General features: G+C 42.4%; 5 protein-coding genes across 12 annotated transcripts in view; 3 read left to right on the top strand and 2 right to left on the bottom strand.

The window, feature by feature from the left end:
- The first annotated feature begins 13545 nt into the window (after positions 1-13545).
- Positions 13546-60498, top strand: cep170ba (centrosomal protein 170Ba). 2 transcript variants are annotated; one of them, XM_031788222.1, is made up of 19 exons: positions 13546-13808; positions 18489-18626; positions 29211-29300; positions 30211-30289; positions 30869-30927; positions 32390-32540; positions 47104-47217; positions 48313-48798; positions 48884-49788; positions 50017-50166; positions 50696-50813; positions 50915-52609; positions 53886-54114; positions 54806-54941; positions 55497-55634; positions 55797-55885; positions 56205-56298; positions 56402-56453; positions 56601-60498. In XM_031788222.1, exons 2-19 carry the CDS (start codon positions 18522-18524, stop codon positions 56825-56827), a joined length of 4917 nt encoding a protein of 1638 aa, XP_031644082.1. In that variant the 5' UTR covers positions 13546-13808; positions 18489-18521; the 3' UTR covers positions 56828-60498. The 2 variants fall into 2 exon arrangements, with proteins under 2 accessions (XP_031644082.1, XP_031644083.1); XM_031788223.1 differs by lacking the exon at positions 50017-50166.
- A 151-nt stretch (positions 60499-60649) lies between these two features.
- Positions 60650-66122, top strand: LOC109903996 (phospholipase D4). 4 transcript variants are annotated; one of them, XM_031788225.1, is made up of 11 exons: positions 60650-60761; positions 60836-60927; positions 61091-61263; positions 61410-61555; positions 61673-61793; positions 64195-64322; positions 64422-64622; positions 64842-64981; positions 65099-65264; positions 65358-65454; positions 65593-66122. In XM_031788225.1, exons 4-11 carry the CDS (start codon positions 61448-61450, stop codon positions 65796-65798), a joined length of 1167 nt encoding a protein of 388 aa, XP_031644085.1. In that variant the 5' UTR covers positions 60650-60761; positions 60836-60927; positions 61091-61263; positions 61410-61447; the 3' UTR covers positions 65799-66122. The 4 variants fall into 4 exon arrangements, with proteins under 4 accessions (XP_031644085.1, XP_020356638.1, XP_020356640.2 ...); XM_020501049.2 differs by having other exon boundaries at positions 60852-60927; positions 61410-61593; XM_020501051.2 differs by having other exon boundaries at positions 60852-60927.
- Positions 66123-66196: 74 nt separating this feature from the next.
- On the top strand, positions 66197-78048 carry LOC109903995 (signal recognition particle 14 kDa protein-like). The gene is made up of 5 exons (XM_020501048.2): positions 66197-66325; positions 66764-66836; positions 74834-74946; positions 76527-76559; positions 76721-78048. Exons 1-5 carry the CDS (start codon positions 66302-66304, stop codon positions 76808-76810), a joined length of 333 nt encoding a protein of 110 aa, XP_020356637.1. The 5' UTR covers positions 66197-66301; the 3' UTR covers positions 76811-78048.
- Positions 78049-80424: 2376 nt separating this feature from the next.
- Positions 80425-91499, bottom strand: xgb (x globin). The gene is made up of 5 exons (XM_020499894.2): positions 90960-91499; positions 87207-87314; positions 84621-84741; positions 84438-84518; positions 80425-80732 (listed from the first exon to the last, which is right to left on the bottom strand). Exons 1-5 carry the CDS (start codon positions 91115-91117, stop codon positions 80613-80615), a joined length of 588 nt encoding a protein of 195 aa, XP_020355483.1. The 5' UTR covers positions 91118-91499; the 3' UTR covers positions 80425-80612.
- A 9195-nt stretch (positions 91500-100694) lies between these two features.
- LOC109903994 (pleckstrin homology domain-containing family G member 3) overlaps positions 100695-144179 on the bottom strand; it is a 48532-nt gene continuing 5047 nt past the window's right edge. For 2 of the 4 annotated variants that reach the window (XM_020501042.2, XM_031788226.1), the window contains 18 exons: positions 136825-136892; positions 118033-118535; positions 114695-114795; positions 111285-111354; positions 111126-111172; positions 110876-111026; positions 110482-110613; positions 109554-109736; positions 109357-109449; positions 109179-109265; positions 109033-109066; positions 108664-108786; positions 108363-108395; positions 107610-107620; positions 106843-107181; positions 105813-105923; positions 102563-104060; positions 100695-102448 (listed from right to left, as the gene is read on the bottom strand). In XM_020501042.2, coding sequence (XP_020356631.1) covers positions 101625-102448; positions 102563-104060; positions 105813-105923; positions 106843-107181; positions 107610-107620; positions 108363-108395; positions 108664-108786; positions 109033-109066; positions 109179-109265; positions 109357-109449; positions 109554-109736; positions 110482-110613; positions 110876-111026; positions 111126-111172; positions 111285-111354; positions 114695-114795; positions 118033-118535; positions 136825-136873 — 4389 coding nt within the window. In that variant the 5' untranslated portion in view covers positions 136874-136892 and the 3' untranslated portion in view covers positions 100695-101624. The remainder of the gene's footprint in view (positions 102449-102562; positions 104061-105812; positions 105924-106842; positions 107182-107609; positions 107621-108362; positions 108396-108663; positions 108787-109032; positions 109067-109178; positions 109266-109356; positions 109450-109553; positions 109737-110481; positions 110614-110875; positions 111027-111125; positions 111173-111284; positions 111355-114694; positions 114796-118032; positions 118536-136824; positions 136893-144179) is intronic. The other 2 variants (XM_020501043.2, XM_020501044.2) reach the window with 2 other exon arrangements.

The following is a 144179-nucleotide window of genomic DNA, read 5'->3' on the forward strand; positions in this document are numbered from 1 at the left end:
CAACTGCTTCCCGGAGTTCAATGTGGAAGAGATTGGTTGTATGCATTCAGCTGTGCAACTGACTAGGTCTCCTGCTAAAGTTGAAGTCTTCATGTAAGGTTTACTGGAGAACAAACCCTTGCGGCCATTTACATCCAGGAAGGATGGGAAGAGGGCTCCAAGAAAAGGCCTTTGGAATAAATAGGATGTGCTTTCCCTCCTCACACGGCTGCCCTCAATGGCTAGAATAAAGTAGGGTGTGTTAAGATGTTGAGAGGAAGATTAAAATAAACTGGTGGTTGTAAATGACTAGGAGAACAGATTTCTTTGCTTTCGAAGTGAGCAGGGAAACAAAGGGGGATTGCCCTGAGAGAGAGGTCACAACCTCAGAAAAGCCAGATAAGGAAGGACAGGGATCAAGTCTAACAATGGAGAAGAGTCTGGGTTTGGTGTCAATGTGAGCTAGTCTGGACCCAGCTGTGATTAAACCAACTTATACCATGTACTCAGCCCTTGGTAGTTATGTTGCACCTGCATAAGCTATGGAAAAGTAAATACAGTGATCTGGTTACTATGTTAAAGTAGTTGCAGGTGTTTACTACAGTAGCAACTGCAATTTTGAGACAGACATTTTATACTTAGTGGTAGAGCACCACCTAGTGGAGTAGCAGAACATCTGATAGGTAACTCAGACAAAGTGATCGTCAGTACTTCCGGGTCACGGAATTTTCTAAATAAAAGTCCCCCACGCAGTAGTAGAAAAGTGTAACCTGTTTATTAATGTATGAAAAATTGTCTAAACATTAACAATGATTCATATGTTTTCATATGTTTTCATATTTAAGTGACATTTGCTTTAAATTGGGGTTTTAAAACATGTTCCAAGGTCAAATAAATGCCCTCCATGCAAATCACTGTATATGCATTATACACTGATCAAAAAAATAAAGGGAACACTAAAATAACACATCCTAGATCTGAATGAATGAAATATTATTTTTAAATACTTTTTTCTTTACATAGTTGAATGTGCTGACAACAAAATCACACAAAAATTATCAATGGAAATCACATTTATCAACCCATGGAGGTCTGGATTTGGAGTCAACACTCAAAATTAAAGTGGAAAACCACACCACAGGCTGATCCAACTTTGATGTAATGTCCTTAAAACAAGTTTAAAAAAAATCAGGCTCAGTAGTGTGTGTGGCCTCCACGTACCTGTATGACCTCCCTCCAACGCCTGGGCATGCTCCTGATGAGGTGGCGGATGGTCTCCTGAGGGATCTCCTCCCAGACCTGGACTAAAGCATCCGCCAACTCCTGGACAGTCTGTGGTGCAACGTGGCGTTGGTGGATGGAGCGAGACATGATGTCCCAGATGTGCTCAATTCGATTCAGGTCTGGGGAACGGGCGGGCCAGTCCATAGCATCAATGCCTTCCTCTTCCAGGAACTGCTGACACACTCCAGCCACATGAGGTCTAGCATTGTCTTGCATTAGGAGGAACCCAGGGCCAACCGCACCAGCATATGGTCTCACAAGGGGTCTGAGGATCTCATCTCGGTACCTAATGGCAGTCAGGCTACCTCTGGCGAGCACATGGAGGGCTGTGCAGCCCCCCAAAGAAATGCCACCCCACACCATGACTGACCCACCGCCAAACCGGTCATGCTGGAGGATGTTGCAGGCAGCAGAACGTTCTCCACGGCATCTCCAGACTCTGTCACGTCTGTCACATGTGCTCAGTGTGAACCTGCTTTCATCTGTGGGGAATTTGCCAATCTTGGTGTTCTCTGGCAAATGTCAAACGTCCTGCACGGTGTTGGGCTGTAAGCACAACCCCCACCTGTGGACGTCGGGCCCTCATACCACCCTCATGGAGTCTGTTTCTGACCGTTTGAGCAGACACATGCACATTTGTGGCCTGCTAGGGGTAATTTTGCAGGGCTCTGGCAGTACTCCTCCTGCTCCTCCTTTCACAAAGGCGGAGGTAGCGGTCCTGCTGCTGGGTTGTTGCCCTCCTATGGCCTCCTCCACGTCTCCTGATGTACTGGCCTGTCTCGTGGTAGCGCCTTCTTGCCACAGCTCGCATTGATGTTCCATCCTGGATGAGCTGCACTAGCTGAGCCACTTGTGTGGGTTGTAGACTCCGTCTCATGCTACCACTAGAGTGAAAGCCCCGCCAGCATTCAAAAGTGACCAAAACATCAGCCAGGAAGCATAGGAACTGAGAAGTGGTCTGTGGTCCCCACCTGCAGAACCACTCCTTTATTGGGGGTGTCTTGCTAATTGCCTATAATTTCCACCTGTTGTCTATTCCATTTGCACAACAGCATTAGAAAATGATTGTCAATCAGTGTTGCTTCCTAAGTGGACAGTTTGATTTCACAGAAGTATGATTGACTTGGAGTTACATTGTGTTGTTTAAGTGTTCCCTTTATTTTTTTGAGCAGTGTATATTGGCTTACAGAGAATAAATTATTCATTGTGCCGATGGGACGTGGGGAGTATCAGTAGGGTCTGTAGAATCTATATGGCATAATTTCACGTGGCTATAAATAATACGGAGTGTTGCTGGCCTTTTACAGTGGTCAAAACAGCTTCACATGGGGTGCTTGGACACAATACGGTACAAATATAGCACGGCACAGGAAACTTTAATTTGTGCCGATGTAAAAGTGGGGTGGGGAGTACTTAGTAGGCTCTGTAGAATCTATATATGGCGTAATTTCACATGGCCATGAATAATACAGAGTGTTGCTGGCCTTTTACTCCACCCAGTACATTGGCCCCAATACAAACCCTTACAAAAAAGATTGCAGTCAGAGTGTGGTACAACTGCAGGTATAGTGCAGTATTCTGAAAATACTGCCTAAAAATAGTTTTGTTTACTGCAGTAATTTTGCAGTGTAACTGCAGTTATTCTGCAACTACCGCTTCCAATATACCACAATCGGCTGCAGTTTAAAACTGCAAACTTTTTTTTTGTAACGGAATCACTGTAAACCGTTGCCCATGGCAAGTAAGACCACAATTTAGCCAACGCTTGCCGTCTTTGATAAACTTTTTGATCTGTTCTGGCGACTGATTCCCGATCTCTGTGCACTAAGATATACGGTACCAGTCAAAAGTTTAGACAAATCATTGAATTAGTTTTTCTTTTTTACTATTTTCTACATTGTGAAAACATCCAAACTATGAAATAACACATATGGGAACATGTAGTAACCAAAAACGTGTTAAACAAATCAAAATAGATTTTAGATTCTTCAAAGTAGCCACCCTTTGCCTTGATAACAGCTTTGCACACTGTGTTCCCTCAACCAGATTCATCAAGTGCAAACCAGATGGGATGGTGTATCGCTGCAGAATGCTGTGGTAGCCATGCTGGTTAAGCGTGCCTTGAATTCTAAATAAGTCACTCACAGGGTCACCAGCAAAGCATCCCCACACCTCCTCCTCCATGCTTCACGGTGGGAACCACACATGCGGAGATCGTCCGTTCACCTACTCGGTGTCTCACAAAGACACAGCGGTTAGAACCAAAAATCTGAAATATGGACTCATCAGACCAAAGGACAGATTTCCACCGGTCTAATGTCCATTGCTCGTGTTTCTTGGCCCAAGCAAGTCTCTTCTTCTTAACGATGTCCTTTAGTAGTGTTTCTTTGCAGCAATTCGACCATGAAGGCCTGATTCATGCAGTCTCCTCTGAACAATGTATGTTGAGATGTGTCTGTTATTTGAACTCTGTGAAGGATTTATTTGGGCTGCAATTTATTAGGGTGGTAACTCTAATGAACTTATCCTCTGCAGCAGAGGTAACTCTGGGTCTTCCTTTCCTGTGGCGGTTCTCATGAGAGCCAGTTTCATCATAGGGCTTGACGGTTTTTCAGATTGCACTTGAAGAAACTTTCAAAGTTCTTGACATTTTCCGATTGACTGACCTTCATGTCTTAAAATAATGGACTGTCCTTTTGCTTTGCTTAGTTGAGCTGTTCTTGCCATAATATGGATTTGGTCTTTTACCAAAAAGGGCTATCTTCTGTATACCACCCCTACCTTTTCACAACAACTGATTGGCTCAAACGCATTAAGGAAAGAAATTCCACAAATTAACAAGACAACCTGTTATTTGACATGCATTCCAGGTGACTACCCCATTAAGCTGGTTGAGAGAATGCCAAAAGTGTGTAAAGCTGTCATCAAGGCAAAGGGTTGCTACTTTGAAGAATCTCAAATATAAGGTATATTTTGATTTGTTTAACACGTTTTTGGTTACTACATGATTCCATGTGTTATTTCATAGTTGATGTCTTCACTATTATTCTACAATGTAGAAAATAGTTTTAAAAAATAAGACACCCTGAAATGAGTAGTTGTGTCCAAACTTTTGACTGATACTGTATATAATGCTTGACACAATGGCAGAAGAGGCACAGATGTTTGTTGTGGTTCCTTAAGACATTGGATGTCTGGACTCGGAGTGTTGCCTACCTGGACGTCTCTCAACCTGAACTGGACAGAGCAATGGTAAATGGTGGTGACAGGTTGACTTTTTGGCCTTGGAGATGGTCATTTGCTTGGTGGCGCTGTTTCATCTTGGAGGAGAGCCGCTGTGCTTTGGCCTTGGTCTTGAGCCATTTGGAGAGGTCTGTCAGGTTGTACGGGTTGTCTGCAGCCTGCGCCGTGCCTGTAAGTGCTCCACAAAGATGTCCCTGTAGTACCTCGGGAGTTTGCTGAGCAAACTCCCACATGGCTTGTGTATGACAGCTCTATGCCTTGGGGACCTTCAAGGGATTTCAGCATGCTGACCAGGAGGTCTACTTTGAGTGCGAAGCTCTGGAAGTCCTTGGAATCCCCACCTCTGATGTCATGGGCATTGAGGATTGCAGCGATCTCACTCTGTGCCAGCTGGTGTGGTTGCCTGTACTGCATCTGCAAGACCTGCATGGCTGCAGTGTAGGGCTGCTGGTAGTGTCTACATGCTTGTGCTATCAGCCTGGCCTCATCCAGTGTCAGGTGCTCCATGAGGACCCTGTACTTGTAGTGTTCTGATAGTTCTGTATGAGGGTTCAAGAGGTAGTTCAGTGCCATTTTGAGGTCTGAACTCCCTTTCACTGTTGTGGACTAGACTGGTTGCAGGTATGGTCAGAGCGGATAAGCTGGCTTAGGTACAGGTGGGTTCACTAGTTGTACAGGCTGGGCTGGAGGTTGCTGAGGTACCAGTGCATGTGGAGCAGGATCAACTGGCTGAAAGGGTGCAGCAAGTTCAGGCTGGTAAGCTGGCTGAGGTACCAGTGCATGGGGAGCAGGATCAACTGGGTGAAAGGGTGCAGCAAGTTCAGGCAGGTGGGCTGGCTGAAGAAGTGCAGCGGGTCCAGGCAGGTGAGCTGGTGGAGAGGTGCAGCAGGTAATAGCTGATAGGCCAGCTGGAGAGGACCGGTCCATGGAGGATAAGCTAGCTGGGTAGGTGCAGTCCACGGTTGGTCATTTGAATAGGATCGAGCAGATGACTGAGGTTGGTAGGTGGACTGAGTTTGAGCAGCTGATGGCCGATACCCAGAAAAGACCGGAGCAGTGGATGATGCAGACTGAGCCGGAGCTGCTGGTTGGAACAGCTGGTGGTTGGAAGACTGTAGGGACCTGGACCCTCACTGAGCAGGCTTGATACAGGGGAATGGATTAGTACGGCCTGACCGAGCTGGGAGGCCCTGGCAGTGATCTGGGCACTCAGGTTGACTACCTTTGATATAATGTAGTCGAGGGTAGTGAACTCTCCTTTCAATTGGGGGGGGGGGGGGGGGGGGGGCTCGGCCTGCCCTCCGATGGGCTGTAAGTTAATGGTGCAGGCACTCTGCACCTGTACTCCTCCTGCTGGGGAAGTCAGGTAAAACTGTGGGGGCTGGTTGGAGAGGTTGGGCATGTGCTGCCATGGGATGTTGTAGAGGTATCGGTATTCATCGGTTTCTGAGATCATGTCCTGGGATGGGATCTTCTGGCGATGGGACTTTTGCTGTGTTTCTTTGCTCCTCTGCCATGTCACAGTAGGTGTGTTGTATCTGTCTTGAAGGACCAATGTAACTGTATGAAGGTTTAGGTGAGGGTGATGGTGACACCCATCTACTGTGGGACTCCGACTAGAGAACAGACGGAAGCAGAGATGCCGTTTAAGAGTATGTAGTCAGAGGAGATAGCTGATCAGGGCATGGAACATGTCATTTAGATGGGTTGTATTACAATCTTGAATAGGCTTGATGTCTTGAACAGTGCCTTGACTCATTAACCAGCTGATTGGTTATGTAGGATAGGCAACAGGTAAGTATGGTTTGTCTAAAGAGGGGACAGAGAGTATAAACAATAACAATGCATAATTAATTGACTGTTCATGAGGCTAGCAACAGCAATATGCAAATGTCAAGAGCATATGAATGGGTAAAGCTATACATAATATAGCAGTACTTAACAACAAAAGCCATAAAGAGGGGTTGTGATAGCATGAAGCATGGTAGGCCGAAGCTAGAGCAGGTTACATGAACAGTGGCTCCGTAGCATGGCATGTGGCAAACTAACAAACGATAAATAAAGCGAATGAAATAATATGCAAGTAACAAGCAATGGCCATTAAAGCAGCGTTACAGAAGAGGGCTGCGGGCAGCTGAGCATAAATGGAAGAAAAGTAAACTACAGGAACTATCATCATTTCACTCCATCCTCGCTACCTTCTCTTCCTCTGTATCTGCTGCTAAAGCCACTTTCTATCACTGTACATTTCAAGCTTCTGCCTCTAACCCTAGGAAACTCTGTTCCAACTTTTACCCCTCAAAACCTCCACCCCCCCTCTCTGAGGATGACTGTCAACCACTTTGAAAAGAAGGTTGACGACATCCACTCCTCATTCACTCAGCCTATTGAATCCACTGGTCCCACTCACAGAACTACACCTTGGACTCTTTCTCTCCTCTCTCTCCAGATGAAATCCTGTGACTAGTGAGGTCCAGCCGCCTGACAATCTGCTCGCTTGATCCCATCCCGTCCTCCCTTCTCGAGACCATTGAGCGTGCGGTCTCTGACCAACTCTCTCATTATCACTCTCAGAACGATCTTCTTGACACTAACCTTCAAGACGGGTTACTCAACCGAGACTGCTCTTCTCTGTCACGGAGGCTCTCTGCGCTGCCAAAGAGGACTCTCTCTCCAATGTTCTAATCCTCCTAGATCTATCTGCTGCCTTTGACACCTTGAACAATCAGATCCTCCACTCCACCCTCTCAGGGCTGGGCATCTCAGGCTCTGCACGCTGTTGGATTGCATCCTACCTGGCAGGCCGCTCCTACCAGGTGCCTCAGGGCTCAGTTCAAGGCCTTTACACCAAGTCACTTGGCTCCGTCATATCCTCACATGGTCATTCCGATCATTGCTATACAGATGACACTCAGCTACTTCTTCCCCCCTTCTGACACCCAGGTGTAGACACGTATCTCAGAGAGGATGTCGGCTACACAACCTTAAGCTCAACAAGACGGAGCTGCTCTTCCTCCTGGGAAAGGCCTGCCTGCTCCAAGATCTCTCCATCATGGTTGACAACTCCACGGTGTTCCCCTTCCAGAGTGCAAAGAACCTTGGCGTGACCCTGGGCAACACCTTGTCGTTCTTTGCTAACATCAAAGCAGTGACTCGCTCCTGAAGGTTCATGCTCTACAACATCCATAGAGTACGACCCTACCCCACACAGGAAGCGGAGTAAATCCTAATCCAGGCACTTATCATCTCCCGTCTGGAAAACTGCAACTCAGTGTTGGCTGGCTTGTGCCATCAAACCCCTGCAATTTTTCCAGAATCCTGCAGCCTGCTGGTTCTTCAACCTTCCCAAATTCTCCCATGTCACCCGCTTCTCCACACACTCCACTGGCTTCCAGTCAAAGCTCGCATCACTACAAGACCATGGTACTTGCCTACGGAGCAGCAAGAGGAACTGCCCCTCCCTACCTTCAGCCTCTGCTCAAACCCTACAACCCAACCGGAGTACTCAGTTCTGCCACCTCTGGTCTCTTGGCCCTCCCACCCATACAGGAGGACAGCTCTAGCTCAGCCCAGTCCAAGATCTTCTATGTCCTGGCACCCCAATGGTGGAACCAGCCTTCCCCTGAAGCTAGAAGAGCAGAGTCCCTGTCCATCTTCCGAAAACATCTGAAACCCTACCTCTTCAACAAATCTTAAATAATCCCACAGCACTCCCCCCTCATCACCTAAAAAAATAAATAAAAGCCTTTAGTTAAAACCCTCCCACTTGACTCTTCTCTCACATTTGACACTTTTACCTCTTACTTGCTCTGACTTTGAGATGTATTTTTTACATACTATGACTGTGATATGTGGTTGTCCCACCTATCTATCTTAAGATGAATGGACTAACTGGAAGTCGCTCTGGATAAAAGGGTCTGCTAAATGACTAAAATGTAAATAATTATCATACAAAAGGCAGCTGGACAAAAGGTGTGTGAACTATTAACATGTATTACTAGCTACATGTAACAAAGGAACAGATCAATAAACTCACAATGACTTACCCATAAAGCATGTGGCGGCCATTAGCAGATGAAATCCCAAACAAACAAAACAGAGGTGAGGAAGTCCTGTTCTTAGTCCTTTTCTATACAATATTGGATGTTGGTACTCACTGCTCACATTCAATGATGCATACTGGTTGTTGTTGGTGTGCTCAACTCTGTCTGGGTGAAGGAGCTAGATTGAAAGGAGGCACCCTCAATGGCTGCCCCATATAAATACCTGGCTATAGAGCTATATAGAGGACACACCTGCCACGAGTGCCCTCTGTCATTACATGACCATAGAGTTGGTTAGAGGGCACACCTGCCACGAACGCCCTCTTCCCAATTCGTCACTGATCAGGGAATTCTGTATAGGTGCATTTCATTAGCTGATATCCTGAACCATGATATTGCATAAAATTTGACATTTCTGTGTAACTGTTGATGATTAATTAACGTCATTGTGATATTTGTTATGAATAAAGTATACCAAAGGCAATCTCTTGACTTTTTTAATAAATATATTGTACGGTTGTATAAATTCCAAAGTATACACCAGAAGAAAGATAAGATATTTTTCTGTTACATTATAAGGTATTTTAGTGTGACAATGCGCCCTATGACATAGTGCTGTATTTTAACCATATAGTGTCCAGGTACCCTATTTTAAGCTGTTTGACCATAGTAAAAGTCCAGCAACACTTGCTATAAACAAGATTTTTGTTCAAACGAACCTGTTTTGTATTCTAGGGACTCTAATGAGTAGGCTGAACCCTGGTTTTATGGACACAAAATTGCATCCTTGAACAATAGTAAATAAACAATAATCATACAAGCAAAATAATAATTTATTTTGTTTAATTTTAATTGTATATCCAGTATAGCGGTCGACCGATTAATTTTTTACAACTTTATTTAACGAGGCAAGTCAGTTAAGAACATATGCTTATTTTCAATGACGGCTTAGGAATGGTGGGTTAACTGCCTTGTTCAGGGGCAGAACGACAGATTTTTACCTTGTCAGCTCAGGGATTCAATCTTGCAACCTTAGGGTTAACTAGTCCAACGCTCCACCTGCCTCACGAGGAGCCTGCCTGTTACGCGAATGTAGTAAGAAGCCAAGGTAAGTTGCTAGCTAGCATTAAACTTATCTTATAAAAAACAATCAATCATAATCACTAGTTATAACTACACATGGTTGATGATAGTACTAGTTTATCTAGCGTGTCCTGCTATAATCGATGCGGTGCGCATTCGCGAAAAAGGACTGTCGTTGCTCCAATGTGTACCTAACCATAAACATCATTGCCTTTCTTAAAATCAATACACAGAAGTATATATTTTTAAACCTGCATATTTAGCTAAAAGAAAGGTTAGCAGGAAATATTAACCAGGTGAAATTGTGTCACTTCTCTTGCATTCATTGCACGTAGAGTCAGGGTATATGCAACAGTTTGGGCCGTCTGGCTCATTGCGAACTAATTTGCCAGAATTTTACGTAATTATGACATAACATTGAAGGTTGTGCAATGTAACAGCAATATTTAGACTTATGGATGCCACCCGTTAGATAAAATACAGAACGGTTCCATATTTCACTGAAAGAATAAACGTTTATGTTTCAAACGTCACTCACTCTGAGACTTGGAGTGGTTGTTCCCCTTGCTCTGCAATGGTAAAGCTGCTTCGAGGGTGGCTGTTGTCGATGTGTTCCTGGTTCGAGCCCAGGTAGGCGCGAGGAGAGGGACGGAAGCTATACTGTTACACTGACAATACTAAAGTGCCTATAAGAACATCCAATAGTCAAAGGTATATGAAATACAAATCGTGTAGAGAGAAATAGTCCTATAATAACTACAACCTAAAACTTCTTACCTGGGAATATTGAAGACTGTCACAGCTGGTTGAAGGACTGAACCAAGGTGCAGCATGGTAAGCGTACAATTTAACTTTATTTAAAAATGACGCCAACAAAACACCAACCGTGACGCTTTGGGCTATGTGCCCTGAACAACTACAAAGTTAACTTCCCACAAAACAGGTGGGGGAAAAGGGTACCTAAGTATGGTTCTCAATCAGATACAATGATAGACAGATGTCCCTGATTGAGAACCATACCAGGCCAAGACATAGAAATACAAAACATAGAAAAAAGGACATAGAATGCCCACCCTAGTCACACCCTGGCCTAACCAAAATAGAGAATAAAAAGCCTCTCTATGGCCAGGGCGTGACAAAGACTCATGTTAAAATGAACCACCAGCTTTCATATGCTCTCATGTTCTGAGCAAGGAACTTAAACGTTAGCTTTCTTACATGGCACATATTGAACTTTTACTTTCTTCTCCAACACTTTGTTTTTGCATTATTTAAACCAAATTGAACATGTTTCATTATTTATTTGAGGCTAAATTGATTTTATTGATGTATTATATTAAGTTAAAATAAGTGTTCATTCAGTATTGTTGTAATTGTCATTATTACAAATAAATCCATAAAAAAAAACAACATCTGATTAATCGGTATCAGCTTTTTTTTTTTGGTCCTCCAATAATTGGTATCGGCGTTGAAAAATCATAAATCGGTCAACCTTTAATACAGTACCAGTCAACAGTTTGGACACACCTACTCATTTTTTTTTTTTTTTACTATTCTCTACATTGTAGAATAATAGTGAAGACATCAAAACTATGAAATAACACATATGGAATCATGTAGTAACCCAAAAAAGTGTTAAAACAAATAAAAATACATCTTATATTTGAGCTTCTTCAAAATAGCCACTCTTTGCCTTGATGACAGCTTTGCACACTCCTGGCATTTTTTCAACCAGCTTCATGAGGTAGTCACCTGGAATGCATTTCAATTAACAGGTGTGCCTTGGAAAGACATTCCACAAATGAACTTTTAACTTCGTAATGCGTTTGAGCCATCTCATTTGTATTGCGACAAGATAGGGGTGGTATACAGAAGATGGACGTATTTGGTAAAAGGCCGTCCATATTATGGCAAGAACAGCTCGAATAAACAAAGAGAAATGACAGTCCATCATTACTTTAAGACCTGAAGGTCAGCCAATCAGGAACATTTCAAGAATTCTTTACATTTCTTCAAGTGCAGTCGCTACAACAATCAAGTGCTATGATGAAACTGGCTCTCATGAGGACCGCCACAGGAATGGAAGACCCAGAGTTACCTCTGCTGCAGAGGATAAGTTCATTAGAGGTAACAGCCTCAGATTGCAGCCCAAATAAATGCATCACAGAGTTCAAGTAACAGACACATCTCAACATACACTGTTCAGAGGAGACTGCGTGAATCAGGCTTTCATGGTCGAATTTCTACTACCACTACTAAAGGACACCAATAATAAGAAGAGACTTGCTTGGGCCAAGAAACACGAGCAATGGTGGAAATCTGTCCTTTGGTCTGATGAGTCCAAATTTCAGATGTTTGGTTCCAACCGCTGTGTCTTTGTGAGACACAGAGTAGGTGAACGGATGATCTCCGCATGTGTGGTTCCCACCGTGAAGCATGGAGGGTTGAGGTGTGGTGGTTTAGGGGTGCTTTGCTGGTGACACTGTCAGTGATTTATTTAGAATTCAAGGCACACTTAACTGGCATCGGTACCACAGCATTCTGCAGCGATACGCCATCCCATCTTGTTTGCGCTTAGTGAGACTATAATTTGTTTTCAACAAGACAATGACTCAACACACCTCCAGGCTGTGTAAGGGGTATTGGACCAAGAAGGAAAGTGATGGAGTGCTGCATCAGATGAGCTGGCCTCCACAATCAACTGACAATTACCCGACCTCAACCCAATTGAGATGGCTTGGGATGTGAAGTGCTGTCCTTCAAGACTGTTGGAAAAGCATTCCAGATGACGCTGTCATCAACGCATAGGGTGCCTACTTTGAAGAATATAAAATATATTTTGATCTGTTTAACACTTCTTCTACATATGTGTTATTTAATAGTTTTGATGTCTTAACTATTATTATACAATGTAGAAAATAGTAAAAAAATAAAGAAATACCCTGCAATGTGTCCAAGATTTTTACTGTATATTTGTTTTACCAGTAGGCTATTATTATGTTCTTGACATTAATATACTTAAGCTCCAACCGTTTCTCAATGTGCTCCACTCCATAATATTCTATATTCTTACCAGGTAAGTCAGTTAAGAACAAATTCTTATTTACGATGACAGCCGAGAAACACTGGGTTAACTGCCTCGTTCAGGGGCAGAACGACAGAGTTTTACCCGGTCAGCTCCGGGATTCGACCAACCTTTCAGTTACTGGCCCAATGCTCTAACTACGAGGCTACCTGCCGCCCCTTAAGCTTATATAAAATAGTGATTCTCTTTAGATTTTTCCCACATGTAGTTAGTTACCTTTGTTTTGTTTTTCATAATTTTAACATTATGCACTAAGAAAAACTACAACAACAAATAAATAATGATTTCGTATCATACAAATACATTTTACGGTGGACTTTTATTTTGAAGGGAAAATCACAAAACCGGAAGTCTTATTGTGGATAGGATCCAGCTAGTGTCGCTGCCGTTACGCTAATCAAAGTGATAGATGACGCTACTAAAGTTTACATAGCGCATATAATAACCTTATTTCCAGTCTTCTGTGGCTTGACAGTAAAAAGAACTCCACACCTGTCTACATACTACATTGCATCCACCAGAAAGAACACTGTGCTGAAATCAACTGCATCTAGTAATTTAATATTAATAGGAACGCGGTCTCCATGTGGGCGAGTTGAGATTACTGACCGTTTCTGAAACATAATTTCACGAAAACTTATTACAAAATTATATTTACTTTGCTATGTATTACTTTGATGTGACATGATTTAATTCATTGTAAAAACATCATTATTTTCCATCCCCTACATTTTTGAGCGAAGTTGGACAATACCCCATAATTGTATGGCGCTTTTATTTAGCAACTTCAGATATTTCATTACTCTTCTCTTTCGTTCAGGTGCTAAACATTTGAGTTGACATGTGGGATTGACTAGTTGCGTCACTCGTCTGGAGAACGTTGATCCTTACGCGTGGCGGTGGAAGTGTAATGTACATTTCGTCGGCTTGTCAAATATTGAAGGGAGGGTGTGTTCGTCATTTACCTGGGCTAACATTATTGTTTCTTGAAACTACTTTACTAAAGAAGAGGACATAGATACAGCTGTAAATTATTATTTATTGTATTAACGCTGGCTACTATTCTGGAGAAAGCAGAGTCCGGATTAAAGGTATGCTTGTGAATGGGGAGTCGTGAACTAGTACTGTTTTTTTTTTCTCGTTCGGGAAAACCTTTCCTATTTCCTGTATGATGATGTTTGGCCTTCAATTGAAACAGGTAACTAACTAACCAGAGACAGGAGCTAACGGACCAGTAATCCCAACATTCTTTCGAAATAAAATAATTTCGCTACTATAGCTAGCTTGCTAAAAGTGGAGGGTCAGTCTGCTTGCAAACTCACCATAAAGTCAGTGTCAACTGCTGGCTAACGTTGCAACAAGTGTTGTTACAACTATTGTAACCTTCAGAATCGTTTTTTGTTGTTGATGTTTTTGTAGCTTTCTACCTGGCCTAGCTTGTTTGACAAGTGAGTTGGCTAGACATGATTAATTGCATATGAATCATTTTCCAGATATTAATATGGGAATTATTGGTTAGTAAAGTGGCTGAGACTGATAGCAACTAGCCTACTAACGTTACTACAGTACAATCCATTGACCACAGATCATTCTGGTATTATAGCATAGCCATATGTTTAGTTAGTTGCACCTCGTTCCCAAAAAATGTTCAATGGTAGGTCATTTTAAGCAAACAGCAATTTAGGTTGGCTGCATGATTGAGCAGAATTGTAGGACTAATATCAGCAAAGGTGATCAGAACTGAGGAGTTAGGCTGTTTGTTCGGGTACCTTAACTATGCTAACTTGATAAGACCTAGCTAGCTCTAAAACCCTTCTACTCAGTATGTAGGGTTTTCAGCCATTACATTCCCCCATATTTGGCACCGTGTAAAACTTAACGTTTAGGAACGTCAATCATCGCTTACGAAATGGTTTTCCAAACATATGCTGATATGCCCGTTATCTTTCATTACAGCGAGAAAGAATATTTCAAATAAAAGAGACTTACTGTAGCAGTTTTGCACAGATCCATAATGTGTTTACCTCCAGTTGACAAACTACACTTCCTCCCCAGTTACACTTACACACAGGTGTTCTGGTCATGCTAATTAGCACAGGTGGTCTTCTGTCTGTCTTCCATTAACAAGCGCTGTAACATGGATATATGCCCCTCAAGGAACACTAACCCTATAAAAGTGTGTAGTAATTCCACTTTTTTTGTATTATTATTTCTCACCGATATACCCCAGCAAAAATGGGGTTTTCATTTATCTGCATGTCCAGACCTTATATTTAGCCTCAAAATGAAGTGTTTAACCATTTTCTTTTCAGGACAACCAGGGCTACGAGTACAAGACACAACAAGTTGACACAAACAGTTGCATTTGTGAGTTTTATTGACAAATGTAAAAAAAAATAATAATAATAAGGTCCACGAAAGCAAAAACCTGATTTGAAAAATGAATTTATATGAATGCTTTAAATACAGAAATGGTTTGCTCACTGGGAAATGAATATCCAACTAGTCAGTGACAACTGTTTGGAGTTTCTGTCAGACTCCAGTGTGAGCTTATTACAGTATTAGACTGTCCTGGGATTTCCTATGATCTATGTAGAAGAACCACTTACCTTCTAACAACTCGTGTAGCTTGTGAGCTCCATAAAGCAAAACATGTTATGTGTTCCTAAGAGTCTCTGTTTTTCATAGATATCTTTAATAGTTTGTAGCTCAAACCATTCAGACTCTACAGACGTTTTTTGTAAAAAAAATATAAAAAAAACAGGGCCTCGGGCCCCTTCGGGATCCGCTCTTGTCTCACAAACACTGCTCTAACTCAGCCCCAGTTATTCACATAGACAGAAGCAGGAGAAATAGACTAATCCAATGGTACAACTCAGAAGTCTGAAACTCAAACTCAAAATGTTTTAAAGAGGTTCAAAGTCCAAAACACGGCAGCGTTAGTGGGACTCATTGGCTTAAGAACATTAAAATGCATTGCTTGCGGTGCGCTTTTGGAAACCTAAGGAACGTATCCTTCATGTCAGCAAGAAATCATTTTCAAAAAGTGAAGCGATGATTATTGACATTTCTAAACGTGAGAACATAGTGTCGAAATTGTAGTTCACACGCGGCCAACCGTGGGCGACGCTAACCGCTGAAAATCCAATGGATACTCAATCATGTATATTTTAGACTGTAGGTTGCTGTGTTTGCAACAGTTGGAGGTAAGTGTCATGCTCAGCTTTGTGGAGAATAAATTGGGGCATAAACATGTAGGAATTTCCTCCTTTTCACCAGGCCTGTATTGAAGAAGGAATCCCTGTTTGTGTTGTCTGCCTTTGTTGGGTGTGGTGTGTGCATGAGCATCACTTGATGACACAACCAGACGTGCCTGAGAAGAGGGGCACACAACTAGATTCTGCCGCGGGTCTGTTTTTGTCAGAGCGGAAGGTTGGGGGACCAGAACATAATTATAATAACTTGTACACTGCTAATTGACTACAACTAAGCCCAAAAAGAGATTTATATTTTCCAATACAACCATTTCATACCTTGATTACATGAACCACGTTTCCATCCACAGTTTTTATGCAAGTAAAGTCATACCGTTTAAAAAACAGTGATGGAAATAGGAAGTTTCGGTATGATTTTATAAATGCTGATAGATCATTTGTTCGTTCAACGTGGTGGGATCATTTTGTGTTTCTAAAATGGTGGTGGAAACACCTTTTTGTGCAAATATTGAGGTCAACTTGGAGTCACTTGATAACATGGTGTGTGGTCCTCGCACTATGACTCGGGAAATCATGCAGTTTATTAGGCTACAGATTAAATAAGTTATGATGAACTTCATAGGGTGATGAAAGTGTACAGAATGAGCTTGATGCTCCTTTCCAATAACTGTCGAGGTTCTTGTTCTGGTGACATGGTGGTCGATGCTAGACTGCTGTTTGACAAATAAAAATATTATTTTAACCATAATAATCTCATCAAGTAGACTAACCTACCTGCAGAGCCTACCCGCACTGTATCTGCAAGCTGTTGGCTGTAGTGAAAGTGCTAAGACCAGAGTAGGTACATTTGTTATTTAATGCAACAGTTTGTGACAAAACTCTTGGTAGAGTTGAAAATGCGCTGGAAACACATTGAACATTAGATTTGTATTTGTTGCATGAAACGTAAGTGGATACTAAATGCTGTGTGCACTACAACATGCTTACTTTAAATACTTACTTACAGGCTCTAACCAATAGTGCAAAAAAGGTATTAGGTGAACAATAGGTAAGTAAATAGATAAAACAACAGTAAAAAGACAATCTATATACAGTAGCGAGGCTATATGCAGACACCGGTTAGTCAGGCTGATTGAGGTAGTATGTACATGTAGATATGGTTTAAGTGACTATGCATATATGATGAACAGGGAATAGCAGTAGTGTAAAAGAGGGGGTGGTAGGACACAATACAGATAGCCAGGTTAGCCGATGTGCGGGAGCACTGGTTGGTCGGCCCCATTGAAGTAGTGTGTACATGAATGTATAGTTAAAGTGACTATGCATATATGATAAAAAGAGAGTAGTAGTAGCAGCGTAAAAGAGGGGTTGGGGGGGGGCACAACCCCTCTAGCCTAGTGGTTAGAGCATTGGACTAGTAACCGAAAGGTTCCAAGTTCAAAATCCCCGAGCTGCCAAGGTACAAAAACTGTCGTTCTGCCCCTGAACAGGCAGTTAACCCACTGTTCCTAGGCCGTCATTGAAAATAAGAATTTGTTCTTAACTGACCTCCCTAGTAAAATTAAAATAAATTTAAAAAACAATGCAAATAGTCCGGGTAGCCATTTGATTACCTGTTCAGGAGTTTTATGGCTTGGGGGTAAAAACTGTTGAGAAGCCTTTTTGCCCTAGACTTGGCACTGCTTGCCTTGCGGTATTAGAGAGAACAGTCTATGACTGGGGTGGCTGGGGTCTTTGACAATTTTTAGGGCCTTCCTCTGACACCGCCTGGTGTAGAGGTCCTGGATGGCAGGCAGCTTACCCCCAGTGATGTACTGGGCCGTACGCAATACCCTCTGTAGTGCCTTGCGGTCAGAGGCTGAGCAATTGCCGTACCAGGCAATGCTCTCAATATTGCAGCTGTAGAACCTTTTGAGGATCTCAGGACCCATGCCAAATCTTTTTAGTTTCCTGAGGGGGAATAGGCTTTGTCGTGCCCTCTTCACAACTGTCCTGGTGTGTTTGGACCATTCTAGTTTGTTGTTGATGTGGACATCGAGGAACTTGAATCTCTCAACCTGCTCCACTACAGCCCCGTCGATGAAAATGGGGGTGTGCTCGGTCCTCCTTTTCCTGTAGTACACAATCATCTCATTCGTCTTGGTTACGTTGAGGGATAGGTTGTTATTCTGGCATCACCCGGCCAGGTCTCTGACTTCCCTATAGGCTGTCTATTTGTTGTCGGTGATCAGGCCTACCACTGTTGTGTCGTTTTATCTTTAGGAGGAATTTAGAATATTCACATGAAAGTCTGTCACCAATTGGATAGAAACCTAGGTAGTAAGACTCAATCACTTTTTTACATTTTTTATTAATGGGAATATTTGGGATAATATTTCCTAAACAAAAAGTAGTTTTATATCTTAATTCCTGGTGATTGTGTTAATAGATCTGAAAATATTTAATTGAGTTGTTAGTTGTCCAAATTTGGTACCAGAATTGCAGTGAATGTGGTGACAACAAGAATCTACTGTTCTACATGTTGACTAATATATCAAGTCTTCTCGCCCCTCCCAGGATGCTAAGAAGGCTCTGAGTCGGGGCTCCAAGATGAGTGTGACGTCATGGTTCCTGGTCAGCAGCTCAGGCACAAGACACCGGTTGCCACCGGAGATGATCTTTGTGGGCCGTGAGGAGTGCGAACTCATGCTGCAGGTGTGTACGACATCAAGATTCCCTAAAAACACGGCACTTCCATACAGCTACTACCAGAACTGGCTTTAAAGTAGCAAGTTAGGAGAATTAGATTAATGTTAGGAAAAGGGTTAGGATTAGCTAAAATGCTCTCCTAACCTGCTATGAAAAGTCACTGTCAGTCGTAGCTGTATGGAGGTGGTGTGTTTTTAGGGAGAACCGAATGACATCCGCAGCACCTTCTGTTTAGACACCAAATGCCATCAACCTGTCATGTGACCCTTAGCCAATCAACTGGCCATCCACCCTCTTGTGAAAGGATGACGCCTATATTAGGGTCCTGACTCAAGGAAAGCAAGTTTTATTAATGTACGAAAGATCTGTGGGAGTTGACCTGTGTGTACGTGAGAGGTGTTTATTTGTGCACGTGTGTGTTTTAAGAGCAGTGCCTGCTGGGAGAATTGCCTCCCTCAAATGTCAACACAAAATGCTACTGACACATTCCACCCTGCTATTTTTCTCCATGTTTTCTGGTTCTAATAGCTGTTTGGAATCATTTGGGAGTTTCTTTCTGTGTACTTCTCGCTCTTGCCTTCTAGCTCTTGCCACTGGAAAAAAGAACACTGCCTTCAAAATAGTTTATACACTTTCCTCAGTCTGTGGTTTGCTCAACATGCCCAGCCCACCACATCTGCTTGTAGAATTGAAAAGTTGCTCTTGTCCACATTCAGGCATCACTGGCTCCAGCAAAACCTCAGCCTCTCCTATTGGAAATTATGCTTACTTATAATCTCTCTTTAAGTGTGCATGCTTTCTGGTCTGGTATGTGCTACAGCCCAAGCATATTTCAGTCTTGTCCCTTTTTGGCATTGTACAGTCTTTTGTTTTTGTATTTGCAGCACAATGTAAAATGACAATACCCACAAAAACCAAAGTTTGGTGACTGTCTGTCATGTGAGCATTCCGTTTGGCTTTTTGACAGATGTGGAACTGGAGCCATTTCAAGTGAAAGTTGTTTATGGCCTTGATGTTGTCTCTTTTTGTAGAAGTCTGTCTGAACAGTATGTGCCTCTACAAGCCCAACAAGTAGGCCATGAAGTCGTTAGAGAAACTGTATTCGTCACTCTGCAACGGCTGTGGGGTGCCAGAGGTCACATTCGTCTCAGATAAGATAAATGGACATTCCTCTGGGAAAGTGGGGTAATGTTGTAACTGAGTGGTTTTATATATTATTTGAGACCAGACTTTTTTTTATGTCAAGGGCAATTCCACGGTAAAGGAATTTTCACTTAAGATGTATGCTAAACAGAAAATATTGATTTCAAAATGTAATAATACATACAACTCTATGCACAAGTACAACTTTTAACAATTTACACTGTAAATTGTATAAAAACACATTTACTGGAAGAACTGTGCAGATGCCAAGTTTGGTAAAAGAATTTCGGTAAAATCTCCCTCGTGTTTTTTGTGTCCCCACATTTCCTCCAAACTTTTTTTACATCATTGGATGATGCAAGCATGCCACTTTACAAAATAAAATGCATTACTATTTTTTTTACCACAGAGAATCAGACAAATGTAGGCTACAGTCTTTCTATTGTCTTATTTTCATATTCAAGCCTGTCTCAAAATACACTCCCCTTTTAAGGCTCTCCTGGGGTATGGTTGGCCACCCTTGGTAGCCTGTAACATATTGCACCATTAGGCTACAATTACAACCAAATACTTTTTGTTTTTAGAAAATAATGCTCTCCAGGGCTCGACAGTAATGGTGTCCCATCATCAAAGAAATATATGATTCAAAACGGACTCTTGGACAACTGATCCAAAATTCATACAACCACTGCATATACATTTTTTTTTTTTAAAGCAAGGACGCTGATGCAACCAATCAGACTGTTTAGCTTAAAATCGTAATGTTTTATTTCTTCATATTAAAAGCTCAACAATGCGTACATGGCTATAGGCAATGGGCTATAGGCGAATGTTCCAAAATGCAATTAGTGGGAAAACACAATTCTCAAACGCGCAAACCGTTTCATGTGACAGATATGAAAATATCTGTTAGAAATGAAGACAGGGGAGCTCTGAAGGTGCTTCAGCTAGCATAGGTTACTAATATGACGAGGATTATCCCTTTGCCTGCTGGACAATTAAAATAACGTTGCTTTGAAAACCAATAGATCATGAGAAAAATGCTGATTTCAATGCCATATTAAGTGTTTATAAAATAATTCCCTCAACATTTCTAAAGACATATTTTGTCTAGGCTACTTTGAAACTAGATAAGACATGCTTCATAAAATTACATAAAACATCCATGTTTTAAACAATTAAGTTTATGGTTAAATAGTTTCAAAATGCTGACCGCCTCCACTCAGAATCAAGGTGGGTGATGTGCGGTGCGCAACATGCACTGTCCTTCACTCTCTGGTCTTGTGACCATCTGAAATTAACAAACTATGCCTTGAGTAACGTCTAAAGGCTTGATTCAGTCAACATAATGTTAATTATCCTTCATTATATTTGTCAAACATGACTGGCGTTTAGACTGTATTTATGTTATTAAAAGTATCATTTAAAGTTTGGCTACATTTTCTGGCGCATGTCCGCATCGGTTTGGATATGAGGCTGTAGCACATAGGCTTTTTCATTTTTTTATAGATTTTTTATGAAAAAGTCAAGGGCTCTGAATACTTTTCCGAATGCACTGTAAATGGTTTCCTACATGCTAAGAATTCTTTATTACGCCATATTGGAGTGTGTGTATGCAATTTAAGATTAGATCTCATATGCTTATCTGTATAATTCTTTTTATTTAACCTTTATTTAACCAGGTAGGCCAGTTGAGACCAAGTTCTCATTTACAACTGCGACCTGGCCAAGATAAAGCAAAGCATTGCGACACAAACGACAAAGCAGAGTTACACATGGAATAAACAAGCGTACAGTCAATAACACAATAGAAAAAAGAAGGTCTATATACAGTGTGTGCAAATGGCATAAGGAGGTAGGCAATAAATAGGCAATATTAGCTAAATTATTACAATTTAGCAGATTACCACTGGAGTGGTAAATGAGCAGAAAAGTAAATAAAAAACTATATGGGGATGAGCTAGGTAGATTGGGTGGGCTATTTACAGATGGACTATGTTCAGCTACAGCGATCGGTTAGCTGCTCAGATAGCTGATGTTTAAAGTTAGTAAGGGAAATGTAAGTCTCCAGCTTCAGCGATTTTTGCAATTCGTTCCAGTCACTGGCAGCAGAGAACTGGAAGGAAAGGCAGTAAGTAGTTATTCCTGCAAGTAGTGTGACTAGAGGGGGATATGGTAATGGATAAGTAGGTATTTGCTTAATCACTGGGTTCATGATTGGTAGTTGCACGCTTCCCATAGCTGAGTTAAGAGGTAGTAGAGTTGATTTGGACCAGTTGCTTTTGTAACCAGACCATGAGCTGAATGCTGTAAAAATATACATTATTGACTGGAGGGATTTCTGAGCGTTTTCGACATAGAGCAGTATGTAATCTGCATAGAGTGCAATTGCTTGATCAGTTTGTTTGATTTTTATATGTGAGGAAGCCAAATTTTGATGTATGCTTTGTGCCAGCGGTTCAAGAGAGCGAGCAAATAGTATAGTGGAGGTGGGACAACCTTGTTTACATCCTCATTGTATGGTAAATACATTAGAATGGGTAGTGCCAGTAGATATAATAAAATTATTCACATACATGGTGTGGATCATATGTATAAATCTAGCTCCAAAACCAAAAGGTTCAAGAACAAGCCATAAATATTCCCACTCTAAGCGGTCAATGGCTTTCTCTGCATCTAATGATAACACAGTACACAGGCTATCCAGATTGGAATCCTCAGAAACCTCTTGAAACAGGCGGCGATTGTTTTCGGCTGCCTGACGACCCTTAATAAACCCTGTTTGGTCAGGATTTATGAGCTTATTAATAACTTTCTCTAGGCACATGGAGAGTACTCAGACCCTTTCTCCACGTTTTGTTATGTTACAGCTGTATTCTAAAATGAATTTTTGCAAATGTATAAAAAACAGGTACCTCATTTACCTTTTACAGTATTCAGACCTTTTGCTATGAGACTTGAAATTGAGCTCAGGTGCATCCTGTTTCCATTGATCATCCTTGTTTCTACAACTTGATTGGAGTCCATCTGTGGTAAATTAAATCGATTGGACATTATTTGGAAAGGCACACGCCTGTCTATATAAGGTCCCACAGTTGACAATGCATGTTAGAGCAAAAACCAAGCCATGAGGTCGAAGGAATTGTCCGTAGAGCTCTGAGACAGGATTTGCGTCGAGGAACAGATCTGGAGAAATGTACCCCAAAATGTCTGCAGCATTGAAGGTCCCCAAGAACACAGTGGCCTTCATGATTCTTAAATAAGACTCTTCCTAGAGCTGGCCGCCCTGGCAAACTGAGCAATTGGGGGAGAAGGGCCTTGATCAGAGAGGTGACCAAGAATCCGATGGTCACTCTGACAGAGCTCCAGAGTACCTCTGTGGAGATTGGATAACCTTCCAGAAGGACAACCATCTCTGTAGCACCACCAATCAGGCCTTTATGGTAGAGTGGCCAGACGGAAGCCACTGCTCAGTAAAAGGCACATGACAGCCTGCTTGGAGTTTGCCAAAAGCTATCTAAAGAATCTCAGACCATGAGAAACAAGATTCTCTGGTCTGATGAAACCAAGATTGAACTATTTGGCCTGAATGCCAAGTGTCACGTCTGGAGGAAACCTGGCACCATCCCTACGTTGAAGTATGGTGGTGGCAGCATCATGCTGTGGGGATCTTTTTCAGCGGCAAGGACTGGGAGACTAGTCAGGATCAAGGGGAAAGATGAACGGAGCAAAGTACGGAAAGATCCTTGATGAAAACCTGCTCCAGAGCACTCAGGACCTCAGACTTGGGTAAAGGTTCACCTTCCAACAGGAGAACGACCCTAAGTACACAGCCAAGACAATGCAGGAGTGGCTTTGGGACAAGTCTCTGAATTTCCTTGAGTGGCCCAGCCAGAGCCTGGACTTGAACCCAATCTAACATCTCTGGAGAGACCTGCAAATAGCTGTGCAACAACGCTCCCCTTCCAACCTGAGAGAGCTTGAGAGGATCTGCAGAGAAGAATGGGAGAAACTCCCCAAATACACGTGTGCCAAGCTTGTAGCGTCATACCCAAGAAGACTCGAGGCTGTAATCGCTGCCACAGGTGCTTCAACAAAGTACTGAGTGAAGGGTCTGAATACTTATGTAAATGTGATATTTTATTTATTTGTTTTTTTTAATACATTTCTAAACCTGTATTTGCTTTGTCCTAATGTGATATTGTGTGTAGATTTATGAGGGAAAATAAATAAATAATGCTGTAATGTAATAAATTGTGGAAGAAGTCAAGCGGTCTAAATCCTTTCCGAATGCACTGTACATCTTCATTTCTGTTCCAATTAAACAGAGTGGATGAAAATTTGCCCAATTTGTGAGTTATTTTCCTTTCTTAGGGATATAGTAGCTGTGTTGATATCTCTGCGGTTCAATAATTACTGATCCTAGCTCATCCCAAAAGTTGAAGGGGTTCAGGAGGTATTCCATCAATACCAGGTGCTTTATCTGTCTTCATATTTAAAGGAGCATATCTGATATCAGTCCCTTAGTATGGGATCTGAATAGCTGTATTGATGATCTTGTTTCAGCATGTTTAAGTTGCAGTGCCAGTAAGTGGCTAGGCCTAATCCCTTAAACAGTATTTTTGTCACACCCTCTGCTCTGTTGCAACAGGTCATTAAGTTTCAGTCTACTTGTTTTTATCCCAATTTCTCTCTCTGAGTAGTTGTCTTCCTGCATTTTCCAATGCTTTTCCAATTCACTGATCTTCTGAAGTCTTACATTCTGGAAATGGGAGGAAAATGTGTAGTGTTTCCTCTTATAAAACCTTTTACAGCTAACCATACCATAGTTGAGTCCTCCACTCAGTAATAATTTATTTCAAAAAAATATTTTAAATTGAAAAAGGAAGTCAGTTGTGTAGTGAAGTATTATTAAACCATCTCAGTGCACATTTTTTCATTGGGAAGATTAGACATTTACAGAAGAATGATCAGATGGAATGGCCTGTAATGTTTTTATAAGTTCCAGGTTACCTGTAATATCAGTAGATGTTGAAACATAGTAAAGTCTTAAATCTAACAGAAAAGCAAGTATAGTCCTTAGTTGTGGGTTTTGAAGTCTCCAACGGTCATTAAGATCTTTTAAGAAATTGGTTAATTGCAATGGAAGCATTCACTTGTGATGAGCTATGAGAAGGTTCAGATATATCTAGCATAGCATCAATAATGGCATTCATGTCAGTTCCAATAATAAGTGTATAATCTGATTTTAAATTGATCAGGCTTCTGGTTACAGAAGGGAGAACATCTTTGTCATATGGGTTAGGAGCATACATTGATACAAATGCTATTTTACTTCCATTCAGAGTGGAGCATAAGTAAGTAAATCTGCCCTGTATCATTTCCACTTTTTTCAATTGTAAAGGGTAAATGGCATTTATGTAGGATAAGCACCCTTTTAGATATGAAGCAGGAAGCAGCTGCCAGTTTGTAGTATTTGTTTTGAAGTCTATGGACATCACCCTCTAAAATATGTGTTTTGATGTATTTCTATATATCTTTAAAGACTTTTTCTGCTAGATGTTTTCTAAGACCCATTTTCCATCTCTTTGACCAGAAATCAAAGCTTTTGCTTAGTCCTAATTTATAGGATGGAAAATGGTTGAAATATTTTCAAATAATATCTCTCTATATATACAGTTGAAGTCAGAAGGTTACCTACACTTAGGTTGGAGTCATTAAAACACATTTTTCAACCACTCCACAAATTTCTTGTTAACAAACTATAGTTTTGGAAAGTCGGATAGGACATCTACTTTGTGCATGACACAAGTCATTTTCCCAACAATTGTTTACAGACAGAAGTTTACATACACTAAGTTGACTGTGCCTTTGAACAGCTTGGAAAATTCAGGAAAATTATGTCATGCCTTTAGAAGCTTCTGATAATTGACATCTTTTGAGCCAATCGGAGGCGTGCCTGTGGATGTATTTCAGGGCCTACCTTCAAACTCAGTGCCTCTTTGCTTGACATCATGGGAAAATCTAAAGAAATCAGCCAAGACCTCAGAAAAAAATTGTAGCCCTCCACAAGACTGGTTCATCCTTGGGAGCAATTTCCAAATTCCTGAAGGTACCACGTTCATCTGTACAAACAATAGTACGCAAGTATAAACACCATGGGACCACGTAGCCGTCATACTGCTCAGGAAGGAGACGCGTTCTGTCTCCTAGAGATGAACGTACTTTGGTGCGAAAAGTGCAAATCAATCCAAGAACAACAGCAGAGGACCTTGTGAAGATGCTGGAGGAACCAGGTACAAAAGTATCTATATCCACAGTAAAATGAGTCCTATATCGACATAACCTGAAAGGCCGCTCAGCAAAGACGAAGCCACTGCTCCAAAACCGGCATAAATGGCTTAAGGACAAAGTCAAGGTATTGGAGTGGCCATCACAAAGCCCTGACCTCAATCCTATAGAACATTTGTGGGAAGAAAAAGCTTGTGCAAGTAAGGATGCCTACCTGACTCAGTTACACCAGCTCTGCCAGGAGGAATGGGCCAAAATTTACCCAACTTATTGTGAGAAGCTTGTGGAAGGCTACCCCAAACCGTTTGACCCAAGTTAAACAATTTATAGGCAATGCTCCCTGATACGAATTGTGTGTAAACTTCTGACACACTGGGAATGTGATGAAAGAAATAAAAGCTGAAATAAATCATTCTCTCTACTATTATTCTGACAATTCACATTCTTAAAATAAAGTGGTGATCCTAACTGACCTAAAACAGGGCATTTTTTACTAGGATTAAATGTCTGGAATTGTGAATATCTGAGTTTAAATGTATTTGGCTAAGGTGTATGTAAACTTTCGACTTCAACTGTGTGTGTGTATGTATGTACAGTGGGGCAAAAAAGTATTTAGTCAGCCACCAATTGTGCAAGTTCTCCCACTTAAAAAGATGAGAAGCCTGTAATTTTCATCATAGGTACACTTCAACTATGACAGACAAAATGAGAAAATAAATCCTACAATGTGATTTTTCTGGACTTTTTAAATGAATTTATTTGCAAATTATGGTGGAAAATAAGTATTTGGTCACCTACAAACAAGCAAGATTTCTGGCTCTCACAGACCTGTAACTTCTTCTTTAAGAGGCTCCTCTGTCCTCCACTCGTTACCTGTATTAATGGCACCTGTTTGAACTTGTTATCAGTATAAAAGACACCTGTCCACAACCTCAAACAGTCACACTCCAAACTCCACTATGACCAAGACCAAAGAGGTGTCAAAGGACACCAGAAACAAAATTGTAGACCTGCACCAGGCTGGGAAGACTGAATCTGCAATAGGTAAGCAGCTTGGTTTGAAGAAATCAACTGTGGGAGCAATTATTAGGAAATGGAAGACATACAAGACCACTGATAATCTCCCTAGATCTGGGGCTCCACGCAAGATCTCACCCCGTGGGGTCAAAATGATCACAAGAACGGTGAGCAAAAATCACAGAACCACACGGGGGGACCTAGTGAATGACCTGCAGAGAGCTGGGACCAAAGTAACAAAGCCTACCATCAGTAACACACTACGCCACCAGGACTCAAATCCTGCAGTGCCAGACATGTCCCCCTGCTTAAGCCAGTACATGTCCAGGCCCGTCTGAAGTTTGCTAGAGAGCATTTGGATGATCCAGAAGAAGATTGGGAGAATGTCATATGGTCAGATGAAACCAAAATATAACTTTTTGGTAAACTCAACTCGTTGTGTAAGGAGGACAAAGAATGCTGAGTTGCATCCAAAGAACACCATACCTACTGTGAAGCATGGGGGTGGAAACATCATGCTTTGGGGCTGTTTTTCTGCAAAGGGACCAGGACGACTGATCCGTGTAAAGGAAAGAATGAATGGGGCCATGTATCGTGAGATTTTGAATGAAAACCTCCTTCCATCAGCAAGGGCATTGAAGATGAAACGTGGCTGGGTCTTTCAGCATGACAATGATCCCAAACACACCGCCTGGGCAACGAAGGAGTGGCTTCGTAAGAAGCATTTCAAGGTCTTGGAGTGGCCTAGCCAGTCTCCAGATCTCAACCCCATAGAAAATCTTTGGAGGGAGTTGAAAGTCCATGTTGCCCAGCAACAGTCCCAAAACATCACTGCTCTAGAGGAGATCTGCATGGAGGAATGGGCCAAAATACCAGCAACAGTGTGTGAAAACCTTGTGAAGACTGACAGAAAACGTTTGACCTCTATCATTGCCAACAAAGGATTGAGGATTGAGTATTGAGTATTGAGATAAACTTTTGTTATTGACCAAATACTTATTTTCCACCATAATTTGCAAATAAATTAATAAAAAATCCTACAATGTGATTTTCTGGATTTTTTTCCTTCTCATTTTGTCTGTCATAGTTGAAGTGTACCTATGATGAAAATTACAGGCCTCATCTTTTTACTGTTTTAAAATACACTGTTTTGCAATGGTCTGTCTCCCTGAAGGACATCTACCTGAAATTGTCTAATAGAAACACTCATTTTGGTTACTAAACTCAAAGTTTTGCAACTGTTTTGGACTAATGATTACACCCTAGAGGAGCTAGATGGAGGCAAGAGTGTGCAAATTGAATGCGTTACTGTCTGTCACCTTGATGACTCCAATTTTTCTCTCAAGTGTGCACCAATGTTAAACTTTAATTTGTAGGCTAGGTTGTAACAACCTGATGATTGGTATCGGGAAAATTGTATTATCATGTATTAGCCTTAACCTATCTGTTACATTGAGCTGGGTGAATGGAAAATGAATGACCGTCATCCAATATCCTGTAATAGAAATAAGGCCATGCTCATAAAAAAGTGTCCTCCCTAATATTAAATGGCACCAACTGCCACTGTGGTTAACATGCAGCATGTGACAACAATAAGAAGGAATGATAGTAACAGTAATAACTCTGCAAATGAGTTAGGTGGGTGAATGGTCTGTCTTTGTGGTGAAGAGGAGGCCTGGAGTGAATAATGAGTGGAAGAGAGAGCGAGTGGCTCAGCCTGCCTTAATTACTGCTTTTGTTCTGCCCATTAATTAATGAGCAGAACTACAGTAGAGCTGCCTTTCTTGTCCTCCTGCCCTGCTGGCTGGTGGCTTGTTGAGGACCGGGATGATTGGTTGAGTTGTGTAAAGTGCTCTTTCTGCCTGTTCAGTGTCAGACTGGGGTTGTCTTCAACCAGCGGGTACCATAATGACCCGGCTTGTATTGGTTAGGAGTAATAGGGATAATTTGCAAGAATGTAAGCAAACTCAAAGGCCTATCTGTTTGACTATGAGCACGGTGATCTACTGTACATGCATGTTGCCTTCATTGTGGATATTTTGTTTTACTGCTTATACTCATGACAGTATCCAGTCTGAAGTTTCTTAGCCATTGCCCATCAGTATGAGATGCTCAGGTATGTTCTCTGTTGCTTTACAGTCTCGCAGTGTGGACAAGCAGCATGCTGTCGTCAACTACGACCCAGCCACAGACGAGCACATGGTGAAGGACCTGGGCAGCCTGAACGGGGTGAGTCTCATCATGTCCCCTGCATACAGGTTGAATAAAGGATCCAGCCAGCCACAGCCCTCTCTGGAGGGTCCAGAGCACCACTTCCAGTCCCTCAGGCCTTAGCACAAAAGAGCCCTCTCTCAGTGCCAGAGACAGTTGCTAGAGCAGTAATGAGTACTGTGTTTTCTGCTGGCCTGGGCCTTTTCTCTGGTGTTCCTTTCTCCCTCCTTCCCCCTGTCACCTTCCCCTGTACTATTGCCACTTCATTGCACTGTTCCAGCCAAGCACAGGACTGAGGAGAGGGAAAGACGGCCCTTTGTTTCACTGTAGTGTTTCTCTTGGCACCAGCATTTGTAGCAGCCAACTCTAAACAGAGCTGAACTTAACATCAGAGGCTTGTTACTGAAATGTACCATGGCTGTTTCCTTTTACGTTGACAATTCTCTTTATTTAGTCTACTTATAGTGGTGAGCCCTCTTACTTACAGTACATTGTTTTAAGCACGGTTAGGCTTTAACCTTCCACTAAGCGATACAGTATCTATACCTCTGGATTGTGTGTAACTTAGATTGTGTAATGTAATTAAGTTGTGTAGCTTTTGCTGGTGTGTGAGTGCTTTGTGTCCGCCTGCTCTCGACCCACTTGTCCCCTGACTGCCTTTCTCAGCCTACTCAGGGCAGATGGCCATTACAGAACTACATAATCTCGTTAATGCCTTAATTTACAGGTAGGATAGCTTCAATTTCACTCGCAGGCAACTGCTAAGCAGCACCTAGCAATTTAATGATCTGTTGCCAGTGTCTGTTTTTATTCCAATGGTATTGAACTAATCATGATTGTTGTGAAAACAAATAATTACCCTCTAGATTTTTCTGAAGCTTTTAATGTAAACACACCAAAACAAACTTTTATCTCTTTTTCTCCCCAGACTTTTGTGAATGATCTGAGAATCCCAGACCAGACTTACATCACCCTGAAGCTCGCTGATGTCATCCGCTTTGGATATGATATCCTTTTGATTATCTGATAATGATTGTAATTATTTTATTGTTTTATTGATTCTTCATTGTTTGGGGATTTTCTTAATTGGATCAGAAGGATGTGTACTTTTCAACATCTAAGTGCTCTCTTGTGCTAGTTTCTTACAAACAATTGAATTCCATAAGGCTTTGGTCTATACTTGCTGGTTGAAAGGAATTTAAAACATTCATTTTCTTTTCCTCTCTCTGGTTTGTGCACCAAACTCTCCCAATATGTTAATTCCCTGTGTTTGAGTCAGGGGATTTGGATTATGTCCAACTCTGGACTGAAAATCTTTTGGACCCATGAACCTCTGAGCTGAAAAACACGAATAGTGAAAATGAGTTTTGATAACTGGGACAAAAGCTGCTTAAAGGTAGACGTTTAGTATGCTTTACCAGAACTTACCATGCATGCTACATGTCACATGTCTTGAGTTCTCAGAAAGTTAGAGCTTCAAGAACTGCACAGACTAATAATTACCCAAAATGGCAAGTGTCAGTGACATGTATTATTCTAACCCAATGGCTCCAGTTTGAATATGCTTTCCTTAACTCTGCTTTCACATTCTCATGTGTACATCCTGGAGAGGAGTCAACACAAGGTGCCAGAGGAGGCTCTCAAAGTAAGTGAGAACTTCCAAATGTACAGTGCATCCGGAAAGTATTCAGACCCATTGACTTTTCCCACATTTTGTTACGTTACAGCCTTATTCTGAAATGGATACAATATTTTTTCCCCTCATCAATCTACACACACTACCCCATAATGACAAAGAGAAAACCCTCACACCCTTTGCTATAAAACTCCAAATTGAGCTCAAGTGCATCCTGTTTCCATTGATCATCCTTGATGTTTCTACAACTTGATTGGAGTCCGCTTGTGGTAAATTCAATTGATTGGACATGATTTGGAAAGGCACACACCTGTCTATATAAAGGTCCCACAGTTGACAGTGCATGTTAGAGCAAAAACAAAGCCATGAGGTTGAAGGAATTGTCCGTAGAGCTCCGAGACAGGATTTTGTCAAGGCACAGATCTCGTGAAGAGTAGCAAAACATGTCTGCAGCGTTGAAGATCCCCAAGAACACAGTGGCCTTCTCCCCCATTCTTAAATGGAAGAAGTTTGGAACCATTTCTGCAGCACTCAGGCCGCAGAGATGGTTCAGGCCATTATGGTAGAGTGGCCAGACGGAAGCCACTCCTCAGTAAAAGGCACATGACAGTCCACTTGGAGTTTGCCAAAAGGCTCCTAAAAGACTCTCAGACCATGAGAAACAAGATTCTCTGGTCTGATGAAACCAAGATTGAACTCTTTGGCCTGAGTGCCAAGTGTCACGTCTGGAAGAAACCCGGCACCATCCCTACAGTGAAGGACAGTGGTGGCAGTATCATGTTGTGGGGATGTTTTTCAGCGGCAGGGACTGGGAGAATATTCAGGTTTGAGGGGAAGATGAATGGCGCAAAGTACAGAGCGAGATCTATGATGAAAACCTGCTCCAGACCCCTCAGGATCTTAGACTGGGATGAAGGTTCACCTTCCAACAGGACAGCGACCCTAAGAACACAGCCAAGACAAAGCAGGAATGGCTTCGGGACAAGTCTCTGAATGTCCTTGAGTGGCCCAGCCAGAGCCCGGACTTGAACCCGATCTCTGGCGAGACCTGAAAATAAAATGTGCAGTGATTCTCCCCATCCAACCTGACAGCACTTGAGAGGATCTGCAGAGAAGAATGGGAGAAACTCCCAAATACAGGTGTGCCAAGCTTGTAGCTTCATACCAAAGAAGACTTGAGGCTGTAATCGCTACCAAAGGTGCTTCAACAAAGTACTGAGTGAAGGGTCTGAATACTTATGTAAATGTGATATTTAAAAAAAGGTTAAAATGTCTAAAATCTTGTTTTTGCTTTGTCGTTATGGGGTATTGTGTGTAGAAACCTAATCCATTTTAGAATAGTGTAAGAAAATGTGGAAAAAGACAAGGGGTCTGAATGCTTTCTGAATGCACTGTACATGTCATCAATGAATGTGAGTGATAGTCCGGTAGGGGCTTTTTAATTTCCTGTTTTCCCTTTTGTGTTCATTAGCATGAGAAGTACACCAGCCAGCTGCAGATGAGTATGAAGGCCCTGGAAGCCAGGAAGAGGGAAAAAGAGAGGCAGCATGCTGAGGAGAGAACCAGAGACTCATTTCGCTCCAAACAGGAGAAAGCCGAGGGTAAAGCTGCCCTCGCAGCAGGTAACCTTGCCCAGTCCTGTTGTCCTTTTCTTCTAGAGACCACAGTATAGGTGCTATCCTACATTATAGACCAGGCCTATGAATTTTCTCTGCAAATGTAGAAGAATGGCGCCGGAGGAGATGGCTGACGTTTTACGGGCTCCTCACCAATTGTGGTGGTTTTTGCCGTTGTTTGTAACTTATTTTGTACATTATGTTTCTGCCATTATGACTGAAAAGAGCTTCTGGATGTCAGAACAGCAATTACTCTCCTCGAACTGGACAAAGATTTTTTTCTTTAATAACCTGTTGTGACTAGGGGGCAGTATTTTCATTTTTGGAAAAAAAACGTTCCCGTAGTAAACGGGATATTTTGTCAGGACAAGATGCTGGAATATGCATATAATTGACAGCTTAGGATAGAAACCACTCAAAAGTTTCCAAAACTGTAAAAATATTGTCTGTGAGTATAACAGAACTGATGTTGCAGGCGAAAGCCTGAGAAAAATCCAATCTGGAAGTGCCTCTTGTTTTGAAAGCGCTGCGTTCCAATGCGTCCCTATTGAGCAGTGAATGGGCTATCAACCAGATTACTCTTTCTCCGTATTCCCGAATGTGTCTACAGCATTGTGACGTAGTTTTCCGCATTTATGTTGAAGAATACCCGTAAGCGGTTACATTGCGCAAGTGGTCACCTGATGCTCCCAGAGAGATTCTCGCGTAAAATACAGGAGGTAGCCATTACTCCAATCGGTCCTACTGAAAAACGAATTGTCCCGATTGATTATAAACAACGTTTGCCATGTTTCTGTCGATATTATGGAGCTAATTTTGAATATTTTTTGTCGTTTTCGTGACTGCAATTTCCGGGCGATTTCTCAGCCAAACATGAAGAACAAACGGAGCTATTTCGCCTACAAAAATAATATTTTTGGAAAAAAGGAACATTTGCTATCTAACTGGGAGTCTCGTGAGTGAAAACATCCGAAGCTCATCAAAGGTAAACAATTTTATTTGATTGCTTTTCTGATTTCCGTGACCAAGTTACCTGCTGCTAGCTGGACAAAATGCTATGCTAGGCTATCGATAAACTTACACAAATGCTTGTCTAGCTTTGGCTGTTTTGCATATTTTGAAAATCTGAGATGACAGGGTGATTAACAAAAGGCCTGTGTCTCAATATATTTCATTTGTGATTTTCATGAATAGGAATATTTTCTAGGAATATTTATGTCCGTTGCGTTATGCTAATTAGTGTCAGGCAATGATTACGCTCCCTCATGCGGGATGGGGAGTCATTAGAGGTTTAACAAGTCGGACATGAAGAATTTACTCCAGTTACCCAACCAGTCCCAAATCCCCATAATTTGAATGAAAGAAGGAGCCGATGCAGGGGACGCAGGTCTGGGGGCCTTGTGAGATTTTGTCGGCGAGTGAGTAACCCGCCTCTACCATCCATTCTATTGGCCAACGTGCAATCATTGGAGAATAAATTGAATGTGCTCGGGTTCAAGACTTTCCTACCAACGGGACATTAAAAACTTGAATATCTTATGTTTCACTGAGTTGTGGCTGAACGACGACATGGATAATATACAGTTGGCTGGTTTTTCCGTGCAAGACAGAACTGCTTCCTCCAGTAAGGCAAGGGGTTGCGGTCTGTGTCTATTTGTCAATAACAGCTGGTGTGCGAAATCAAATGTTAAGGAAGTATCAAGGTTTTGCTTAGTCTCTCATGATAAGCTGTAGACCACACTATTTACCAAGAGTTTTCATATTTTTCATAGCTGTCTATTTACCATCACAAACCGATGTTGGCACTAAGACCACTCTCAACAAGCTGTATAAAACTGTATAAGCAAACAAGAAAATTTTCATCCAGAGGCGGTGCGCCTAGTGGCCGGGACTTTAATGCAGGGAAACTTAAATACGTTTCACCTCATTTCTACCAGCATGTTACATGTGCAACAAGAAGAAAACAACTCTAGACCAACTTTACTCCACACACACAGATGCGTACGAAGCTCTCCCTCACCCTCCATTTGGCATATCTGACCCTAATTCTATCCTCCTGATTCCTGCTTTCAAGCAAAAACTAAAGCAGGATGTACCAGTGACTCGCACAATACGGAAGTGGTCAGATGACGCAGAAGCAAAGCTGCAGGTCTTTTTTGGTAGCACAGACTGGAATATGTTCCGGGACTCATTCGATGGCATTGAGGAGTACATCGCATCAGTCACTGGCTTCATCAATTAGTGCATTGATGACGTTGACCTCACAGTGACTGACCGTACATACCCCAAGCAGAAGCCATGAATTTCTGGCAACATCATCACTGAGCTAAAGGGTGGAGCTGCCGCTTTCAAGGTGCGGGACTCTAACCCAGATGCATATAAGAAATCCTGCTATGCTCTCAGATGAACCATCAAACAGGCAAAGCGTAAATACAGGACTAAGATTGCATCCTACTACACCGGCTCCAACGCTCGTTGGATCTGGCAGGACTTGCAAACTATTGCGGACTAAAAAGGGAAGCCCAGCCGTGAAATGCCCAGTGACACAAGCCTATCAGATGTGCTAAATGACCTCTGTGTGCTTCGAGGCAAGCAATACTGAAGCTCTATACCAGCTGTGTGATTACCCTTGCCGTAGCCGACGTGAGTAAGACCCTTTGCACAGGTTAACATTCACAAGGCCGAAGGGCCAATGGTTTACCAGGACATGTACTCCGAGCATGCGCTTCTGTACTCCCTGTTCACCCATGACTGCACGACTCCTACACCATCATTAAGTTTACCGACGACATAGCAGTGGTAGGCCTGATCACTGACAACGATGAGACAGCCTTTAGGGAGGAGGTCCAAGACCTGGAGGTGTGGTGCCAGGACAACAACCTCTCCCTCAACATGATCAAGACAAAGGAGATGATTGTGGACTACAGGAAAAGGAGGACCGAGCACGCACCCATTCTCATTGACGGTGCTGTAGTGGAGCAGGTTGAGAGCTTCAAGTTCCTTGGTGTCCACATCACCAACAAACTATCATGGCCCAAACACACCAAGAAGGTTGTGAAGAGGGCATGACAACGCCTATTCCCCCTCAGGAGACTGAAAATATTTGGCATGGGTTCTCAAACTCAAAGTTCTACAGCTGTACCATCGAGAGCATCCTAACTGGTTGCATCACCGCCTGGTATGGCAACTGCTCGGCCTCCGACCGCAAGGCACTACAGAGGGTAGGGCGTACGGCCCAGTATATCACCGGGGCCAAGCTTCCTGCAATCCAGGACCTCTATACCAGGCAGTGTCAAAGACTCTTAAAACTGCATTGTTGGTTAAGGGCGTGTAAGTAAAAAGTTCTACACCTGTTGTATTAAGCGCATGTGACAAATAACATTTTATTTGAAAATTGTCTTTGTCAAATACAGTACCAGCATATCAGTCTGTTATGCCTCAGGTGAAATATAGCTGCTGACGTCTATTCTAATATCTTATTCAAGTGAGGAAGATTGTCTCCTCATAAGCATTTTATACCGCAAAGTGTTAGATGATCTGTTAAGATGCACACAGCTCTCCTTGTTAAGTCTACCCTTAGTGTGCGATCAAGCAATATTATAAGATGTCAGGGTCAAAGGTTCAATCCAGTAGGGTCAGACGAGCAGCATTACTAATATGGAAAACCAGTTGGCAGGATGAGTGATGTGACATTGGGCTTGCCTGCTGAGAGCATGTTGAGCTGGGACAGTTACAGCCTTATCTCTGTCTGCCATGCCTCTGGACTGGGGAGGAGTGCTGAACCTACTCCTGGTGCCGCTAGCTCAAGGTGTGTGTGAGGCTGTGTTTTTCCATGCCACGCGAGCGTCGTTGGTTGGTTGGTTGGTTGGTTGGTTGGTTGGTGGTTGGTTGGTTGGTTGGTTGGTTGGTTGGTTGGTTGGTTGGTTGGTTGGTTGGTTGGTTGGTTGGTTGGTTGGTCGGTCGGTCGGTCGGTCGGTCGGTCAGTGGGATTGTAGTTTTGCTGTCTCACTCACCTTCCAGTACATACAATTGTCCTTCTGTCCTTGTCTCCACTTTTTGGCTGCATCTTTTTGGCTTTTATGTATAGCCCGACCGATATATTGGTTCACCAATATTATTGCCGTTATTGACCTTTTTATATTGGTGTCGGATAGGGCTGTGGCGGTCATGGAATTTTGGCAAACTGTCATTGTCACGCAAATAACTGCCGGTCTCATAGTAATTAACCGTGAATTAACATAAACACATTTATCTCCTGGCTCATGGACACGCATAGCCTACAAGCCACCAAAGCATCCCTTTGGAACATCTACATTTTAAAAAGTCTAACTTTTAATATAGCCTACACCATCACAATAAATCCATTTTATTTTAGACAGGTCTAAAGAAACATATGAAGAAAATATAGTCATATTTTTGAAGAACATAATATCATAGTCTGAGTTTTCTTCGTTAGGAACTAATATGACTATGCCATATTGCTGTGGGCTACACTAGTTCATTTAGCAGACAAGATTTGCTCAGAATTCCGTGGCATAATTTTTTCTTGTTTTATAGTATGAATAATATAATTGAACATAGCTAAATAAAATAATATTTTCAAATAATTTCCAAGGAGGTCCGCACTTCCTTGCTGAGCAGTTAATAACAGGACCTTCTACAGTGAATTCAGACAGTATTCAGACCCCTAGACTTTTCCCATTTTTTTGTTACATTACAGCCTTATTCTAAAATATATAAGGATTCTTTTTATCCACCTACACACAATACCCCATAATGACAAAGCAAAAATAGGTTTTTAATAATGTTTGGAAATGTATAAAAGATGGATAAAATGATACCACATTTACGTAAGTATTCAGACCCTTTACTCAGTACTTGGTTGAAGCACCTTTGTCAGCATTTACAGTCTCGAGTCTTACTGGGTGTGACGCTACAAGCTTGGCACCTGTATTTGGGGAGTTTCTCCCATTCTTCACTTCAGATCGTCTCATGCTCTGTCAGGTTGGATGGGGAGCGTCGCTGAACAGCTATTTTCAGGTCTCTCCAGAGATGTTTCAAGTTCAAGTAGGGCTCTGTCTGGGCCACTCAAGGAAATTCAGAGACTTGTCCCAAAGCCACTCCTGCGTTGTCTTGGCTGTGTACTTAGGGTCGTTCTCCTGTTGGAAGGTGAACCTTTGCCCAAGTCTGAGGTCCTGAGTGTTCTGGAGCAGGTTTTCATCAAGGATCTCTCTGTACTTGGCTCTGTTCATCTTTCCCCTCGATCCTGAGTAGTCTCCCAGTCCCTGCCGCTGAAAAACATCCCCACAACATGATGCTGCCACCACTGTCCTTAACTGTAGGGATGGTGCCGGGTTTCCTCCAGACGTGACGCTTGCCATTGGGGCCAAAGAGTTCAATCTTGGTTTCATCAGACCAGAGAATCTTGTTTCTCATGGTCTGAGAGTCTTTTAGGTGCCTTTTGGCAAACTCCAAGCAGGCTGTCATGTTCCTTTTACTGAGCAGTGGCTTCCATCTGGCCACTCGACCATAAAAGCCTGATTGGTGGTGCTGCAGAGATGGTTGTCCTTCTGGAAGGTTCTCCCATCTCCACAGAGGAACTCTGGAGCTCTGTCAGAGTGACCATTGGGTTCTTGATCACTTCCCTGACCAAGGCCCTTCTTCCCCGATTGCTCAGTATGGCCGGGCAGCCAGCTCTAGGAAGAGTCTTGTTGGTTCTAAACTTCTTCAATTTAAGCATGATGGAGCCCACTGGTGTTCTTATGGACCTTAATTACTGCTGATATGTTACTGCAGACATTTTTCCCCCACCTTTTATTTAACCAGGTAGGCCAGTTGAGAACAAGTTCTCATTTACAACTGCGACCTGGCCAAGATAAAGCAAAACCGTGTGACACAAACAACACCGAATTACACATGGAATAAACAAACGTACAGTCAATAACACAATAGAAAAGTCTATATACAGTGTGCAAATGAAGTACGATTATGGAGGTAAGGCAATGAATAGGCCAAAGTCGCAAAATAATTACAATTTAGCAATTAAACACGGGAGTGATAGATGACCAGAAGATAAATGTGCAAGTAGAGATACTGGGGTGCAAACAATCAAAAAATAAATAGCAATATGGGGATGAGGTAGTTGGGTGGGCTATTTACAGATGGGCTATGTACAGGTGCAATGATCTATAAGCTGCTCTGACAGCTGATGCTTAACGTTGGTGAGGCCGATACAGTGGGGAGAACAAGTATTTGATACACTGCCCGATTTTGCAGCTTTTCCTACTTACAAAGCGAGATGATGTGTGTTTTGGGTCGTTGTCATGCTGGAAGACCCAGCCACAATCCATCTTCAATGCCCTTACTGAGGGAAGGAGGTTGTTGGTCAAGATCTCTCGATACATGGCCCCATCCATCCTCCCCTCAATACGGTGCAGTCGTCCTGTCCCCTTTGCAGAAAAGCATCCCCAAAGAATGATGTTTCCACCTCCCATGCTTCACAGTTGGTATGGTGTTCTTGGGGTTGTACTCATCCTACTTCTTCCTCTAAACACGGCGAGTGGAGTTATAAACCAAAAGGCTCTATTTTTGTCTCATCAGACCACATGACCTTCTCCCGTTCCTCCTCTGGATCATCCAGATGGTCATTGGCAAACTTCAGACGGGCCTGGACATGCGCTGGCTTGAGCAGGGGGACCTCGCGTGTGCTGCAGGATTTTAATCCATGACGGCGTAGTGTGTTACTAATGGTTTTCTTTGAGACTGTGGTCCCAGCTCTCTTCAGGTCATTGACCAGGTCCTGCCGTGTAGTTCTGGGCTGATCCCTCACCTTCCTCATGATCATTGATGCCCCACGAGGCGAGATCTTGCATGGAGCCCCAGACTGAGGGTGATTGACCGTCATCTTGAACTTCTACCTTTTTCTAATAATTGCGCCAACAGTTGTTGCCTTCTCACCAAGCTGCTTGCCTATTGTCCTGTAGCCCATCCCAGCCTTGTGCAGGTCTACAATTTAGCCCTGATGTCCTTACACAGCTCTCTGGTCTTGGCCATTGTGGAGAGGTTGGAGTCTGTTTGAGTGTGTGGACAGGTGTCTTTTATACAGGTAACGAGTTCAAACAGGTGCAGTTAATACAGGTAATGAGTGGAGAACAAGAAAGAAAAACTAACAGATCTGTGATAGCCGGAATTCTTACTGGTTGGTAGGTGATCAAATACTTATGTCATGCAATAAAATGCAAATTAATTATTTAAAAATCAAACAATGTGATTTTCTGGATTTTTGTTTTAGATTCCGTCTCTCACAGTTGAAATGTACCTATGATAAAAATAACAGACCTCTACGTGCTTTGTAAGTAGGATAACCTGCAAAATCTGCAGTGTATCAAATACTTGTTCTCCCCACTATGTCTCCAGCCTCAGTGATTTTTGCAATTAGTTCCAGTCATTGGCAGCAGAGAACTGTAAGGAAAGGCGGCCAAAGGAGGAGTTGGCTTTGGGGGTGACCAGTGAACTATACCTGCTGCAGTGCGTGCTGCTATGGTGACCAGTGCCAGTGGGTTTGGCGATGAATATGAAGCGAGAGCCAGCATACAGGTCGTAGTGGTGGGTAGTATATGGGGCTTTGGTAACAAAATGGATGGCACTGTGATAGACTGCATCCAATTTGCTGAGTAGAGTGTTGGAGGCTATTTTGTAAATGACATCGCTGAAGTCGAGGATCGGTAGGATAGTCAGTTTTACGAGGGTATGTTTGGCAGCATGAGTGAAGGATGCTTTGTTGCGAAATAGGAAGCTGATTCTAGATTTAATTTTTGATTGGAGATGCTTAATGTGAGTCTGGAAGGAGAGTTTACAGTCTAACCAGACACCTAGGTATTTGTAGTTGTCCACATATTCTAAGTCAGAACTGTGCAGAGTAGTGGTGCGGGCAGAGATCCGTTGATGAGCATGCATTTAGTTTTACTTGCATTTAAGAGCATTTGGAGGCCCGGAAATAGGGTTGTATGGCATTGAAGCTCGTCTGGAGGTTAGTTAACACAGTTTCCAAAGAAGGGCCAGAAGTATACAGAATGGTGTTGTCTGCGTAGAGGTGGATCAGGGAATCACCAGCAGCAGGAGCGACATCATTGATGTATACAGAGAAGAGAGTCGGCCCGAGAATTGAACACGGTGGCACCCCCACAGAGACTGCCAGAGGTCCGGACAACAGGCCCTCCGATTTGACACACTGAACTCTATCAGAGAAGTAGTTGGTGAACCAGGCGAGGCAGTCATTTGAGAAACCAAGGCTGATGAGTCTGCCGAGAAAAATGCGGTGATTGACAGAGTCGAAAGCTTTGGCCGTGTCGACGAATATGGCTGCACAATATTGATGGCGGTTATGATATCGTTTAGGACCTTGAGCGTGCCTGAGGTGCACCCATGACCAGCTCGGAAACCAGATTGCATAGCAGAGAAGGTACGGTGGGATTTGAAATGGTCTGTGATCTGTTTGTTGACTTGCCTTTCGAAGACGTTAGAAAGGCAGGGTAAGATAGATATACAGTGCCTTGCGAAAGTATTCGGCCCCCTTGAACTTTGCGACCTTTTGCCACATTTCAGGCTTCAAACATAAAGATATTAAACTGTATTTTTTTGTGAAGAATCAACAACAAGTGGGACACAATCATGAAGTGGAACGACATTTATTGGATATTTCAAACTTTTTTAATAAATCAAAAACTGAAAAATTGATGCACCTCTTGACCTCGCCTTCTTGATGATAGCGGGGTGAACAGGCGTTGGATCAGGTGGTTGATATCCTTGATGTGCTTTTTAGCCTTCCTGTGACATCGGGTGCTGTTGGTGTTCTGGAGGACAGGCAGTGTGCCCTGGGTGAAGCGTTGGGCAGACCGCATAACTCTAATGAGCCCTGCGGTTGCGGACGGTGCAGTTACCGTACCAGTCGGTGATACATATGATGCTCTCTATTGTGCATTTGTAAAAGTGTTTGTGTAGATTTCTGTGGAACATTTGTTATTTTACCTATTTTAGAATAGGTAAAGACCACATTAAATGAAGAATAGTCTGATGGGTGATAATAGCCTATCACTTGTGAATTATGTATTATCACTTGTGAATGATGCTCAGTACGTGCAGCAAGGCAAAAAAGCGCATGCCTTTTTTTGTGTGCAACTTTTCATAGTCGCACACCTCATGTAGCCTAGCCCATAGGCCTATATGTTTAGACTAAAGTGGCCAAATAACTCAAAATTAAGCATATTAATCCGCTTTACAACCGGTGAAGAGCCTTATTGGCAAACATAGGCGGTGCATGGGTTTCACGTTTGGGGAAGATCATTTTCACCATAAAAATGCACCTTTTTATAATAAAGCATTACATGCATAATCACATGTTGCAGTTACTTATGAGATAATTGACTGCATTTTGGAACATTCATGCCTATAACCTACTGCCTTAAGTGCATTGCTGCGCTTATAATGCGAATAAATAGCTTAAAATGTTGATAAACTATTAGGCTAACGTTCTGATCTGTTGCATCAGCCTCATTGCTTTTAAACGTTTTTTTGATGCAAATGGTTGTATAATTGTATAACTGTCCCAGAGTATGTTTGGAATATGTATTTCTTCTTCCAATAGAATAGGTCAACTTTTGTACTATGGGCGATAGCATATTGACATAGGCCAGTGCTTTTGCTGTTTGTTAGGCCTACTCATCTTGTTGGCTGACGACAAGTAGACTAAATGTGGACAGTTCTAGCATCTTCAATATGCACCTCGAAATTCGATAAGAAGGACGTGCGCAGTTGCATCCCCGATGTGTGCGTCTTCACTTGTAGCCTACTTCTTAGCCGAGATTCTTTGAGAAGGATCACGTGACGGGCATTGGCTAATAAGAATTGAGATATCTGAGAGAGCCATGTGAGTGAGAGGTTCTTCGGAGCATGGCAGCCGGGAGAAGGGAATTATAATTATTTTATTAAGCCCACAACGGCCACTTTGGTCACAAAAGGTATTGATTTTTTTAGGGGTCATTTTGGACACACAAGGGGGATGCTGCCAGGAAATTCAAGGCCTGGTGGGAATATAAGGGCTTGCTAAATAGGGAATGAGAGACTGATGAATTGTGTGCAGCCTGCACAAGAAACAAAGCAGAACTCGTGCCTTTCATGAAAGTTTTTTCAAATCATCATCATTAGAGTCGCATCATGCAGCCTTAGAATGTATTAAAAATCAAAACATATAGCCCAACGTATGTCTCATCTAAAGTTTCATAAATAACTTTAAGCATATACAGTGCATTCGCAAAGTTTTCAGATCCCTTTCCCTTTTCCACATTTTATTACGTTACAACCTTATTCTAAATAATGTGTGAAATAACTTTTGATTTAGAATGGACCATTATCATGCACTCAGGGGAATGGGGAAAATAAATATGTCATCTATGCACTTAAATAGCAAATGGAGAGCACTTTTCCCGTGGTTCATTTTCATGCCAGCCAGGTAGGCTATACTCCTGTTGCAAAGCAATGTGCTTAATATTAAGAAATTGAGAAATAAATAGTAGGCCAAGCCTATAGAAAGATGATAGGTCCTCCACTTCTTTAAAAGATGCTATCAAAACTCTGTTTTCTCTCGCAATTGCAGAGTCTATAGAAATGTTGCGCAATGTGCTCATTGGCTCTCATGAAGTGTTTTGATTTGAATTTTGGGGGAAAAAATGCATTGATGTCACAGTGATTAGTACCAGGCAGTTAGCAAGTTTGGTAGGCTACGAATGACCATCGGCAGCATCAGAGCTTGAAGAAGCCTAGTTACCTTGACTAAACGGTCACGTGTAATTTGACTGTGGTCATGACTCCTGACCGCCGATGTGGTGGTAATGCGTTCACCGTAATAGCCCTAGTATCGGACGATAATTCGACCAATATTCAATAAATAGGATGATAAAATGGTATTTCATGCTTATCTGAACACTTGTGACCATTCTCATGATGTCATTATTGCCGCAATGTATGAAATCAGCATTTGAAGCATAGTTATAGGACAATTGCTCTTCTGGATGACAAATCATGAGAATTCAATGTGGGAAAATTATCCCCCGCCCGCTGTCATAGTCAGCTATGTCGGTATCAGTCATTTTTGTCTCCCAAGAATCGGACCCGATAAAACACATTGGTCGGGCTCTACTTTAATATGATTTTCAGGGCAGTTATGTTCCTAAATCGCTGACGGATATACTGTCTGATTCCAATGAGTGATATCTTATTTTTTATCTTCATTTTCAAATATTGTAGAGATGTTCATTGTTCACACACACAGTCAGTACCTCTGGCAAATTGCTAAACATCTAAATAGCACAGGGGAATCAAAGGTTCAAGCAGTGCATGAGTTTCATTCACAGGGTCAAAACACACAAGATCGCTCCACAATCTTTAAAACTGGATGTCATAGCTCCCATGACTGTAAGTTGATCAACCATGTTGTATGACAGTAGAGTAAACCCTTTAACCCAGCTGATCCCACTCTGTAATCCAGTTCATCCAGACCTAGGATGGACCATCACTAGTGCAAGGATGGACCATCACTAGTGGCTTTAACTACTGACAGTCAGAAGGTTTTGACATGCCAGACCTCCAGCCATTTACACTTAGTTTAAATGTTTACATTCAGCCTTCATCCCACTCTGCCTGTATGTGATGGGTTAATGTAGCTTTATTTCCTCCTGAAGCAGCTGGACTGGTGAGGTGACCAGTGTCCCGTTCCCTACAGGCCACACCCTGTTCACAGTCCAGGGACTCTACACTGTGAGGCTCAGAAATGTCTGTTTTTCCTGAGGTCTTACAGGGTGTGGACTGTGGAGTCTGTCTTCTCCTCCTGCTGTCTGTAAAGCAGCCTGCTGCTCTCTGAGGTGACCTTGTCTGACCTACTGTAGTCTACCCTGACAGGCCATGCACTTTTTAATATATACTGAACAAAAATATAAACGCAACATGTCAAGTGTTGGTCCAGTGTTTCATGAGCTGAAATAAAATATCCCAGAAATGTTCCATACATACAAAAAGCATATTTCTCTCACATTTTATGCACAGTTTTGTTTACATCCCTGTTAGTGAGAATTTCTCCTTCGCTAAAATAATCCAAGAAGCTGATTTTAAACAGCATGATCATTACACAGGTACACCTTGTGCAGGGGACAGTAAAAGGCAGCTGTAAAATGTGCAGTATTGACATACAATACAATGCCACAGAGGTCTCAAGTTTTGAGGGAGTGTGCAATTGGCATGCTGACTGCAGGAATATCCACCAGAGCAGTTTCCATAGAATTTAATGGTTATTATCTACCTTAAGCTGCCTTCAATGTTGTTTTAGAGAATTTGGCAGTACGTCCAACCAGCCTCAACCGCAGACCATGTGTAATCACACCAGCCCAGGACCGCCACATCTGACTTTTTCACCTTTGGGCTCATCTGAGACCAGCCACCCAGACAACTGATGAAACTGTGGGTTTGCACAACTAAAGAATTTCTGAACAAAGTCTCAGAAACCGTGTCAGGGAAGCTCATCTGCGTGTCCGTCATCCTCACAAGGGTCTTAATTCCAGATTGGCGTTGTAATTGACTTCAGTGGGCAAATGCTCACCTTCGATGGCCACTGGCAGGCTGGAGAAGTGTGGTCTTCACAGATTAATCCCTGTTTCAACTTTATCGGGCAGATGGCAGACAGCGTATGGCGTTGTGTGGGGTCAAGCGGTTTGCTGATGTCAATGTTGTGAACAGAATTCCCCATGGGGTTATGGTATAGGCAAGCATAAACTACGGACAACAAACAGCGACCAATGCCGTGCCATTTATCCACCGCCATCACCTAATGTTTCAGCATGGTAATGCACAGCCCCATGTCACAAGGATCTGTACACAATTCTTGGAAGCTAAAAATGTCCCAGTTTTCCATGGCCTGCATACTGACCAGACATGTCACCCATTGAGCATGTTTGCGAAGATGTTGCACTGCATGAGGCAAATGGTGGTAACACCAGATACTGACTGGTTTTCTGATCCACACCCTACTTTTTTTAAAGGTTTCTGTGACCAACCAATGGAAGTCTGTATTCCCAGTCATGTGAAATCTATAGATTAGGGCCTAATTTATTTATTTCATTTGACTGATTTCCTTTTATGAACTGTAACTCAGTAAAATCATTGAAATTGTTGGATGTTGCATTTTATTTTTGTTCAGTGTAGAACGTAATGTGGAAATGTATCCTTATGGTTTCCACTGCCTGAGAAGAGCTCTGGATTTAAAGTTTATTTTCATGTCTTTCATTAGCGGCTTCATCATTCCTGATACACACCAACATAGAAAAGCTTAAAATGACTCAGTGCAGCACTAGAGAAAGTCCACAAACCATTTTAGGCTGTGTCATCCATCCTGTGTAGCTAGAAATGAGGCATTGGGTAAGCCAAATGGAATTAGTGACATGCCCTTCTGTTTCCCTCCCTCTCTCTGTTGATGTCTTATTGTGTGTCCTGGGCAACAGCACTTTGGCCTAAATAAACCAAAGCACTACAACTCCAGTGTGAGAGCCCTAATGTGTCTGTTTAGTTCACAGACACCAGGCATGTGGATAATCTGATTTATGACATATAGGCTAGTGTCCTGGGCTTGCCAGCCAGCTGTTGGATGTCATCACATTATTGAGGGTGACAGGAAATCTGCCCTAGTGCCTTTATTGGTCAGATGTAGGGATGGATAAAAACAGATTCATATGGCTTGTTAGTGCAATTTTATATAAAAGAAAGAAAATGTAAAGAATATATTTTGGTTTATTTGTTATTGAATTATAAACCTCTTACCAACCTAGAATCTGTGTGACAATCAATTAACAATAAATATAATTTAACTGTGTCAGCAACCTCTCATCTCATATATGGAAACGCGTGTGGATCCAACCTGTATTTTGTCGTCTATAGAAGTGACCTTTTAGAATCTAGGGACCACCACTACATGGCTCAACCGTGATAATGCATTCAAGCAGGACAGCAGCAGGTACTGTATGACCATATACTGTACATGGAAGGTTATCAGTTCGTCTCAATGTTCTGCTCTGGAGAGATGAGTCATCGTAAACCAGTGTTGTTTGAATAGCTTCTCATTTGTTATATTTCTGCATCTCTTCCCTTTAGTGAAGATTAGGATTACCATGTCCAGTCTCATTCTCCTCCTCCGAGGATTGTGTATCACATGACCTCATAACTCCAGGCCCCTCTACCTGCTTTGCCAATGGCTGATTCTTATCAAAGTTATTAAATTGATGAAACATTTTAGTAGGACAAAATGCAGAATATTATCCACTGCGACTGTTTGTGCTACTCTTATTTGTAATGTTTCAATGTACAGCTTCACTTAAAACCCAGACATTGTAGGGTTTGCAATCATTCTGCTATGTGACTATTACATCACTCAGTTTTTGTATTTATTATAGTCCAGCAAAATTAAGGCAGTTGCTGCAGTACTCACTCTTCTCTCTCTGTCCATGTATCTTATCATGTGTGTGTCTGTTAGTGGCCAGCGAGGCTCCAGTGTCCAGACCCACTCCTCTGTATGGGCAGCCGTCGTGGTGGGGGGAGGATGATGCTGAACACGGTGAAGGACAGCAGCCAGACGAGGACCCTGCAGGTCTTGAACAAACACTTCTCTACTATTAGTATACTATCAGTTCATTTGTTTCTCCGGATATGTGAGAGTGAGCATGTCACTCTGAAAGAGGCCTGGCACTTCAATATTGTTATTAGCTGTGCTAACTCATAAAGGTTACAGCCAAATGTATTTGATTAGAGTGGCAAGCATAATACTTTGTTATGCATCACACCAAAAGTTTTCAATACATCCATTGAGAGATGGATGGTGTTTAGCTCTGTAGTGCCGACTAGTGACCAGGAGCTGCCAGTGTCACACTGAGCCAGGTTGGTCCAGGGCCATACCAGGCCAGCGGGCAGTGCCTCATGATGGATTACCCCTGTAAGACCAGGGGACAGGGTGGAGGAGAGAGGAGGGAGGGTGACTGTTAGCCTCATGCTGCCCAGCCTGGCTGGAACAGATTACCACTCTCCTTTGGACTCCAAGCTCCCACAGTGACATTTCTTCACGGCCAACTGGCCTGGCACCCATTGATTGGCTGATGTTTTTGTTTGTTTACTTAGTCAAGCCACCTTATTATTTGTGGCTGCAGATTTATTGGGAATACTTGGCAGAGTTTTTCTGTGATTTGTTTTCTTTTGCATATTTAATATTTCATTCGAGTAGTGTCTGTGATTCCTTACCCAACTCATACTGCATATCCTTTGTGCCTGCAGTTTACAGTATGGCTGGGAATTGCCAGGGACCTCACAATATGTTAATACGTCATGATAATTAGGTGCCGTTATGATATGTCCTGCGTTTCTCATGATTCTCACAATTCTGTGCATTGTGATTCGATATTACGATTTGATGTTCCAAAAATATTGCTTACTATATGTCTGCTGCAGAGAGATGAGAGAGAATGATAAAACTAGTTTTGATCAGTCAGGGAAATGAAAGTGTGAGTTTAGGCGCCCACGAGCGCTAGCTAATGCTAATGATATCAAATATATCAAATATCGATATAATATCGTCCAAAATAATATTGCGATATTCAACTTTATTGATTTCCCCGCCCCCCCAAAATCACTAGTTTACAGTATTGGTCTGTGTAGTATTTATCTATATTGTCCCCTGTATCTGCCCCTACAGAGAATACTAACGAGAGATACAGACAGGAGGTCAACGGCTCCCTGTCAGACAGCCAGGCCAGGCCCATCTACTCTCACCACAGGGAGCCCAGCTACTTTGAGATCCCCACCAAGGAGTTCCAGCAGCGGGAGCTCCAGGAGGTTCCCACTAAGGACACTGACCCCCCTGCTGTCCCTGTTCTCCCCCCAGCCCCCACCCCCACACCCCCTGTGGTGCAGAGCCACGCCTCCTTCACCATCGAGTTTGATGAATGCATGCCGGGTAAAATCAAGATCAAAGACCATGTGACCAAGTTCTCCTTCCGCCAGCAACGCAAGCTCCTGAGTAAGGAGGCGGTCACCGCACCCACGGAGGTGATGTCAGCAGAGAGCAAGGTGGCTGATTGGCTGGACCAAAGCGATGTGCGCTTGATGCAGAGGTGGTCTCGGACAGAGGACATTTTCAACACCAACAGTGACCTGCCCATCTACAACGAGGCTTCCATAGGTGAGTGACTCAATGATATATATACACTGAATTCACTGTTACTGTCAGAGCTTTCAAGCTAACATGTTTCTGTATTTATTGTCAGGCCATCACCATGAGGATGGGACTCGGGGCAGCTCTGAGGATTCTGTTGTGAACGGGAAGCAGGTTATCCAGTCAGAGCCCCCTAGACCCCTCACACCCCCTGACTCAGAGGACCTTCTGTCCAGCTCCCCTCCAGAGACTCAGTCCCCTCCTCAGAGCCAGGGCAAAGAAGACCCCCAGCAGGCCTTCGTCATCGAGTTCTTTGATGACAATCCACGCAAGAAGCGTTCACAGACCTTCACCAACAACACAGTCCAGCCCGACAGCCCGGCCCTTAGGAACAAGCTGGAGAAGAAGTTGAGCCCCAGCTCCCCCACCCAGCAGTATACCATACCCCTGAAGGGCCCGGGCTCTGGAGGCCCCCAGAGGGCCGGCTCCCTAAGGCGGGAGAAGACAGAGGATCGGATCAATACTAGCTTCTCTTCCCAATCCTCCTCCATACAGCCCAGGCCCTTTAGAAGTGTGGGCCGGAGGTCTAAACTGGCCCAGGACTTCACTGCTGAGTTCCTGAGGGAGTCCAGACAGGAGACTAGACCGAGCATGAACACAACCTGGGAGAGGAAGACTTCACCTGTGTCTCCTACCATCAGCCCACCACCAACAGAAATGGCAGCAGTGCCCAACTCCCACCATACCCCACCAAGCCCCCCTCAGCCCCCTGTCCCATATCTGACTCAGACCTCCACCGTCAACCAGCCTGTGTCCCTGAAAGCCCCTCTAATATCCCTGGTCAACCACACCCTGGAGGCCGCACAGAGCCTGGAGGCCGCACGGATCCTGGAGGTTAGAAGCCCCAGAAGCTTGGGGAATGAGGAGGACGATGCCTTGAGTGAAGCAGGCACCTACACCATCGAGACAGAGGTCCAGGATGAAGAGGTGGTGGAGGCACGCAGCAAGATAGACCAGGTAAGTCTTTTTGCCTTACTCTCTGTAATAGTCTTATCTATCCAAGTTTGTTTTAATATCACACCTTGTCATGCCATGAGCTTCAGCCTGAGAACCTGCCTTGTCAAGTATCTGACAGCCATGCTATCTAACAAAAGCCATCATGGGTGTCACACGGGAGCGTAGAGGACTTGGCAGCCGACAGCCCTGGAGCGACAGCATTCACACATCATGCTTTGTTTCTGACAGGTGTTTGGGGTTGTTGAGGGGCCAGAGCAGCCCAGCCACTCTGCAGCAGCAGCATATAAGCCTGTTAAGGCTCAGGACAGGGAGGAGCGTAGGGAGAGTAGCTCTGTGGATCTAAGGCCAGCTCCAGCACAGGGACAGAATCAGCTGCAGGTAAACCCCCAGCCGGCCTCCGTGTGGTGACAGATTCCCAGAGCTAACGCAATCAAACAAACAATCAATCAATCAATCAGTCATTTAATTAATCTACTGGGTCAATAAACTGGGAAGCACAAATCTGCATGTTTTGGTCTCTTGATTCTACATGGTTTCTCCTTATCTCCCTCGCAGATCTTGTGTAGTGTCTTGTGGTTTATGGGGGTGTTGGTGTTGTAGTTCTTTACTTCCTGCTGGGTTTGGATGTGACCAACTGGTTTTCTCTTGTGGTGTCCTTGGTTTCTATCTGAGGAATAGGAATGGCTTTGTTGCGGTTGGTATGTTTTTGCTGTCATAGTGTCATTTTCAGATATAAAAAAATATCCTAACATCCCTAGCTGTATATGTGTCTATTCCCTAATAGATTTTTAAAGCGTAAATTATTATTTCTTGAACGGGATTGTGTTATTTGTCCTTGTATTGTAAGCGTTATTGTGTTTACTGACTGCTGTTGTGACATGAATAACTAGAGTGATCCTTCATGCAGGTGTCTGGTGGTTCTAAGTGGGTGTCTCGCTGGGCCAGCCTGGCAGACAGCTACACAGACTCTGGCCCCTCCTCAGGCCTCTTCGACATCCCCTCACAGATTGAGCTGTCAGGAGGAGGTAAGACACCTGATGGGAATTTGCACAGAATTTGAAATGATAATGAGATATAGTCCTGATTATCAACTTCATAAAAAATGCATCCTTCTGTTTCCATTCAGTTGGTGGGAGGACCGGCTATCAGGCGATGCTCAGTCGCAACGTCAGAAGTGTGGAATCAGAAGGCCAGAGTTCCAGAACACGGCGGATTCTGCCTCAGGCACCGTTGGTGGAGAAGAATGAGACTCCAACTCCCAGCATTCTTGTCCATCAGGACACTTACTCTACCTATGATGTCAGAGAGAAGAGCACCAGAGCCCTCTGTCCACAGGAGGGACTCCACAACCTGTCTGTACAGGATGACCTAGACCCAGACAGCCTGAGTGATGCCAGTAAGTCAGACAATGGCTCCATCGTAGAACAGAGGACGACGCCCACACCAGATATGATAGACAAGAGTTCATCTCCGAGCAGAGAAGAGGAGAGGCCCAGACTCACACCCAAGTCTACATCATTCTACATCGACTCTGAGGAGCGGGGATCCAGACCCAATACGCCCAGGACTGAGAGAAAACTACCACCTCCTCCTAATACACCACAGTTCTCCACAGCCACCCTGACCAAACAACGGGGTGGACAGGACTCACAGAAGACTGAGAAGCCCAACTCGTCAGCTCCCAAGCTGGACTACCAGGGTAGAGTCAGCCCTCAGCCCAAGGAGATCTCAGTGTCTCTGGTCAGGCAGGAGAGCTTCACTAAGGACCAGCCAGGTGATGCTGCACAGGTCACCAGACTCCCGCAGATCTCCAGCCAGCCTGCTCAGAATGACCCAGACCCTGCTGAGGTGTTCCAGGGTATCTGCAGCCAGGACACCCACTCCTACCTCAAGGAGACTGAGGACGCTCTGGCTGCCCTGGAGGCCAAGCTCCAGGCCCAGACTGATGTAGTTCCCTGCCCCATAGATGACACTCTGTCTGGGGAGTCTGACATGGACTCAGCCAGCACTGCCAGCCAGCGCAGCAACCAGACTACACCCAAGACCAGATCTAAGAAGCCCTCTATCACCTGTGGCCTTCAGAGGGAGAGGTCCTCTGCCAGCTCCTTCACCCAGGAGCCCAGTCGCCAGCCGTCAGCCCATAATCGCCTGTCAGAAAAGCAGCGGTCTCAGGGAGAAGATAGCAGAGATAGTAAGCCTGAACCAGGCAGGAGGCTGGGGATGAGACGCAGTGTGAGCAAACATGGCTCCATGGACCTTAGCGATGACCCCCAGGGCTCCAGCTTACCCTACTGGCCTGATACCATTTCCTCAGACCAGGAGGGCTACCGGCCCACTGCACGCAAGAAGTACACCACCCCCCTGCAGAAGGAGGAGTCTTCTAAGTCCTCCAAAGTGTCCCAGGCCCTGAGCCGCTCCAACAGCATGTATGCCCCAAGGCCTACTAGAGCCTCCATGCTTCGTCGGGCTCGCCTGGGCGAGGCGTCCGACAACGAGGGCACAGAGACGGACAGGATCTCCCAGGAGGCCAGTGGGACCACCAAGGCCTCCCAGGACAGTAAGAAGCAGCTCTCCAGGCTGGACATGCTGGCTCTGCCCCGGAAGAGGACCAGCTCCTTCACCACTCCCAGTGATACAGAGTCCTCCGCACCCAGGACAGGCTTCTCCAACCGCAGCACAGAGTCCAACAGCGGCTCTGGGCGCAAGGCCTCCGTCGCCAGACCCAGCTCTAAGCCTGTGCTAGGCAGGGCCTCTGGAGCTCCCTGCAAGCCCATCACCCGCGGCCGCTCCAGCAGCGCCAAATACACCAGCAGCACAGCCAGTGAGTTACACACAAAATCTACTCTTTGCAAAATATGATATAACATTAGTCTTTTGACAAAGTGGTCATTACAGGTAGAACAATCTGTCTTAAGTGTTTAAATATGTCCCAGACAATCTTGAAATGTTTCAGAAATGTAATGAAACGTAAAAATGTCAACTTCTGGATTGGAAGCATCACAATGTAGGTTTGCGTAAAGGAGACCAGTCCTATTAATGATCTGGATGAATTGGTTTAAGTGAGTTTGAGACAATTAGTTCAACTAACAAGTTACAAGGGGGCAAGCCTAGGTTGTATTCTTCTGGAGATTTGTTTCATGAGCCATGGTTTAAAGGTCCCTGACCTTTGGCTTTTAATAAGGACCTTCACTAACAACACTTATGCTGTATTTCTATTTGTAATTTAAATATAACCCCTGCAATTATTTTCTATAGGGGCAATTTCACGGTAACAGATGCTGATTTTTCACTTTAAAATGTATGCAAAACAAAACCCAATGATTGCAAATTCAACAAACTATACAACTCAATGCACAATGACTTAACAATTTCCACAGAAAATCTTACAAAAACACATTTAGTTGAAGAACAGTGCAGATGCAAAGTTTGGTAACAGAATGACAGCACAAACCGCCATTCTGTTACTGTGGAGTTGTATGGTCTGTCTGACTTTGCAATTATAGTTTTTTGTTTGACATAGCTTTTAAGGTGAAATCAGTCTCAGCATCACTCTGTTACCGTGGAATTTCCCCTAGAATACCTGTGGTGAAAGTGGATACCATCTGCTCAATGTTCTCATAATCATTATATAACATTCAATCATAACACGACTGTCTAGAAAATTATGAGAGTATTGTGGGTCAGATGTCGAATACCGTACGTACATTATCCTTTGAGCGATAATAATTACATTTCTCTTTACTTTGTGACTTCTTCTATGGTCTTCAACAGCATTAATATTTTTTACAGTAGCCATTACTATTGTTGGGTTGAGTGCTCATTTCAGGTTGTGAATGTTTTTGAATAAAATAAAATCCTAATGAATAACATATACAGAAAGACTTAGGTTGTGATCTTGCATCGGTACATTTACCATCTGAATGAGCACTTCTACAAAAACCCTTCTGTATGGGTCTCTGGGGTATATTTGGGTGTTTTGTGATATCTGGGGTTTGTAGTTTTTTTGCGGTGTCCTTTTCATGGTGTCTCTGTCTTTTCCTGCCTTCCTCATCCTCCTAACCTCACAAACACCGTTCAAACCAATTCATGGCTCCAAGGCTCCAGACGACGGCAGAAAGGCTCTGACTATACCTCCACCTCGGAGGAGGAGTATGACTCTGGTAACCAGATCACCCCTAAACACAAACGCTCCCAGACCCCCTCAGCCTCCCGCTCCCAGCCCCTCATCCCCCCGCGCCCCAAAGCCCGCTCAAGAGACTCGGACCAGGAGAGTCACGAGGGAGACGCCTACCAGAACTGGTCCTCCCACAGTGCTGAGATAGCAAAGTGAGTTGAGATAGCAGGGGACAACCAGGGCTGGCTCCAGGCATAAACGGCCGCTTAGGGCACCAGACTCTTTAAAAAATATATATATATATATTTATTTATTTATTTATTTATTTTTAGGATCTCAATCGGCGTCTCAACATTGAGTTAGAAATTTGTTTGTGCATCAGCATTTTTTCTCTTTTTATGTCAGCCATTAGCAGTCACTCAATGATGGCTAGCAATTATTTGATTGGTAAGTCAGTCTAGCAAGCCATCTAAACATGTAGTTATCATGGCCAAATACTGACCGGGCACGCAGGGCATGTGCTCAGGGACCCTGACATCCAGGGAGCCCCCATGGATTTTGTTAGTCACTCTCACTCAGATATAATTAACATGGCATTAGTCATGGCAAAATGTATAGAATTACAGAAAATTGGCTTTAAAACTGTAAAAGAATACTCTCCACCCCATGACAATTTTGTGGGGATATTAAAGGAACTTAGCTGTAAAAATGCCCAAAACAATTTCTCTGCCCCTTGGCAAAATTAGAAAAACAGCATTAAATTTCTTATGAAATTGCAAAAATGTCTCTCCGCCCCATGGCAAAATGTGTAAAACCTCTGAAAGCTTGCTTCAAAACTGCAACACTTTTTCGCTCTTGGAAGAGTGCCTGAGGTGTCTCTGTTGGTCTGTTCTCCCCTTCTAGACTGAGTCAGGACCTGGCTAAAGATCTGGCCATCCTGGCCAGGGAGATCCATGACGTGGCTGGTGATACTGATCCTCAGAGCTCTTCTGGAGTGGAGGCCAACACACCTGCCTCTACCATGACCACCCAAGACGAGGTATGTTAACCACACTGCCAAGTCACACACTTATGAGCCTGATGGAGAGCTTTTCAATTTATATATTTTCTATAGCACCCATTAAAGTATATCTGTACCTGTCTTTACTGGTTCATGTTACAATGGCTGGAGAAGACAAATTGATCAGAAATACAATGTAGACCGTGTTAATGTTGTAAATGACTATTGTAGCTGCAATCTGCTATTGCATCAGATTTTTTTTATGGAATATCTACATAGCCGTACAGAGGCCCATTATCAGCAACCGTCAACTCAACCTTTAAACCAATAGTTTCCATTCACTCCATGCTATCAGACAGCACAGCCATCTCCTCAGGCTGCCCAGCCTTCTCAGGTGCAGATTTATCAGTTCACTTTCACAACAACATTTAAATTGGTTGCTCTCACATCTGGGGCCAATGCAAAACATTCCGCTGTCAATAATGGGGTCGTATCCATGGATTCATCTTGATCGCTCTGTTTCTATAGGTTACCTTATGATTGGCACATATCATAACCACCCTTAACTAATGTCTGGCTCCTGTTGTATTGCAGTTGGTCCATCCTATTCCTGAGGCTGGTGTGAACTACCAGAGAGCTCCCCCTGGTTCACCTGCTGCCGGGGACCCCGACCAGACCATGATGAATGAGCAGGAACACAACTCTAAGCACAGAGGATGGAACCAGGAAGAGGTTAGACAATAACATTGTTCATACCATTTCAATCCCTTTTGAGAATTTAAATTTAAAAGCAAATAGATTGTCTCTTGATAAGTTGCTGTTTAGCCCAGCGGTGATCAGCCTTGTCTTTGTGAAGTGAAGAGCTGACTGAATGTCTGTCATCTCTCTCTCCAGGTTGTTGTTGATGACCTTATGCTGAATCCAGTGTCCCAGATCTCTCTGGCTATTCGAGAAAACACAGAGCAACTAGCTGAGAAAATAAAGTAAGAATGTTTAGCTTGACAAGAAGCATGTGCAAAAGATCACAATACTCTGTCAGGCCATTCTCCCCATAGCTCATACCAGAACCAGATGAGAAGTTGTATTAATCCTCTCTGATATGCAGTTAGCTCTGCATGACTAAGTGAGTGATCACAGCCTGCCAGCATGGTTAATGGACTGAAAGTGAGTAGAATATGCTGTGTTGGGCAGATAGTCTATACTTAGGGAGATATGGGACATCAGATATTCAGTTTAGTAATTCCTCTTTTTATACGTGGTTGCTTTGTCTGTACTCGAGCTAGTTTTTTTTTGTGCTTTCAGGGTACTATTCCACAACAAACAGGACATTTGGGAGGAGATTGAAGCAAAGATCAATGCTGAAAATGACATCCCTGTCCTGAAAGGCTCAAACAAGGTTGGTATTTTCAGACTTATTGGACCAGGTTTATAGGTATTTCCGAGGATTTGCTGTATTGTTTAATTCCCTCTGCAGTGTAAAATGCCTATCTGTATTTCAGGAAATCACATCTATTCTCAAAGAGCTCAGAAGAGTTCAGAGACAACTTGAAGGCAAGTGCACCTTCATCACAAATCTTGAGTAAAATCTCCATGTAAACAAGCATCACTTAAAAGCTTTATTTCTTTTTTTGTCATTTGCTTTTCTCCCTCAGCATTTCAGATGTTGATTTGTGCCAAATTTGTCTGTCCCCTTCCCAGTCATCAACACCATCATTGAACCCAGTGGGAACCTTGAGCCAGCCAAAACCTCCACTCCTATCTCCCCCTCCTCAGCCAGTGTAAGGCCATCCAGGGCCCCTTCGAGAGACTGGAGATCATTAGGTTCCCAACAGGGTGAGGGTGGGGTCTCCTCTTCCAGCTCCAGGTCCAGTGAGAGTGTCAGGAGATCAGCTATGGCCTCAGAGGCAGAGAGCTATGTGGTCTGAGGTTCTGGAACACAGTGCCTCCTCTTCACTGCTGCGCCACAATCCCAGGTGTTGAGAGAGTGGATTTGAGAGGGGGAAATGGGTACTGCTAGAGACAACTGTGGCCCCACTGCACGATGACACTACTGCACTGTGTGTACACTACTAGAGAACTGAAATGCGTATTGAACTGCCATGGTGTGAGAAGGAGATTGTAGAAGACACACTAAATTCATGCATTGGTTAGTTCAGCTGAGGGAAAACCCCTTTAAGGCAAGGCCATTATTGTGCCATATACAGTGCATTTGTAAAGTATTCAGACCCCTTGACTTTTTCCACATTTTCTTACCTTCCAGCCTTATTCTAAAATGTATTACAAAGTTTTCCCCCCTCATAAATTTACACACAATACCTCATAATAACAAAGCAAAAACAGGTTTTTAGAAATGTTTGCAAATGTATTAAAAATGAAGAACGGAAATATCATATTTACATAAATATTCAGACCCTTTACTCAGTACATTGTTGAAGCACCTTTGGCAGCGATTACAGCCTAGAGTTTTCTTGGGTATGACGCTACAATCTTGGCACAATTGTATTGTTCATCATTCCCTCAATCTGGACTAGTCTCCCAGTCCCTGCTGCTGAAAAACATCCCCACAGCATGATGCTGCCACCACCATGATTCACCGTAGGGATGGTGCCAGGCTTCCTATTTGCATTCAGGCCAAATAGTTAAATCTTGGTTTCATCAGACCAGAGAATCTTGTTTCTCATGGCCTGAGATTCTTTAGGTGCTTTTTCGCTAACTCCAAGCAGGCTTCATGGGCCTTTTACTGATAAGTGGCTTCTGTCTGGCCACTACCATAAAGGTCTGATTGGTGGAGTGCTGCAAAGATGGTTGTCTTTCTGGAAGATTCTCCCATCTCCACAGAGGAACTCTGGAGCTCTGTCAGAGTGATCCTGAGGTTCTTGGTCACCTCCCTGAACAAGGCCCTTCTCCCCCGATTGCTCAGTCTGGCCGGGCGGCTTAGTAGTTCCAAACTTCTTCCATTTAATAATTATGGAGGCCACTGTGTTCTTGGGAACCTTCAATGCTGCAGAAATGTTTCGGTACCCTTACCCAGATCTGTGCCTCGATACAATCGTGTCTCTGAGTTCTACAGACAATTTCTTCGACCTCATGGCTTGTTTTTTTGCTCAGAAATGCACTGTCAACTGTGGGACCTTGTATAGACAGGTGTGTACCTTTCCAAATCATGTCCAATCAATTGAAATTACCACAGGTGGACTCCAATCAATTTGTAGAAACATCTCAAGGATGTAAACAGGATGCACCTGAGCTCAATTTCGAGTCTCATAGCAAAGGGTCTGAATAATTATGTATATAAGGTGTTTCTGTTTATTTCTTTTATACATTTGCACAAAAGTCCCCCAAAAAGTTTTCGCTTTGTCATTATGGGTTATTGTGTGCAGATTGATGAGGAGAAAAAATATGATTTAGTACATTTTAGAATAAGGCTGTAACGTAACAATGTGGAAAAAGTCAAGGGTTCTGAATACTTATCTCAGTTGATCTCACTTTCACAAAAGCATACTTGATTATATGCATTTTATTGACATGTTTTGGTGATTTCCATTAATTGGGAAAGTGTTGCTGCAATGAACTTAGAGCACAGTATATTTAAAATCCACTTGAGTATGTTTTATTTAATTAAGTATCTCTTACTAATGCAATTAAATAGGATTTTGACTTTGATTGATGAAATGTATGAATAAGTAGAAAGGCGTTCTCCAGGATCCCTTGATAAACCAGTGACTGGGTTTATCAGACTTCCCCACTGTATTTTCTTTTTCTATTGACCACTTTTTATCTCTATGGACCAGACTTGAAGAATGTATATCAAGTATTTAATTGTAATGATTTATATAGTATTAAAGAGTTTATAAGTTGGCACTTGGACACTTGCTTTGAGCTAAGAGAAGAATGTTATTTTTCTGGTCTTTTAAAAGAGGCTGAAGCATTTTAGAGATGAAATGTAAGAATGGGTCTAGGAGTCACTGTTTCACAAGGTATCTCACGTTGCCAGTAGAAACATGTCATGATCAGATGTGTTTTGTGCCTTATTCTTTAGAGTCAAAAGTAGCAATTAGGTCTGCCTCATGTCTGATATTAGAAGTTTTCTTGTTCTCAGAACTGAACATCTGGGTGGAATGTACTGTATGGTTGGGTGGGCAGGGCAGTGGGGCTTAGTGGTGCGGTAGAACATCTAGGTTTAATCACCTGACAACAGCCAACTGTCTGGAGTGAATAGTTGCATAGCTCAGCCCAGAGATTTTAAGCTTTAACACCGAATAAAACACAGGACTCATTCAGGACTTCTACCAGCAAGCGCCATTTGGAAAATGTGTGTTAGTATTGCCGATAGGTTTGATTGTCAACCTGTCAGTTGATTGCACAGCTGTCCATAGTGTGGTCAGCGATATCGCAGCGCTGTCTACTTTCTGTTCCCTTCTTGATTCCCCTTTCTCGGTTTAAATTGTGATCCGTGGCTTCAATTTTGCTGAAGTTTACCGTTGAAACGTCTAGTAAAAGCTTTTGTGTGTGTCCTTTCAAACGATATAAACTAGTGACCCGCAGTGTTTGGCATTATACCCCGATGAAGACTGCTTGGCTGTCGAAACATTGGTTCTAAAATGATTGCATCAGAGCTCCTAGAGTGTGCGGCTCTCCTTTTATTTTTTTACAGTAAAGTGAACACTTTACGGACTCAAATGCTCTCTGACAGTTTTGCTTTCTGGATATATTTCCTCCAGTTTTATTTCTGTACACTCCTTCATTAAGCACACCACACTACCTGGTCTCCTGTGTTGTTGATGCCAGTTTATTAGGCCTATTAAGTGAAGTGTCAAAAGCAAGATGCACATGCTGTTCATTGTTTTGTTATAATCTAATTATAATTGGGAGTGACAATTAGCAGAAATTCTGTGCAATTATAAATTAAATAAACATGTCTTATAATGTATGTACATATCTAAAAGTTTGATCTGGAGATGACCTCCATTTAGTATTTTGCACTATTGTAATACCATTGGGACCCTTCAACCTAATATGCTGAGAAGCTACACTTTAAGCCCCCTTTTTTACTAATGGGGTTGCGTTCATTCTTTTAATGATTGTATAAATGCTCTCCTGTCCAGAATGAGAGGAGGCTGAAAGTTCAATGAAATGAAAGGACTGCAGTCCACCACAAGTGCTTTCCTCTTTTCTAACCAGTTTGTGTAGCTGTCCATGAAGTAGTAACCGCAATTTCCCTCAGTGCCACAAAGCCTTTTGGGATATATTGTTTCATACCACAAAGTACAGTACTTGTATGAGCTCAGTTAAATCTGTCTCTTTGAGCTTTTGATTGCTATGGCTCTGTGCTATTCATTGCAGTTCTTCATCAAAATTAGAAATACCTTGGTGTAAGTCATGAGTCCCATTTTGTTAAACCTGTTCGTATCCCTTCAATGTCATCACCATGGTTTGGTTTTTTGGTTGTTTGGCTCTTGCACCCTAAACAAAAAAGTTTCCACTTTATTTTTTATTGATGTTTTCCAGAATGAATCTATTGAAAAAGTTATCATTTTGTGCATAATTTAGAAAATGGGATTCCATTTTTTGTAATAAACTGATTTGTAATCAATTATGTGGTGTACTGTCATCTTCATGATATTTATTCCAAAGTCACTTGTTTGATGTAGGCTGAATATTGTAGAACTCAACACATTTACATGTTTTACAAGTCATTGTATTTATATGTCCTGATCTGTCAGAAAGAGAAATGAAAGAAAAAACAGGAACCATGTATGTTACTGTGTACAGTAAATGTCATACTTCTTAGTTTCATATCAGTGTCTGGATTAGAGGAAGAAACAAATCCCTTGTAGTAGACAACACCTGCTTTATTCTGTAAGTTGTTTTTGTATGTTAAATGCTGTTTAAATGTATGTTTAAAATTATATTGATGATCAATTACATTTTAGGTCTGAATTTCAACAGGATGCCAGGAACATTAGTGCCAGAGATGTCCTCTCCTTACAAGACTTTACATGATAGCTATGTTCCCAACCGAAGGGTAAGAGTTGCTTGTCAAGCATTTGTCAAACTTTTCAGTAGAATCTTATCTGTCGATACAACTGAAGTCTGTGCTAACTATTGTTCATATTTATGTTGAAATCCATTTTTTCTGTCCTCATTTTTCATAAACATCACACTTGGTTGTGTGTCCGTGCTCTCAGGGCTCAAAACGGCTTGTGTCTATAGCTGTGGTTGTGGGATGTTTGACTGCTTTGGGTGTACTGCTCTCCTTTTCTATATTGGACAAGTGCACAGAAGAAGAGCATTTCCAAAATGACAAGCTCTTCCAAGAAACAAGAACAGATCAAAATAACATTTCTGATGAGCAAAGCCGGTGAGCTTCATGTATACGTTTTTGCTTTAACACAATTGACAATGTAAAACAGTGCTGTTTTTTTCAAGGGAATTGGATGCTTTGTTTCCCATTTGTAATCATCCCCAAAGACTAGTAATTAAGAGGTCCTGTTGTGAATTCCTCAGAATTATCCTTGTGGAGAGCATTCCCCTGTATATGAAATATGATGACAATGCAACCTTTGGGACCCCAGTGGACAAGGCCTGGAGAGATCTCCTGTCCATGGCAACTAACCAAGTCGATGTGGTTTCCTTCTACTGGACTCTTACCGGTGATGACATCAATATGAACTCTTCCACTGACTTACCTGTGAGTTATTAAAAAAAAGCCAGTGCAGGCAAATTCATCCCTGTAAATTTGCCTGCACTTTATCTAATGTCATCAACAGGGAAAGGACATACTGGAGCAGCTTGGAGCTTTGCCTTCCAGAAACATATCAGTGAGGGTTGTGACGAGTATTCCCTCTATGCTGACAAACTCCACAGATCTACAAGTTCTGAGACAGAAAGGTCTGAAAACATCCCTTAAACCAACCCTGGTCCTCCAGTAGACATTTTTATTGTAACCTTGGACACACACACCTGATTCAACATGCAGACTAAAAAAAAACTTATTTTTACCTTATTTAATTAGGTAAGTCCGTTAGGAACAAATTCTTATTTACAATGGCGGCCTACCGAGGACCTGTGGGTTAACTGCATTGTTCAGGGGCAGAATGACAGATTTTTACCTTGTCAGCTCGGTGATTCGATCCTGCTACCTTTCGGTTACTGTCCCAATTCTCTAACCACTAGGCTACCTGCCGCCCCAAATCATCAAGCCCTCAATGAGTTGAGTGAGATGCATTTGTCCAGGGCTACAATGAAAATGTGTACTGTTGGGGGAACTGGAGGACAACGGTTGGGAAAGAAATCAAATCAAATTTTATTAGTCCCGTGTCAAATACAACGGGTGTAGGCCTTACAGTGAAATGCTTACTTACAAGCCCCTAACCAACAATGCAGTTTAAAAAATAGGGGGCAGGCAATGCAAATAGTCTGGGTAGCTATTTGATTAGATGTTCAGGAGTCTTATGGCTTGGGGGTAGAAGCTGTTTAGAAGCCTCTTGGCACTCTGGGTACTGCTTGCTGTGTGGTAGAGAGAGAACAGTCTATGACTAGGGTGGCTGGAGTCTTTGACAATTTTTAGGGCCTTCCTCTGACACCGGCTGGTATAGAGGTCCTGGATGGCAGGAAGCTTGGCCCCTGTGATGTACTGGGCCGTACGCACAACCCTCTGTAGTAATTGTGGTCGGAGGCCGAGCAGTTGCCATACCAGGCAGTGATGCAACCAGTCAAGATGCTTTTGATGGTGCAACTGTAGAACCTTTGGAGGATCTGAGGACCCATGCCAAATCTTTTCAGTCTCCTGAGGGGGAATAGGTTTTGTCGTGTTCTCTTCACGACTCTCTTGATGTGCTTGGGCCATGTTAGTTTGTTGGTGATGTGGACACCAAGGAACTTGAAGCTCTCAACCTACTCCACTACAGCCCAGTCGATGAGAATGGGGGTGTGTTCGGGCCTCCTTTTCCTGTAGTGCACAATCATCTCCTTTTGTCTTTTTTCCCATTTTATTTAACCTTTATCACTTTGAGGGAGAGATTGTTGTCTTGGCACCACACGGCCAGGTCTCTGACCTCCTCTCTATAGGCTGTCTCGTCGTTGTCGGTGATCAGGCCTACCACTGTTGTGTCATCAGAAAACTTAATGGTGTTGAAGTCGTGCCTGGCCGTGCAGTCATGAGTGAATAGGGAGTAGAGGAAGGGACTGAGCACGCACCCCTGAGGGGCCCTTGCGTTGAGGATCAGTATGGCGGATGTGGTGTTACCTACCCTTACCACCTGGGGGCGGCCCGTCAGTAAGTCCAGGATCCAGTTTCAGAGGGAGGTGTTTAGTCCCAGGATCCTTAGCTTATTGATGAGCTTTGAGGGCACTATAGTGTTGAACGCTGAGCTGTAGTTAATGAATAACATTCTCACATAGGTGTTCCTTTTGCCCAGATGGGAAAGGGCAGTGTGGAGTGCAATAGAGATTGCATCATCTGTGGATCTGTTAGGGCGGTATGCAAATTGTCTAGGGTTTCTGGGATAAGGGTGTTGATGTGAGCCATGACCAGCCTTTCAATGCACTTCATGGCTACAAACGCGAGCGCTACAGATCGGTAGTCATTTAGGCAGGTTACCTTAGTGTTCTTGGGCACAGAGACTATGGTGGTCTGCTTAAAACATTTTGGTATTACAGATTTCGGGCAGGGAGAGGTTGAAAATGTCAGTGAAGGCACTTGCCAATTGGTCAGCGCATGCTCGCAGTACACGTCCTGGTAATCCGTCTGGCCCTGCGGCCTTGTGAATGTTGACCTGTTTAAAGGTCTTACTCACATCGGCTGCGGAGAGCGTGATCACAGTCATCCGGAACAGCTGGTGCTCTCATGCATGTTTCAATGTTATTTGCCTCGAAGCGAACATAGAAGTTGTTTAGTTTGTCTGGTAGGCTCATGTCATTGGGCAGCTCTCGGCTGTGCTTCCCTTTGTAGTATGTAATGGTTTGCAAGCCCTGCCACATCCGACCAGCGTCGGAGCCGGTGTAGTATGATTCAATCTTAGTCCTGTATTGACGCTTTGCCTGTTTGATGGAGGGCATAGCGGGATTCTTATAAGCTTCCAGGTTATAGTCCCACTCCTTGAAAGAGGAAGCTCTAGCCTTTTAGCTCAGCGCAGATGTTGCCTGTAATCCATGGCTTCTGGTTGGGGTTTGTACGTACGGTCACTGTGGCGACGACATCATCGATGCACTTGTTTATGAAGCCAGTGTACCTTGTATATTATCCTACTGTATTTTAATCTTTAAATGTAATTTCATTGGTTTTCTGTAGGAGTCCAAGTAAGAAAGGTGCACTTTGGGCGTTTGACTGGGGGTGTACTCCACAGCAAGTTCTGGATTGTTGATAGGAGACACATATTCCTAGGAAGTGCCAACATGGATTGGAGGGCTCTTACACAGGTAAAGGTCTAGTGAAGATATAGTAGACTTACCTTTGAATACTCCACTCGCTTTGCTCATACATGTGTCATGACCGGTAACAATGCACTATCATCTTAGGTTAAGGAACTGGGAGTGGTGATCTACAACTGCTCCAGTCTGGCTGAAGACCTCCAAAAGATATTTGAGTCCTACTGGGTGATGGGTCATCTCAACAGCTCCATCCCAGACCCTTGGCCCTCCAAATATGACACTGCCATCAACAAAGAGCATCCCTTGCTGCTGAAGGCTGATAATGTTTCAAGCAAAATCTACATTACAGTGAGTCCCTTCTGTTTCACTTCCCCATTCTGTGCTTTCAGAGGGCCCAGATCATAAAACCAATAGCATCTGAATAAAACCTGAAAGAATTAAAGCGCGTGCCCATTGTCCAACACATAACAGGTTGAATGGAGATTTATTTCTCATCTAATGACCATCACATCACAGTTCTACTCCTCGCAGACCTCTTTCTTCCCATGTCTGCCCTCTCTCTCCCAGGGTTCTCCTCCCTCTTTCTGCCCAACATCTCGGACTCAGGACCTGAATGCCATCCTATCAGTGATATCAGGGGCGCAGCACTTCATTGATGTGGCAGTCATGGAGTATTTTCCCACCACACGCTTCATACACCCTCAAAGGTGAACCTGCTGTCCTACCAGGCTCATAGCATTTTTCAATACGCCCTTGAGTTTTACTTACAACTCTGCCTTCTTGTTTTATTGTTTAATTTAATCAACCTCTAATTCATCCTTTAGGTACTGGCCGGCCATTGATGATGCATTAAAGAGAGCTGCTTTTGAGCGGAATGTTAAGGTCCGTCTGCTGGTCAGCTGTGGACGTGATTCTGATCCAGCCATGCTACCTTTCCTTCAGTCTCTAGCCTCCCTGAATTACCCTGCCCATAACATCAGCATTCAAGTGGTAGGAAGACACATATAGCCTACTGGTATTATTATTCAACCATGTGGTTGTCTTCCTTTCTGTACTGTAATGCCAGATTGTCCTCTTTTTCAGAAACTGTCCATTGTGCCAGTAGGGAACCAGTCAGAGATTCCCTACTCCAGAGTAAACCATAATAAATACATGGTGACTGATAGAGTGGCATATATTGGTAAGTAGATTTTTCAGAAAATAGTTTAATATGATGCTACTTTATTGTGAACAGACACAGTTGTGTATATATGATTATTACATTACATTACATTACATGTAATGAACAGCCTGAATTCCAAATCCTTCTGCCCCTCAGGGACGTCTAACTGGTCTGCTGACTACTTCAACACCACAGCTGGAGTGGGGCTGGTGGTTTCCCAACACACACCAAACTGGCCCTGGGGGACCCAGGCTCTGCAGGGGCAGCTCAGAGCAGTTTTTGACAGGGACTGGCACTCTCAGTTTACTGTATGTTTTGCTGACTTGGGCCATCACCCTGATTGTGCACTCTCAAAAGGATAGGTGCTTTGACTACCATCCATCCGTTTACTTTAAGTATGGCTTAGGGAAATAACAGTAAGCCTGTTTGGCTGCTTTTTCTAGCCTTGGGTTGTTTCTATAAGGGACGTTGCAACTGAACACATGATTTGCTTCATCGTTTGTTAGGCCACTTGTTACCTTTTTTTCCTACTGAAAATGTACTTTTGGAATGTTTCATACTTCACTGTGTTACCTTTCACAAGCTGATAAATGCAGTTTGGTGATGTACTTTATTGCTAATTATTTTTGCAACGAAATTGTATTATACAAATTCATTAATTTGAAATAAAGGCAGCAAAAGACTGAGCTCTGTCTAGTTTATTCAAGGGTTTGTGTTTTTTCCTCTACACTAGATGGCGGTAATGTAAATTATTCAGCGTGTACTTTGTAAGTTGAAAGGTTACGGAGCAGAATTTCATGTTGTAGTACGTGTGCTTCTGACGGGCTAGCAAGCTAGCTGAAGTTACAGAATTGCAGTGGGAATCATGGTACTACTTGAAAACGACTCGGTATGATAGAATGCCCCATCGACTAATGTAGTACATCTTAGTTAGATACTGTCACTATTAGAAGACTGGTTTAGTTTGATAAGTATTCTGCATTGGCATAAGTGGAAAATAAACCACGTCTGTCTGCTAACTTGCTCTGCCGCCATAGCTAGCATTTGCTAACTATTAGTTTGGATTGCTTCTGTGGTCAGCTTTATAGAAAACATAGAAATACTGGACAAGTTTTTAGTTAGAAGTAGCTAGCAAGATAGCTAGGTCGTAGAGAGTGAGTTCGAAAAAATATATCTGACGTTACACACACATGGATATATGTCGGCTTGTTAGTTAGCTAACGTTAGCTCATTAGCCAGCTGGCTAGTATTAACATAACGTTACAAGCTACCACCACAGTTGATATCACTTAACGAACTTAAATTACATCTCATTATTTTCCTCTAGTTTTTGACGGAGCTGACACGGCTGTTCCAGAAATGCAGGACCACAGGCAGTGTTGCCATCACGTTAAAGAAATGTAAGTGCTCAGATCTTGTCAACTGTGACTTAACGTTATTTGGTGGCCGAGTTTATCCTTCAGTTCTTCCAGGAAATGTTCATATTAGGCCTATATCCTCTTTTGAGCTCAACCTCAGAGGTTTACATTTACAGTGATATTTATTTATACATTTTATTTAACTTTTAGCAGCTTTTTTTTACAAGCAAACATGCATAGACAAAAACAATAAACTTAAAGCAGCAATATGTTACTTTTGGGCGACTCCACCAAATTCACACACAAATGTGAGTTATAGAACTATCATTCTCATTGAACGCAAGTCTCTTAGAAACGGTAGATATGTTATGTGTGCTATTTCTATGCTTCCTGTTAAGTAACATTTTTGCCTCTTACTTTCAGTTTTGTACGCCAGCTTTAAACAGCTCAAAATACAATGTTTTTGGTTATGGAAAATATATTTCAGAGTGGTTTAGACAGTAAAATGATACTCTATACTTGCTTGTTTTGTCACGCAAACGATTATAATTTTAGCAACCATGAAATTGCGTACCGATTCTGCATAGTGCATATTTAACATGCATACCTTTTAGGGCTGGCCCCAATTAGTCGACGGGTCTATTGTTTGGCTGTTGGTCGACGGGGATTTTTTTTTTTTTGTCGAGCAGTAGCAAATATTTTTTATGGCACAAGAGGCCTGTGATTCGCGCCCATCTCAGTGAACAAAACCATTGGGGAGGCTGAGACTAATCTTAATCCATTGCGGAGGCCGGGTGGATGGCACAGTCCAAGAAGGTCTGTGAGGCTAAAATGAACGTCTCACTCCAGAAATTACACTACTGCCAATTTGTGCACGTTCATTATTTCATAATTTAATTGTGTGAATTGTTTGCCTTGATTGTTAGTGTATCAATTCCCCATTGCATATATCATCAGTAATAGTTTATATTTACCTTTAATTTGTAATCTACAGTTTTTGTTTGGTTATGGTAATTTATGTTAATACATTCAATATATTATTATTATTCCAGTCTTTTACCATGATCATTGTCAGAGTGGACACGTTGTTTGAAGAGCGCACAACCCATGCTACACTTGTGCGAAACAAGTTTTGGTATATTACATTTACAAGTGATGTCAATTTTAGTCATTGTCTTTGTTTGGAGCTCTACTGTGAATGTTGAGTAAGGACTCGCACTGATTATGCATAGAGGTAGGCTACCTGGCCGGCGCGCAAATGTAGGCATATAAATGTGCCCATTTGGGGATTTGATAGTATTTCTGATTGGCTTAATGCACCACCACTAATGAGCGGTGGAGCTTCTCAAAGTAATGTTTTCTTAACCTCAAACAGCAAGCAAACAAAGTCTGTTTTTACATGCATTGAGAATGACAATAGTTGAAAAATCTTTCCAGGGCTTTACTGGCGTGGGAAACTGAGGGCCCAGAATATTTTATAAGCTGCAAGTTTGCTAGCTTGAACTTCTGGCTGGAGCCAAGTTGATAGTTGATACAATGTTTCAAGTTTGTTGCAGAAAGGCCATGTGTAGCCAATATTTAGGATATTTTCTACCTGCAGGCTGCAATATTTTTATTTGTTGCTTTGTGTAGGCTATTTTTTACATAGTTGGCAATAGAAGTTACTTTTTGGGTTTGTATCATTTTTATTTACATTTGGATAGAATTTTGATTAACCACATGACAATTATTTTTAGATATGAAGACGTTATTATAAATTAAATTAAACTGTTCCACGAAATTGTGCATAAGAAAACCATAACTGGCACGCAGATCGGTAGGAATTGTAAGATAAATTGGCATTCCACATGAGAAAGGTTACCAACTCCTTGTGTAGCCTATTAACGCCATCTTCGGGATAGTAACTGTTGTGAAAGCCAGTAGGACCTGAAGGAGAATAGTCGGGGGTTAGGTTAAGGTTTTTCGCTTCTGGTTATCTTGATCTCTGGCTCCCTCTTGAGTCATTTGTGGTGTATTTCATCAGACAAGCGTATATTTGATTTCATTAAAACACATAGGGTGTGTCTATATATGGAAAAATACATTGTAAAACATTTCTACCAATCAATTGGTCGGCTTTCGGTCAAACAAGATTTTTTTTAGTCGGGGACAGCCGTAATACCTTTCCACCTAGATGTATAACATCACATATGTTCAGACCCAAATGTCCCCAACGTATCCACACCCAATGTTGTTTCTAATACTTTTAAGACTACCGCATATTACTTTTTATGTTGTGTTATGTTGTTTCTGTTTGTTGCCAGACTTTTTTCAATATTTAAATAAAACATTTGATTCTTCCATTCTCTCAACATTGGAGTATCATTTAAATTCCAGTATTTAAGTAATAGCTTCTTCGATATAAGTGACACCCAATGGTTTGGACAATATTGTTTATCTCACCACACTCCCATATGCCATGTCTTGAAAAATGCCGATAAGACAGATTAAACGTACATTTACATTGTAAAACTTCCTACAGCCAGCTTTCTAATTCTGCTCATAACATTTGGACTTTATAACACTCCCAGAATGCATTCATTATTGAGTCATTGTTAGTTTTACACTTATGACATTACTTTGCCATAGTGCTGTATAATTTGAATTTTGTCTCTTGTATAAAAAATTCTATACATTAATTTATACTGGGTTAGGCACATTTATGTTAACGGTAATTTAGTTTGAATATAACAAACACTCCCTACATCTTGTGCCAATATCAGTTATTTTTATTTGTTGGTTCCAATAGCTTACATTTTTTTCTAAAGTATCTTTTAGAGTATCTTTTTCTGATTCAAATAGGATTCCCTCAATTTTGCTCTGATGTCCCAATTTTGACCTGAAAGCTTATGTGAAATAAAACTTTTAAGTTGCATACAGTATATTTGATCATGTCTACATTGGTCAGTCCAAAATTGCTTTTTAATTCTGTCAGGGAAATATTTATTTACTTTTACCACGTCATTTACGGTTTCTATGACTTTAGTTTTCCATGTGAGTCAATTTATCAGTGGATTCTGAAAAGCTATCCAAGGATTGTTCCATAGTGGTGTGTTTTTAGGCAGTAATATTCGTTCTTTGTACAATCTGTTTCATTTTCTTCCATGTTATAGTGTTCTTAACTAAGAAGGTGTTAATGTTCTTAGCTCCATCATTTGTGTTCCTCTTTAAATCAAATCCAACTTTATTTGCCACGTGCCAAATACAACAAGTGTAGACTTTACCGTGAAATGCTTACAAGCCCTTAACCAACAGTGCAGTTCTAGAAGAAGAAAGTATTTACCAACTTGGTATTTACCAAGTAAAAAGTAACACCAATAAGAATAACAAGGCTATATACAGGAGGTGGTTCTGGTACCAGTCAGTGTGCAGGGGTACAGGCTAGTTGAAGTAATCTGTACATGTAGGTGGGGGTGAAGTGACTATGCATAGGTAACAAACAAGCAGCTTCGTGGGCAATATGGTGTTGAATGCTGAGCTGTAGTCGATTAACAGCATTCTCACGTGTTCCTTTTGTCCAGGTGAGAAGGGCGTTGTGGAGTGCAATTGAGATTGCGTCATCTGTTGGCATGGTATGCGAATGGGTCTAGGGTGTCCGGGAGGATGCTGTTGATGTGAGTCATGACCAGCCTTTCAATGCACGTCATGGCTACCGACATGAGTGCCACGGGGTGGTAATCATTTAGGCAGGTCACCTTCGGCTTCCTTGGTCACAGGGACTATGGTAGTCTATTTGAAACATGTAGCTATTACAGACTCAGTCAGGGGGAGGTTGAAAATGTCAGTGAAGACTCTTGCCAGTTGGTCCGCGGAAGCTTTAAGTACACGTCCTGGTAATCCGTCTGGCCCAGCGGCTTTGTGACTGTTGACCTGTTTTTAAAGGTTTTGTTCACATCAGCTACCGAGAGCGTTATCACACAGTCATCCAGAACAGCTGGTGCTCTCGTGCATGCTTCAGTGTTGCTTGCCTCAAAGCGAGCATAAAAGGCGTTTAGCTCGTGTGGTAGGCTCGCCCCACTGGGCAGCTCGCGTTTGGGTTTCCCTTTGTAGTCTGTAATAGTTTTCAAGCCCTGCCACATCCGACGAGTGTCAGAGCAGGTGTAGTAGGATTCAATCTTAATCCTGTATTGACGCTTTGCTTGTTTGATGGTTAGTCTGAGGGCATAGCGGGATTTCTGAAAGTGCATGCAATTTTCATGTGCTCCACAGCAAACTGTCATAAACAAATCTCACAAGTATCAGACACCGCAAGTGAAAACCCCAAAAATCTAAAACCAGGAAAGCTTAAGTTAATTTGGGAAAATATAAAGCATATTTTGGGGGAAAATAACATTCAATAGGGCCCCCTTAGTAGTTTAGTAACCATTATTTTACCAGGTATATTGACAGAACATAGTGCTCTACTTTCTCTTTTACACTAAGGACCTGAGGAAGAGTTGCAGGAGAGAGGAGAAGAGAAGAATGTGCCTATTTGAAAGCTAGAAAAAAAAGAGTAGCTTATGACGTTTCATTTTTTTTTAAAGCTCTCATGCTAGAAAACGGTTGGAGACTTCTGCTGTATATCGTTAGTTATTTTTCCTATTGCCATTACATGTTTTTCCACATTAATTTCATATCCTGAGTTTCTAGAAATATTTTTTATTAAGGGGGCATTCGTTTTCAATATTAGGCAGGTACAGTGCATTCGGAAAGTATTCAGACCCCTTAACTTTTTCCACATTTTGTTACATTACAGCCCTATTGTATAAATTTATCCTCAATATTCACACAATACCTCATAATGACAAAGCAAAACAGGTTTTTAGAAATTTTTGCAAATGTATTAAACAAACTGAAATATGACATTTACATAATTATTCAGACCCTTTACTCAGTACTTTGTTGAAGCACCTTTGGCAGCGATTACAGCCTCGGGTCTTGTTGGGTATAAGGTTGCACATTTTGGGGAATATTCAAAGGTGGAAACTTTCCGATGGAATTAACGGAAATATATGCAAAATAATATTAATACCATTTAAATGTAGATGTTTTTTGCATTTTATATTTACCATCTCATATGGAGACAGAAACAAAAACCTCTTCCCTTATCATAAGTAGACATAATTGCAAATGATTAAATCCTTCCAATTGAAATAAAATAAAATAAACATTTTGAATTGAACTTTAATTAAATGAGTTTACTCTTCACATGGGATGATTTCACTGAACAACAAAGGAAACGGAATATTGAATGATCCCCAATGATCCATCGCATCTCCCCAGAACATTTTCAATATCTGTAAAATGATAGTCTAGAAACTAATGCTTTGGTTGTCTTTCTCTCAGACTTCCATGTCTTCATCCTGGACCTCCTCAATGTCCACCTATGGAACATCAGACTGAGGCCTTACCTTCCCTTTCACTTTCCAACCTTGTTATGGATGGCTTGTTGTCAGGCCCAAAAAGCCTAACATTTTCCCAGATGGCCACCAATTTTTCCACCCTTGTATTGGTCAGCCTGTTGTGTGCTTTGGTGTGTGTGTGTGTGTTCCCAAACAAGGGCCAGTTGTGCTCTGAGGCGGCTGATGTTGGTGGGGTTTGAAGGATGATGGAGGCTACAGGGGAAAGAGCCTCAGATCCCTTCCACCAGGTGGAAGTCCCTTCCACCAGGTGGCTGATGAGATATGTTGGCATGACTGCCATATTGCATCTCCATCCCAAAGCCTTTGCTTGGAAGTGTACTTCGCCAGACTGCCAAGAACCTTGCCCTCATCCAGGCCAAGGTGGCGAGACACGGTAGTGTTGACACCATAGACCTTGTGGATCTCTGCACCTGAGAGGATGCTCTTGCCAGCATATGTACGCTGCGGCGTGTATGGGCTTCAGGCAGAAGTCTTCATGGTTTTTTTTGTATTTCAGAACTGCAGTTTCTTCTGCTTGGAGCAACCGTGAAGTGGGCAGGGCAGGAAGGATTTATTCTCTTACATCTGCAAGCAGAGTCTGAACATCAGACAGGATAGTGTTGTCTCCCTCAATCCGTGCAATGGCTACTGCTATAGATTTCAGGCTGCTTACCACTCTCTCCCAAAATACATCATCCAGGAGGATCCTCTTGATGGGGAAGTCCATATCGGCAGACTGTGATATGGCCATTTCTTGGCGAGACTCCTTCCCCTCCAGGAGACTGTCAAACATGATGACAACATGTTGCTGGGCAGCTTCAATGTGGTGCTCTTATTCTTCTCACTTTGCTTGGTGAGGTAGATTTCTGCTATAACTTGATGACCCTTCACATACCTAACCATTTTCTTGGCTCTCGTGAAGAGCGTATCCATTGTTTTCAGTGCCATGATGTCCTTGAAGAGCAGATTCAATGCATGAGCAGCACAGCCAATCGGTGTGACGTGAGGGTTGGACTCCACTTTAGATGAAGCAGCCTTCATGTTCCAGCATTGTCTGTCACCAGTGCAAATACATGCTGTGGTCAAAGGTCGTTGACTGCCTTCAGCACATCTGCAATTTTGTGACCGGTGTGTCTGTAGTCCCTTGTCTGTGCTCTTGTAGATTACTGGTTGAGGGGTGGAGATGTAGTTAATTATTCCTTGCCCACGAACATTCGACCACCCATCAGAGATGATTGCAATTCAATTTGCTTTCTCTATGATTTGCTTGACTTTCACTTTAACTCTGCATACAGCAAATTAGTAGATAAAGCATGTTTGGTTGGAGGGGTGTATGTTGGGCGAAGAACATTCAGAAATCTCTTCCAATACACATTGCCTGTGAGCATCAGAGGTTAACCATTTGCATACACAGCTCGAGCAAAACATTCATCAGCATTTCTCTGACAATGTTCCTCCATTGAGTCAAAAAAAACTTCTGATTCCAGGAGGACCATGAGCTGTTGCTATCGATAAGGTGCCTGATTCATCCTTTTCACCTCGAATAGAAGTAGATGGACTTTTGTCAGAGGTTGCTTGTTGTGAACGCAGAGGGAACTTTATGTACTTGGCCAGATGATTCTGCATCTTTGTTGCATTTGTCACATATGATTTGGCACAGTATTTGCAAATGTACACAGCTTTTCCTTCTACATTTATCTGCATTGAAATGGCTCCACACATCAGATAGTGCTTGTGGAATTTTCCTGTAAAGATTAGGAAAGAATTAGTAAAAAAAATCCCAAATACATTTCCAAGTAGAGATAAATAGTTAAGCAGTTAAACAACTCCTTTGTAAGATAAATGGTTTTAAATTAAACATGTATGGAAACAGGTGAATTAACACCCCTCAAAACTTACCAGAAAGCATGTAGTCCTTGGCTCAGTCCTTGGCTCAAAATTCTAAACCTGTATTCGCTTTGTCATTATGGGGTATGTACTGTATTTTTGCTTTTGGATATTTATATATTTTAATTGAATGTATTATTTCAGCTGGGAAGTTGAATGCTTCCAAGGATGGCCAAAAGCATTTTTTGCATCAACAGCCATTGAGAAATCTACATCTTTTTGCGTATTGTATTATTCTGAGAAATGTTCTTGTATTTTAAGTGTTTATGTTTAATAAACACTGTTTGATTAATATGTATCAAATCTGGGAATACTTTTGCTATTCTGTTGCCCTTGAGTTTAATCATTTTATTGTTGCATTTTTATAAAATGTATGGGTCTAATCTGTTGAACTCCAGAATTGACTGGTTTTAATATAACTGAAATAACTGTTTTATACATGGACCTAGGAAGTACTGAATTGAGTGACATGAGTTGTTATTTACGTAAATAGAGGCGCTACCTTGTCCCAAAATATAAAATACAATTCTATGGGAAAGCAGTCCATCCCCGGTGCTTTTCTCAGCGCGAATGTTTTAATTGTGTAATATTTATTTTTCTGTGATTTCTTTTCATTTTTTGTGACTATCTGCTGGTAGTTGCTTCAGGGTTATTGAATCTAAGGCTGTCTGATCAGTCCAACTACAGTGAGTAATCCTGTTGACCTGTAGTTTGTTGTCATGAACTTTACAGATGACGGGAGAACCAAACCAGTCCCCAGAAAAGGCCACCCAGAGAGTTATGAACCAGCAGACAACAAGTGTCTACTCAGAGCGTCAGACGGCAAGAAGAAAATCAGCACAGTGGTCAGTCTACAACATCATGTGGCAAAGAAGTGATTTATGATGGTTTGGTTGATTTTTAGAATAAAATATTTTTCTTACCTAGTCAGGCAATTAGTCCATACATCTACTTAATATTTAGCCAGACTAGATTCAGACTCCACGCTTGCGTACAGCTGCACTGGGGTCGGACAGACTTCCTGTTTCGATTAAGACACTGTGGAACCGGTGCGAGATTGCTTGTTTTTCAGGAACCTGCCCTTTTCGTCCTCATGCTCGGTTGCATAAGCCACAGCCATTTTGTAATGACAGTGTCAGCCAATCAGCTCCTTTGTTGTTCAATGCGACGTGCCACTCCATAATGGTTGCTGTGGCTACTGCTAGCTAGCATGAGGATGAAAACAGCAGTTTAATTAAACTAGCACTTTACTTCAAAACGTACAATTTCTGAGAGCAACGCAATTTCACATCCCTGGGTTGAGGTGCGATTTCTGAGCCAGATCTGTGGTGGCTTAATGTAAACAGCAAGCCTATCTGACCCCAGTGCAGCTGTAAAGCAAGCGTAGGGTCGGAATCTATTCTGTCTACTTAGTAATCAGATGTTGTCCATTGCTCTTGGGTGTTCTGACATCAAATCAAAGTTTATTTGTCATGTGCGCCAAATACAACTGTTGTAGACAGTTGTAGACTTATAGGCTCTAACCAATAGTGCAAAAAAGGTATTAGGTAAACAATAGGTAAAGAAATAAAACAACAGTAAAAAGACAGGCTATATACAGTAGCGAGGCTATAAAAGTAGCAAGGCTACATACAGACACCGGTTAGTCAGGCTGATTGAGGTAGTATGTACATGTAGATATGGTTAAAGTGACTATGCATATATGATGAATAGAGAGTAGCAGTAGTGTAAAAGAGGGGTTGGTGGGTGGGACAATGCAGATAGCCCGGTTAGCCAATGTGCGGGAGCACTGGTTGGTCGGCCCAATTTTAGGTAGTATGTACATGAATGTATAGTTAAAGTGACTATGTATATATGATAAACAGCGCATAGCAGTAGTGTAAAAAGAGGGGTTGGGGGGGGGGCACACAATGCAAATAGTCTTATGGCTTGGGGGTAAATAACTGTTGAGAAGCCTTTTTGTCCGAGACTTGGCACTCCGGTACCGCCTGCCATGCGGTAGTAGAGGGAACAGTCTATGACTGGGGTCTTTGACAGTTTTTAGGGCCTTCCTCTGACACTGCCTGGTGTAGAGGTCCTGTATGGCAGGCAGCCACTGTTGTGTCGTCTGCAAACTTAAGGATGGTGTTGGAGTCGTGCTTGGCCATGCAGTCTTGGGTGAACAGGGGGTACAGGAGGGGACTGAGCACACTCCCCTGGGGACCTCCAGTATTGAGGATCAGCGTGGCAGATCACCTGGGGGCGGCCCGTCAGGAAGTCCAGGATCCAGTTGCAGAGGGAGGTGTTTAGTCCCAGGATCCTTAGCTTAGTGATTAGCTTTGAGGGTACTATGATGTTGAACTCTAACTTTGCTGTTGAAATAAATCCATATGATTTCCTATACCTTGCAGACAGTAGTGCTAATCAGTTTTCCTTTTATCGCCAGGTTAGCACCAAAGAAGTAATCAAGTTCCAGATGGTAGGTACTGACATTGTGGTATGGTTTTTGTAACAAATGCATCACTGGAGCACTGAATGCACATTGTCTTGTTTGACTAGATCTATGTAATGCTAAAAATGATTTAGCAAATCATTTAAGTACGTTCCTCTTGTCTGCTCTCTCTCTTTTCAACTTGTCAGGCATACTCTAACCTCCTGAGAGCACATATGGACGGCCTTAAGAAGAAAGACAAGAAAAGCAAAAGCAAGAAAACCAAAGCCACCCAATGAGCAACAGACTCTTTCATAGCATACTGGCGGAACACAGACTTGCCTGTACCACCTCCAAGACACTCTAACTATCATCTCTACCCCCATCTTTCCTGCTGCTGGCTGCGGCCCACAATCTTCCACCTGGGGACTGCTTTGACATCATGCCATTGTTTACACAGCAGTGTCTCATCCCTGGCCAGTGAATGGTATTGGTCTATAGGGATGAAGGGAGAGCTGAGGAGTTTAACACTGAGAGGATACTATAAGTGAGCTCCCTTTTTAGATCAATCCCCCCACCCCCATGTCAACATCTCTGCCCTGGATCCAAGTTACACAGAGAGCTGCATCGTTTATGTAGTCACGGAAAGGATGGAGCGTGTTGATAAAATGCCTTTCAAATCGTTTTCATTTGAACTACTACCTATTTAGTCAGTTCGGTTTGCATGCATCAATTTGATTACATGTTCACTAAAGTTCTGATTAACTTTCCAACCGGACCTTGTCTTAACCATTTATGGATAGATGATTAAATGTGTAATTATATACTAACTACGAGTGAAGCTGCCACATACATTTGTTAGGGTTGGAGCTGAATGTTTCTTTTGCCATTCGGAAAATGTTAGATTATTATATTTTATGGTGGAAAGTGAGATACAGAATTGTTTTTGTTTTTACTTAAGAAGAAATTATTAAATGGGTGAGTTCCTTATTGGTCCAATTAGTTCTTCGTCACTCATGTGTCCACTTAATGAAGGTGGTAAATGAATAGTTGTAAGCTAAGCTGTAAAGCGAGGATCCCCCAAAAAAAGGCCTCTTGTACTGTTGTATTTTCAATTCAAATGCTGAAAAGCTGCAGCCTCTTAATTTGTAGGATGTATTTGTCATGTGATGGAAGATTGAGTGAAGGGGAAAGTATTTAGAAACTTCTGAATAATATAGTATATTTACTGGCGGCTGAAAGGCATATTTGATTTATGGATACAGAGAGAACCTTGTACTTGATAAATTTAGTTTTTAATCAACAGGCTTGGTTTTCCTTACTGGGTGTAAACCTAACCATGATAATTATCATTAAGGATTATAATTACTGTCCAGTGAATGACACACAGCTGCAGCTTTTAACACACATGTCAGATGAATGATGTCATCGTTTATCACAATGTCATTGATGAGGAATACAAATTGTTACTGTAAAATGAGATATAAAGTGCTTTGTTGGAATAAATAACAATCTGGCAGCGATTTGTTGAAATAAGGAATACGCCGTTTAACTTTACATTGTAGGCTGATAACACGAGCTACAGTTGAAGTTGGAAGTTTACATACACCTTAGCCAAATACATTTAAACTAATTTTTTCACAGTTCCTGAAATTTTATCCTAGTAAAAATTCCCTGTCTTAGGTCAGTTAGGATAACAACTTTATTTTAAGAATGTGAAATGTCAGAATAATAGTAGATAATTATTTATTTCAGCTTTTATTTATTTCTTCATGACATTCCCAGTGGGTCAGAAGTTTACAATTAGTATTTGGTGGCATTGCCTTTAACTTCTTATGGCTGGGGGACAGTATTGAGTAGCTTGGATGAATAAGTTGCCCAAACTAAACGGCCTGCTCCTCAGTCTTGCTAATATATGCATATTATTATTATTAGTATTGGATAGAAAACACTAAAGTTTCCAAAACTGTCAAAATATTGTCTGAGTATAACAGAACTGATATTGATGAAAATCTAACCAGGAATTGGCTTCTATTTTGAAATCTCCATGCTCCATAGCCTGCCTTTGCTCCATTTAAAGGGATATCAACCAGATTCCTTTTCCTATCTCTTCCTCAAGGTGTCAACAGTCTTTAGACATAGTTTCAGGCTTTTATTTTGAAAAATGAGCGAGAAAGATAACATTGTATGGCCGGGTGCCAGCTGCATTTTGTATGCGTAACAGAGTTTGGGCAGCCATTGCCTTTCCCTCTCTGACTGAAAAAGACAGTTGCGATTTATATATTATCGATTATATATTTTAAAAACAACGTTTAACATGTTTCTGTGGACATTACGGATACTATTTGGAATTTGTCTGCGTTGTCGTGACCGCTCTTTCCTGTGGATTTCTGAACATAACGCACCAAACAAACGGAGGTATTTTGGATATAAAAATAATCTTTATGGAGCAAAAGGAAAATTTATTGTGTAACTGGGAGTCTCGTGAGTGAAAACATCCGAAGATCATCAAAGGTAAACGATTAATTTGATTGCTTTTCTGATTTTCGTGACCAAACTAATTGATGCTAGGTGTACATAATGTTTTGTCGAGCGATCGATAAACTTACACAAACGCTTGGATTGCTTTCACTGTAAAGCATATTTTCTAAATCTGACACGACAGGTAGATTAACCAAAGGCTAAACTGTGTTTTGCTATATTGCACTTGTGATTTCATGAATATAAATATTTTTTGTAATATTATTTGAATGAGGCGCTATGCAATTCAGCGGTTGTTGATGACAATTATCCCGTTAACGGGAGGGCAGCCATAAAAAGTTAATTGTTTAACTTGGGTCAAACGTTTCAGGTAGCCTTCCACAAGCTTCCCACAATAAGTTGGGTGAATTTTGTCCCATTCCTCCTGGCGCAGCTGGTGTAACTGAGTTAGGTTTGTAGGCCTCCTTGCTCGCACAAACTTTTTCAGTTCTGCCCACAAATCTTCTATAGAATTGAGATCAGGGCTTTGTGATGGCAACTCCAGTACCATGACTTTGTTATCCTTAAGCCATTTTGCTACAACTTTGGAAGTATGCTTGGGTTCATTGTTCATTTGGAAGACCCATTTGACCCAACCAAGCTTTAACTTCCTGACTGATATTGCTTCAATATATCCACATAATTTTCCTACCTCATGAAGCCATCTATTTTGTGAAGTGCACCAGTCCCTCCTGCAGCAAAGCACCCCCACAACATGATGCTGCCACCATCGTGCGTCATGGTTGGGATGGTGTTCTTTGGCTTGCAAGCCTCCCCCTTTTTCCTCCAAACATAAAGATGGTCATTATGGCCAAACAGTTCTAGTTTTGTTTCATCAGACCAGAGGACAGTTCTCCAAAAAGTACGATATTTGTCTCCATGTACAGTTTTAAATCGTAGTCTGGCTTTTTTTATGGTGGTTTTGGAGCAGTGACTTCTTCCTTGCTGAGTGGCTTTTCAGGTTATGTCGATATAGGACTCGTTTTACTGTGGATATAGATACTTTGTACCGGTTTCCTCCAACATCTTCACAAGGTCCTTTGCTGGTGTTCTGGGATTGATTTGCACTTTTCGCACCAAAGTACATTCATCTCTAGGAGACAGAACGCATCTCCTGCCTGAGCGGTATGACGGCCGAGTGGTCCCATGGTGTGTATACTTGCGTACTATTGTTTGTACAGATGAACATGGTACCTTTTGGCGTTGGACCAGACTTGTGGAGGTCTACAATTTTCCAAGCTGTTTAAAGGCACAGTCAACTTAGTGTATGTAAACTTCTGACCCACTGGAATTGTGATACAGTGAAATAATCTGTAAAACTATTGTTGGAAAAATTACTTGTCATGCACAAAGTAGATGTCCTAACCGACTTGCCAAAACTCTAGTTTGTTAACAAGGAATTTGTGGAGTGGTTGAAAAACTACTCCAACCTAAGTGTATATAAACTTCCAACTTCAACTGTATGTAGAAAATGAATACTGTAAGCGATAAATACACTATATACACAGCTAAAAGCCACGTGCCACATTTTTGTGCTATGCTCAACAGTCTCTGGGTGGAGGCCAGCCATAGCCAGGCCTCTCATCTGGGTGTGTTCCTCTTCTCTGGCCTTTCCTTGCGGGATGCTGCCTCATGGTGATGTCTGCTTGTCTCATCCTGGTAGCCCTGCTGCATAAGCCTGCTCAGGTACAGGAACAGGGTCTGGTTCACAAACACACAAGGAATTATGAGGATACCTGTAATAATGTAGAATTCGAATCATGGTGTCTGAATGCAGGGTTCTCCCAACTGGTGAGTTTTTATTAATTTTGGAAATCTGTTCCAAAGTATTCCCTTATACAGTGCCTTCAGAAAGTAGTCATACCACCCTTTTGACTTTTCCCATATTTTGTTGTGTTACAGCCTGATTTTAAAAATGGATTAAATTGAGATGTTTTTGTCAATGGCCTACAATACCCCATGGCCTACAATATCCCATAATTGAAAAGCTGAAAAGTCAATAAGTATTCCATCCCTTTGATATGGCAAGTTCAGGAGTAAAAATGTGTTTAATTAACAAGGCACAAGTTGCATAGGCTGACTGTGTGCAAAAAAAGTGTTTAAAAATATTTTGGAATGACTACCTCATCGTCGTACCCCACACATATAATTATCTGTAAGGTCCCTCAGTCGAGCACTGGATTTGAACCACAAAGACCAGGGATGTTTTCCAATGCCTTGCAAAGAAGGGAAGCCTATTGGCAGATGGGTAAAAAAAAAATGGAGTTATTAATTATACTTTGGGTGGTGTATCAATACACCCAGTCACTACAAAGATACAGGTGTCCTTCCTAACTCAGTTTCCAGAGAGGAAGGAAACAGCTCAGGGATTTCACCATGAGGCTAATGGTGACATTAAAACAGTTACAGAGTTGAATGTCTGTGATAGGAGAGAACTGGATGGATCAACAACATTGTAGTTTCTCCACAATACTAACCTAATTGACAGAGTGAAAAGAATGATACCTGTACAGAATAAAAGATTCCAAAACATGCATCCTGTTCTCAACAAGGCCCTAAAGTAATACTGCAAAAAATGTGGCTAAGCAATTCACTTTGTGGCCTGACTACAAAGTGTTATATTTGGGGCAAATCCAATCCAATACATTACTTTCCATATTTTCAAACATAGTGGTGGCTGCATCGTGCTATGGGTATGCTTGTAATCGTTAAGGACTGGGAGTTTTTCAGGATAAAAATAAACAATGGAACTAAGCACAGGCAAAATCCTAAAGGAAAACTGGGCTCAGTCTGCTTTCCACCAGACACTGGGAGATGGATTCACCTTTCAGCAAGACAATAACCTAAAATACAAGGCCAAATCTACACTTGAGTTGCTTACCAAGAAGACAGTGAATGTTCCTGAGTGGCCGAGTTACAGTTTTAACTCAAATCTATTTGAAAATCTATGGCAAGATCTGAAAATGGTTGTGTAGCAATGATCAACAACCAATTTGATGGAGCTTGGAGAAATTTGAAAAGAATAATGGCAAATGTTGCGCAATTCAGGTGTGGAAAATGTCTTATATACTTACCCAGAAAGACTGTAAGACTGTAATCATTGCCATAGGTGCTTCTACAAAGTATTGACACGGGTGTGAATACTTAAGTAAATTCAATATTTCTGTATTTATCTAAAAACAAGTTTTCACTTTGTCATTATGGGGTATTGTGTGTAGATTTTTATTTTATTTAATCCATTTAGAATTTAGGCTGTAACGCAACAAAATGTGAAATATGTCAAAGGGTATGAATACAGTGCCCTCCACTAATATTGGCACCCTTTGTAAATATGAGCAAAACAGGCTGTAAAAAAAACATATTTATTGGTTATCCTCTTCGTCTTTCATTCAAAATATTCACAGAATATTTCAATTAAAGTTAAATAATTGAAGGAAAAAAATAATTTCTAACATAAAACAAATATTTTTCTCAAACATATGTGTGCCACAATTATTGGCACCCCTTCATTCAATACTTTGTGAAACCTCCCTTTGCCAAGATAACAGCTCTGAGTCTTCTCCTAAAATGGGTAATGAGGTTGGAGAACACATGGCAAGGGATCTGAGACCATTCCTCCATACAGAATCTCTCCAGATCCTTCAGATTTGAGGTCCAAGCTCGTGGACTCTCCTCTTCAGCTCATCCCACAGGTTTTCTATGGGGTTTAGGTCAGGGGACTGGGATGGCCATGGCAAAACCTTGATTCTGTGGTCAGTGAACCATTTTTGTGTTGATTTTGAGGTGTGCTTTGGTTCATTGTCCTGCTGGAAGATCCAATGAAGGCCCAGTTTAAGCTTCCTAGAAGAGGCTTTGATTTAATATCTGCTGATACTTGATGGAGTCCATGATACCATGTATCCTAACAAGTTGTCCAGGGCCTTTGGAAGAAAAACAGCCCCACAACATCAAAGAACCACCACCATACTTCACAGTGGGGATGAGGTACTTTTCTGCATGGATATCTTTCTGTCTACGCCAAACCCACCTCTGGTGTTTGCTTCCAAAAAGCTCTATTTTGGACTCATCTGACCATAGAACCCGGTCCCATTGAAAGTTCCAGTAACGTTTGGCAAACTAGGCGCTTGAGTTTGTTGTTTGATGACAGCAAATGATTTTTTATGGCAACCCTCCCAAACAACTTGTGGTTACGTAGGTGGTGCCTGATCGTAGTTTTGGAGACTTTCTGAACCCAAGACCCAACTAACGTCTGCAATTCTCCAGCTGTGATCCTTGGAGATTTTTTGGCCACTCTAACCATCCTCCACTGTGCGTGGGGTCAATAAAGACCGAAAAAAAGGTCTGTGTAAACACAGGCTTTATGGAGATCTTGTACATGTTGTTCTATGAGATCATCTTCATTAGCTAATGTCCCTTTTTGTGATTTTTTTTAAAGCATTTATGTATTCAAAACAAGCACATAGTCTTCATAATTCATAAAGGTCATGTTAACTGACTGATGTTATCTTCTAGATCAAAACGAATAAGATCTCCTGTTTTAACCTCAGACCTTATTTTTGGCGTTTATCCCTAAACCCCATTCTTCCCAATTAATTTACCCCATAGGAATGGCTGAACGAACCTGAGGTAACTCATTTACCCCAGAGGAATGGCTGAACGAACCTGAGGTAACTCATTTACCCCATAGGAATGGCTGAACGAACCTGAGGTAACTCATTAACTTTTTTTTCGGACTGGTAAGCACAAGGTTGGAGTTAAGGGCAGTTCTCCATGAATCCACTAGAGGCAAGTACAGACAGTTTCAATGGAACATTTATGATAAAATACAGAGCTTCATTCACTCATTTCATTTTATTTATAATAGCCAGGCTAGTTCACTCGGTAAAATTAGCCATTGTTTTCATGGAGTCATGGAACCCATAAAACTTTTTAGGAAACACAGTGACTATCAACACAAAAAAAACATTATTCACATCGTACACAGTAGCACACGTACACAGTAGCACACACAGCGCAGTTTTACATTGTACTGAAATGTATATTGTACTTAATAAGAGTGTATGATATAATACTTTGTTAGTTATGTAAAGCAGGGTTACATGATGTGACAGAGCCATGCACTGGTTTCACAATATGGTCATTTCGGGTTAATTTAAATTTTCATGTAAGTCAACCTATCTCATCCACTGGTGATAATCTCCATCTTGACATGAATCATTGGATGTGAATAACTCTGGCACAGCAGAAAGCCAAGGGACCTCTTGGACAATAATTGGTTACACCCATGATTATACCAATTCAACGCATTCTGCTGAACATTTATATTGGGTGAATTCCTAGAAGAGCATGTGATTGACACCCACATATTAAATCACAAGGGGCGCCAAGAAAGACTGAAATCTGTACCTTCCATGCCTCCTCAAGCTCAGGGGTCCATCTCTCTTTGAGAATGGGTTGGACAGCACAGATGAATTCTGCTCCTACATACTGGAAATAAATCACACCAGAATAGGGATGTATACATGTATCCCCCCCAAAAATGCAAACTCTAACTTTGCTTAAGGTGCATCGTCAGTGTGTGTGTCTTACGCTGTAGTATTTGGGTGGGGCGTTGTAATGGTAATGGCTCCTCCCTAGCTCCACAGCCAGAAAATCGAGTCTCTCCAGCTGGTCCAGTCTGGCCACACTTTTCTCAATGAAGGACATTACTCTGAGAAGAAACACAGGCCTGGATATTAGGACCCACAAACTCTTGATTATCACCATCATTTGATCATACAGCGGGCACTTAATGTGATCCAATTAATTTAGTCATAGTTTATCCTCTCTTTCAACAATTGTTCTCCGACATTAAACGTTGAAACTGAACATGGTTCCGTTGTTGCCCGTAGGCCTGTATTTTACGCCGAAGAGCATGTTAGGGAGAGTTTATGCAGAAAGATAAATATGCACAAGAATAATAAATGGGTGTACTCCCTTTGGGGGCCAGTGAGGACATTTGGCACTAATGCCTGTGCAAGTGATTTGAGGGGCACTTGGCCTTTTCCTGGGAGTATAAGCTCGGAAGGGCCGTGTGGAGATGTAGTGTACATATCCATGTCTGTCTCCTGTAATGCCACTGTAGCCTTCATACCTTTGATTAAGTGGAGTCCTCAGGCTTAATTAGGTTTATTGGCCTTTTGTGGGGGGAAACACTAAGAGGCTCAGCATACCCCAGTGACACAACAGAATGGAGAAAACACACCATTGGGAGCTGCATGTGGAGGATAAGTGTGTTCTTCACTGGCAGCAGACCTGATAATAGCTAGCCAGATAATGATAATCTCATATAGGTGCCCAAACAGTGTTGACAGATCTTTGAAATAGGAAACTTAATCTCTACAGTATGTCATACATTAGTTTGCTTCAATGTAATCAGTGGTGGTACATTGTGAGATATATGTAAAAAATATATATATATACAGTGCCTTGCGAAAGTATTCGGCCCCCTTGAACTTTGCGACCTTTTGCCACATTTCAGGCTTCAAACATAAAAGATATAAAACTGTATTTTTTTGTGAAGAATCAACAACAAGTGGGACAAAATCATGAAGTGGAACGACATTTATTGGATATTTCAAACCTTTTTAACAAATCAAAAACTGAAAAATTGGGCGTGCAAAATGATTCAGCCCCTTTATTTTCAGTGCAGCAAACTCTCTCCAGAAGTTCAGTGAGGATCTCTGAATGACCCAATGTTGACCTAAATGACTAATGATGATAAATACAATCCACCTGTGTGTAATCAAGTCTCCGTATAAATGCACCTGCACTGTGATAGTCTCAGAGGTCCGTTAAAAGCGCAGAGAGCATCATGAAGAACAAGGAACACACCAGGCAGGTCCGAGATACTGTTGTGAAGAAGTTTAAAGCCGGATTTGGATACAAAAAGATTTCCCAAGCTTTAAACATCCCAAGGAGCACTGTGTAAGCGATAATATTGAAATGGAAGGAGTATCAGACCACTGCAAATCTACCAAGACCTGGCCGTCCCTCTAAACTTTCAGCTCATACAAGGAGAAGACTGATCAGAGATGCAGCCAAGAGGCCCATGATCACTCTGGATGAACTGCAGAGATCTACAGCTGAGGTGGGAGACTCTGTCCATAGGACAACAATCAATCGTATATTGCACAAATCTGGCCTTTATGGAAGAGTGGCAAGAAGAAAGCCATTTCTTAAAGATATCCATAAAAAGTGTTGTTTAAAGTTTGCCACAAGCCACCTGGGAGACACACCAAACATGTGGAAGAAGGTGCTCTGGTCAGATGAAACCAAAATTGAACCTTTTGGCAACAATGCAAAACGTTATGTTTGTCGTAAAAGCAACACAGCTCATCACCCTGAACACACCATCCCCACTGTCAAACATGGTGGTGGCAGCATCATGATTTGGGCCTGCTTTTCTTCAGCAGGGACAGGGAAGATGGTTAAAATTGATGGGAAGATGGATGGAGCCAAATACAGGACCATTCTGGAAGAAAACCTGATGGAGTCTGCAAAAGAAATGAGACTGGGACGGAGAGTTGTCTTCCAACAAGACAATGATCCAAAACATAAAGCAAAATCTACAATGGAATGGTTCAAAAATAAACATATCCAGGTGTTAGAATGGCCAAGTCAAAGTCCAGACCTGAATCCAATCGAGAATCTGTGGAAAGAACTGAAAACTGCTTTTCACAAATGCTCTCCATCCAACCTCACTGAGCTCGAGCTGTTTTGCAAGGAGGAATGGGAAAAAATGTCAGTCTCTCGATGTGCAAAACTGATAGAGACATACCTCAAGTGACTTACAGCTGTAATCGCAGCAAAAGGTGGCGCTACAAAGTATTAACTTAAGGTGGCTGAATTTGCACGCCCAATCTTTCAGTTTTTGATTTGTTAAAAAAGTTTGAAATATCCAATAAATGTCGTTCCACTTCATGATTGTGTCCCACTTGTTGTTGATTCTTCACAAAAAAACACAGTTTTATATCTTTATGTTTGAAGCCTGAAATGTGGCAAAAGGTTGCAAAGTTCAAGGGGGCCGAATACTTTCGCAAGGCACTGTATATAAAAATACCATTCCCTCTGTGGTACACCGGCTGTAGTGTATTGAACTTAAGAGTTGTACAGTGTTGTGGTGTGGCGACTGACCGTAGGCCATGTGACCTGAGCTCCCGGCTGGTTCGTAACATCTCAAGGTCCTCCACGTCTCGGAACAGGAAGAATACATCCTTGCATTCTGGATGGGTCTCAAATAACCTGTTACCAAGACAACAGACATGAGCCTACAAGAGCCAGCTTCATTAAGCCTGCCTTAACCAAACTGACATATTCATGCCCACACACAAACATCCCTCCGTCCTCCAAATTCTCCCACTGACTACGTAACAGAGTTCAAGCAAGTAAATAAGGTCTTAAAAGTCATCCACTGTTTTTTTTATAATGTAAGTGTTGATATGGTCCTCTAGTTAAGCCATGCCTGTCTCTATCCTTGTCAATATCTTCAAGGTGGCGTTTAAAGTCATCACATCTCATCCACACAGTGATTTTAAGAAAATCTCTGAGATCTGATTGTTCGTTTAATCTCCTTGCAGCTATCAGTCCTGGCTGCTCTCTAACCCTCAGTCCTTGCCTGCTTTGCTCTGGGCCTACTATGGGCTGCAATCACAACATCAACACACTCAGTGCCAGGGGGTGTAAAACCCACTTGTCCGTCTCCTCATAGAGCTGCCTGTATTGAGTTCCCCTGCCATTTAAGGTGTCATAATTCGGTCCCCAGATGTGGTGATCTGGCCGTAAGAGTTCCCCTGCCCTTTCAGACACATTCATGTATAGCCTTTCTCATAGACACTGTCGCTTTCATGATATGGTTCTATATATTGTTCTTTAAACAATTTTTCTATTTTATTTTATGCATTTTGGGCCTGATTCAGACTTTTTTACGCTGCAGTCAAAAACGTGATTTTCCTCCGTTTTATATATATTTCCACACTGAGGTTACTATCAAATTGTGAAAATTATGATAATGTCTGTTTAGTGTAAGAGCTGTTTGAAATGACCACCGGAAATTGTTGCCTGTTTTGATGGGCTGGAGTTTTGGTCTGCCTGGTGACATCACCATGCGGTAACTTATTTAATAGAGCAATAAGAAAGATAGTTCCAAACTTCTCTGCTAATGACAGATAGTTTTCAGTTTCCCATTCCCCACTCAGACCACTCCCAGAAAGTCCTATAAAAAGTCTTGCTTGAGAAATTAAATAGACGTTTTTGTTTATTTTTGACCATTTTAATTGAAAACAATCACAGTAAGGTACTTAATTGTTACCCAGAAATGATTTTATATTGAGATAAAAATGGCTTCATTGGTCCTTTAACAAGAGATTTAACTCATGTTGCAATACTATCAGTGAGCATTTCCAGCAGAGGTGTCTACCTTAAATATAGTCACGAAATCAGTAAACACATACCCTGCTGTGAGTTCCATAAATGTATACATCACCATTTATGGAATATACCATTAAAGCTCTGTAGGATCTAAAGGAACCATGCATGAATTACTTGGCTTTATAATGCTAATTATGTTCATAGTAATCAACCAATCATCTCTTTTTTTGTGTTTTCCCTCATCCCTCTAGTCAGTCATTTTATGAAGTGAGGTATAAGAGCTTTGCACATACACTTTGATTTGGACCTTTTGCTGCCTCTGTGTGTGAGGGAGAGACCCTTATTTACACTCAGAGTTGTATCTCAGTCCATTGCTACTGTCAGAAACACAAGACCCTTGAAATAAATGAATAGGAGCAGAGAAGAGGTGTGTGGGGTGATTTCAAAATAGGTCTCTCTGAATGGTGGCTATGTTCTTGCATTAAAAATGAATGTTTTTTTAATGCATTTTGGCTGATAATAAAATGTGTACTATAAGTGATACGTCTCAGGGGACTTAAGTTGACACATGAATGATATGGAATTATGCCACAATTACTAGAACGGTTAAAGAACAACAGTGAATGACAAAGTATGAACAGGGAAGCAAAGTAATACATGCTGAAGAAAAAAACATTTTCTGGACATATGCTGCACTGAATGCAGACCTGAATAAATTGTACAATTCTGTGGTTAGGTGAAATGGATGTCAAGATAAGTGGATTTCGAGATGAGTCCTATTCCGGGCAAAGCTGTTAGAGGACATATTCTTTACTGTGAATGTCATTCTCACTTTATAGGCACAATGTAATTCATACCACACCTCGCTGATGTGAGAGCACAGGGGAAATGACCCTGGTCTCGTTTTCTCCCACATACAGAAAACCACGGTTCAAGAGCTCGACACTTTGATCTACAGTGTATTCCCTGTACTTGAGGGGTTTGAAGTGGAAGTGGAATTCTAATTCCTGCTCTCTCATATGCAGTAGGTATTTCAAAGGCTCGCCTTTGATAGAAGAGTTTACATTTCCTCACATAGCATACACACAGCATGATCTGTACAGTCCATCAATTACATTTCCACATTCAGTTTATAGACCATACATTCCCTGGTGAGACACTCTTGGTCTAGTAGTACACAGAGCAGAGGAGGGCAACAAGGTGGAGTCTTCACAGTGCTGCTGGTCTAATTGAATGTGCATGCTGTTAACCTGAGGACAGCCTTGCTGATAACCCAAGGTCAGCCTTTGTTTCTAGGGGCCTTGAAGTGACCTTAAACCAAGGAAGGCCCCAGTGGTCCCAGGCCAACACGCTAAGGTCAATCTCTTCAACTCTCTGGATCTCCTCCAGGCCAGGGACACATTGACCTGATTGGGCTTGAAGCCATCTGCTGTGCTGTGCCTGGTGGTCTCTCTCTCTCCATCTCTCCACTAACAGCCATAATGTCTGACTACATTAGCACCAAACTAGGAATGCATTGTGCACTCAATATTCATGTTTTTTTCTCTGTCTGCGAGCTATTACATTTCAAAGGCTGGCTATTGTGCTCGATGCAATGTATTTTCTTTGCTGTGAATGTCTTTGTTCGTCAGTAGATGGGAAGAGGACTGGTGCTGTATATTTGTTATGCAACATTGAGATGTAATGTTGGATGATGGGAGGGAGGGAGGCAACACCCTCCAACCCCTTCATGAAAGTCTCCAAGGCAGAAGGATGTGGCAGAGGTTAAAGAATATGACTATGTACAGTTGCTTGCTTGTGAGCAGAGGTTAGGCACAATGTCACAGTCACATTCAATCATTGAGCCCCGAGACTCCTCTCTGTTGTGGACCAAATAATGTTTCTCCCTAAAATGCCTTGAGAGCTTTTTGGCAGCACAAGGAGTGACATAATTTTATTAGGATGATGGGGCTTAATTCTCATACAATATAACAATTATAATGTGTGGATCCTACATTTTGATCCTACTGTTTCCACAAAGTCATATGTATTGCAGCTATAATTAACACACATAGACAAATAACTACTGTGTAATAACAGTTTGAGTAATGTGAAGTTGGCATATTCTTTAATTTATAGTCATGTATGGGCCTGAGGGCACACAGTGTGTTGTGAATAATGAATGTATTTATTGTCATGTTTTTAATTTCGTATAACTGTCTTAATTTTGCTGGACACAATGTAGAGTAGCTGTAATGGGGATCCATATTAAATACAAATACGTCATGAATGATAATAAACGTAGCATTAGTCACTTACAGTATCATGCAGTCCCTGCGGTCAAACTGTCTTTGTTCTAGCCAATTTATTCAATCATTTCTGGAATGTATTTATCTCTGTTATTTGAAGTTGAGAGCAATAGTGTTGAAGAGTTTTGCCTTTCTATGTGCGAGATGTGTATTATGAAAATGTTCAGTCTGATAAAGCGAATATCTAACTTGTTTACAAATAACTAAAACAAAACTATTCAAAACATCTCACCTGACGAACATAATAATTCCAACTTTCGCAATGTCCTCCTGGATAACTTTCCAGGACTCTTTGATCATCTGGATTTGCTTCTCGTTGAGATGCGCAACATCTTCTTCCGTTGTCTCTCCAAGTGTTTTCGGTGCCAGTCCTGATATTGCGCAGCCCATTCTTCTTTCTACAGTACAATTAACTTAAATGTAGGTAACCTACTTTAGTAATAACACAACAGACGCAAAAATAACCGAATTACTGCCGAGAGAAAGGTCTGCTCCCCTGGCATATGGTTCACGTATACTCCTCTTGCGCGTATGGCTGTAAATCTAGGCTACACCAGAGGTTCCCAAAATGTTCCGTTCCGGGGACCACCAAATCGCTATCAAAAGATCGGGGATTCGTTTTTTTATTTTTTTTATGAATGTAACACATTAAAATGCTATTTTTATTATTATAAACAATTTTGATTGTGAAAAGTAAAATGCAATTTCTTATAACATTAATAATCCCAACTGTTATTAGAATTCATTGATTTATTATAAAACATCTAAAATAGTCACAGACGACCTACAATACCCCGGAACACAGATTGGAAACAACTGGGCTACACCATCCAGCATGAATGGGATTCAGTGATATCCAGAGCGCAGGTGTGCTTCGTAATAAGAGTTCATTTTCTGTAACCTTGAGGGGAGGGGTAACATTTTTTCCCATAACTACTGCCAAAAGCACAACGATGAATACTGTAGTAGTCTATGCATCTTATGTATGTATTTTATAGGCTTCATATAGGTAAATATGACCATGGTTTATAATATTTATATCATATTTCCAGGGGCGTTTCCAAGATTTGAAGACATTGGATGCTTAGCCCAAAGCCAGAGGTGTATGGGGGAATCCTCCCCCGGAGAAGAACAATTTAATTTCAGCAGCTACGTGCATTAATCTGGTGTACTTTGAGATGAACATTGAGAGATTTGAGCACTAAGAATTTTGGAAAGAAAAATATAAAATAACATTCATTATTAATGTGGATGAACAATGCCTTTAAAATAGGACTTGAAGAAAGACTTGCAGGGGGGTATGTTTCCCAAGTACAGGGGGTTTGAAAATGTTAACTATAACAATTCATTTCTCCAAGGTACCCCACCTTGAATACAAAAAACCACTAAAGGGGGTTGAGGCTGACACTTGTTGCTGACACTTGTCATCATGCAATACATAGGCAAGATATTTTACGTTTAAGGGCTAATGAGAGTCCCCTTACCATCTCTTCCTAGCTGCTTATGCACACTACTAAAATTAATTCATAATTAAGGTAACAGACATTTCAATATAGTCTATTCTCACTTTTATAACTGACAATCAACATAGAACATAACACATGAATGCCGACAAAAATGAATAGCCTCTTGTAATTTATTTTTAAAGACAAGTAGGTGTCACGACTTCGGCCGAAGTCTGTCCCTCTCCTTGTTCAGGCGGTGTTCGGCTGTCGACGTCACCGATCTTCTAACCATCACTGATCCACTTCTCATTTTCCATTGGTTTTGTCTTGTCTTCCTTCACACCTGGTTCCAATCCTATCAATTACATGTGGTGTATTTAACCCTCTGTTTCCCATCATGTCCTTGTCGGAGATTGTTTGTTTGTATGTTCGTGTATTATGTATTGGTCCGCGACGGGTTCTTGTACCCACTTTTATTTATGTTGTATTTTTGGTTTTGGAGTTTATTAAAGTTTATTAAACGACTCCATTTATACCAAGTCCGATTCTCCTGTGCCTGACTTCCCTGCCACCGACACACACATTGTTACAGTAGGTATATTTGATTTCAAATACGTACAGTGGCTTGTAAAAGTATTCACCCCCCTTGCCATGTTTCCTATTTTGTTGCCTTACAACCTGGAATTAAAATATGTTTTTGGGGGGTTTGTATCATTTGTTTTACTCAACATGCCTACCACTTTGAAGAGGCAAAACTACTCCAGCTCCTTCAAGTTGGATGGGTTCCTGCTGGTGTACAGCAATCTTTATTAAGCCATACCACAGATTCTCAATTTGATTGAGGTCTGGGCTTCGACTAGGCCATTCCAAGACATTTAAATGTTTCCCCTCAAACTACTCGAGTGTTGTTTTAGCAGTATGCTTAGGGTCATTATCCTGCTGGAAGGTGAACCTCTGTCCCAGGCTAAAATCTCTGGAAGATTGAAACAGGTTTCCCTCAAGAATTTCCCAGTGTTTAGCGCCATCCATCATTCCTTAAATTCTGACCAGTTTCCCAGTCCCTGCCGATGAAAAACATCCCCACAGCATGATGCTGCCACCACCATGCTTCACTGTGGGGATGGTGTTCTCGGGGTATTGGAAGTGTTGGGTTTGCGCCAGACATAGCATGTTCCTTGATGGCCAAAAAGCTCAATTTTAGTCTCATCTGATCAGAGTACCTTCTTCCATATATTTGGGGAGTCTCCCACATGTCTTTTGGCGAACACTAAATGTGTTTGCTTATTTTTTTCTTTAAGCAATGGCTTTTGTTCTGGCCACTCTTCCATAAAGCCCAGCTCTGTGGAGTGTACGGCTTAAAGTGGTCCTATGGACAGATACTCCAATCTCCGCTGTGGAGCTTTGCAGCTCCTTCAGGGTTATCTTTGGTCTCTTTGTTGCCTCTAGGATTTAATGCCCTCATTGCCTGGTCCGTGAATTTTGGTGGGCGGCCCTCTCTTGGCAGGTTTGTTGTGGTGCCATATTCTTTACATTTTTTAATCATGGATTTAATGGTGCTCCGTGGGATGTTCAAAGTTTTGGATATTTTTTTATAACCCAACCCTAATCTGTACTTCTCCACAACTCCACAACTCCCTGACTTGTTTGGTGTGCTCCTTGGTTTTCATGGTGCCGCTTGTTTGGTGGTGCCTCTTGCTTAGTGGTGTTGCTCTGGGGCCTTTCAGAACAGGTGTATATTTACTGAGATCATGTGACACTTAAATAAAGTCTACCCGTGTGCAATCTAACTAATTATGTGACTTCTGAAGGTACTTGGTTGCACCAGATCTTATTTAGGGGCTTCCAAGCAAAAGGTGTGAACACATATGCATGCACCACTTTTCAGTTTATATTTTTTGAATTTTTCTTTGAAACAAGGTATTTTTACCATTTCACTTCACCAATTTGGACTATTTTGTGTATGTCCATTTTAGGAAATTCAATTAAAAATCCATTTAAATGACAGGTTGTAATGCAACAAAATAGGAAAAACGCCAAGGGGGATGAATACTTCTGCAAGGCACTGTAGTTCCACCAGCAAAATTGGGATGAAGTGGAATAATAAAAAAGGACGAGAAATAACAGTAACCCAGCCTACTGTTCTTGCCAACAAGCACACGAATTATTATATATATATACAGTGCCTTCTAAAGGTATTCGTACCCATTGATTTATTCCACATTTTGTTGTGTTACAGCCTGAATAAAAAAGGTATTAAATATATTTTCTCACCCATCTACACACAATACCCCATACCGACAAAGTGAAAATATGTTTTTAGACATTTTTACAAATGTATTGAACATGAAATACAGAATGATCTAATTTACATAAGTATTCAAACCCATGATTTCGATACCTGTATTGTGCAACATTTGCCATTATTATTTTCATAAAACTCAGTCATATTGGTTGTTGATCATTGCTACACAACCATTTCCAGGTCTTACCATAGATTTTCAAGTAGATTTTAGTCAAACTGTAACTTGACCACTCAGGAAAATTCACTGTCTTCTTGGTAAGCAACTCCAGTGTAGCTGTTTCAAGTTATTGTCATGCTGAAAGGTGAATTCATCTCCCAGTGTCTGGTGGAAAGCAGACTGAACCTGATTTTCCTCTAGGATTTTGCCTTTGCTTAGCTCCATCCCGTTTCTCTTTTATCCTGAAAAACGTCCCAGTCTTTAATGATTACAAGCCTACCCCTAACATGATGCAGTCACCACTATGCTTGAAAATATGGAGAGTGGTACTCAGAAATATGTTGCGTTGGATTTGCCCAAACACAACACTTTGTATTCAGGATAAAAAGTTAATTGCTTTGCCAAATTTGTTGCAGTATTACTTTAGTGCTTCTTTGCATACAGGATGCATGTTTTGGAATATGTTTTATTCTGTACAGGCTTCCTTCTTTTCCCTCTGTCAGTTAGGTTAGTATTGTGGAGTAACTGCAATGTAGTTGATCCATCCTCATTTTCTCCTATCACAGCCATGTTTTAAAGTCACCATTGACCTCATGGTGAAATCCCTGAGCGTTTTCCCTCCTCCCCAGCAACTGAGTTTGGAAGGACGCCTGTATCTTTGGAGTGACTGGGTGTATTGACACACCATCCAAATTGTAATTAATAATTTCACCATGCTCAAAAGGATAATCAATGTCTTCTTTTTATGTTTACCGATCTACTAATAGGTGTCCTTTGTCGAGACATTGGAAAACCTCCCTCGTCTATGTGGTTGAATCTGTGTTTGAAATTCATTGCTCAATTGAGGGACCTTACAGTGTGTACAGAGATGAGGAAGACATTCAAAATCATGTTAAACACTATTATTGCACACATAGTGAGTCCATGCAAATTAACCACATTTTTACTCCTGAAATTATTTAGGCTTGCCATAAAAGGGGATGAATACTTCTTGACTCATGACATTTCAGCTTTTAATTCATTTGTAAACATTTCGAAAAACAATTACACTTTCACATTATGGGGTATTGTATGCAGGCCACAATCCATTTTATATTCAGGCTTTAACACAACAAAATGTGAAAAAAGTCAAGGGGTGTGAATAATGTGTGTGTGTGTATATATACAGTTGAAGTCGGAAGTTAACGTACACCTTAGCAAAATACATTCAAACTCAGTTTTTCACAATTCCAATTGAATCCAAGTAAAAATTCCTTGTCTTAGGATCACCACTTTATTTTAATGTAAAATGTCAGAATAATAGTGGAGAGAATGATTTATTTCAGCTTTTATTTCTTCATCACATTCCCAGTGGGTCAGAAGTTTACATACACTCAATAAGTACTTGGTATAATAATTTTCCTCCCTCATGAAGCCATCTATTTTGTGAAGTGCACCAGTCCCTCCTGCAGCAAAGCACCCCCACAACATGATGCTGCCACCATCGTGCGTCATGGTTGGGATGGTGTTCTTTGGCTTGCAAGACTCCCCCTTTTTCCTCCAAACATAAAGATGGTCATTATGGCCAAACAGTTCTATTTTTGTTTCATCAGACCAGAGGACAGTTCTCCAAAAAGTACGATCTTTGTCTCCATGTGCAGTTTTAAATCGTAGTCTGTTTCTGGTGTCCTTTGACAGGTCTTTGGTCTTGGCCATAGTGGAGTTTGGAGTGTGACTGTTTGAGGTTGGGGACAGGTGTCTTTTATACTGATAACAAGTTCAAACAGGTGCCATTAATACAGGTAATGAGTGGAGGACAGAGGAGCCTCTTAAAGAAGAAGTTACAGGTCTGTGAGAGCCAGAAATCTTGCTTGTTTGTAGGTGACCAAACTTATTTTCCACCATAATTTGCAAATCAATTCATAAAAAATCCTACAATGTGATTTTCTGGATTTCTTTTTCTCATTTTGTCTGTCATAGTTGAAGTGTACCTATGATGAAAATTACAGGCCTCTCTCATCTTTTTAAGAGGGAGAACTTGCACAAGTGGTGTCTGACTAAATACTTTTTTGCCCCAGTGTATATATATACAGTGCCAGTCAAAACTTTGGACACATATACTCATTCATGGATTTTTTTTTTTTTACTGCTATAGAATAATAGTGAAGACATCAAAACTATGAAATAACACATATGGAATAATGTAGTAACCAAAAAAAAAAAAGTGTTAAAATCCAAATATAATTTATATTCTTCAAAGTAGCCACCCTTTGCATTGATGACAGCTTTGCACACTCTTGGCATTCTCTCAACCAGCTTCATGAGGAATGCTTTTCCAACAGTCTTGTTGGAGTTCCCACATATGATGAGCACTTGTTGGCTGCTTTTCCTTCACTCTGCGGGCCAACTCATCCCATACCATCTCAATTGTGTTGAGGTCGGGTGATTGTGGAGGCCAGGTCATCTGATGCAGCACTCCATCACTCTCCTTCTTGGTAAAATAGCCCTTACACAGCCTGGGTGTGTGTTGGATCATTGTCCTGTTGAAAAACAAATGATAGTCCCACTAAGCATAAATCAGATGGCATATTGCTGCAGAATGTTGTGGTAGCCATGCTGGTTAAGTGTGCCTTGAATTCTAAATAAATAACCAACAGCTTCACCAGCAAAGCGCCATCACACCTCCTCCTCAATGCTTCATGGTGGGGACCACACATGCGGAGATCATCCGTTCACCTACTCTGCATCTCACAAAGTTGGAACCAAAATGATCAAATTTGGACTCCAAACCAAAGGACACATTTCCACCGGTCTGATGTCCATTGCTCGTGTTTCTTGGCCCAAGCAAGTCTCTTCTTCTTTTGGTGTCCTTTAGTATTAGTTTCTTTGCAGCAATTTGACCATGAAGGCCTGATTCATGGAGTCTTCTCTGAACAGTTGTTGAGATGTGTCTGTTACTTTAACTTTGTGAAGAATTTACTTGGGCTGCCATTTCTGAGGCTGGTAACTCTAATAAACATATCCTCTGCAGCAGAGGTAACTCTGGGTCTTCCTTTCCTGTGGCGGTCCTCATGACACCCGATGAACTCTGTATGTGGTTCCCACCGTAAAGCAGTATTCAGACCTCTTGACTTTTTCCAAATTTTGTTGTTACAGCCTTATTCTAAAATAGATTTCTTTAAAATCCTCAGCAATCTACACACAATACCCCATAATGACAAAGCGTGAACAGGTTTTTAGATTTTTTTTGCAAATGTATTCATAATTAAAAAACAATACCTTATTTACATAAGTATTCTGACCCTTTGCTATGAGACTGGAAATTGAGCTCAGGTGCATCCTGTTTCCATTAAATCATCCTTGAGAAGATCAATTGATTGGACATGATTTGGAAAGGTACACACCTGTCTATATAAAAAGGTCCCACAGTTGACAGTGCATGTCAGAGCAAAAACCAAACCATGATGTCGAAGGAATTGTCCGTAGAGCTCAGAGACCAGATTGTGTCCAGGCACAGATCTGGGAAAGGGTACCAAGAAATGTCTGCAGCATTGAAGGTCCCTAAAAACACAGTGGCTTCCATCATTCTTAAATGGAAGAAGTTTAGAATCACCAAGACTCTTCCTAGAGCTGGCCGCCCGGCCAAACTGAGCAATCGGCGGAGAAGGACCTTGGTCAGAGAGGTGACTAAGAACCCATTGGAGCTCTGTCAGAGTGACCAGAGTTCCTCTGTGGAGATGGGAGAACCTTCCAGAAGGACAACCATCTCTGCAGCACTCCACCAATCAAACCTTTATGGTAGAGTGGCCCGACGGAAGCCACTCCTCAGTAAAAGGCACATGACAGCCTGTTTGAAGTTTTCCAAAGGCACCTAAAGGACTCTCAGACCATGAGAAACAAGATTATCTGGTCTGATGAAACCAAGATTAAACTCTTTGGCCTGCAAGCCAAGCGTCTGGAGGAAACATGGCACACTCCCTATGGTGAAGCATGGTGGTGGCAGCATCATGCTGTGGGGATATTTTTCAGTGGCAGGGACTGGGAGACTAGTCAGGGAAAGATTAACGGAGCAAAGTACAGAGAGATCCTCCAGAGTGCTCAGTCTGGGGCGAATGTTCACCTTCCAGCAGGACAATGACCCTTAGCACACCGTCAAGACAACACAGGAGTGGCTTCGGGACAAGTCTCAATGTCCTTGAGTTGCCCAGCCAGAGCCCGGACTTGAATCCGATTATCATCTCTGGAGAAACCTGAAAATAGCTGAGCAGTGACACTCCGCATCCAACCTGACAGAGCTTGAGAGGATCTGCAGAGAAGAATGGGAGAAACTCCCCAAATACAGGTGTGCCAAGCTTGTAGCGTCATACCCAAGAAGACTCAAGGCTGTAATCGCTGCCAAAGGTGCTTCAGTAAAGTACTGAGTAAAGGGTCTGAATACTTATGTAAATGTCATACTTCAAATATGCAAACATTTCTAAAAACCTGTTTTTGCTTTGTCATTATGGGGTAGTGTGTGTAGATTGATAAAGGGAAAAAACAATTTAATACATTTTAGAATAAGGCTGTTACGTAACAAAATGTGGAAAAGGTCAGGGGGTCTGAATACTTTCCGAATGCACTGTATATACACACACATATACAGTAGCTCTGGTGAAATGTTTTGAATGGTTTAGGTTCGAGACACAGTTTTTAGTAAAGTAATGGTATGAGTCAAATCTATGCTCAGTTTTTCCCCATGGCATAGTGTCTACACTTGACTTCTGCTATCGGAGTACGACGATTGCATTGAAAAGACTGTTCGAGATGCACAAAAGTCGCTTTGTGGTCTGATTGTGCTCAGATCTGGCTGACCACCTCAGGTGGTGGTCATGGAAGATTCCTGGATGCAATAAGGCTACCGAAAGCGCATCCAGTGGGCGACGTAGTCAGCACTCCTCCCACAAGTCTCCAGAAAACTTGTGTTTTGGGACCTAGAGGCACTTTTTCATTATAATGTTGGAGAAAATATGTTCCTAACTTGTGAGGAACGTGTTTGGTGGCCTCATAAAATGCTAGCTAGTATTTAGAAATGAGTTATGCTAACCCGTTTGCAATGCCTTAAGCATTGCTTGCTAGCTACAGAGGTTAGCTGGCTTGTTAGCTACAGTAGAGCTACTGTCATCAGACATGGGGTTATCATGTTTTGCCTGTTCCACTACTTGTAGAATGTATACTGGCATTTGAATGTAGCACGGGAAAAGGGAATCTGGATACACAGTAGACATTTATACTGAACAAAAATATAAAACAACTTCAATGATTTCACAGAGTCAGAGTTAGTTAGTTAAGGAAATCATTCAATTGAAATTAATTCAGTTGGACCTAATCTATGGATTTCACATGACTGGGCAGGACGCAGCCATGGGTGGGCCTGGGACGGCATAGACTCACCCACTTGGGAGCCAGGCCCAGCCACTCAGAATTATTTTTCCCCCACAAAGGGCTTTATTACAGACAGAATTACTCCAGTTTCATCAGCTGTCCGAGTGGCTGGTCTCAAATGATAGCGGAGATGAAGAAGCCGGATGTGGAGGTCCTTGGCTGGCGTGGTTACACATGGTCTGCGGTTGTGAGGTCTGTCAGGCGGATGGATTATCTTGGCAAAGGAGAAAAGCTCACTAACAGGGATGTAAACAAATTTGTGCACATAATTTGAGAGATAAGCTTTTTGAGCGTATGGAACATTTCTGGGATCTTTTATTTCAGCTCATGAAACATGAGGCCAACACTTTACATGTTGCATTTATATTTTTGTTCAGTGTAAATGCAGGTGTATATAGAAGCATCACACTTAGACACAGCCTAATGGGACCTCAGACAAACCAGGTTTCCATCTGCCACGGTATCTGTTAAAGATGTCTACGATGAGTATGGCGTGTCTCCTCTAATTCCCAGGAAGCTAAGATTCAAACTCCCATTACAGCTCTGCGACAGTTATGTCAAAATACAGACTTCATCTAAGTGACAATCAACTGAAAAAAAAATGCCTTAATTTTTCATATTAGATCATTTTTCCTACTGACAAAGAAACCACAAATAATTAGGTACATTTATTATCTGATTTTATTGAGAATATGCCATTTCAAGCATTAAATTATTCTGTGTAGTTTCTGGAATGGAAAAGTCTATGACTGTATTGGTCAATATTTGTATGAAGACGAGGATCATTTTATAAATAACAAGAAAGGAAATATATAATAAATCAGAAAAACAGTTCCAGTGATGTATGAAAACAATGGTACTAAATGTGGCACAATGGGCTGAATAGTAGACAGCACAGACCATCTCTCTCCCATTATGACAAAACTAAGGGAAAAACACTTTGGTCAAAGGTCAAATAGGGACTAGCAAGTCCTAATGGCGCCGTCTTGATTGTAAATCTGCAGTAATCACTTAGATGTTGGCACAGCCTTCCAGGTTTACTCCCCTTTATATATTAATTGTTCATTTCCCGAATCCTCTTTTCACCATTTCCTTGCTTATGACCCTTGCAATTGAATCACAAATGGAGGGTGACCATTGCATTGTGGGGGAAAAGAGTGATACAGCCAAAAAAAAAGAAAAAAAAAGGTAATCTGGACAGATTTCCGCTCTAATACGCTGACATTCTTTTCCCTCAAACATGAAAACCATTTTCCATATAAACATACTCATTCTCTTTACATATACACATTACATGGTGGTGTAAGAACCAGAGAAATGTACAAGTATTTACACATTTTACAAAGTCACAATTTCCCATTGGGTGCTCTTGATAGCTCAATATCCCCAATAACACCAGAGGTTACATAACCACATATCATACCAGTAACTGATGTGAGAAAAGACGAACAAAAAGGAAGTAGAAAATTATTTCACCAAATGGAAATCATAACACAGTAGCACTAGTTACTGGCTAAATGACAATATTCATATGCAATGTCAATTTCATGTTTTAGGTAAGAGAAGGCTTGTTTCATGATTTACAGAATGCAATCAAATAGGCATGGTCTTTACAGTTTTCAAGTGTTCATGTGTTGAACCCAAGTTCTGGAATTTCACCCGTAAGTTTTTTACCAGACTACCCTCAGTATTTTTGCCTGAAGTCAGTGGAGACCCTTTGGCACAGTACTGGTAGTCGAGGCTTTTCAAGATTTTGAGTTGGCCCTTTCCTTTAGCGCCTTCCTCCTCTACTCTCTCCTTCCCTCCAGTCTCCACAGGCCTTGCGCCAGGAACCCTCTCCACTATAATGACCTTGTTCTCGTTGGGCAGGGTTGTCTGACCAGCCACACAACAGCTCCTCGTGGGCACCTGGAGGTTTTGCAGTTCATGTAGAGGCAGTGTTCCCAGCATGTGATCCAAAGAGTTCCACCTGCACAGCGGGGGCTGGGGCTTAGCCTTCCCCACAGAGCCCACACCCCGGTGGGCCATGGATGACGTAGTCTCAAGGGAGTCTGTTAGGGCACTGTTCATTTCTGTGGAGCCGTTGCAGCTGGATGAATAGCCAGCGGGGCTCCATGAGGTGCTGCACCCCTCAGTGCAACTCTCCATCCTCTCTGGGACGGAGTAGCTACGGCTGACAGGTGAGGCATGGGAGGAACCCGGGTCCAGCCTGGGGTCAGTATATTTAGAGCGCAGCTCTTGGACATGTGGCCAGTGGAAAATCTCTGTCTGCACTGGGCTCGGAGGACCGTTGGGGCAAGGGGACGTGACCCGTGAGCTGGCCCCAGAACTGAGGCTTGGGGCTGGGCTTGGGGTCCTCAGCTCATGCACAACCCCTTGCTCATAGGAGTTTAGTGACAGCATCAGGTTAGCTCTACCTGCATACACAGAAAGACAGGGCAGAGCAGTTTTATCATTTCAGTTTTACAGATTAGAACATCACATCAAACCATAACTGATCAGCAAAAAAAACACAAAAAAACAAAGCTTACCCCAGTCTCTCTTTTGGACCTTCTCCTCGTAGACAGCTGGCAGGTTCTTGGGGGTAAGGTGTTTCTCAACTTCCCTGTTCCTCTGCCTCACCACAGGCCTACTGTTCTTGATGCGCTGGCTGTACTGGCGGGCCAGCTGGAACACCTTGTTCTTCATCTTCTCCATGTCCTGCAGGATCAGGTCCTCATCTACCTCTGAACACAGACTGATTATCCTGGGGATGGGAGCGCTACTGACCCCGCCTCTCTCCCAGGACTTGGGAATCTTATTCTGGCAGGACTCATGCTCTGAGAAGGGGTCTGGGGTGATTATGACAGGCAATGGGACTGGGGATTCCTTTGAGACACTGCCCATGTCTGACTCCTCCAGGATCCTCATGGGCTCGATGTACTCAGCTTCAGGGCTATCTCTGCTGGTTCCCCCCTTCCGGGATAGATGTGATCTGGGATGGAAAATTTCCTCTGTACTATTGGAACCCTTGGGTTCCTCAAGGGTCCCATTGACATCCATCTCTTGCCACACTTGGACCATGTCCGAGGAGGGTCTGAAGAACTCTTCCTCATCTCCAACAGGAGCATCATTGACACTCTGGGACCTGGGCTTTGGGTCTGCAGCTCTCTGTGGCTCCAGCACAGGGGTATTATTAGTCCTCTGCTCCTTTTCTATGCCAGGAAGGTCGAAAGCTGACCAAAAGGTGGGCCGGATGTTCGGGGAGCTCCTCCGGTGCCCTGGAACAACCTGGTCCTGGGGTTTGCCGTTAAGCTGCCGGCTCAGGTGTCTGACCAGGCCTGCAGGGATATAGGACAGGCTCTCCCTGCGTGTGATACTGAAGCTGGCGTCCTGGTGCTCAGCATGTTCGTAGTACCTCCTGATCTTGTGGATGAGTATCCGGTCTTGCTTGGAGAGAGTGAACTGGCGTTCCACCTCCATGAGGTGGTCTGGTCTAGGGTCAGGCGTTGAGGTGTTGGCCTCCAGGAGCAGTGGGGGTTCTGGGGTGGAGTTGACCAGGGTCTGGGCCTTCTCCTGGAGCATGGTGCTCAGACAGGGGTTGCTGCTGCTCCTGCTGCCCGGCTGAGGTGAGGGGCAGCCCAGGGAACGCAGCTCCTCTGAGACCACCAGGCTGCCTCTCCGGGACAGGCTGCTGACAAAATGCTCAGCAATTACACTGGCCTGGTCCAACACAGAGACAGTTAGAATTCTGCTGGGCTCAGTCCGCACCGCCCCATCCTCCAACTCTGAACACTCTCCATTGGTCGCTGATGAGGAGTTAATCTCATCCTGTTGGTGGGCAGAGCAGTCACTCTCCTTCTCTTCTCCTTCTTTGTACCTTTCCTCTTTCCTCTTCTCAAGCTCCGGTGTCTGAGATGTCTCAAGCTGTCTGGGAAGCAGGGTGGGCAAGGCATCAGGCTCTGTGTATAGGGGTGGGTTCTCGTCACTCTTTTCCATCACCACTACCTTAGGAGCACTGCTTTGAGGAAGCACCTCCTTCACATACACCTGGATAAGGAGGACAGAGTCTACATTAACATCAGGATGGTTAAGGCAATATGTATATGATAAGCCATCGGGTGCTGATGTTAAAATCCGAAGTCATTATCTGACATTTGACAAATGATCAGGCTAATCTGTTACAGCAGCCACGACTTCTGATAGTAGCACATAGTCGAATATTCTGTAAAAGGAAAGGACAGTATAATGGATAGTGGGACATTTTGATTCCATTTTTAGCTTTACAACTAATTCCTCAGATACAATTGCCACGGGCCATGCCATACACCCCTGCTGAACTCAGCATTAAAATGTAGCAATTTCAAAAATGTTGAAAACACCAATTTCACTCATGTGCAGTTATAACAGACTAATTTCCAACCGCCGTCTGGCTGTGATGGGGAGTGTGTGTGTGTGTGTGTGTAGTGGAATGCAGCAGGGAACTGCGAGAAGGAGATAAGGGAGGGATGAAAATAACTTGTCACACTCGGCTTGGAACCAGCCGTCCCACAGAGCACCCAGGAGACGCAGGTTCTATCAAAAATATTCCCCAATATCAAAATGTTGCATTTCTCACCGTGAGAGATGACAGGCGGCAACAGCATGAAGGAGGGGACGTTCTCATTTACAGTACATAAATACACAACCCCCTAGAGCTGGGATGATAAACCGAAAATTACCGACACTGCCTTCTTACCGAAGCATTTTATTTAGGGTCTGCGACACAATGTACCTGCAATTTTTTGGTTCTAAAACCAAACTTTGCACAACAGTAAAAACATATGCATTATATTGATTCCTGCTATGACAGTATCTGCCTGTCCCTGTTTCATTAGCTGTCAGCTGATGTGTGAGCAAACCACCCCATCTCCCCACTGTGCGCACAGAGGGAGAGATACAGTCTAAGCACAAGCATCTGACTGTTGCCCAAAATGTAATTGTGCTACATTACTGTTGTTCTAGTTATAGAGAGGAGGAGGAGTCACAGGTTTCTGTGAGTATACAATTTAATTCAATGAGTTCATGGCACTACTTTACAATCGGAGTAGGCTAGTCTATGTAGTATGGTTTTGATGTGCCTGTGGAGCGGAGTGCGCCATTTGCTTGAATAGGCCTACATCAAGTAGCCTTGACCTAGCACTGGAAAGGTTTTGTAGGGCAATGGCCTACATTTACTGATAGGTTAATCGATTAGCCTACATAGCTAGATATGATCTTATTGCTAGATAGCCAAGTGTTTTGAGTTTCCACTTCCCCAAGTGGTGAACAATATGCCAGTAGGCCTATGCACGAAGATGGTCGGCACATTAATCTCTAAAGAGCCAAACAGTATTCAGATCAATCTTTATCCTATTTTGACAGGTTGCACATACAAAATATCATACATTCCCTGGATCTGTTAGATCAAATGGCTCACCAGTGCACTACATTCAGTGGGTCCTGCAGCACCCTCAGCACCCCTACTTCCCGCAGCTATGCCCGCTGGTTGTAGGCTATTAAGATGCCAAGAGGACTTATCTGAACGGAACAGTGCTCATCTTTTGGGCCAACTACCAGTCTTCCTTGCTGGATATTTTCAAAATTCCCATCCCCCTCAAAATATTAAATCATTTTCTGAAAGCATTGCCTGAGATATATAGAAGAACCAAAAACATGAATCTGTTCAGAAGAATCTCTTGAAGCTTAGTCTCTCGTGACTGATTTGGTTCTGGGTGCAGAGACCACCTCAACTTTGACCCAGCCAGTCCAAAATCTCCATACCTGGTCAGTGAAGGCCTCCACTGTAGCCATTTCACTGATCTCCTGGGCTGATGTATCCATCCTCACCCTCATTGGTCTCTTCTCATCTACAAGCTCACAGTGTTCTTCATCCTGGGACAGCAGAACACAATATGAAGGGGACTGCAGCACATTTAGGTTGAACACCGTGCCTTACACAGGGGTACCATGGCCAAAAACCATACATTGGAGTATCACATTGCTATATACTCTGGTTCCAGACAGTCACAATACTGATTAGTATTGGGTTGTAAAGCACCTGTGTGACAGTACATACATTATATAGACAGCTGACATTCATATTAGAGATATTCAAAGTTCAGGCCATTTTAATACCATTAGAGCAATTAACCTTTAAAAACCTCCTCTGTGGTTTCAGAAAAAATCAAGAGAGAAACCTTTTAACTAATGTGATTGCCAAAGACCAAAGCACCCATTATCCTGACTCCCCGATTTGACAGGCAAATTCACCTTTGAAGTCATACATCAGCTCTGTGGATCCATTGACTCAATGCAAATGCAACCGCCAACTACGCACAAGGCTAATTGCTAACCTCTAAATTAGTCATTTCTACAATGTTGATTTTGGGTCTAACTCCCCGCAACATAAGAGAAAAACATGGTAGTATGCGTGTTAATCCTTCACTTAACACCCACCTCAAATTCAGAACATACGAAGCCTTTTAATGACTGGAACACAGAAAATCTATATTTATAAAGTACATAATACCATCACCTTTCCCCAACATTAAATGAAGACGTGATTCATCATAAATCTGTGACCAGATCTTCATGCTACTGATTGTTGTTACCATTCCTGGAAGGTTAAGTCCATGCTGTTATTATTGTGTGAGTTTGAAAACCAGAAGCATTCCATGAGTATGGCAAATGGTAGCTGGGTGTTAGTGAATTACATCAAGGTCGAGGTAAACAGAGAAAGATTGAGATTGTTGAAGCAAGCCAATGAAATGGCAGAGGAAATACGAAACCCATTGGTGGCAGTGAGCCTCACCGTTGTGAACCGAGCGGAAAGCAAAGCCCTGGCCCTATAGTGCCAGCAGGAGATGGCTGCCAGCATAGAGCTGGCAAAGTCGGCTACCTGGTCGTCCTCCATCAGAATATCATCCATGTCCATCTCCCCCTTCTCCTCCTCCTGCTCAGTGCCCCCCTGGAGGGGCGGGGACCCTGGCCTAGGGTCCTCACCATCACTGGGACATAGCTCCTCCTGGTCCTCCTGTACACTAGGCCTCTCAGCCTTGGGCTTGCCTAGACTGGAGCCCAGCATACTGACACTAGCAGAGGGTTGCAGGGAACGCCTGTCCCCCAGCAGAGCACCTTCACTGTCCGCATGCTGTAGCGTGAAGTCACAGAGTTGAGTTGTTACTGCGAGGCTAGCATAGACGTGTTGTGTTTTGAATGCAATGTTTTGAAAATGATGGCATCACTGTGACTGCTCTAGTATAGTGTGAGATATGAAGGCACAATGTGTCCAAGTCAGCATGCTGTCTATTCCACGCTGTGAACACATTACATCACTGAAAACCCTGAGACAGAAACCTTCAACTACCACAGTTTAGCCCAATAGGGCTTAGAGAAGCAGTTCCTCTCTTTTGGCTAATTTCTCTCTGAATGGAAATTGTTTGACCCTGCTGAGTCAGGGTCAAACAACATTATCTCACTAGACACATTGAACAGAGTCAACTGATTTCTCTTTCTGCACAGAGGAGAAGAAAAAAAACATGGCAGGGAAAATTGTACTTTCATCATTGGGAAGCTTACCTTCAGAATGGCTGCAAGTCAGGAGTAGATAATGAAGAGGAGACAAATTTAAAAAGGAGAATGTCAACAATATTGCCAATACAACAAACTCCATTTATATAACATACTGTAATAATATCTGAGCAAGTTAATTGGATAAACTGAATGAGAAATGCCTCCTTTCAGAGACTCAGAAATGATGCAATTCACAAGGACAGTCCTCTCTGACCGAGGAGGATAAAGAACAAGAAAATAACTTCATTAGGTTTGTAGCTAAATTGATTTGAGAGGGCGTAAAGACTCCAAAGAGACAAGACAGAGGTACTTAGTTTAGTCCTTTCATTACTGGATAATTAAAATGCATGAGAGCAGGCCGAGCAACAGATCTAAAGCCAGGACTGAATTTGACTATTGAAAAGAGCTTGAGCATGACAAAGCCTTTCAGTAATATGGCCCATAATTGACATCATTATGTGTGAGCTAGGGCAGAGGGGTGTGTGGGGGTGAGAGAGTGGAGTGGAGTGGCTGGCCTTTTGATCTGGCTGTCCAGGGGTCATCTAGGGCAGAATGAAAGTATGGGGGGGAACACAGAGACTTGGTACGAGCGATAGAGAACCTGAATCATAGCAGCAGTGGCTCCAGTGTAATGAGCAGCTGTCTGTCTGGTCTCCATGTTCATTTAACGTTCAAGTCTCATCATGATAATGAACGACAAAGACCTCTAACAGGCTGTTTAAAATAATTATTATGAATAACAATTGTTGCCTTTAATACCTTTGGTTGTCCTCACAATCTGTTTCGCTGGTTCTAAAGAAAAAAAGATATGGTCGAAGCATAGTGAAGATATGTGGCAAATATACTGTACTCTCAGACAGATATCACACAAGCAATGAGCTTTTAAGACAAAACCAAACGTCTAACCAAGGAGTCTCTTGAAAATATATATATTTTTAAATCTCAAAATCGTAGGACTGTGGGTAAGTAACTAATCGAGACTGATGAGATGGCTTTAGTGTTGTTTTCATAAAACAAAAACATTGCTTTAGTATGTGCAGGGGGAGGGGAACTATCTTACCTGATCTCCTGCGTCCGTGCCGTCCTTCTGCAGGGAAGTCTTCAGCCTGGCAGGATACAGCGTTCTTCAGCCTCTCTGGGCTGTAACGGTACCTCCCTGATCCTGGGTCTGCACACAGCATCACTACTACTCACTCACTACCAAGCCAGTCAAAGCAATCATTCTCTACTCATCTACAGGGGACACAACAGTTAATAATTGTTCCAAAAGGTTTACAAAGAAGCTAATATATTTCCAGTAAATGAATTGATGTTCTTGCACTCAATGACGGCATTTTATGTTGCTTTGGTAACAGCCGCAGCCAGAGATATGGTTAGTGCCTTTACCTTATATTAATAGCAACCGTATTCATTTATCTGGAATACTCACTGAGAGAATCATTTTCCAGGATGGCCTCTTTTGCCTGTAAGACAGAAATCAAAAGAAAGCATTAGTAATAAGTTGATGTTAATGGATGGCGCAAGACTGTAGGATACTTGAAGGAAGTGGATTTGAATCCCTGCTGTTAGGTTTACCTTCTGTGGGACGATGGTGTGGTGGTTCTCAAGAATCAGCCTCTTGATATGATGAGCCCAGAGGCGCTTCTCCTCTACAGTCTTGGCCTGAAACAGACACTTGTCAATCATAGTGAGCTCTTGGAGAACTATTACAAGAGAGGACAGGCGTATGATGTAGTGGTAGAGCCAAACTCACCTGCACAGTGTGAGGCTGCTTGGGATGCTTGAAGTGGATCACACTGAAGTGCAGGGGGTCCTTGGCACTGTCAAGCAGCATCAGAGTTGAGCACTGAAACCAAACACATACAGAAACATTACACAAACGTTAAACCAACCTGACAAAGCAAGCCCATGCCATTCGGGTTAGACTGGTCAACTGTGCCTGCTCCGTACCGAGATGTGGGTCTTGTAGACGTAGTGCTCTCCTCTCTTCTTGGTGATGAGGAGCATCTTGTCGAAGAGGAACAGCATCCTGGTATTCTTAGCACGTTGTACCTGGAAAGTTCCCTCCAGGACCAGCTCTCCAAATGTAGTGAGGTCAGGGCCCTTCCAGTTGATCAGGAGAGACTGGATCTCCTGCGCACACACACACACACCGCTCATATATGAGTGTATCTAGGTCTCCTAAACACTGGTTGGGTACACTACACTGGCAAAACTGTACATGAAAGCATGCACAAGGGGTGCAAAGTCAGCATAGAGAACAGTTTTTTTTGTTGTAACATTAAAAAACACAGTTAGGCAAGGGAAACCATGGGCAGCAAACTAGCCATCCAATTAAAAGCAGGAATTAAAACAAAACGCAGCAGACAAGGTGACCCTGTAGAACCTGGTGATTCTGTTATCCCGAGGGGCCTGGTGTTTAGGAGTTAAAACATCATTGATTTATTGGGTCCCTACAAGACCAATTTCTTTCTAAAGATTTAGTCTTTAGACCATGTTTTAAGGTTGGTGGTGGAAGTTAGAGGTTTATTGCTTTATTGGAACAAATACTTTGCAATGAACTCAAAATGTGAATGTCCTCTCTCCATACACAGAGTACATTAAACTCAGCCAGGGAGTTACTGTGGGACAGCAACCTGGAACAGTTTAGGAGGCTGGGTGACAAACATAATGCCTTATCAACAAGAACTCCAGCAACACAGTGAAACAGCATACACTTCATTATCTGATATAAAAACCTAGAGAAACATAGCCACCAGAAAATGACCTCAATTAGATGTCATTGCTGCACTACACAATGATGCAGGTACAGTATATCATAATAGTGGAAAGGGGTGGGTCAAATTCCCTTCACCCCACCCTGAGTAGCCATACTGACCTGCAGCCTGACAGAGTGCTCGTGTTTCCTCTTCATGTCATTGATGTACCAGGCCACCCCAGTCATGGTGTCGATGGCCTCCTGCACCACCTCATAGCCCTCCTCATCAGGGTCAAAGTGCTTGGCGATGTCCTTTCAGCGAGAGAAAGAGAGAGCAAACAACCACAGCATGAAGAGTCAAGACCTCTGGAGTGGGGTTGATTGTGTTGTTGCAATATGCAATACAAAGCTTTGCCATCTTCTTGCTAGGTTAAAAGTTAAAATGCAATTTTTTTTGCCCTCCTGTCAAAAGGACCCCACAATCAACCTGCAATCGCACAAGGACAATTCTATATAGTTTTCTTGGACCATCTCTACCCGTAGTAAAGGTAGTAGGTAGTGAGGACCAGTGTACCTGCAGAAGCAGGTGGTATTTGAGGATCCTCTGGACAGGTTTGAGCAGGTAGGAGCCCAGGGGGAGAGAACGCTTGAGAGAGGCCTGGCGATCGCTGAAGAATTCGGCCAGGGTCTTACTCCTCATGCAGTCTGTCAGTGCACCCACAGAGCTAGAAAAAAAAACAAGCCAATGGATCGTACAAATGACTATTATTTTTATTTAAACAGAAAATTTAAACAGAAAACCATCAATTATTCCTTCTACTTACTTGGGATAGTTTGTGCAGTACTGCGTGTAGATCTCAAAATCATCACTCTATAAAATAACAAAATGGAGGAAGACCCCAAAATCAGATCAATAACACTAGCTTGTCCAGCTTCCTGATGATAGGTTCAAGTCAGTCTGTCTGTGAGTGGCCTCCACTTACCTTATCTACAAAGCATCTGGCCACAGCCACAGGGTCATTTTCACACATGTCCAGAGACTGCAGCAGCTCACTGTGGAGGAAGACCGACATACAGACATGCACAGCATCAACTATACAGACATATGAGGTCTTGTCAGAGACAGCAAGAAGAGGAATTCAGTGTAAACTACAGATAACGGCCAAAATATTGGAAACAATAAATGAAGGAAACAAAGTATATTGAAAGCAGCTGCTCCACACAGGTGTAGTTTCTGAGTTAAACAATGAACAACCCATCATGGTAGCCCCTAGGATGATAATGCCTCCATCCACAGGGCACGAGTGGTCACTGAATGATTTGATGAGCCTGCAAACGAGGTAAACCATATGCCATGGCAGTCTCAGTCACCAGATCTCAACCCAATTGAACATTTATGGGAGATTGTGGAGCGGCGCCTGAGACCCCATTTTCCACCACCATCAACAAAACACCAAATGATGGAATTTCTCCTGGAAGAATGGTGTCGCATCCCTCCAATAGAGTTCCAGACACTTGTAGAATCTATGCCAATGTGCACTGAAGCTGCTCTGGCCAACGCCCTATTAAGACACTTTATGTTGGTGTTTCCTCTATTTTGGCAGTTACCTGTACATTCAGGTACTATGTCAGGTAACATGTTTATGTTTTGCCTGTGGCGATACCCAACTGAATAGAATATGCATGGCTGAATGTGTTTGTTCTGGTTAACCTCATTCTGTCCATAGACCCCAGAGAGTCAGGTTTCCCACACCAGAGTGGACACAAGGAGAGAGGGGTCACCACTGCAAAACATAAAGGAGTACAAAACCAACATCACCACAAAAAGGTGTTCTACGTGGTCACTAACCACATGCCCAATCAAAGAAAATCTAACAGCATTCAGCTGCATGGGCTGAACCAAATAATAAAGGAAAAACATACCAATGTGTCAATGTGCTCAGAGCACAATGAAACGCCTTTGTGCTCAGAGCACAATGAAACGCCTTTGTGCTCAGAGCACAATGAAACGCCTTTGTGCTCAGAGCACAATGAAACGCCTTTGTGCTCAGAGCACAATGAAACGCCTTTGTGCTCAGAGCACAATGAAACGCCTTTGTGCTCAGAGCACAATGAAACGCCTTTGTGCTCAGAGCACAATGAAACGCCTTTGTGCTCAGAGCACAATGAAACGCCTTTGTGCTCAGAGCACAATGAAACGCCTTTGTGCTCAGAGCACAATGAAACGCCTTTGTGCTCAGAGCACAATGAAACGCCTTTGTGCTCAGAGCACAATGAAACGCCTTTGTGCTCAGAGCACAATGAAACGCCTTTGTGCTCAGAGCACAATGAAACGCCTTTGTGCTCAGAGCACAATGAAACGCCTTTGTGCTCAGAGCACAATGAAACGCCTTTGTGCTCAGAGCACAATGAAACGCCTTTGTGCTCAGAGCACAATGAAACGCCTTTGTGCTCAGAGCACAATGAAACGCCTTTGTGCTCAGAGCACAATGAAATGCCTTTGTGCTCAGAGCACAATGAAATGCCTTTGTGCTCAGAGCACAATGAAATGCCTTTGTGCTCAGAGCACAATGAAATGCCTTTGTGCTCAGAGCACAATGAAATGCCTTTGTGCTCAGAGCACAATGAAATGCCTTTGTGCTCAGAGCACAATGAAATGCCTTTGTGCTCAGAGCACAATGAAATGCCTTTGTGCTCAGAGCACAATGAAATGCCTTTGTGCTCAGAGCACAATGAAATGCCTTTGTGCTCAGAGCACAATGAAATGCCTTTGTGCTCAGAGCACAATGAAATGCCTTTGTGCTCAGAGCACAATGAAATGCCTTTGTGCTCAGAGCACAATGAAATGCCTTTGTGCTCAGAGCACAATGAAATGCCTTTGTGCTCAGAGCACAATGAAATGCCTTTGTGCTCAGAGTACAATGAAATGCCTTTGTGCTCAGAGTACAATGAAATGCCTTTGTGCTCAGAGTACAATGAAATGCCTTTGTGCTTTTTTGTTTGAGGATTATTTTTGCCTAAAGATCATGTTCATTAAAATGTTCCAAGATATTCTTTCATCAAGCCATTATGTGGCTTCTAGTAGCAGGGGAAGATGGTCTGTTTCAGGGGTACAAGCAGAGTAGTGTGGTGACCTGACCCGGAAACGGGTGCAGTGTGTCACTGTGGGTCAGAGCAGTACTGTAGTGGGAACTTTAAATCACAACATGACCCAGAGACAGTCACTAGTTAGTCACACACATCTCTAAACTGAATGATGAGTCTAGGACCGTCTGAAAACCCTGTGTATGACAATGAACTGTCTGCATGAGACCGTCAGTCTCCAATACAATACAGATAACAGAATGCCATTCCATGTCTAAGCAGAGGTTCGTACAGTTTCTGCTTGAATGAATCTGTCCTCAATCACCTTGGGAGAGTGCATCAGTGTTGCACATGTTTTCAAGCCAGTGCTGTAGAAGTACGCTTGCCTCTTGCGCATCAGTAATTTGCTCCCCCTGGGCACTTCCTGCTAATTGGCACGACTCAGTCACAGCGTTTAGCTGAGATGATGCGTAGTGTGCAGTGTCTCGATCAGACAACATCCTAATAATCCATTCTAACAGACACACTTCATTTACTTTCTAAAGGCCTGTAAACACATTGTATATTGATTCTGTAGGAGAGTCAGGGGGACGTATATATGAAACTCCCCTTGCTGTAGATGAAACAACAAACACTAATCAAAACCTCTATTTTAGAAGTCTACGCTGGTAGAAATTGCATTAGAAAAGGCATCAGATCCTTTTTTTCACCATTTGGTTTCTATGGCATTAGACTATGATTGAGGAGCATGTGGGGAGGAACCTGACAGAGCATAGGGATGTTTGTGGTTCTTCTCTTTTGGCATGAGGCTTAGTGAGCATATGCCGACACGATACGTTTACATAGGATCATCCGAACAACAACATATGTTGTCTATCGGGTGCACAGAGTGGGTGGTGGTCCTGATAGCATCTGCAGCAGAGTGGACACATACAGCCATAATGTCATTTGTCTAATGCGTAACTGATCCCAATCTGCTGTGTTCTGGGCCAATCTGTGTGTTTGGTGTTGGTTAGCCATATTTTCCTCTATCGGTCTAAATCTGTTTTGAGGTCAAACTCTCCAACACAGCCATAAAACAGAGCTCTTGCCAGGAAACCTTTGAATCCATCTCTGTCAAAACAGCATTCCACTGAAATGGCAATGTCTTCCCAATGTATGCTTCAAGTTGAGTGTAATGAGTGTTAAACATGTACCAAGTTGTTTTTGTGTAGACGGTCTTTAAAAAGAAACGCATACATGCAGTTACAGTTCATTTGCCTTGTCATTTTGGGAGAACACGGGGCGTTGACAGGTGTCTGAGGCTTACCTGTTAAACAAATAGATGTCCTCTATATTCCCAAACAAGGAGGAAACCTGGTCTGGTTGAATGGGAAGGTTGTCCATGTCTATGATGTGAGCCAGGTAATCCTAAATAAACAAGACTATGGTTATACTGCAGGTTCTATTTTCCCTATGAAAAAACAAATATCCTGTGTGTGTGTGTGTGTGTATATTTTCAGTCTAAACTGCAATTTCAAATGATTTCCAGTAGAGGGAGCTTGTGCATAGAGAAAATTTTACATGCGCCTGTGCTGTTGGCTCGTGGTGGATTCTGGTTCAATGTTTCAGTTTACTGCACATCCTGTTTGCACTTTTTATGACCAGGCTAAAAAAGACCACATAGGATGATGCCCATCTGCTGTCCATTAAAACAACACTGTATGACTCAGGATCAATGTGTTCAAATCCAAGTGGTTCTGTTGTAATGTTTCAATGGTCCTTTTAAGGATTTATTCCTTGTTACTGGAGGGTAGTTTGACCCTCTGGCAGTAGTTCTGTAAGTCCATCAGACCAGCACACAGTGTTCTCCTCCCATGGCCCCTCTCCCATCTGGTGGCAGGACTACTCAAATTTAATATAACTGAAACAGAGGCACATTAGTCAGAGTAGATGCTAGGAATGGCTGATGCTTCCCCTCTCACCCAGTAACACACTGGTGTTCCTTATAGAAACGCACCAAATACAGACAACTACATAACTCAACTGTCTTGCAAGCAGACACGCACTCACAGAAGAAAAATCAAAACAGTGTTAGACTGTTCTTATACGCAAACACACGTGCACACACAGAACCCGAGCCCCGTCAGTGCAGTGTGAAGTAGTCATCCCTTCTCACCACACACTGAACTAAACCATTTCATAGTGGAAGCATTCCCGTCCAGTGACAGCAATGCCAACTGTCTTTCAGCAGGGCGTCTCACAGTCCCAGTCTTGAGCACCACTAACATCAGCCACACCGAGGCCCCCTACTGACCACACACAGCCTGCGAACATATGTACAGCCTGCTGTCAGAACAACGTTAGGTCTAGGCTTGTGAGTATGGTTTGGTGACCCATAAAAGGGTAGTGCACCCTAAGGGGAGGGGAACAGCCATTTAGAGTGACATCTGGGAAGTCATAAGTGGCACATGTAATGAAATAGAGATGACCTAGTGAAAATTGACGAGAGAAAGACTATGGAAGCTAGCAGTACTCCAAACAGAGAGATTTTGACCCTCAGCATATCTGTTGAGGTGGAAGTGAAGGTGCGATTCCACCTGTGTCACACAGCTGTTCTAAGAGCTGAGATAAGGAGGTTTCTGCTTTCCCCAGATGTGGCACACAGTAGGTGGTGTGGAGAAGCATGTTCCTAGACAGTGTCTGCTCTCCGCCAGATAAACTAACAGCTTCCCGGGTGTAGTGTCGACATCATAAGCGGCAGTAGCAGGACAAACAGATGCATCAAATATGTCACTGAAATGCCAAGCTTCACATTCTGGAAAAGGAGATTCTGGAACTGAAACCTGCACGACAAGATGCCACTGCAGAGCAAGTCATTGAAATGCTGAATTTAGATTTGGGATTGTTCAAAGAGTTCACCACAACATTATGTGGGGAAAAAAACAGTTGCTACCCTGCTATGTTTCTTCAGTTGGCATTGTGATGGCTGTGTTTTTGTTGGCTGTCGCCTGTATGAGGCCGGAAAGCTCCGTATCCTAGTTTAGGTTGCAATGAAGCAGGCAGCTAGGCAGGGCTAGTTGGAAGTCCTGAGGCAGTGTGGGAGTGTTTGTCAGGAGCAGGACTGCGTGATTACTCTGGCTACTGCTGCAGCAGCAAGGGCTCAGTCAGAGCATATCACCCTCCAACACCTCCTAGGCCAGGCGCCAGCAGCACAGTCAGCCACACAGAGACAAGGTGAAGAGAGCCAGTAACACACTACCTCTGACCTGTCATGTGCGTCATGTGTTTAAGACATTATAACCTGTACGCTACAGGGCTCTCAAGCCACCATCCCTATGGTCAGTACTAATCCAAAGAGGAGAATTACCCCAACCTGAAGGGGCCAATAGGTAAGGCTGATCTGCACAGTTGGCAGTTGTTTTCAGACTACAAAGCCAGCAGTCATGATAAGAGGTCAGTTTACTTTAATGTGGAGTGGAAGAAATCATCTCTGTCCCATTTCCCACAACCAGGAGATGACGTTAGAAGCATCCGTTAATATCTATGACCAAGCTCATCAGGGGAGAGGTTCTGCCTTGAAAGAGGTGCTTTGTGTCTTAGCCCTGATTTTGCTTTCGAACTCAAGACCTGAGAAGATAACGAGATCCAAGTTTCAGAGCTGTATGCATTCACAGTAATGTTAACAGAGTACATTACATACATCAGTTTAAAAACGTATCAGTCACATTGGAATCCTAATCCGCTGGTTTTACAGGCTACATGGTATTTTCTATCCGATTATGAAAATGCAGTGGTACAAAGCACTTAAGAATACTTTAAAGTACTTAAGTGTAATTTTTGGGGGTATCTGTACTTAACTTATGTTTGACAACTTTTACTTCATTATATTCCTAAAGAAAATAATGTACTTCATACATTTTGAATGCTTAGCAGGACAGGAAAATGGTCCAATTCACACACTTATCAAGAGATCACCCCTACTCACTAAACAAAAATGCTTTGTTTGTAAATAATCTCTGCATGTTATTGTGTGCCCCTGCCTATCCGTACATTTTTTTTAAACTAGAAAATTGTGTTTGGTTTGCTTAATATAAGCGGTTCGAAAATGTACACTTTCTTTTTTGATCCTTAAATGTATTTTTGCAATTACATTGACTTTTGATAGTTAAGGATATTTAAAACCAAATACTTTAAAACTTTTACTCAAGTAGTATTTTACTGGGTAACTTTCACTTCAGTAATATTTTATTAAGGTATCTTTACTTTTAGTATGACAATTGGGTACTTTTTCCACCTCTGAAAATGCCCGTTACCAAATACGCAGGGAACTGTTTCACCAGGAAATCAAACTACATCCTGGTAAAACAATCAACCCTAGAATATTTTATAGGTAGCAGACACATGTGGCTACAAGGCAAGCAGTCACTTGGAAAATGGAGAACCTTATTTACTCTCCCATTCCTTAGTCTCTGGCTAACTCCAGTAAATCAGCTCCATATTAGGGAGGTACAGACATTAAGTCATTGCTACATACCATTCCAAGAGAAACACTCTGAAATACCTATTAACTTACACTATATCATATAGTGAAAACACTATTGCATAGATTCAGGTCAAGCCTCAGTCCTATTAACTAGAACTGAATGGACGGTCAAGGCAACTCACCTCCACGATGCTGCGAAGGTCCCTGACATACATGCGCTCTGTCTCAATGATCTCCATGACCACACGGTCCACGTAGCTGAGCTTGGGGTTGGGCGCCATGGCTTCAGTGGCAAAGGGTGAGGTTGGGGTCAGAGGTGCAAAAGCTCTCCTGTTGGAGGTGTTGGACTGGGACCTGGTTTGACTGTGGCGCCGCCACTGGTCTCTGGTCCCCCCCTGGCTGAGGCCCTGCAGCTGGGCCTGTGGCTGCTCCCTGGCTCCCTTTGCAGGGCTGAGCTCCAGGTCAATGTCCTCTCTACTGGGGGGAGGTGGTGTGGAGGAGGGGAGGGCCGTGGTACTGCCGTAGAGGCTGTGGCTGTCCCTGGAGGAGCCAGAGGACAGAGTGGACACCAGGCTCACTGGACGCTTAGCCTCTCCCTCTGAAGGGTCAGCAAACAGCTGGCTGTAGCCGTCTGGTCGCTCATGACAATCACTGACGGAGACGGCAGAGTACAACCGAGGAGATTCTGATAGAGAAGAGAGAAAGGTGAGTTAATATGCAGGGTTCATGGGCAGAAAATAGATCAACAAGATTGTTATCAGGACCTTACAATACATTTTAGATCCATTGAATCAAATACTGTACTCCGATGAGTGATTAATGATCCATGACATTATGAACCCAGTGTCCAGCCTGAAGAGGAGTACTTTACTGTGAAGGGGATTTCTCAAATCATTACTGACTTGCCCCAGTTACAGCACTCCACATTCTCTGGAAAACCCAGCCATTTCCTCCACCCTCCCTGACTGGTAGTGGCTTAGAAAAAAAAAGGAGGAAAAACCGATCGGGAGAAAATAGGGGAGTGGGAACCAGAGTCTTGTTTATGGAGCTACTTCTCAAATCAAGAAAAATGGAATTCATATTCAGTTTCACATCCTTCCGGTCCGGATTGGGAATGTTCCCCACAAACTTTCCCCAAATACATCAAGTCACAGTGGTTTATTTCAGAAAGTATTTGGAAGGTAAAAGGTCCAAATGCATTTTGCACGATTTAAAACTATGATATTCTTGCCACTGAAATTGAAACCAATAAACGGAGCCATCTGGAGAACAAACCCCTTATTGGTCACAGCAGTGATTGAGCCAGTGATATTGCCAAGTGAGGACAGAGAGATGGCGTTAATACAGACTTACTTCATGGAGTCAACTGTGTTAACAAATTCTTTATGAAATCGATAAGGCAGTCATAAAATATGCTTCATTAGCAGACATCCCACATCTTATAACATGGATCTGTCACTAGGCACTGCAGGCAACAGGCCATTTGACCAGAGATGTGATCTGTTACCAATGACCCAAATGACTTCAGAACTTAGGGAGGGCCTTTCTATATAGTAAGGATGGTATCACAAAAGTGATATACTTGAACATTTCACCTTTGAGGTATAATAAATGTAGAAAAGAATGATTATTAGAAAGTATTGGAGATGAAAGAAGATCTCTTTGAGGTCATAAGTCAAATTTGTGGAATCAACATATACAGGAAACATAACAAGTCTCTCCCCCTCTACATAGGTTATATATAGACAGTCAGCTGGATGTTGCCAGTGAACTCTGGTGAATCACACTGTCACTGTAGGAGTGAGTGAAGAGCAAACACACAGGTTTCTACACAAGCCACATGCCTTCCTCCTCCTGGCATCCTCAAGTTTCCATGAATCAGGGGTGAGCTCATCAGGCCTAGAATGCTGGTGCAGTCATTCTGTGCTACACGCCAGCCTCTACAATCTACCACAGGGCTCGTCTACAACACCAGACTCAAGCATGCCAAGTCTCAGAGAAAGAAGGGGTGAGCATGCAAACAAGGGTTGACCACTTCATAGAAGCTGTTTAGAGTAGTTACAAAACCATGCAATAGTACTACTTACAGGGAGTAATAGTACAGTAGGCTGTTGAACTCAGACCACTAGGAGTTTCTGTTGTATCTACTCAGACAGAAGCTCCTCCTTTCCCCATTTACTTTGGGCTGGGAAAATTACTACCTCGCCTGCTCTAAGAGCCAGCCGCCAAGGCCTCCCTCCCTATCACCTCTGTGCTGACGTCAATGCCCAGACTGTCATGACTGGAGGAGTAATGACAGTCAAAACATCTCCAGGTCTAATAACAAACCCTAACGAGTCTCCAAGCCACTCAGTTCTACAAGTGGAGTGCAAATTATATGACCTGTCCTAGGCTAATTCAATCTTTACACAGTACGTTTTACAGAATTAGTAAATAATGGTGACTCAACATTAGGCTCATCAACATCATGACAAGCCATGGCAGTAAGATGGGCCATAAAATAAAATAAAATTATGTAAGAGATGTGGAAGGTCTAGGGCATTAGTACCGGGGCCAGGGATAAGAGAGAAAGCCAGCAACAGTAAAACTGTACCACCTAGGTCTGTGGCAGTCATGAAATTGTCAACCGGTGATTGTCAAGTAGAATAACTGCTGGTCTGACGGTAATTGACCATTAATTAACAAACATATTTAGCATCTCCTGGCTTCCACACAGCCTACAAGCCACTGATGCAGGCCTTTGGAACATCTACATTTGAAAAAGTCTAATAAAGCCATGTAATATAGCCTACACCTTCACAATAAATCCATGATTTATTTTAGACAGGTCTAAAGAAACATGATATGAAGAAAATGTAGCCTACTTCAGAAGAACAGAATAGCTTTCACTGAGTTGTCCTTATGTTAGGTCCTGACCTGGCTATGGGCTACACTAGTTCATCAAGCAGATAAGATTTGCTTAGAATGGCATTTTATAGTGGCATTATTTTATAGTATGAAGAACACAATTGAAATCGCAGAATAAAATAGAAAGGATATTTTCTCCAAAAAATTTGAGGGAGTGCGCACATGTGGCTATTCTGTGTTGAGTGGTTAAAAAAAAGGTCCTCCTTTATGCTTAATTTAGAGCTATTTATGCAACTTCAGTTGTGATACAAATGTTGGGCTAAATGTTCAGATTTTTAATACATTCTAAGACTGCATGACACAACTAATGATGATTTGAAAAAAGAGGCATGAAAGGCACGAGCTCTGCTTTGTTTCTTGCATAGGCTGCACACACTTGACAATGCTTCGAATTTCCCGATGGCATACCCCTAGTGTGGCTGTAATGCCCTCAAAAAAACTAAGGAAAAAACTTCTTCCGGCTGCATATCCCGAAGAACCTCTCACATCTTGCTCAGATATCTCAATTCTTATTAGCCAATGCCTGTCACCTGATTGGGTTCTTCTCACAGGCATCAATCTCTACTCCGAAGTAGGCTACAAGTGAAGACAGAAGCAACTGCGCGCGTCCTTATTTAATTCCAAGGCGCATATTGAAGATGTTAGAAGAACTGTCCACAACAAGATGAGTAGGCCTAACGAACAGCAAATAGCACTAGCCTATTTCAATCTACTATCCCCCATAGTACAAAAGTTGACTTATTCCATTGGTCAATTGACCCGTGCGAGAAATAAATATTCCAAAACATACTCTGGGACAGTTGTGGGATGCGATAGATCCCAAATTAATACCACCACTCGCATCCATTTGAATTATTACTTGTTTTTTTTAAAGCAATGAGACTGATGCAACAGATCAGAACATTTAGCTTAATTTTGATAAACTATTAGGCCATTTCTTCACATTATAAGCGCAGCAATGCGTACACGGCAGTAGGCTATAAGGGCGAATGTTCCAAAATGCAATCATTTAGCAGGAAAACACCATTCTCAAAAAGTTACCACAAATGTGATAATGCATGTAATGCTTTATTATAAAAAGGTGCATTTTTAATGGTGAAAATGATCTTCCCCAAAAGTGAAAATCATGCACCACCTATGTATGCCAGTTAGGCTCTTCACCAGTTGTAAAGTAGATTAATGTGCTTCATTTGAAGAAGTTATTTGGCCACTTTATTTGTGATACAAACCTTATCAAAACATATTGGCCAGGCTACATGTGGGACTATGATTTGTTAAGTAATTAAAAATTTAAAAAAGTATGAGCTGTCTGCATTACTGCACACAACCTGGGCATCATTCACTAGTGATAATACATAATTCACAAGCGATAGGCTAATATTGTCACCCATCAGACTATTCTTGATTTAATCTAGTCTTTACATATACTAAATAATGTGTGTGTGAAATTAGTTTAAATTTAGAATGAAGCATTATCATGCACCAGGGGCAAAATATACATGTCATCTATGCACTTAAACAGCAAATGGAGGCCGCTTTTCCCGTGGTTTATTTTCATGCCAGCCAGGTAGGCTATAATCCTGTTGTAAAGCCAAACAATGTGCTTAAATATTAGGAAAGTTGAGAAATAAATATAGTTAGCCTATCCTAAAGAAATCTGATGGGATCCTCTTTTTAATGGCCTCTATCACGCCGTTTTCTGACGCAGGCGTAGCCTATAGAAATGCTGCGCAAAATGAGCTCTCATGAAGTGTTTGATTTTTGATCGATCTGCATTGATGTCAGAGTGATTAGAGAAACAATATAGTGCCGAGTACCAGACAGTTAGCAAGTCTGGTAGGCTACTAATGACCATCAGCAGAATCAGAGCTTAGAGAAGCTTAGTTACATTGACTAAACAGTCACGTGGAAATTGACTGCGGTCATGTCTCCCCCGCTGTGGCAGTAATAGGTCACTAACTGCCCTAGTACCACCAATCTTCTCTTTCCCTGCTCAGAGTACCCACTGAAGATATAAGGTAGTCGATATTTGCCTGATCCCACACTCCATTGGTTTGAGCTCCTCCGTACGATTCCATCAACCACACGCGGAGTGGCTTCATTGTAGCAGGCAATGCTAAGGAATGCAAATTAAAAGCCCTGGTAAACATGTGGGTCTGGAAATAAGGTTAGAGCTAAATTAGCAAGCCTACTGTGACGCAGGGCAGTGTTTCCATTGGGCCTCTGTGGATAAGGAAGTCAGATGCAGGATTACCAGAGAGGACAGTGATGACCTCCATCTCTAGTACATCAGACAAACCATGACTGACAAAATAGCAAAAGAAAAACTGCTAATGACTTGGCCATAGGCATTCATCTCACGTACCTATATTAAGTTGAAATCCTCACATAGTGTCAATACAGTATGTATAATGTATCAGACTCCCGCTCAGAACTTAAAAAAGGCAGTGTCTGGTCTATCCTGGTGCCTCAGAGTCTCTCCAGCATCTGCAAACATTTAATACTGATCCCAGAGGATCAACATATCTTCCCTGGCACAGGCCTGCCTGCACACCGCGCTGCCATGACCAATAAACTCCCACACTGGGTGATACAACTGTGATTCCACCCCCACACCAACACCTGTCCCTTCACTAACAGAAAAACAAAATGAATATGTCAGTAAACACGGCCCTACAGACGTTCAGATGAGATACCTCACAATTCTGAACACACACACACACACCGATTTGACTTCATCTGAATACAGGTGGTGACCAGATGTCATCCCTCATAAAAAAAGTGTTTACAATGAGAAACCGAATTTAGTTCCAGTAATACTTTAGCATATTATAGCAACATTTCTCTTGAGATACAGTCAGCTGGGGATCCTTGAACAACCCATTTACAGGCCCTGGCTGAGCCAATAGCTGCAGGTAAATAACTGCTCTGGGACCTTTTAATACTCAGAAGGGGAGAAGTGTGTGGGAAGATGCCCTGAGTCTAGTTTAATGTGATGCATGTGGTCCTGACAGAACACAGAACTATAGGTTACTGAGCTGAGGTATTCAAAACATAACATCTTCAGACAGATGTGTACATTCTTCTCTGAGAGTGTCAGAACGAACCACTCATTTCCTCACTCATGAGGGGGAAATGTTAAGTGTTCCTCCGCAGCTTTTGATGCAGGAGATATTTAGAAAATGTACAGTATGCACATCCATCACAGGACAACCAACACGCCATGACAAAGCAACAGCTGATTTTTCATCTTCACCATTGAGACTTCATATACACACACAGATACTTTCACATGGAGTATTCAAAGCTTTGTGTAAATATTTGGAGGCTGATTTGCAAGAAGATTTACATGTGTTGACCTCCCTGCGGCCTGTTCTCAGTTGGATGGTCTGCAGGTCACAGCTTTTAAAAAGACGTCTATAGGCATAGCATACATACAGTAGGGCAAAAAAGTATTTAGTCAGCCACCAATTGTGCAAGTTCTCCCACTTAAAAAGATAAGGCCTGTAATTTATCATAGTTGAAGTGTACCTATGACAGACAAAATGAGGGAAAAAAAATCCTGAAAATCATTCATTTTTAATGAATTTATTTGCAAATTATGGTGGAAAATAAGTATTTGGTCAATAACAAAAGTTCCTCAATACTTTGTTATATACCCTTTGTTGTCAATGACAGAGGTAAAACGTTTTCTGTAAGTCTTCACAAGGTTTTCACACACTGTTGCTGGTATTTTGGCCCATTCCTCCATGCAGATCTCCTCTAGAGCAGTGATGTTTTGGGGCTGTTGCTGGGCAACACGGACTTTCAACTCCCTCCAAAGATTTTCTATGGGGTTGAGATCTGGAGACTGGCTAGGCCACTCCAGGACCTTGAAATTCTTCTTAAAAAGCCACTCTTTCGTTTCCCGGGCGGTGTGTTTGGGATCATTGTCATGCTGAAAGACCCAGCCACGTTTCATCTTCAATGCCCTTGCTGATGGAAGGAGGTTCACTCAAAATCTCACGATACATGGCCCCATTCATTCTTTCCTTTACACGGATCAGTCGTCCTGGTCCCTTTGCAGAAAAACAGCCCCAAAGCATGATGTTTCCACCCCCATGCTTCACAGTAGGTATGGTGTTCTTTGGATGCAACTCAGCATTCTTTGTCCTCCAAACACGACGAGTTGAGTTTACCAAAAAGTTATATTTTGGTTTCATCTGACCATATGACATTCTCCCAATCTTCTTCTGGATCATCCAAATGCTCTCTAGCAAACTTCAGATGGGCTGGACACGTACTGGCTTAAGCAGGGGGACACGTCTGGCACTGCAGGATTTGAGTCCCTGGGGGCGTAGTGTGTTACTGATGGTAGGCTTTGTTACTTTGGTCCCAGCTCTCTGCAGGTCATTCACTAGGTCCCCCCATGTGGTTCTGGGATTTTTGCTCACCGTTCTTGTGATCATTTTGACCCCACAGGCTGAGATCTTGCGTGGAGCCCCAGATCGAGGGAGATTATCAGTGGTCTTGTATGTCTTCCATTTCCTAAGAATTGCTCCCACAGTTGATTTCTTCAAACCAAGCTGCTTACCTATTGCAGATTCAGTCTTTCCAGCCTGGTGCAGGTCTACAATTTTGTTTCTGGTGTCCTTTGACAGCTCTTTAGTCTTGGCCATAGTGGAGTTTGGAGTGTGACTGTTTGAGGTTGTGGACAGGTGTCTTTTATACTGATAACAAGTTCAAACAGGTGCCATTAATACAGGTAACGAGTGGAGGACAGAGGAGCCTCTTAAAAGAAGAAGTTACAGGTCTGTGAGAGCCAGAAATCTTGCTTGTAGGTGACCAAATACTTATTTTCCACCATAATTTGCAAATAAATTCATTAAAAATCCTACAATGTGATTTTCTAGATTTTTCCCCCTCATTTTGTCTGTCATAGTTGAAGTGTACCTATGATGAAAATTACAGGCCTCTCATCTTTTTAAGTGGGAGAACTTGCACAATTGGTGGCTGACTAAATACCTTTTTGCCCCACTGTAGTAGACTACTTTATATCCACAATATGATTCAATCCAAGAGATGGCAGCACAGACTCCCACACCCTCAGGCTTTAGCTCAGTCACAAAGGCTTGGTAAGGGTCATTTCCATCTAAAAAGAGGACCCATGAGCACCAACATGTGAAGTTCATAGGAGCCTGTTAAATTGGGTGTCAAATGAAAGGTTAGTCTATTTTTTTATTAAGGAATATATACACACTGAACAAAAATAGAAAACGCAACATGCAACAATTTCAATGATTTTACTGAGTTACAGTTCATAAGGAAATCAGTCAATTGAAATAAATTAGGACCAAATCTATGGATTTTTCATGACTGGGAATACAGACATGCATTTGTTGGTCACAGATACCTTAAAAAAAAAAGGTATTGGCATGGATCAGAAAACCAGTCAGTATCTGGTGTGACCATTTGCCTCATGCAGAGTTATATATATATTTGTTGTACTATTTGTTGTACTTTTACCCCTACTTCTCCCCAATTGGTAGTTGTGTTCTTGTCCCATCGCTGAAACTCCCCTATGGACTCGGGAGAGGCGACGGTCGAGAGCCACGCATCCTCCAAAACACGCACTTCTTGACACACTGCTCGCTTAACCTGGAAGCCAGCCGCACCAATGTGTAGGGGGGAAACAGTCTAACTGATGACCGGGGTCAGCTTGCAGATGTCCGGCCTGCCACAAGGAGTCGCTAGAGCGCGATGGGACCAGGAAATCCTGGCCTGCCAAACCGTCCCGGACAACGCTGAGCTAAATGTGCGCCGCCTCATGGGTCTCCCGGTTATACTTACATATTATATTAATATTTTTGTTCACGTCTCAACCCTGTTCCATCCAAAGAAAATCAGACAAAGGCTTTGATTTCTTCAAACAGATGGAAAAGGAGTCTTAGAAACCATCTACCAGAAAAAGTCTTAAAGGCATTAGAAATACATCAAAACACAATGTTGAAGTAAAGACCCTTACCAACTTATATCAACACATATTTAGTTTAGGAGATTTGTTGCTGCCTTCTGTTGGTTTAACAAACATTGCTTTGAAATTCTGTTACCAAAAACCCACATATCAAATATATTTTCTAATTTCTCTCCCTCATTAGGAGGGAGGACAATGAAAATTCACAGAAGTAACAAAGATAGGACTATTGATTAGTTCTTGTTTTTACTGATATCAATTTTGTTTAGGAATTATTAAGGGATTAAAATGTGAAATTCTGTTACCAAATCAGTAACAGAATTACTGAAAAATCGAACAATTTCTGTATTTCAATTGGCTACAATGGGAAATCATAGTCACAAACCAGTTGGGTCACCTGCTACTGTCCTCCCTTCCACTGGTATACTGTTATGTTCAGCTGATAACCATTTTCTTTCTCATCTGGTGGTCAAAGCAAGAGTGTGTAAAGTATGGACAAGCCCTCCCTCGTTCCAATTAAGGTCACCTTTCCTGGCTCTTACTGACACCTACCCATGAGCCCCCTCCCTTTCCATTTACTCTAGCCAGAATCCTCATCCACTGAGCACCGACCGACATCGTATGTCCATGGATGTTGAAAAGTAATTGAAATGTGGTCAGTCCGCCCTGGCCTGGATTTCAATGTCCACAGACATCTGGACCAGCCTTAAATTTAGCCCAAACATAGGCGTCCATGAGTTGTTCAGATTTTTTCCATTCTGGACCAAATCATAGATGTGTATGTTTCACAAGTTTGGACAGCACAGTACAGTAAAGCAAAGCATAGTACAGGACAGACCTGTACAGTAGTTCAGTACAGGAAACAGTAGATCACACTAGAGTTGAGTACACTTATGTACTGTACATCTGATTGGTCCGGACCAACCAAAATTGGTGTAGTTTGTTGTCGGTCATTAAAATAATAGCCAGTGTGTAGAATAATACCCAGATATGCAGGAGGATATTGCATATTTCTATCTTTGTGTACCTATTTAGGATACATCACCATGAAGAGAATGACATTCATAACTTGGATCTGTACTACACAAATGCAAAGACCCAATTCTGAAATTACCGCAATACTGTTACTGGGTGTAAATCCACTTTACTTATTGTAGTTCAATAACCAAAATAGATTTTCAAAGTCACCCCATTCTTTCTGCAGACATGGATGAATCTTAATCCGGAGCAGATTAGAGGTCGCCCGATTTATTGGAATGGCCGATTAATTAGGGCCGATTTCCGATTGTTATGAAAACTTTAAAAAATATATATATATTTTTTTTAAATCGGCCCTAATTTAAAAAATAAAATAGGTCATTCTGGTATTTTAGGGCGGCAATTTTTTTATATATATATATTTTTATACCTTTATTTAACTAGGCAAGTCAGTTAAGAACACATTCTTATTTTCAATGACGGCCTAGGAACGGTGGGTTAACTGCCTCGGCAGAACGACAGATTTTCACCTTGTCAGCTCGGGGGATCCAATCTTGCAACCTCACAGTTAACTAGTCCAACGCAATAATGACCTGCCTCTCTCTCGTTGCACTCCACAAGGAGACTGCCTGTTACGCGAATGCAGTAAGCCAAGGTAAGTTGCTAGCTAGCATTAAACTTATCTTAAAGTAAAATATTACTTATTAACTACACATGGTTGATGATATTACTAGATATTATCTAGCGTGTCCTGCATTGCATATAATCTGACTGAGCATACAAGTATCTGACTGAGCGGTAGTAGGCAGAAGCAGGCGAGTAAACATTCATTCAAACAGCACTTTCGTGCGTTTTGCCAGCACCTCTTCGTTGTGCGTCAAGCATTGCGCCGTTTATGACTTCAAGCCTATCAACTCCCGAGATGAGGCTGGTGTAACCGAAGTGAAATGGCTAGCTAGTTGGCACGCGCTAATAGTGTTTCAAATGTCACTCGCTCTGAGCCTTGGAGTGGTTGTTTCCCTTCCTCTGCATGGGTAACGCTGCTTTGAGGGTGGCTATTGTCGTTGTGTTCCTGGTTCGAGCCCAGGGAGGAGCGAGGAGAGGGACGGAAGCTATACTGTTACACTGGCAATACTAAAGTGCCTATAAGAACATCCAATAGTCAAAGGTAAATGAAATACAAATCATATAGAGGGAAATAGTCCTATTACTACAACCTAAAACTTCTTACCTGGGAATATTGAAGACTCATGTTAAAAGGAACCACCAGCTTTCATATGTTCTCATGTTCTGAGCAAGGAACTGAAACGTTAGCTTTCTTACATAGCACATATTGCACTTTTACATTCTTCTCCAACACTTTGTTTTTGCATTATTTAAACCAAATTGAACATGTTTCATTATTTGTTTGAGGCCAAATTGATTTTATTGATGTATTATATCAAGTTAAAATAAGTGTTCATTCAGTATTGTTGTAATTGTCATTATTACAAATAAATAAATGTTTAAAAAATATATTTTTTAAAACAAAAATACGGCAGATTTAAATCGGTAGCGGCTTTTTTGGTCCTCCAATAATCGCTATCGGCGTTGAAAAATCATAATCGGTCGACCTCTAGAGCAGATATTTAACAGAGTTTCTGGAAATCATGGTCACAAACAGATGGAGATTTTACAGAAATGTGTAACTTTTAATCTGCAGTTATTCCATTAAATGTGTTTTTGTCAAATGTTCTGTGTAACTTGTTAAAGTAGTCCTTGTGCATAGAGTTGTAGGATTTGTTAAAACTCTGAAATCAAAATGGTTTTTAAATTTGGCATAGATTTTTTAGGAAAAATCTTAGTCGGTGCAATTCCAAGGTCGTTTTAGTCAAATTCTGTTTGTGGCTACCAATTGAATACAATCATTAATCTAGTCAAACAGAAGTATTAACCAAGTCAAGGTTAAAAACAGAGTATAGTATTTGGAGTATATTTTAGCCTAGGCCTCACCTTCAACAATACAGAGTTACAAAGTATGGCCTCTGTTTCAAATAGCTACAGTATGACAGAGGAATAAGTAAAAAATAAGTCACATTGTAACACAGTACAAGGGATTACATCTGATCAACTGCTTCTGTCTGAACGGAGTATTATGGGCTGTTTCATTAATCACCCTGTTGAGGTAAAATAGCTGACATGCCTGCTGTATTCATTCTGAACCCCTAGCTGTAATTATTTGAATTCCTGGTTGCTACAGCTTATTAAACCAAAGTTAAACTTCACAGACTACTGAATGTAAATGCCACAAGCATGACCTCTGTTACTTCTTGGAGTCCACAGCCCGGCCCCTGGGAAGCTATAGTTCAACTTATTAGAACACTGTATCATCTATGGGAATGGGGCCTGCATGTTTTTGACTACTGAACAATGTCATGCATCTTAACAAATGAGAATTACAGGTCCATGAGATCTCTTTGAGCCAAGCCAGGTCTAGTTGGAAGAAGAGCTCTGGGCCTGTTTTCCTGAAAGCATCTTAATGCTAAATTCATTGTTAGAAACAATGGTTCTAATGATGAAGTTAACCTTAACATACTTTTGGCCCTGGTAATTTATGGCGAGTACAGCAGCCCCTGGCTTTGAACACTAGTATGGTATTTCCACAGACTGAGATGAAGGCGAGACGTTCTGAAGGGTCACTGAGTAATCAGACAGTCTAGAACAGGTGTAATCTACAGATGTTTCCATTTCAGCTTTCATTCGTCAGAGGTTGATACCATAAAACTCATATGACCCTGTCTGTTTGTGATGACAAGATTGATGTCAACGACATACAGTACCAAATAAGGTAGACATGTACTGTAGTTCTGACAAGGATGTTATTCTGACAACACCTTGTTGTTCACCACCTTCACACTGAGCATGCAAATTGTCTCTCAGTAAAGACATCCCTCAATGGGACATTTCACTGACAGCATGACATTTGTCTGTCTTGTCAAAGAGCACTATAAATCAAATATGAGAAATAAACCCTAATTTTCTCACATGGTCCCTGTGATACAATAGGATTAATTCCCATCAGGAAGCTTTTTTCTTTTTCCAACAACTTTTGTTCACATCACTGAGAAGACTGCATTACCTGCCGGTTTCAAAACATTGCGAGATTGACATGTGGACATTTGCAAACCAACCTGCTCTGGCTTCCATGTTCATATGTAAATTCTACATTGGACAAAGGGTTGTTTTTCCTCATGGGCTATAATTACAGCCCAGTCAAAGCAGTTGCTATGTAGAGACTCGGAGCTCTTAGACAGTTCTATCTAAGACACATTACACAACATGTCCCGCCTTCCATAGGAGGAACTGATTACATAGGTTAAAAGGACTCAATGCAAAGATGTCAGATAATAAATAACTAAAGGGTATAAAAAAAACATAAGATAACAGAAGGGCCTAAATCGATCCATAGTGATGTTGAAACTAAACTAAAACTGGGATTAAACCATGACAATTATACTTTGATGGAGTTTCTAATAATATCTTATAAATTGAAAAATACACCTCAGAACAAATATTCAAATGAAACGTACTTTGTAGAATCTCTGGACCTACCTTTAACAAAAGAGTGCAGTGACTTGGTCCTCACCACCCAGGTCCTCACTATGACGAAGGTGAGAAATTCCAATGCTGTCCTAAGTCTGAGACATACTTACATGCCTAATAAGGGTGGGATAAACTCCCTTCTGCTCACCTCCAATCTACTGAACCGCAGTAGAGAGTCGGGGAAACTCATCTGATGAGTGAGCACCTTCCCTCTGTGCCAGACACACCCCTATGACTCTACATCTGCAGCTAGCACCCCTCACATTAAGTCAGATGTTTCCTTATGAACAAAAGTGGACCGCATAATGGATACTTGGTAGTCATCATAATCCTTGTTGTTTGATAGGAAACCCTCTCCATTACAAGTGACCCATCTTCATCCTTGAATGTTTCTAACCAAATCAGGAGCTAGGACAGAGGAACATGAGTGTCCGTCTCCAACATCCAGAATGCAAATCCCTCTCCCTCCTCTAGTTGCATGGGCAGCTTTGAAAACAGAGGAATATGTCCTCTTCGCTCTCTAAAGAGGTTGAGAGCATGAGGAGGCACTCGGTCTCCAACACCATAGTGTTATACAGTTCTCCTGATCCCTGGACTCATTTCCTGTTGCGGTCTGATATTTGCATGCAAGTGGCATGGTGTTCGCCAGGATGAAAATTAACCATATATACAAGCCCCTTCATTGTGTGTGTCCTTCCTCCTAAGCAGGCACCAATAGGCACCACCTATTCTGTTAGTACTACTTCACATAGTTGTTCTTCTAATCATCCTGACTCATGTAGCAAATGAAGCTGCGTGATTATTGAAGAAGGTGAATCATGTCCAACAAGGCCTTGTGATTTTGTACCAGACATTGACTGAAACTACAGAGCACTCTGCTGGACACAGAATAAATATTGGATCTTATTCACGCCGTTGCGGAAAGGGTTCACAAAATGGCAAACTGCCATGCCAGACAGCTTATTATACAACCTTTTTGTTGTAAAATCCCAAGAACTTGAACATTTTGTTCCCTTTGTTATGCTTTGATTCATAAGAATAGTTATCATCCAAGATCATGTTAAACCCTGTCAAAACAAGCTGTAGAAATACTTGAGGAATATACATGTCCATGAGCACGCTATTTACGTTCCTGAATAACTGCTGCAAGGCATTCTTGATTTCTTTACATCAGTTTCTCTAGACTGTGCATTCATAATCTGAATATCTAGCAGAGAATCCCTTCTAGCCATAAAGGGGACCTCCTCAAGCCACATAAACTGGAAAATCCAACCCTCTAAGTGAACGATGACTACTTTTTGTATGTTGTCATTCACTCACAGGAAAAATCTCCTGTGGATCCGAAAGTGCCCCTTATATCGGTTAACTGATCCTTTGAGTCAAGGGCTTGGCGTCACCCTGTTTTGCTATAGGATAAAGCCAAGAATGGCATTTCTCTCTACATCTCAATGACCGCTTCAATGCCCCAATATTCCTCCATCCTTTAACACACACCCTTACAACCCTGGCTGGGGTTATCAGTTCCTCCACAGAGATCAGACAAAAGGAACATGGGGTGTCTGGGGTTTATCCCCTTGGGAAAGACTCCTCCCCACTTGGCTGTGGTGAAAGACTCCTCCCCAGGAAGCAGCATATGCACAGAGATTGAAGCTGAGGATTAGTCATAAATCTACATCATTGTGCACATTGCAACTAAAGGACAGGAAAAACTCAATACCATAGCCATGAATCATCACTAGCGACAAGACAATGATTCTGATTTTTCTTTCTTAAAATTTGTATTACAACTTATTTTTTACATTTTGTAATTAAGAATTTAATATCGTACTTCATTGTTGAGGGGAGTTAACCAGTATGCAATCTCTTTCTTGCTTCTAGACTTTGTTTTATTTACACTTTACTTTTACCTCTAAAAGGACATTAAAGGGGATGTTAATGATTAGCTTGGAGGTCAGTAAATAAACCCGAATAGCAGCAGTGACTGAGGCTGAGCACACATAACCTGAACCTGCATTCCACACAAAATGTCAAGGTCAGAGATCTAGCTAGTTGTTGGTAAGTTTAGAGAACTCCTGTGCTTACAAGTGAAACTGTTTGTGGTTGACATTTTTTCCTAAGACACCACTTATCCTTCAGACCTGTTCTTAAATATTTGAAAGCTCACTGTACACTTGTTTAATGTGTATTCTTCCATTTCAGTTACCTGGTTCCTGACAAGGAAACAGGTAAATCGCAACTGTCAATTATATACATTCACACTATAATTTCCCACCAACTTATTCTGGAGTAGATACCTGAGAACTCAAAAACAAACCTTGTAATTTACAGTGATAAGACTGAATTGGGGGACAAGGGAAACATTTCTCTGCACTGCACCACCATTCCAATACTAATAAGGGAAGGAGAAAGTGGTTGAAAGAGATTCAAAGTTTTAAAAGACATTTCTGTTCAAAAGACCCTGATTTAATCCTGTTAGTTTACTTGCAAAGCAACGTTTGAGGGGTGAAGGATCCAGCAGTGCCAAATTGACCTCAGTGCACAGGCATGTGATGATCCACTTATAAGACTCCATTCAACATGACCCCCAAAGAGCCACTTCAGCTGGGGTTTATTTAAAGTCCCATTTCCTCTGGACAACACACGCCATCTGGGTCTGATGGAGGTCCGAGGTGTGAGCACATTGTAAACTTTACCACCAGGCTGTGTGTCCACAGACAGGCCCATGGCCCATTAGCACTTCCCTGCAGAGTGAGCCCCACTGAGGGAGGGCAACATTCTGGGGGACAGCTGGGCAGAGAGGAGAAGTTGAGGGGGGTCAGGGAGGGATGTCCTGGGAGTTCCCTTGAGCCCTTCCAGGACATGTAGCATATTTTCTCAACTGAGGTTAACTGACAGATATCACACAGGAAAAGGAAACAACTCCAAATACAAGCAGCATCATATCACAGAGGAAACTAATGTGGGGTTTTCTAAACGGAACAAGATTCTGGAGAGCTTTTTTTAACAGACAGCACAATAACAAGGCGAACTTCCCCAGACCTTGGAATGAGACTCAGAGTCTATGACTAACTTGCATAATCTACTGGAAGAGTTCTGGGTGGAATGTAATTGTAAGGGGCAGTAAAATCACTCACATTGAAATGAATCAATGTGACTGATTGTGGGGAGTGGGAGGCAGGGTCCTGAACAATGCAGTGGAAGACATTGAATGTAGTGCTATATAAATGCCTTGGCAACAAAAGAGCTCAGACCTGATCCTTTTCACCATCTGCCCAAAAACATTGATGAATAGGAGGTTGTCTCTGTGTCCATCTTACAGTTTGTGTTGCATAGCTTGGTCCCAGATCTGTATGTGCAGTCTATAGGTCATGGCATGACAGTAATAGAAGAGTTGGCTGAAGCACATACAGATCTGGGTCAGACTAAAAGTCACAGCCAGTGTCACTGAATGAGACTAGCATTAAAACCCTTTCTAAGCAGTCTCCACGTGGGACCAGTATGCATGTCACCGGATCTGGTGCAGCCAGCTAACCTATGGCTGACTGATAGAGGAGCAGAATGAGGGGTAAAAGAGTTAAGCTCTGGAGGCCCCATTAACAAGCAGCACTCAGAGAGGAGCAGTCATCCCTGCCTGGCCAGGTCACCACAGTCTGTAGCCCCAGGCCCACTGGGCTGGAAAAGCTGCTGCTTGGACTGGTTCCCATCAAATTCCTCAGTCTCCTACCCCTTTAAAGCGCCATACATTCTGCAAACACAGCTACATTCCAATTCCAGTCCTCATTACTAAGTAGGTCAGGGGTAGCTCTCATCTTTGGCACCCTGGTCCTGAGGTTTGTTGGTACTGGGTTCTGACATGTTGTTCCATCAGCAGCTTCACACAGCGGTGCTTTAGCTTTCATACAGCATGGAGATATTGACTCATACCCATTTGGTTTGTTTGTTTGCTTAGAAGAAGTCAGAGTTTGCTTGGGAGGATAATGCACTAACAAGTGATCTAAAAACACAGATAAACACCAAACAAAGAAAGCTTAAACAATGCTAAAATGTTGTTTTACTTCCTCCATTCAGCCAACAGTCAATTCAAAATGTATTAAATTACTCGGGGGGGGGGGGGGGGGGGGGGTGTACTAATCCACCACAGCCTGTGTATATTAAAACATTTCAGCTGATATATCAAATGAAATAAAGCCATCTTGGAGCAGAAGCAGACTATTGGACCCAGGGTTTGTCCCATGCTAGCCATGTCAGGTGTACAGTAATTGTAAAGCTGTAACCAGTAAAACCAATCCCCCAGATGTTCTTTCAGCTGAGTGGTCATGTTATAAACCTTTGGGCTCTTTTGACCCTAGAGGTAAATTTGAGCGGGATAGTCACGACAATGACAGACTTCATTGTTTACCTTTCAACACACATTCCTCTTGCCTCTTCACTTCGACCAATCATTACCTCAAAAGAGAGAGACAGCATTCCAAGCTGCCTGTTAACAGTTATCCATCCAAAGCAGGAGACAAATCGACAACTCCACTCACTAGTCCAAATGAGCAGCAAGATGTTTTTTTAACTACAATATGAGGGTGGGCTAAATCAAAAGTTGAGATTTGTTTTAGAGGCTTCAATTGTGAAGGTAGTCTGAATGCAGTCTGAGCTATAGGCAGTCTGATGGAACGGGACAACTCTTCATGAGGGCGGCACACGTCCCCCCCACCCTCCCAGCCACTGGCCTCTTTTGGCCGTGGTGGTGGCAAAGGGACGGGTGGGGAGGAAAAACAGAGCCATTGACACATTAGCATTCTTCAGCCAGAGTGAAAGCTCAGTGCCAAAATGTATTCAGTGGAGAATTGGGGGGGGGGGGGGGGGGGGGCCATTGTGGACACAGGCAAGTTCTTTTACTGAAGATAATTAGCAATTGAAATACCATGGAATTTAAGGAAGCACCCCCCACCATGCAGGTCAGCTACATGTGCTGGCCAAAGCATAATCATTGTTTTAGAGTCAGACACATCCTGATCCTTGTTTTGGTCTGAGCTATGCAGAAGGGGCAGTCCAGCTCCGGAATCACACAAAGCACCGCTCTGCCAGGTCAGCCCTGACAGACTGTGGGCAGGGAATTCATGGGTCTCTGAGCTCTGCTTTTCCAATCCTTCAGATGTCCTTTATTCTGCAGATTTCTAGCCCTTTCCACCTACCCATGCAGTACTTTGGCTGACGGCAAATAATCTGCAATTTTGGATTAGAATGCCCTTCTATCAATGTTACATTAGCTCTCCAATGCCGGGACGCAAAACAAACATTACATTAAGTCAAAGGAGGTTAGTAATGGACTTTGAGCTGTAGACTGCTTCTACACCTGCATTGCTTGCTGTTTGGGGTTTTAGGCTGGGTTTCTGTACAGCACTTTGAGATATCAGCTGATGTACGAAGGGCTATATAAATAAATTTGATTTGATTTGATTTGACTGCCAAGTGATCATTGTTTGCCAGTGCATCTGAGATGTCTCATACTGTACGACTAACTATAAAAAGGTCAGTAAGATGTTAAAAAGGCTGGTCTTACCTTCCCCCATTGGGCCCTTATGGAGAGTACTGTGGGACTCCTCTGGCATGGCACTCAGGCCTCAGGACCTGCCAAGACAGAACAGAGTCAGGTCTCAAGTCAGCACAAGTGGACTCATTGTAGTAAAATTAACATGAAACTTAAGCTTTCACATAATAATGCAACTCTGTTTTATTTTTTAACCAGGCAAGGCAGTTAAGAACAAATTCTTACTTTCAATGACGGCCTAGGAACAGTGGGTTAACTGCCTGTTCAGGGGCAGAATGACAGATTTGTACCTTGTCAGCTCGGGGGTTTGAACTTGCAACCTTCCGGCTACTAGTCCAACACTAACCACTCGGCTACCCTGCCTCCCCGGCAGCAACAGAACAAAACATTTTGTTCCTCTGATGTATGGCCAATGTTGTGATGCCCTGTTGTCAGTCACCTCATTGATCACAGCATGTCCATCTCCCAGAATATGATTACCAGAATCAGCGGTGTATACCTTTCCCATTGCTCAGCTGCCCCAGTTATGTGCTTGTTACACCATCGTATTGTGTGCTTATACAATCTATACCATGCTAGACAAACTCTTTCATTCCCCACTCCTCTAAGCTTGCACAGGTGTGGGGAAAACTAGCTGGATTCTTATCAGCATTTAATAGAGAAATTCCTCACATTCCACTGATTACTGCATGGTTAGTCTGTGTTTGAGTGGCTGGCACAAGCTCTGACGTATGGGGCTCCAGAGGGCTTTGTATATTCCTGAGATTACAACATGAGCTCATACCAGACCAGTGACTGGAAGTCTGGGGGAGTGACATGAGACAGAGCTAGAGGGTCCTAGCTGGGATGAGACATCCAAATGCTGCAGCCACCTGAAGGTTGACGGGAATGGTGAAATTCAGTCAAATTAAAGCCTTACAGTAACCAAACCACAAAAACATTTCCAATAGCTAGCAACCCTCTTCCATAAATTGCCCTTTGAATTAGTAAGGGCAAGGATTTAAATGCATCTAAAGCTCCTTTTCAGGCATAATTGTTCAGCCTACACAGGTTGACACAGGAGGCTGTTGAGGTGAGAACGGCTCATAATAAATGGCCAGAATGGAGCAAATGGAAACCATATGTTTGATACCATTCCACCTATTCCGCTGCAGCCATTACCAAAAGCCCATTCTCCCCAATTACGGTGCCACCAACCGCCTATGGTTGGGATCTTCAAACAGTGGCCTGCAGTTAAGTTTGGCCCTCATCGTGCCAAAGTACTTTGGTCTTACTGATGAGGAGTGTCACCGCCAGGCCCAGCCACCCTGCCAGTTCCCCACATCACTGCTTCTTTCTCTCCTTAAATCAAATGAATACAAAATACTGGGCCTGAGAACTCGTCTCCTGTGATTCTTAGTAAGCTTCCATCTTTCAAACAATTACATATTTCACCGCAGCTAGATTGGAGAGGCAGGAATTTGTCAGGGATTAGTATCGTGCACTGTTCCGAGTGCAATCTGTGGCCATTGCCCTGAGCAAGCTGACTCGCTGAGGCCAAGCCCACTGCCACGGGAGTTGGTCAACTATGTTGCACAGGAACGCTGGGAGAAAACAAGACCCCTGCTCAACACATTATATTCACTTGTTTAACAGTGAGAAGTGTGCCTGCAGCGCCTAGTGCATTGAGCTACTGAACAAATTCACTTTCGACAGGTCTGGAACTCTGACCTCAGAGGTAACCCAGCTGAATAACCATGACTACACTAATCTCTGAACCCTCACCTGATAAATGAGTGGATAGACAAGATTTTTTTTTTTTGAAGGTAGACCTCTATTAAGACACACATTCAAAAGTTTGGGGTCACTTAGAAATGTCCTCGTCTTTGAAAGAAAAGCACATGTCCATTAAAATAACATCAAATTGATCAGAAATACAGTGTAGACATTGTTAATGTTGTAAATGACTATTGTAGCTGGAAACGGCAGATTTTTTATTGAATATCTACACAGGCGTACAGAGGCTCATTATCAGCAACCATCACTCCTGTGTTCCAATAGCTAATCCATGTTTAGCATTTTAAAAGGCTAATTGATCATTAGAAAACCTTAGACTAACTACAACCTAAACTATAAATTCACAGCGTCATTTCATTAGCGTGAAATTCCCCATGTACAGAAACCAGAGAAAACAAACTTGGATAGAAAAATGTTATATTAATGAAGTGGTCTTCTAGCAAGAGCAAGGTCAGCCGAGCAATTTATCACACCCCAACATAGTTGTACTGCGTTTTAAACTTCTATTAACCATCATCTCAGGTTTGCTGAGCTATGAAAACTGTAAATCAACATTTTCATAAAAGGTGGGAAGCACAGCTTCCTTCAAATCCTTAGGAAAACACTAGCCAGGCTGACACAGTCATGTGAAGGGGGCCCCTTGTGCTGGAGCCAGCCTTCGTTACACACAAATGGATAGCATTTGTTCCCACAGCTGATAAGTGTGTTAGCCGCAACCTGAACCTCCCTTCTGGAGATCTGGAGCTTGTTCTCTAAGTGGACCCAGATGCCACCACAAATAATCTAATGGTTGTTAAGTTAGAGCGCTACAATGGATCACTTGGTCTGTAATATCCCTTTCAGCGGAGTAGATAATGTCCCTTGTTCCTGTGATTTTACGGTTTCTGAGCTTGAATTCCAACTGGAAACCTTTTCCTAACAGACGACAGTTGTGACAGGCACATGTTGCCCTGAGATAGACTGTGCTCAGTTGGAGAAAGGGAGAGAATGAAAATTCTAATTAGGTCACTGTATTAACTGTGTGTCCAATGCCCCACCACAAACGGATACCCATAACAAGCGGCCGACACGGTCTTCCCTGTACTTGAGACCCAACGCCTGGCATTCTCGGGGAGTGATTACTATCTGGGGAATATCATTCACCACTGACCGCTCCCAGTGTTGGGAGGGATGTAAAACCTTGAACTAATAACAGAGGGCAGATTATGGAGGGTAAGAGAAGCCCAGGCATCTCCTCTGGGTAGACATGCCACTCTATGTCTCTCCAGAGAGGTTTACAGACAGAGGGCACAGACTGAGCAAAAAGGAAGCGACATTTAACCAACCTGGGAATTTCCTATTGAGCACCAAGGATAACATCAATAATATTGATTTATGAACAATAGGGAATAATTTCATCACTTACTGACTCCATAGTGCCTGGGGGAGGTATCTGTCAGAGGAAATGAAATACAGTGGGGTTGAAAATTGACAACCCTAATAAAAGATGAGCATAAATAAATTACTATACTAAACAATTCAAATAATAAGCTATGGTATACTCAAAAAGTAGGAAATTATATTATACTGAACAAAAAAAAAAAAAGGTGCCATGTCTCATGAGCTGAAAAAAAAAAGAATACGGGCCTCCCGGGTATCGCAGTGGTCTCGGGCACTGCAGACTCTGGGTTCGCGCCCAGGCTCTGTCGCAGCCGGCCGTGACCGGGAGGTCCGTGGGGCGACGCACAATTGGCCTAGCGTCATCTGGGTTAGGCCGGTAGGGATGTCCTTGTCTCATCGCGCACCAGCGACTCATGTGGCGGGCTAGGCGCAGTGCACGCTAACCAAGGTCGCCAGGTGCATGGTGTTTCCTCCGACACATTGGTGCGGCTGGCTTCCGGGTTGGATGCGCGCTGTGTTAAGAAGCAGTGCGGCTTGGTTGGGTTGTGTTTCGGAGGACGCATGGCTTTCGACCTTCGTCTCTCCCGAGCCCGTACGGGAGTTGTAGCGATGAGACAAGATAGTAACTACTAACAATTGGATACCACGAAATTGGGGAGAAAAGGGGGTAAAATCAAATAAATTCCATACGCACAAAAAGCTTATTTCGCTCAAGTTTCACACAAGCTTGTTTACATCCCTGTTAGTGAGCATTTATCCTTTGCCAAAGATAATCCCTCCACCTTCAAAAAAGGCTCAGTGCCATTATCCTCGCAAGGTGAGGTATTGAAAGGTATTGAAAACAGGGGGTGCAAATAACTGTGATCCCTACCTTTGAGAGAAAAAAACATCTTAGTATAAAATAATTCCCCCCTTTTCTTTTTGCATACAATATAGCTCAACATTTGAAATGTTGCTAATCTTTATCGAAAGGTGTGAATCTTTCCTCTATGTGAATATTAGCCGAGTGAGAAATTACTTCACTTTGGCTGCTGTGTCAGAGAGCAATTTCCTTGTTGCATATACAAGTAACTGACAAAAGAATAGAAAATGCTTGAGTAAATGAGGGCTATAAAGTATATTGAAAGCAGATAATTAACTCAGGAACCACACCTGTGTGGAATCAAGCAATGAACATCCCATCATGCATAACAATGCCCAGTTCCCCATTATTTTGGCCTCCATGGCTAGAAGACATCTCAGTGACTCAGTTGCTCAATCATGTAGAGAGAACCTGCTCCCTATTACATGCAACTGTAAACATGTCTTCCCCCATGAATGATGCAGCCCCCCCCCCCCCCCCCCCCCCCCAGGCCAATTGAGCAATCGCATGTGACTAACAAATTTCAGTTAATTACTGTAGCTCCCACCTTGGGCCAATCAGTGTAATTCTGTAAATGCCAGATCTCTATGGCAAGACGCATCATTCACCCAAGTTTAGTCAAAATCGTGCCAGTTCAGCCTGAGATATCACGTGTGACTAATGTACGAACATACTAATGGCCGGGGACAGATCCACAGTCCCCTCCCCGAATTCATCGTGGGGCACAATTCACTTGGCAAATTAACGGTTTCTGCATGCGGCATGAATCAATAAAACATAATAGGAGGGGGCAGGCTGAGAATACTGCAGTAGAATGTAGGCTGCTCCACCTTTCTCACAGTCAGACTACATCACAGTCCCTCTCCAACAAGTCTCAAGGGATTCTGGGAATACTACACAAGTCCCTGGGGATGTCCTCATTCAGACAGAACACTGTCAGGATGTTTATATTCAGAAAGTGAAAAATAAAAAGCTAACCGAGCTGACTGAGACAGAGCCTTTATTATTTCAGTGGTAGGGCCGTGTTTATCTTGCTTGACCTCTCGCTTACCCCTGTCTACACCCACAGAGGGAAAAAAAAACAATTCTCTGTGTCAGAGAATTACCCTCTTTCCCACATTACTCCTGCACTATGTCCTTGACACAGCCCACAAGAGACCAACAGCCTTTCATTCACAGGAGAACACAATAAACCAGACACATACACTCGATTTCAATCAAACCAGCTCCTTCTAGAATAGCATCTTCGTAACCTTCGACTTCTCCCAGACATTTAACATATGGGGTCGTTCCACCTCAAAAAGCACTAGAAAATAGGTTCAGATCCAAGAAATAAAGCAAATAGATTTATTTAAAAATGGGCTATTGAAATAAGATTAATATAGTACCTAACATCCGATTTAGACCAAACTTCGTCCTAAAAATTATTAAGACATTAGGAATCCCCCCCTCAAAATGAAAATGCCCCTCAAGGACCCCCCACACCAATCCCACCTAAACAACCAGTATACAGTATCAGTTCTCTATGTCTGACAAGTAGTATGGAGCTGCAGCTCAGAGTGTTGTTTCGTCATATTATGTTTTTTCCACCATTCAGAGGAATTAGTCATTGAAGTTGTTTGGTTTAAGTCCCATCATACATCCTGACTACTAGATGGTGCCATTCCTGCGAGTCGGTGAACAAATTGTGAAGAATCCCCCCCATTCCACCTCAAACTGCAAAATGATCAACACCCACCATCTCAGATTGTTCAGAAATCATTTCTGAAGTTAGAAACAGATAAGATTAGCATTTCCGCAATATTAATCCTATTGATTGCACACAAATTGGCCATTTAACGGATTTTTATAATCAGGGGTGAAAGTAAACTGGTAAGGTCCGGTATTGCGTCCCGGTAAAACATAAGCCTATCTCAATAATTACACAGAATGCCAAGAAAACTATAGGCTATTACACCATTATTTTACATGACTATGTCAGCCACATTAAACATTTGTGAATTGACTTGAAACCGGGTGGTATACGCTCCAAATTGCATTGTGGTTTGATGAGAACACATACATTTTGCCAAGGCAGAGATGAGTGGCTGTAGGGCCTCCAGAGTGGCGCACTGGATTTCAGTGCTAACTGTGCCACAAGAGATCCTGGTTCGAGTTCCGGCCGTGACTGGTTCGCAGCCGGCCGTGACTGGGAGACCCATGGGGCGGCGCACAATTGGCCTAGTGCCGTCAGGGTTAGGGGAGTGTTTGGCTGGCTGCGTTCTTGTCCCATCGAGCACTAGCAATTCCTGTGGCGGGCAGGGCACAATAGGTGCACAGTCGCCAGGTGCATGGTATTTCCTCTGACACATTGGTGCGGCTGGCTTCCGGGTTAAGCGGGCATTGTGTCAAGAAGCAGTGCGGCTTGGCTAGGTTTCGGGGGAGGACGCATGGCTCTTTACCTTCTCCTCTGCTGAGTCCATACGGGAATTGCAGCGATAGAACAATTGGATACCATGAAATTGGGGAGAAAAAAAATAAAAGATGATACGGAGACACACATACGGACAGCATTGGACACGTGAATTGAAGCTATAAGTGGAGGCCTAATAACGAAATCGCAGAACAAACATTATGTTTAGGTGTTTTGTAAAAGAGGTCTCTTTCCATTAATCAAATTGCAGATGCACACTGCACTGTTTGTTTGGATGCTGGAATTACTATTACTTGTGCGGGTAGCCTACAAGGAGTGCTTTTTTAAAGTGATGAAAACATGACTGGTTGTGCTAATGCCACATTAAAATGGTAATACATGCAAAGAGTTAAGAAAAAAAGGGGGGGGGGGGGGTAGTCCCGTACTGGTTAGAAATAAAATCTACTTTCACCCATGCATCTTCTTCCTAACAATGACCTGAGGAATGCATCCCCCCAAAAATGTATGCCCCCCACATCCCATGCCAAGCCCACCCAAACCACCAGTATCAGTTCTCTGTTTCTGACAAGTACTATGAGGCTGCGGATCAGAGTAATGTTTCTTCATACTATGTCATTCAAAAATATGTAATTTCCCAGTCAATTTGTTGATGATTTTTTACCCCCTGTTCAGAGAAATGAGTGATTGAAGTTTAGGTTTATGTCCACTCATACATTATGATACTACCAAGCTCTGTTCCTGCTATTATGTGAAAAAAAGTGAACAATCTGAGATTGTGGGCATCATGGCTTGCTGAAATGACATGGCACGACCCATACGAACTCTTTACTTTGGGCAGCTTTGTACACTGAACAAAAATATAAATGCAATATGTAAAGTGTTGGTCCCATGTTTCATGAGCTGAAATATTCCAGTTTCACACAAAAAGCTTATAAC

This window comes from Oncorhynchus kisutch, linkage group LG14 (genome assembly GCF_002021735.2).
Source record: "Oncorhynchus kisutch isolate 150728-3 linkage group LG14, Okis_V2, whole genome shotgun sequence".
NCBI classification, from domain to species: Eukaryota; Metazoa; Chordata; class Actinopteri; order Salmoniformes; family Salmonidae; genus Oncorhynchus; species Oncorhynchus kisutch.

Coding starts and splice junctions, on each gene's coding strand:
- cep170ba (XM_031788222.1), top strand. CDS start 18,522: ATGAGTGTGACGTCATGGTTCCTGGTCAGCAGCTCAGGCACAAGACAC. Junction 49,789..50,016: donor CACGCAGCAAGATAGACCAG/GTAAGTCTTTTT, acceptor TGTTTCTGACAG/GTGTTTGGGGTTGTTGAGGG. Junction 50,167..50,695: donor AGGGACAGAATCAGCTGCAG/GTAAACCCCCAG, acceptor TCCTTCATGCAG/GTGTCTGGTGGTTCTAAGTG.
- xgb (XM_020499894.2), bottom strand. CDS start 91,117: ATGGGCTGCGCAATATCAGGACTGGCACCGAAAACACTTGGAGAGACA. Junction 87,315..90,959: donor GGAATTATTATGTTCGTCAG/GTGAGATGTTTT, acceptor TCTTGGTAACAG/GTTATTTGAGACCCATCCAG. Junction 84,519..84,620: donor CCCCACCCAAATACTACAGC/GTAAGACACACA, acceptor ATTTATTTCCAG/TATGTAGGAGCAGAATTCAT.
- LOC109903996 (XM_020501049.2), top strand. CDS start 60,853: ATGCCAGGAACATTAGTGCCAGAGATGTCCTCTCCTTACAAGACTTTA. Junction 60,928..61,090: donor GCTATGTTCCCAACCGAAGG/GTAAGAGTTGCT, acceptor CCGTGCTCTCAG/GGCTCAAAACGGCTTGTGTC. Junction 65,455..65,592: donor TGATAGAGTGGCATATATTG/GTAAGTAGATTT, acceptor TCTGCCCCTCAG/GGACGTCTAACTGGTCTGCT.
- LOC109903995 (XM_020501048.2), top strand. CDS start 66,302: ATGGTACTACTTGAAAACGACTCG. Junction 66,837..74,833: donor TGCCATCACGTTAAAGAAAT/GTAAGTGCTCAG, acceptor TGAACTTTACAG/ATGACGGGAGAACCAAACCA. Junction 74,947..76,526: donor AGAAGAAAATCAGCACAGTG/GTCAGTCTACAA, acceptor TTTTATCGCCAG/GTTAGCACCAAAGAAGTAAT.